Source organism: Callospermophilus lateralis, chromosome X (genome assembly GCF_048772815.1).
Source record: "Callospermophilus lateralis isolate mCalLat2 chromosome X, mCalLat2.hap1, whole genome shotgun sequence".
NCBI lineage: Eukaryota > Metazoa > Chordata > Mammalia > Rodentia > Sciuridae > Callospermophilus > Callospermophilus lateralis.
In genome coordinates this window covers 63,778,466-63,922,644 of record NC_135325.1, presented here as the reverse complement: position 1 = coordinate 63,922,644, position 144,179 = coordinate 63,778,466, and the positions used below count along the sequence as shown (strand labels likewise).

The 144,179-nt window shown below is 32.5% G+C and overlaps 1 protein-coding gene across 9 annotated transcripts; it reads left to right on the top strand.

Moving 5' to 3' along the window:
- The first annotated feature begins 36,778 nt into the window (after positions 1-36,778).
- Positions 36,779-138,476, top strand: Rps6ka6 (ribosomal protein S6 kinase A6). Of its 9 annotated transcripts, none has more exons than XM_077107707.1 (23): positions 36,779-36,857; positions 37,252-37,317; positions 68,920-68,979; positions 79,567-79,683; positions 84,586-84,667; positions 85,288-85,368; positions 86,932-87,011; positions 97,195-97,301; positions 97,748-97,785; positions 109,426-109,568; positions 111,106-111,176; positions 111,411-111,499; positions 112,269-112,327; positions 115,719-115,821; positions 116,389-116,519; positions 116,942-117,064; positions 117,540-117,629; positions 118,649-118,807; positions 121,523-121,684; positions 125,252-125,328; positions 126,876-126,993; positions 135,703-135,843; positions 136,427-138,476. In XM_077107707.1, exons 2-23 carry the CDS (start codon positions 37,273-37,275, stop codon positions 136,550-136,552), a joined length of 2,202 nt encoding a protein of 733 aa, XP_076963822.1. In that variant the 5' UTR covers positions 36,779-36,857; positions 37,252-37,272; the 3' UTR covers positions 136,553-138,476. The 9 variants fall into 9 exon arrangements, with proteins under 9 accessions (XP_076963822.1, XP_076963823.1, XP_076963818.1 ...); XM_077107703.1 differs by having other exon boundaries at positions 36,788-36,857; positions 37,045-37,317; XM_077107704.1 differs by having other exon boundaries at positions 36,800-36,857; positions 37,203-37,317.
- Positions 138,477-144,179: the final 5,703 nt, after the last annotated feature.

Sequence of the window (144,179 nt, the reverse complement as noted above, 5' to 3'; positions counted from 1 at the left end):
GAATTGTTTGGTAGATGGCAAATGTCCATGTTCTGTCAAGTGCTGTTTTTTTTTTTTTTTTATTACCAAGATATATTTTGCAATAGCTCTGAACACAGAGGTGTGGTGTCCATTGCTCTGATATCCATTGCCAGAGCTTGCGTGAAAAAAAATTGGAGCAATTCAGAACCCAGTATTTCCAGATAGCTAATGGGTTTGGTCAGTAACCTCTTGTCCAGATATTCCAGTAGATAACATTTAAATAATTGTTTATGAAATAATTTCCCATTATAATTCAATTGTTCTTGAAAGTTATAATATTTAGTTGTTTTCCAAATGCTTGCCTCAAATTTCAAAATCTCACAATTGAGTGAGTGTCTGGCCTCCCAAATATTCACTCAACTTGGAGCATTTATAATCAGGATAGCTTTTATGTTCATTCATTTATTCTTATTTTTATATTTTTAAATTTATGTATTGATTCTTTTTAGTTATACATGACAACAGAATGTAATTTTATAAGCACTTTAGTTCTATGGTAAATTTTTATTAGACTTTCTATGTGAACAATATTTACAACAGGTAACTTATCTTCCCCTTCTGTTCAACTCAGCTCCTGTCCTTTGAGGCTAGAGCTTGCATAAAATCCTGATTTTAATTAAAAAATATAGTTAAGGTTTACATTAATATTTCTCATAAAGAATGTTGTGATATCCATAATCTTGATTAATATAGGGCACAATTTTCTGTTTGTAGGCTTTAAGCTAGGTTGTTCTCTCTTTTTATTGGACAGTTCCTTTAAACAAATACTTAGAGTATGACTAGAGTTTAAAATAGATTCACTGTGATTTATGTAAAATAATTTTTAATTTTTTCTTAATGATAGATGAACACAATACCTTTATTTTATTCATCTTTATGTGGTGCTGAGGGTCAAACCCAGGGCCTCACACTTGAGAGACAAGTGCTCTACCCTGAGCCATAGCCCCAGCCCTGTAAAATATTTTAATACTGAACAAATTCTATGATATGTAGTTTTTGGAGTATAGCATCACTGTAATTCTATCCAGTGGATGTTTAGTATCCCCAAATAAGTTCATGGTAATAATATTGTGTTTTTTATTATGTCAAACATTTATAGTTTCTTTCCTTCACAGACACCACTTGTTTTTCCTTGTTCTTCTTCTATTTATTTATTTTTTTTTTTTTTGGTCTTCTTTCAGCATTCTAAGCAATAACTCCATCTTGTGATTAATCAGCTACAGGGACCCCTTCATTTAGTATTTGATTAAATCCTATTCTGCAAAATTCTGTTTAATGGCATTGATTTTAGTTGTATGTAGCAAGTTTTCTTCTACAATGGCCTGCGGCCAATTTATACTTTTAAAATCTACTTTCCTACTCTGAATTGAGATGGAAGAGGCGGGGATTGAAGGGAGCTCTGCTATCCATTGCTAGCCTCACCTTTTTTTTTGTTATTTTCTGTTTCAGTGGCTTAATAAGAATAGCATAATTCCTATTGTCTTTTTTATATGTAAACCCCAGAAAACATGACTGGGTAATTGGTTGATTTATTTTTTCCCAGCTATTGTCTTGGTGATTTTTGAACTTTTTTGTGGCATGTTATCACTGGATAATAGCAATAATTTCACTGTTCAAAATGTGAGACTTGTTTTTGATGTAAACAACAATATTCCCTTTTGATTTATTTCTTCTTATTTTATTCATAGTAATAAAGACAACCAAATCAATGTGCTTTCAACATATTAATTTTATTTTCTGATCTTTTGATATTGTCAAATCATCTTAAAAAGAATAAAATGTCAACCACTCCATGATGAGGAACACTTTTATTTGACTTAAGTTTTCTGTGTATTTTAGATATACAATGGAGTATAAGTCACTAAGTTAAAAGAATAGCTCCCCTGTGCATAAGATTGTTGCCTGCAATTGCCCTCCACTGAGCCCCAGTATAAGCCTTAGAGAGGAATGAATGGTTTTGGAAATTGGCATACATGCCAACCTTTCAACTGCCACCTAGGTAAAGCTTTGAGATCCAATGGTGGATCACTATCTAATTGTTGAGGATAGCTGACCTAAGTCAATGACTTATGATTTCATATTTTTATTTGTTATTGTTTTTGTTTGTTTGTGTTGGTATCAGGAATTGAACCCAGGGGCACATAGCCACTAAGCCACATTCCCTAGCCCATTTTACATTTTATTTTGAGACAGGAACTCACTAAGTTGCTGAGGCTGGCTTTGAACTCATGATCATCCTGCCTCAGCCTCCCAAGTTGCTGGGATTATATGTGTATGCCACTTTGCCTGGCATAGGATTCTATATTTTGAGAGGACTGTTATTATTAGTATAGTATTATTAATGACTAAGAATCCCACTAAGCAGGAAAAATTAGGAGGAAAAATATAGAGGGATAAAAAGCAAAACCAAAACCACTGATTTATTTTCCATCTGCTGTTATTTTCCAGCTGCTGTTCTCCATGAGGGATTTTGATTGATGATGTAAGGTGAATAGTATATTACCCCCCCACACCTTGTAAAAGATGGTTAAGATGATATCTCCAGACATTTTTATCATCTTTTTTCTAACTAGGGATTCAGTCTAAACTTATACTGAAAAAATATAAAAAAGTACCAGAAAAGATTTTCTTTGGTTTGTTTTAAATTAGATCTCAACTAAACCAAACTAGTTTGCCTAGATTGAACAAGTCAGCAGCATGAAACTCCTGAGTAATAAACTATTATAGTTTGAAATAATAGATAATAAAATAGATTAAAATGATAGTAAGATTCCAAGAGTTAGTAAAACATAGTTAGAGAAAGAAGGAATTCTTTCAGAAAATGTAAAGATAAATAATGACATTTCCAAGAACAAAGAGAACACTGATATTTATAGGAAATTATAAATTTATTGCCAGGATAGTTAGAGAGTTCCTGTGTGTATGTGTGTGTGTGTGTGTGTGTGTGTGTGTGTGTGTGTGTTTTGACCAAAAAATAGAGGAAAGGGAATAAAATATTGATGACTCCTCCCTAACTATGACTTTTTCAAAAATAATTATTTTCTGAAAAAAGGAGAAAAAGTACTATTTTTCAAAATGAGGGGATAAATGAAATAATACATCTCAAAACTGTCAGAATTTGACTTCAGAGTAGATTGAAAAGGGATTTGAATCAAAAGACATTAAAATAGTAAAGTTGTGGAAATGAGGGGAGGATGTGAAAAAGATGGGACAGGGAATAGGATGAATGGAAAGCACTAATAATAACATATATTATGGTTCAATACCTCTTGGGAAACATGAGCAGAGGAAGAATTTATAGCTTTGAAATTATTGTTAGATAAGGTGAATTTTTAAGACATTTTTAATTTGTGAGCTAAATTCACAACTATATACTGCTAAAAAGCTAGTCAAAATTAACAATCTCTAAAGTTTTGAGTTCTTGGTTTGTGTTCACAGAAAAATAAACTCTCAATTGGAATCTTATTTTACAGCAATCTATCCACCTCCACAGTATTCTCTGAGCAGAGCAGAACACAGCAAGCACTGAATATGGATTGACTAGCTCAGGTTTTCTAATGACTCAACCCACTGTTAATGAAAATGTGTCCTTTTTATAACTGCCTTAAGTGATGAATAATGAACTGCTTTATCTACCTCTCTCTGTACCTTCATATCTGGTTACAGTAAAATGAGCTTTAGGGCACTTTCAAAAAGAAAGGATTCTGTTTTGTAGACTATTTTATCCTTAGGTCCTTTTGTTATTACTGCTTCAAAAGTAGGAGCCATTTGATTTTTCCTTACAGCTCCAGAGGGTAGACCCCATTTGTAATTTGAGAAGACAAAGCCAGAAGGGCAAAATGGCTGTGTGAGGATTCAGTTTAGAGCTTGTGATTTCCTTTGAAAATTGACACTCCTATCAACAAGTATTTATTGATCACATAATGTAGATTTGACTTTTTAAAAAAGTATCTAATTAAGAAATGAAACATGCTTTTCTTTGGCCAGTTTTATAAGGTGTAAGGTAGTAGGCAGAGTGCAGTTAAGTGATTTCTGTTACTAAGGAAAGAAAATAGAGGCTGCAAGGTAACTGTGTATCTCTATTTTCAATACAGTATTTCCTTTGGGCATTTCTTACTTCAGAGTCCATTCTTCAAATCAGCAAGGGATTACAGTCATGGAAACAATAAATAAAATCTAGAAACTAATTAAACATTACATCTACCCCCAAAACAACTGTTCCTTCTAAAACCATACCAGTTTCTTCTAGGCTGGGTACTCAAAGCCTACAAATAAACTGAAAGCTTGAATCTCATCCATTACTCAAATAGAGAAAAACTTGGAATATGTGTTTGTATACATGCTAAGCTTATTGGGGTAGAATGGCGAATCAGGCAATTTGTATGTTGTTTCAAGTATTTGTCAAGACAGTAAATACCAGAACTATAATTTCTAATTTTAATTTAAATTCTAAGAGATTTCACCAATTAGACAAATATTTATTCAAGAGAGACAATGTCATTTGCCTTTGTGACCATAATCTTCTCTAGGAATTTTGAACATATTACTAATTTTAAAAGATATTTGGAGTTAAATCAGTACATGCATTAGTAAATGATTCCATGTAGCCTGATATAGTGTACACGGTTCAGAGGAGAAAAGCATTACTCATGTGTGCATTAGCATTTTCAGTTTTACTGCAGCAATATATCATTCCTTTTTCCTGTGTGCTAAGAAATGCTGCTGCGAAATGCACTCCAGATCTCATGTAAAAACTGCTGGCTGGCTTTTAAAAAGCTGCTCATTTAAATACAAGTATAAGACAAAATACAAGTTCATGATCTCTATTTGTTCACCTTCTCCCAAGAGAATTGATACATTTTGCTTCTTTTCTGTAATTACTTATTGTAATTTTTGATGCAATGTTTGGTCAGTAATTAGACAGATGGGCAGGAAGGGTTCTAGCATCTCTAACTGATCTGATGACTCAGAACAAAAGAAGGGGCATTGGTTACCAGAGCTGCAAGGAATGATTATTTAGGCTTTGAAAATGTGTACTATGAGTGAATGTGTAGGTGTGAGCATAAGGGAGAAAAAGATTTAGAGACAGAAAGGGAGATAGAGAGCTAATAGTGATTCATGGCAAGTATAAAAACAGAAGTAATTTTGAAAGCAATGGATGACAGTCCATAAAATGAGCCCATTTAACTCATCACTAAGGAAAAATTGTTGTGCTTAATGCTACCAAATATTTTACTTCAAAAACCCTGTTTGGATCATTTGTATGATTTTTCATTTTTTAATTTCTATGATTGGTGCTATATAAACTGGATCTTAAGCTAGAAAAATCTGAAGTAAGATAATAAAAAAATAAAAATAAAAATATTACCTCATCCATTATTTCAGTTAATAACAGCAGGGAGAAAATGGATTTTCTTCATTTGAAATAAACAAAGCTTTCAGAATTGTGTTTATGGGAAATAATTAAACATACTTTGGACTTCAGTGCTTTCAATTGAGCATATGAGGAGTTCTCAAATGGGTTTGGATTTATCCATGGTATTAACATTTTAAAATGCCATCCCTAGCATGTATGTAAGTTTCAGAGTGCAGCTTAACGATTTGATTAGTGTAGCAGTGAGTGGATCTCTGCAAGGGCTATACAGAGACCTGGCACAATGTATCCCCGTTTGGCCTTTCTTTCAATGCACAAACACTAATTAGGTACTGCCCAGAGTATAGTATTGAAAGGGGCACTGAACCCAGAGTGTCCATTTGCCCCTAAGTGCTAAACAACGTGATCCTTTTACTGGTTTACTTATTATTTCAGTTTATAAAAAGAGTGTATTACAGAGGCTCCTGTGTATATATACATAATTAATAACATAGCCCTCTTTGTCCAGGCACTTAAGCATTTGCCAAGCAGGGAGAATCACATTATTAGGGAGGGGAAGAAAAGGAGAAGATGCCCCCAAGCAATATTTAATAAACATAGAGGTGCTTTTCTGCCACTGACTATATCTGACAGGGTACAAAATTTGATAGGTAAAAATAAAAAGGAGAGGAAAAATGAGACTCTGTGGCTGCTATCAGTCAGTAACAAAAGCTCAAGAGATTCTGGTAGTCATCTATGGGATGTGATTTAAGTGGGTACTAGAGAAGGCCCCAAATCCCTCCAGAGTGCCTGAAAGTGAAACACTTTGGAGTTAAGAAGATAAGGAAAGCTCTTATCATGGCCCTCATTTACTGTCTCAAAGCAGAAACTCATTAGGCCTGTATCATCTAATTAATAATATCTTAACATAAGTTATTTTCTCAAACCCATCCAGCTTAGCAAGGCTTTGAGATGGAGAAAGCTCCAGAGCATAGATGGCTCTTCCAGTCAAATGGGTTTGAATAAAGAACCTAGGCCATCTGGGGAGATGATATAAAGGCAATGCAGGCCCAGGCATAATAAAGACAAGGGCTAGAAGGTGAGAGAAAGAACACATAAGTACAAGGCCCAAAATTTCATCTTCCTCTTTTATAGTTTAGCTAAGTGCATTATTCTAGCTTAATGTAATGGTCTCTTGCATATGGCATCTATCTTTTTCAGCTTTTGTTCAGCAGAGTATGGCCATGGTAGTGAAAAATGATATTGAACAACTATAGGTCACCTCCTCTGCATTTCTAGTTCTTTTCTTTTCAGGGTCACAGACAAGGCAGAACGATACAAACCAGCCTTGCTCAAAGGAGGCCAGAAAATTGATCTCACATTAAGGGCACTGAATATAAAGCTGAAGAGAAAGGTTTTGAGAAAATAGAGTAGAATATCAACTAATTAGAAACAATTGTGTCAAATTTGGGAGTTGTTTAATAGATTTTTGGAAAGCCCATGTGTAAAAGAATTATGGAATGATGATAAATTTTTTTGTCTCTATGGTGTAGACAGTATGGGAGTTGAAGAAAAAACTTGAGACTGAACCCAAGAGAGTAAGTCATCAAGAAAGCAATTAGCTTGAAAAAATCCCTTATTATTATATTTAAAATGCCTTTGTATGAAATCTGGCTGTGAAAAAAGAAGAGTGACATTGATAAAGAGCTAGAAATTGTTTACCATGAGTAATTCATTGTGTTTTTTAACCCTTGAATACCCTCATTTTGAGGCATGAATTAACCAGGAAAACAAAACAAAACAAAACAAAACAAAAAATGATATTCCCCTGTGTGGTCCTGAATAGAGGACAGGGAAAAAAATTCTCAGTGCTTTCTTTAAATGCAAGTACTCATCTTCTACCTTTTTATTACTATTAAATGTCTTATAGCTCTTTTGCTTTTTGGAAATACCATTATTTTGGGTTTAATACTTGGAAAAACTGTAGGACTCTCCTGTAAATGGACCCAAATAATCAACAACATGTAGACTAGGCCCTAACACAATTAGTTTTCTGTAAAATCTCTAATGCTTTATTATGAAGATATTTTAAATTAGCTCAAAAGAATAATGAAGGCATTTTGAGAGAGTATTTTCTTTTTAAATTTTTCTATATTTTCCAATAATACTCCAATGAACACTATATTTTTATAATCAGGTAAAAGTTCTTAAAAAGTGGTAATGATGAAAGATGAAGGAAAGATATCCATTTTCATAGATAGGAGATTTCTACATTCTATTAAAAATACCTTTAATAATTTTCTCCAGTTCTTCTTTCTGTCTGCTTTAATTTGGCTAAAGTTTAAAAAAAAATATTCAACATCTATTTGAGTGCCAACATTGTATGTAGATACAAGTATGAGTAAAGTAAAACTTCTATCTTCATATTACAGATGGTCCTTTACTTAGGATGGTTTCACTTTGTGATTTTCCAACGTTATGTTGGGAAAAAAAACAATATGTGTTCAGTAGAAATCATACTTGGAATTTTGGACTTTGATCATTTCCCTATCTATCAATATGTGGCCTCTTACGATGCTGAGCAGCAGCAGCAGCAAATTGCATCTACAAGTTAGCCTTGTGGTCCTGAGAGTATTTACCAATATTCTACAGTGTACTTTGTTACTAAACAGTGTTTGGTAGGTTAGGTGTATTAAATGCATTTTTTTCAATTTATGATAGTTTAAACTTATGACTATATCTAGATACAATCCTATTATAGGTCAAGGAACATCTATACTTAATAGTCTTATGCACAACATAGAGTAGTGAATGAAACAATGAGGTAGTGATGACAGCAAATTTGTGAATCTAAGCTATTGTAGAAGCTCAGAATGAAGTTCTTAATATTAAAAGTACCAGAAAAAAATCCGGGTGAGATGAATAGAAAATATCTTAGTAAACATGAAAAATAGAAAGCATTTTAGGCACAGGAAGCACTGTTTGCAAAAGCACAGGACTGACCATGTTTAGGAGATTGTGAGAAGTTCAGAGAAAAAAAAGAAAGAGTCAACATTTACATTTGGTTTCTGAGTTAGTAAAATGAGGTAGATGGAGAAGTCCTTTACTGAGATTATAAACAAAGGGATAGGAGCAAATTGTTCTAGCACCTTGAGATTGGAAATGAAGGTTGATAAATTTAGTGAATTTGAATTACATTAAATATTGAATAGCCTAGAAGAAATTCATGTGCGAGATATCTAATAGTTTAGAAGGGAGATGTTGGCTGTACATGAAATTTGTGATTTACTGGCATATAGAAATAAGAACATATAGGGAATAGAGGAAAAAATGAGAAAATCTAATTACTGAGTTTAAAACACTAAGAAACAGCAATATTTAAAGAACTTTTGAAAGAAGTTGAGCATCCATATCTGACCCCCTCCAAGTAAAGAAAGAGAAGCATTAGCTACATGGATATAAGAAAAGGTATTTCAATAAGTGGAGCGATCAGTGTTACCACTGAATATAATAAGATAGTTATTGACGTTGGCAATTTAAATGGATCAATGGAGTAGCAACAATATTATATAGTAAATTGAAGAGTGACTAAGAAGGATGAACACTGAAATAATGTGAGTAGACAACTCTAAAAAGCTTGGCTATTATGTAGGAGCAAAGAATGTTGTAATAGCTAGAGGTGGCCAAAAATCAAGGGGAGCCATGTTTGTTTGTTTAAAATGGAGATCTAAGCATTTTTCAATGATGTTGGGAAGAACTTATAGGGAGGGAAAGTTTAAAGAAACAGGAGAGAGAGAGAAAGGGAGAGCACAAGTGAACTTGGGCTGGGGGACTCCATGGAATGATGGCAACACTGAGATAGTAGAAAGCAATCAAATCAACAACATATGTGACGCTACTAGCATTAGACAAGAGCTGGCCTACCTTTTCCATTGTTTCCTGAGGGAGGGAGAAAAATCTGAGTGCTGAGCATTTATGTTTTTACGTGGCATTGCAGACAATTTGAGGTATTTTCTTTTTAAAATTTTTTATTTGTTCTTTTTAGTTATACTTGACAGTAGAGTCTACTTGACATATTTATAGAAATGTAGGGTATGTTATATTCAATTTAGGAACCCAGTCTTGTGGATGTACATGATGTTGAGATTCACTATGGTATATTCATATGTGTATATAGGAAAACTATGTCAGATTCACTTGAAGCATTTTCTTATTATTACTTTAAGTTTTCCACATAGGAAAAGATGGGATTGAAGAGACAGAAAAATGGGGGTAATAGGAGAGTAGAGAAGTTTTAAAATGGTTGTTGTAAAGATGGATAGATAGGAATGTTATTTGGTGACATTGAAATCAAGTTGAAGTTAGAAACTAAGAATTTTCATAGACCAATGTATAATTTTCTCCAACAACTTTGAGGACCTCAACATAGTAAAGTCATAGTAATGGACATTTAGATTGGTAGATGGTTTGGATTTTATCATGTGGATGCTCCCTAAGGATGATGAATTAAAAAGGAGGAAATTGGGAAGAGAATAAAGTATTAGGTAATGGGATCTAGGTCAGATAGAGAAGTTGAGACAGGAATAATCTCTTCGGCATTCTACTTTTTCCTGATTTGACTTAAAAGGGAGTTGTAGCCCAATCAAGTAGGCAGACAATAAAAGTACATGATCTCTAAATTATTAAAAATATCTCAAAACATCCATAAAACTTTTTGTATGGTAGGGCAATTTCTAATAGTCTCATCGGAAGGACAAAGATGTAAATCATAGATAGTAATACAACAACTGTTAAATCTAAAAGGCTAAATCTTGAAACTAAGTATTCAGTAGAGGGACTAGGCAAAGAAAAATGATAAATAAGCAATTATCTAGGAGGCCAGCATGGATTTGGTCTTAGTGAGAAACTGGAGGCATAATGCAATGTGCTGGTAGTAGTTTTGCATGTTATACCAGCTTTGGCTTGAATGAGTGTGTCCAATTGACATAGAGGGATAAAAACTGTGAGAAGCAAAGAAGGAGTGGGTATAATGGGCAAAAAAAAAGTGATGATTCAAAAATGGGAAAATGTTAGAATTAGGAAAGGGTTGTCCATGAGGACTTAAGGAATCTATAATAATGATTAATAGCTATGTAAACATTTTCAGCAGGGGCTGGGGATGTGGCTCAAGCGGTAGCGTGCTCGCCTGGTTTGCGTGCGGCCCGGGTTCGATCCTCAGCACCACATACAAACAAAGATGTTGTATTCGCCAAAAACTGAAAAATAAATATCAAAAAAGTTCTCTCTCTCTCTCTCTCACCTCTCTCTTTAAAAAAAAAAAACATTTTCAGCAGAAACTATAAAAAAGTAGCCTCAAGGCCTATATTTGGCTGTCATCAATATAAATATTATAAAAGTCATGAATATGAATGAAGATTTTAGAGGATAGAGTGAAGAAAGAGCAGTAACATTAAAAGCCAAGTCTGTAGAAAGGTATAAAAGGAAGAATAACCAGTGAAGGTAATGAAGAATAAATACATAGGAAGAAAGAAAAAGAATTAAGATATGGTCTAATGGAAACTAATGAAACAGTTTCAAGGTGGAGGTAATGGACAGCAATATACTGTGAAGAGAGAATGTGGATTTCTTAACAAAAGTGTCATTGGTAATCTCTGAGAATGCAGTTGTCCTAGTGAAGTGCATCATAAGTAAAACTGAGGAAGTATATGTAGGGAAAGGTTATACAGGAAGAGGAATACACGTATATAGACTATATGAGAAGATTGACCATAGGAGAAAAAATAAGGGGAGAGTTAGCAGGAACAGTAGGATTAAATAACATTTGTTTTTAAGGTTAGGCAGACCTATTTATGCTTCCAGGAAGTTGTTGAAGATTGAAATATGTTATTATTATTACATGCATGCTCTGGCTATAGATTCAGACCTTCAGTTCATTGTGCATTGGTATTAGAGTATTAATGTGACAACCATGTCAGCTAATATTTTCATGTTTAATTATTCATAATTTACCCTGGCAATTTTTAATTTCAGCTTTGAGATAGATCCCCAAGAATTTATATTGCCAGATAGATGATTAGATTATAAACATCCAAGCTAAGTTTAGGGGCTTAAAATTCTAATGATATTTAACGTTTCAAACTCATAGTTCTAAGCCTTAGTATGTAGAACTCATTTTTCTGATCCCTATCTCTGAGGGTAGAAATGCAAAAACCTTTCTTATTTTTTTGTCCTGCTGGGGATCAAACCAAGGACTTTGCACATGCTAGGCAAGTGCCCTACCTACTGGGCTACATCCCCAGCCTCTTCCTCAATTTTTATACTCATAACTTATTTAGAAGTACTTCAACTATATAAACATACTTTGGAACTGAGCAGAAAAGATATTTTGTCTTGTTGTTCAGGAAGAGTAGGAAAATAGTAGAGAATAGAATGAGTTGCCACTTTTCCTTTACCACAGTGGTGAGTAGTAGGAAGGGAAAAGCCCTTGTATTAGACAAACTTCAATTCTAGTTAGAGCTGACATTAAATTAGCTGTGGGTACTTAATCTCTTGGGACTTCAATTTTCTTATGTGCAAAATAGAGGTGATTATATTTGCTTTGTAGAATATTAAGAATATAATTAAATAACTTCTATAAAAGCATCTAACATAGTACCTAGCTTAGATTTTCTTTTTCTTTTTATATTTTCCTCCTTGAATATAACCACTCTTGTCAACAAAACTGGGTGTTACTTAAATTCTTTTAATTCATATTAAGCAGTTACCTATTAATAGTCTAGGGTAATTGGCAATCATAAATTTGGTGGTCTTTGTAATTGAATCTAATAGCTAAATATAAAGAAATATTTTCAAAGAATATCTTTGAAGAATGGAGGGGGAGATACCAACATATACTAACAACAATATTTACCTTTAGTAGGGAGACCTCTATTTTTATATTTTATTACATTTTCAGAGAGAGTTGAAAAGGAAGGAGATATGCGCACATTCGTTTGATGGAGAAAGTTTCTGTCACCTATCAATTCCTTAGGTGCTAAAAGGTTTGCCCTTCTAGCAGATTGTTTGCAATCTTCATCAACAAAATATTCCTTAAATAGGATAAAACCTATCTTCAACCTAGTTATTTGAGAGCATTAAAATAAAAACAGGAATGCTAAAACATATATAATTATTCTTTTAAAACTATTTGAATGTAATAATTTAATATATGATTGATGATAATACATCTCTATCTTAATGTTAGCTTTTTGGGAATTAGGCGGAGTAAAGACTTTGAATAAATAAAATATAGATTCAATGTCAGACTCCAGATATCCTGTGTCGCATAAGTATTGTCTAAGTGCTTTAAATTGCAAACTAACCTTACTTACATTCCTACTATGGTAAGTAAGCTGCCAGGTGCCGCAGTCTCTGGCTGGGCACAAATCACGAGTCTCCACACAGCTTGTAGATTCAAACAGCAATTCTTTATTCCCGAACTCACACCGGCCGTCTACAAACACGTTCTGGGGGAATCCACGTTCTCTGCCCAAATCCACTACTCCTGGGCTTCTGTCTCCTAAAAATACTGTCTGACCCTAAGAACTCAAGAGGAACTCAGCAGCAGGATACGCCCTATTCTAAAGGGGGAACACCCTAATCTCCTATTATGCTAAACCGCCCTATTCTAAAGGGGGAACACCCTAATCTCCTATTATGCTAAACCGCCCTATTCTAAAGGGGAACACGGATCCGCCCTGGTCCTTGAGCAAGGTCACCTTACATGCAATGTCCTGCAAAATGTCCTATTTCCATGAGTCCTTCCACTAGACAGCATGGGAGTAGCTGGGAAGGAAATTGTCATACCTACTTGGCTGATGGCTCCCAGCAGCCAGGTATCATTTTAATTGATAAACCATTTAATCTTCCCAAATTCTTAATACTCACATAATCTATTTTTTTTAATTTTTGTTTTAGTTAGCTTTTTCAAAAGACGAGACAATAACAATTTTATAGGAGGAATAGTTTATTTGGGACTCATGATTTTGCAGGTCTCAGTCCATAGATAGCAGACTCCATTGCTCTGAGCCTGTGGTGAGGTAGAACACTCTGGTGGAAGAGTATGGAGGAGGAAAGCAGCCCAGAACATGGCCAGGAGGGGCAGGGGAGAGAGAGAGAGAGAGAGGGCAAAATAGGGACAAAATATATATCCCAAGACATGTACCCAATGACCCACCTCCTCCAGCTATACCCTCCCTGCCTACAGTTGCCACCTAGTTAAGCCATTAAAGTTAATAAATCCACTGATAAGGTTAAGGCTCTCATAACCAACCATTTCGCCTCTCAACTTTCTTGCACTGTCTCATGAATGAGTTTTTTTTTTTAACCTCATATTTAAACCATAAGAGTTTTACTGCAAACTTGCATAGTTACATACTACACTGTTTTATTATGACTTATTATATATTTAATGCTAATGACATACTAGATGTTGTCAATTGGGTTCATAGTCCAAGTTGATTATTCATGTTGATATTTGTAACAGCAAATGCTGTACAATTAGGAACAATCAAATTATTGATAGACTGAACATGGTCAATTGGATGGTGGCCTAGAAGATCGGGACTGAAGTGGAAATGTATACTTATGCTAGGAACTGTTTAGATATAAAGGGAGTAGAGAGATGGGAAAGCCAAAAATTTAAGTAAGAAAGGGTAAATGTATGTCCCAGGAGAAAAGAGAGGAAGAAGGAATAACCCAGCCTATTTTCTCTTTCTGGACTTGAGGGACATGTAAAGCCCAGGTTTTATAGGAGGTAGAATCTCATTCATCTTTTCCTCTACATTCTATTCCTTTTGTCCAAGAGAAAAAATTGACTTAAGAGTTGCAGGTTGTTTTGTTGTTGCTTTTTTTTAAAAAAAATATATTACAGTCAGCCTAAAGTTCTCTACGTCTGCAGAGAGCAGAAGTTAGGATAAGATTTCCTATTCTGGGAACCTCTTTTCCCATCTCATTCCCATCCCTTCCTCATACGTCAAATCACTGTTTCCCAGCCTCACCACTGTTCAACCCAGTCATGTTTTTTTTCTTTTTCCAGGCTGTACTACAGAGGGGATACAGTTATAGACAGTAACCACTTTGAGGCACAATGAATTCTAGATGTACACAATGTAGAACACCTGGCTACAGGGCCAATTCAAACTTAAGCCTATGCTGTTGCCTTCCATTCTTCAATCATCAGCAGAGAAATGGGAGTCAGGTAAGAATGTTTAGTAAATAAGACTTAGGATATTATTGTGCTATGATTAAGGGGCAGGTGAGTGGGAAAATGTTGAATATCTTAGTGTCATGATTATTTACAGACCCACCAAATAGTGTGTCATGTTTGAGACTTTCTTTAAGGAATTTATATAAATTAAATGAATTATACATTTGTCAGTTTTAGTTGTTGGGGATGTGGCATAAGATTGGTATTCCAAACAACTTTGACAAGCTTAAGTGGGTAAAAATAAACAAGACAAAGTCTATTAAAAGAAAAAAAGCTCACTTATGGATAAATACCAGATTACAGAAATAAGTACAAGATGGCCTTGAATTAGAATAATTGTGTGGGCCTATGAAAGCCCTAGGTCAAAAACGCCAGTAATATGGGCTGGGACTATAGCTCAGTGGTAGAGCGCTTGCCTTGCATGCATGCATCGAGTCACTGGGTTTGATCTTTAGCACCACATAAAAATAAACAAATAAAATAAAGATATTTTTTAAAATATCAGTAATAGAATATCATATGGTCATAAATGGTGAACATTAACTTCCATATAGATTTATTAATATAATAAAGAGACAAGATATGATCTTGATACATTCTATGTTAGGTTGTTTTTAGATATACATGACAGTAAAGTGTATTTCGACATATTATATATGTCTTTTGTATGAAATAATGTATTCAGTTTAAACATCTATGACCCAAGTGAAGTGTGAAGTATATAGAGAAAATACACAGGAAGCTGGCCCAAGTGATTTCTTTGACAGTCTTAGAAAATTGCCCTTTTAAAATAAGTCTAAGCAATCTGAAAGGTTAGCTTAACCACAGATCTTCAAATAGTTGGAGAGATATCATATGAAGAGTGGGAGTGGTAGATCAGACAGCTATGTTTAACATTACCTCTCAAGTCAAACCAGATGAGACTAGCTGTAATTATAGTGGGGCAAGTCAGGAGTTTGGTGTTTTTTAAATATTTATTTTTTAGTTTTAGGTGGACACAATATCTTTATTTTATTTTTATGTGGTGCTGAGAATCAAACGCAGTGCCTCACCCATGCTAGGGGAACATGCTGCCACTTGAGCCCCACCCCAACCCTTTTTTTAATGTAACATTGCACCTTATTCAATAATACTGAAAATTTAGAATTATTTAAATGTAAAGATAGATAAAAAAATTTCTTGTTGAGATATTACTAAATGAGACCTACAGCCTTTATGAAATGATGTCATTGCAGACTGGCCATATGGTAAAGAAGATCTATATATAGATTTTTGAAAAGCTTAAGCAATAAGTCTGTGAAATAAGGTTCATTTACCAGTTCAGAGAGGAAACTTGGATTCCTAAACATCCACTTTGTTTCTCATTATAATGTTCATAGCATTTGCCCTCAGGAGTGTTTTTAAACAGTGGGTTTCATAGACTTTAAGATTTCCCAGACCTCTTTCACATTTGTAAATATTTAACACCTACCTTTTTCCAGTTTTCAATGTGCTTACACATTTGTCATTTGTTTATTCTTTCCGGGCTGTGTTCTAGCAAAATAAAAATGATATATGTGAAAATATTTCTAGTTAATCATCACATTTCTGGTTTATCTGATTATTTTAGTTCCTACTTAGTTCTCTACCTCTACAATTTTTCTCCATGTTCAAAGCAGATGTTTGTGACAATTGGCTGAAATAAAGTAGGCTGCAAAGCTGATCTCAACTCATTTTTTATTCTTTACTGACATAAATTCTCATAACATAAACTTAATTCAAGAGATAAAATGAGAAACTGGAGAAAAGTGAGAAATTTTAATGTGCTACAAACTCACTGAGTACAGATGATTGAACATTGTGGCAAGCTTACTAAAGTGATGTTTATTTTTCTTACTTCCAATTTAATCATGGCTACATCTAAATACAGCAAGGCTGGATGACCAAACAACTGGTAATTTCAGGCAATTAGCTACTTGTTTGTACTTAAAGATAATAAACACTGATTTTGACTTTTTTCACTGAAAATTTCAGTCAATTACTTGCTTTATGCAAAGCAAAGTGGAGAATTGGAGCAATTATCCACATGATTTAAACAAAAAGATGACCTCTTTGACCTCAATTATAGTACCTGGATATTTTAAACGAAATGTGAGTTTTGCTTGGAAGGTGGAAAAATGTTGGTGTTAAATATTTACAAATGAAACATTTGTTCAATAAACTAAATCCTCAACTTCTACAGTGGTTTATATAGTCTGAACATTACCTAAAATTAGTGGTAATTAATGACATGAATAAGAGACTGATTCCAGATAAGAAAGACATTATTGGAAGACAAATCAAAATTTTAATATACTTTATCAGAATAAGCTTATTAGGAAAGGGGGAAATGACAGATTCTAAGCTATCACTTTTATTGATTGTTATAGTATTGTACCACAAATGTGTAAAGAGGAGAAAGGGGACTCTAAAATTAGAATTTGAAATGACAACAAATCAAATAATATGAAGCATACTAACAAACAGCTACAAACAGGCATTGGTGACTAATTAGAGGGACTTTCCTCAACTGCAAACGTGCATCTTTACTTCAACATCTGTACTATGAGTAAAAACAATAGTATTTCATTGCTGAAGAGTGTTTTAAAGCAATGTAAAATGGAATGTAATTAATTTATCATCATTACTTAGCAAATTGAAAAACCAGGAAAACAATTCTGCTCTATAATGTGACTATGGAACAACTTGTAGATTAAGTGAATTTAAAAGTTTGAAATTGAAGATGTCTATAAATCACACACACACACACACACACACACACACCATCTCAGATGGAGAGAATGTGTGTGTGTGTGTGTGTGTGTGTGTGTGTGTGTAATGAAAGACAAAGAATAAATGTATTAGGTGCTCAGAGAAACAGTCAATATCATAGAAGACTGAGGAAAGGTCAGAAAGTCATGAGGGTAACTAAAGAATACATTAAGAGAGAAGCTGAGACGAAATAGAGAGTAAAACTTAAAACATTTTATATGGAAACCTTCTAAATATCTGCCTTATTCTTCCTGTCCATACATTGCTGTAATACTGGACATGTACCCTTATTCTATATTATAAATCATCTTATACATAGTATACTATAAAATTTATCACACAGATATGCCTCTTTTCCTGCATTCCTCTCCTATTAGATTGCATGTTTTCCTAGTAAACATTTTATTTTTTAACAGTTTTAGGTTTACAGGAAAGTTGTAAACATAGTAGAGTTCTCATATCTCCCCCACCCCACACAATTTTCTCTATTGTTTTTTATATTAATATGGTGTATTTGTCACAACTAATATTGATAAATAATTAATAATCAGTGATCACGCTTTATTTAAATCTTAATTTTTATGGACTCTTCTTCTTCCTTTCTCACCTCTCCTTCCTCCTCCTCCTTCATTCCTACTCAGGGAACATTACATTTACTAGTTTGTTTATTGACATGAATTGCTATGTCTTTTTCATTTCACAACCACCACTGCCTACTAGAGTGTCTGTAGATGCATAGGAAATATTTGTTGTGTGGGTGAAAGAATGAGTGCATAAATTAGTGAATTATATCATGTAGAATGCTATCAAATATCTAGTGATTCTTTTCCTCTCTCTGCATATTTTTAAGTTAGAGAAAAAAATAAAGAGCTAGTAGTCTCCATCAAAGAACTTTTATCTCTCCTGGTAGTGATATCATTTTTAGAATAGAATTGTGAATTTAACTATATCAACTTGAAATTGCATATTTCACATTCTGCTATGTATGATTAATCTCCAAGTACAAAATCAAATGTGGGGAGCCACTCTGAATGACTCACGCCTTCCATCCTGAAGCGAGAGGCTTTGACCATCACTACATTTCCTAGTGATCTGGAGTTGTCCTGGTTCAGGAAGTTGAGGGCGTGTCTTCAGATGTAGGCAACGCCCCTTGGATTGAATTACACTCATGTATCCCTTGTAACCCTGCCCCTTCTGGCTTTTTTTTGGATGGAACTTTCTAAGATCAAGGGTTCCCCCAATAAAAGCCCATTTCCTAAAGTGCTTGCTCTCTCTTGCCAGCCTCTGGTGACTTTCTCTTGCTCTTCCATTTGGGGAGCCTGGGGCCAAGAGCTGAAAAGCCGCCCTGAAGCTTGTTTAAAGGTAAAGTGTGTGTCTGTGTTTTATTTGGTGTCCCTGGAAATTCACCTTAAGTTCAGATTGCCCGAGCAGGTCGGGGGCAGCAATCAAATGTTCAAAATGACTTTGAATGTCAACTGGAAAAATGGTCCATTGAAATAGAAAGTGAAATAACGGAATGTATAATTCCTTAGATTCTGTGATACTTTATTCTTTGCAAAGCTTTTTCACATGTATTATTTTATTTGAGCTTCACAACAACTCAATGAGGTATCTTATTATTTTGAACCACCATTGTCAAGAATAATGTTGTAATGACACAGATTTAATAAAATTTCCAATTGTCAGACTAATACAGCACCACCCAGTAGGAACTAAAGAAGAATATTATGCTGATAAGGCTCAGGTGAACAGAGAAGAATCAGGGTAAAACCCTTAAAGACCCCTGTTTTTAAACACTTAGGACATTGGGAAAGACAGATGTTATAAACCATGTGGTCAAACAAGTCTGGTGAAGCTATTTTATTTGTTTGTTTGTTTGCAGTGCTAAAGGTTAAACTTGGGGGCCCCAAGCATGCTAGGCAAGTGTTGTATCACTTAGCTGATCTCCCAGCCTGTCATTAATTTGCATCTACAATAGGTGTTGGTATTTTCTCTGTGGAGTTGGTCCTAGACTGGATAAACAAAGAGGGTAACTTACATGAATAATCAAAAGTAGTATGTCTGATTGTGTCTGGAAGAAACACATAGTAAATGTGTTTTAAAAGAGTGTTTTACCTGGAGACATGTATAAGAAATGAAAGTAAAGGGAATGAGGGGGGAGTTCCACAGACTTAAATTTCTTTGACTGAGGGTTTTTTATAGAAACAGTAACAGATGATTCTGGGTCAAATTCTGAAATGGGAGAATTTCCCAAACAGACTAGCTGTGATGACAGATGTTTATAGCTAAATACTGCTGGCACTAGGGTGACTAAGGACTTCCCTTGACATACTATGTATCAAGTGAATTCTTATGAATGTAAAGAGTCTCAGCCTTTGAAGAAAAGAGTGTCATCTTGCCTTTTCTCCAAAATCTGCTATACAAAAATAAATTATAGAAATTCTGACAGGATCTGGAAGAGAGAGGACTGAGAGTTGTCACTCCTTGAGTTACCCTTTTGCGTTACACCAGCTTTCTTACAGTATTGCCTTTGACCAGGATTTTGATTATACAACCTCATAGGGAAAGTACTGGTGATGCAAAATAAGTTTTAAATTATGGTATTTTAATCATGACTTTCTTTCAATAAATTATGCCTATTCATTTTATTTACTTCTAGAGCTGATAAAGCAGGAAACAATCATAAATATTTTAGCTATAAACAAATTCTTCTTACCAATGATTGGAAAGGAAGACCGGCCAGAGACTGCATCAGAGTTGATACACAGTTTATTTCTATAATGGTTATAAAGTCAGGTTGATTAAATATTTCCTAGCAGCTTTATTTTTATCTCTGTAAAGAAGATGAGATTATTTATCACAATGAATAAATATTTCTAAATCAGGATGTTTATTCAAGTAAATAGGACATACCAAATACATTGGATCTAATTCTAATGTATCCAGTATGCCTGTAAATCAAAATGCAGATTATTTTTAGACATAGGAGTAGGAAAATAAAAGTAATATGCTTTAAAAATTGCAAGCATATTAGCTTCTATGCTAGATGGAAGTCATCTAATCTAAGCAGAGACTTGTGCCTTTGATAAAGGTTTGAGTGTTGTTTCTATTCAAATTGAGATCAATATTGTATTGTTTCTATAATGCATGTGAAATAAGTAGGTAGCAGTAATTTAGGTCTGAGCAGATAGCTGTATTAGAGTAAGATGATTAGAACTGATAAATATCATTATTTGGTAAATTAACATGTATGTAAAGACTATATAAATAGATTCTAAAGATTCTACTTACTTATCCAGTCATTCATGTAGTGCTTATAAAATATCAAAGTCTTAAAACTCTATATAATAGAAGAAGAGATATTCAGCATGCTAGGAAAGAAAGCACTCTATTGGTGGGTAAATGGACTGAACCTGCTTTTTGCCAATAGCTGATGGTAGCCGTGGGGAGGACATTATGGAGGTCTCATACTCTGCCTATTTGCTGATGGCAAAATTAAAATTGTAACTGAATAGAAGTATTCTATGTATACTTTTAGGTTACTGGAGCTCAATATAACAAAGATAAGTGAATTATTAGAGATTTCTTAAATTACTAGAGATTTTTCCACTGTAGTTTCAGAGCTTTGAAGAGAGCATGGTCTCAAGTTATTTTTTTTTTTCTATTCACATAAATTGATGATTGGTCTCTTTTCTATACCACAACTACCACAAATTCTTTATTCTAACCACTAAAGAAGGAACATATTTAGATTTTATAGTACTACCTTACCCAAGTAATAAAAACCATTACCATAGAACATGAATGGATATAATAGGAATATTTCCATGTGTAACTGGATATTACATGTGTCATTTCTTTATTGAAATCAAAAGTTTTATCAGATGTTATATTTCCTCTGCTAAATTTCTTGTATTAAAAGTGTGCTGGTGGTCAGCCAGAGTATATTATTCTATGATGTTTAAACTGGGAAACATCATTATTTTTAATATGTGTTCTAAAAAATCCTTTATCTATTTTATTACACATATTCAGAGTTTAATTATCCCTTTATTCATGATATACTATTGTAAGGAGAATAATAGTACATACTAATGTTTATATAAGAATGGGAACTCAATCAAAAGACACTGGGCCCTATGTCATGAGAAGTGGGTAGCTGGATTTTAAACATACCAAGTGAAATGAGATGGCCACTTTGTAATAAGCTTACCTGCAGAGAATAAAAAGTCACACTAGATGGCTGGTGGAAATGTCCCAGAGGTCATAGTGGTAGGCTTTAGGCCATCATCCAAGTAGTACTAGGTAGGAAGTGAGTGTTCCCCAAATCAAAGGAGGGACAAAAAGGGGAGGGCTAAGGAAGGAGAATGGAGAAAGCAGTAAAGGGTGAGTGAGAAGGGGACATAAGGATGTGTTCCAGCCTGGTAAGAAGGGAAGAAGGTAATAAGGAATGAATGAAAAGATGAAGAAAGGGAGCTTATTGAAGGGGCAAAAAATGGGATAAGGCAGTCAAGAGGGAATATAAGGAGTCTGAAGGAACCTGATCCTGGAGGGGAATAAGAAGAAAGTAGGAAGGCAGAAATGGGAGGGGATTGGGTAAGAAAGAAGGGAGGTTGAGGGAGGTGGGGTACTGTGGAAGCAACCAGCTGTTTATTACAATTAAGTAAAGAGGATGGATGGCATCTGTGGATAATTTAACTTGTGCTAATTTGAGTCATTTATTTAATTTCCATTTCTTTGCACCAGTGAATATAAACAATGTGGTTCCTCAAATCGTTTTGGGGCAAAGAAGGGTAAATAAATTATATATGTAAAAGTGTATTAATAAATAATTCTAACATTTCCATTATAAATTTATCTTCCAAAAACAGGTATAATTAAGATTAAGCAATGGGATAATTAGCAATGGCATGTAGCCACCTGGTTGGGAGGAGTGTTAGCTACTGAACAGACTGGTATTGTGGCTATCATTTCTGTTTGAAGAAATTTAAAATATCACTTCTTTTTTTGTTCTGAATTACATCCATCTTGAATTTGTGATAATGTGAAACAATATTATAATCAGAAAGTCAGTAGCATAGGTCCAAATGGTCATAAGAAACTACAAGAAAACCTATATATAAGCAGCATCATTATTACCTTGTATTTTAAGAAAATATTTCAAAAAATAAAAAGAAAATATTTCAAAAATCAGTGTGTATTTATATCTACACAAATAGTGTGTTTATCTCTTATATTGAATATAAATATTATTTTAAAGAAATTATTTCCCCAAATACATATTATTTTAACCATGTATATTTCAAACATGTTCTCAAGAAATCATAGAGTTGTCATATAATGATTCTTATTCTTCTTATATTATATGCTAAATGTATGTGAGTAAAACACATTTAAAGAACGTAAGTTATTTCTCTAATACTTAATAAAGCAATATAAGATATTTTGCAGCTACATCCAAATAACATATATAAAGTTAAAAGTATGCAAATTATGATGTATTTCTTTCTGGCAGTGTCCCTCAAAATCTTTTTAGGCTATAGCATTTCAGAGCAATCACTGTGGACCTCCCATTTTCAGATTCTCTAAACAATTACAAGGAATATTTCCTTGTGTACATAGATATGCAAAGGAGAGTTACTCAGTATATTAGTGGGAGGGAATATCAGATGACATAGCATGCTATTGCTAAAAACAATTTGACATGTCCTTATACAAGCAGCACTTAAACACCTCCACCCATAATCAAGGTAACAATTGATAGTTGGGTTACAAATGTTGCCACCCCTTTAAATATTCACCTTGGACCTCAAAATGCCCTTTTGCAAAATTTACTTCCCTATTCCATCATTAAGCTTTTTAACATTACCCTCCCCTATTGTTCATAATTTGTGCATCACTGTGTATATTGTGGGGTGTGTGTGTGTGTGTGTGTGTGTGTGTTCTTTTCTTTTGGCTTGTTTGATGTCAAGACTACTTTTTGTAGTCTTGTTTATTGAGGCATACTTTTGGCATACCAAACCACAATATTTTTAGGATGCAGTCCTATAAGGTTGATAAACACATGCAATCATGTAATCATGACCAGAGAACATTTCCATCACCTTCCAAAATTTCTGAGTCATTTTTAAAACTTTGCTAAGCTGCAGTTTATCATTTTTTTAAATGAATCATCCATTTAGTGTCATCATGGTAGCCAACATCTGCCTTGTATTTCTGGCAGGCCTTGGAGATAGAGACTGCTCTGCCCCTGCTTATTGGTAGGAAGCACTATTAATTGTCATCAATTCTATTTATATTATCTGGACCTAGGAAAGTGTTCTGCCTCTCTCATAGGAATAAGGGTTACTTTCATCTCAGCTTTGTGGCAATAGAGATCTATTTATATTTTCTTGGGTGTAGAGCAACATTATATGCTGACCCTCCTCATTCTGCCACTTAGTATCATTTATGCAGAATTTTTACCTTTCCTGCCAACAGTACCTGTCCCTGCTATTCTAGACCTGCAATGCTCAGAAAGACTTCTCTTGTATTCTGTTATTCTGTCCATCTTTCCGATAATCAGCAGATATAAGTTTGTGGAGAACAGTGTGAGAGTGGAAACCTATTTCCTTGTTTCCACAGCACCAAGAAATTCTATAACTTCATGGGATCCTGGAGCTGTCCTTTAGAAATTCATTAAGAATTTAACTTAATTATCCTAACACTTTTGAAAAATATATCTTAGTTATATGTACTATTATACGTGAGCCAGTGCTTGCATCCCATCTCTCCTTGGAAGGCCTGTCTTCTTTTGGATTTCAGGCTGTCTGTTTACCCTGTGTATTCAGTTCTCTAATGGCCTCAAGAAATGTTATGATTTTGTTCCTTAATTATATTTTATGTTTTAGTTATGGTTCAACAATGATCTTTTCATCTTTTATATCCTTGGATGAAGTGTAGCACTGGTCAATATCTTCTAAAAATCAATTTGATTAAATAAAACTGAAAGAACATATATGAGTTTCCCTTAGTGACATACCTCTTTGTGTACATGCCTAGTTATCTATTCTGGTTATAAAATGTGTTACAATGTTAATATTTTATTAATTTTTAAAAGCCTGCTAAATCTCTCATTTTAAAGTATATAATAATGATATATTTTCATTTTATTGTCATATAAACAACAAAAGTTTTCAAGCTTTAAATTCAGCATTAATAACTACTCATTTAAGAAAACTATAATATTTTCATTAAATGGATTAAAATTCATGAGACAAGAAATGCTATTGTTGGACTTCTGATTCCAAGTAGGTTTTAATCGTGCTTTAATTAAACTTCCATTCAAATATACTAGATCATACTCAAAAGCATAAATAGCAGAGATGCTAGAATCTGTGTTACATTTGGATAATTTTTATGGCTATATAGGGTGCTTTTTCTAGGAATATACTAAGGGATTATAAAATTATTCTGTGTATAATTCACTGTGAAAATCTCTTGAAACTAGATACTAGGTTAATTCACAAATTCATTTAGAAGTTAGGAATAGAGCCTGTGCTTAGCATGTGCAAGTCCCTGAGTCAATCCCAGAATCACTACCCAAAAACCCTTTTTTGGTACCCTCCCTTACCAAATAAACTCTGAATCACTAAGTGCAAAAAAAGAATATTAAAAATAACTATCAGTATTAGAGTGAAAAAAAAGTATAGTTGGCCCTCTGTATTCTTTTTTTTTTTTTAAAGAGAGAGTGAGAGAGGAGAGAGAGAGAGAGAATTTTTTAATATTTATTTTTTAGTTATCGGCGGACACATCATCTTTGTTTGTACGTGGTGCTGAGAATCGAACCCGGGCCGCACGCATGCCAGGCGAGCGCGCTACCACTTGAGCCACATCCCCAGCCCTTCTTTTGGGTTTTGCATCCATAAATTTAACCAACTCCAATGAAAAATACTTGGAAAAAATTGTGTTTCTCCTAAAAATGTATAGTTTTTTTTTTATCATTTTCATTATTCCATAAAAATATGGTATTACTGTTTATATAGCACTTATATTAATTATTATAAGTACTCTACAAATAATTTAAAATATATGGTATGGTGTGCATAGTTTATATGCAAATAGTATATCATTTTATAGGAGGGACTTAAGCATTCAGAAATTTTGGTAAGATGAAGAGGAATGTCTCTGGAAACAATCCACCATGGAAACCAAGGAACAGCTGTAATTTTTAATTATTTTTTAGTTGTAATTGGACACAAAACCTTTACTTTATTTATTTTTCTGTTGTGCTGAGGATCAAACCCAGCGCCTTGCATGTGCTAGGCGAGAGCTCTACTGCTGAGCCACAACCCCAGCCCCTGTAATTGTTTTTTATAAGTCTTTCTTTTTGTCTAAGAACCCTGACATAAGCCTGTACTGTAGACTCTATTTCTATTGTTAACTCTATTTTGCTCTAAATTAGACCAAAATATGTGTCCCTTTTATCTAAGAGGTAGTCTGAATATTACTTGGGAAATTTCAATAATCTTCCACTCTCTATAAACAAGGGACTAAATTTTACAAAAATGTATGAACTCCTTTAACATCCAGAATTCTAAGAAAGGGTAAAGCTCTAATCAGAAAAAAGACTATGCGAAACCAGGCCTTGACTCAAAACAAATTCTCTGTTGGGGAGCTATCCAGGGTACTAAAATTTCATATACCTGAAATTGTCCTGATGCTCTGGGTAAAACTCTGCCCATTTCAATGTTTACTTTCCCCCCCTAATTTCAATCTGATTATCTCTGACTTATTGACCACAAATAACATAGAAAACTATCACCTGTCCCATCTTTTCTCAGAATGAATCAATCTATAAGTTGGAGAATAAACACATAACCTCATATGTAGACATGTCCAAATTTGCCCGTTTTCCCAGTTAAATTTCTAAACAGGGCATCAGGAAAAAAGGCACTTTTATTATGTTCAGTTATGCATACAACTAATCATTTGTTATTAGCATGCCAACTCTTTTATGTAATGAGGTCTTCAATTGCCTCACAGCATTTGCAACTTATATAAGATTTCCTTTGTTAATTTTATTGTAATGTAAATTTGCATTTACTTTATAAGTTCTCATTCAATTTTTGCTCTAAGTTCAAACAATCTGAAATCTGAGTTCTTTGAAAAAGAATACTTTAAAAATATCAATGAATAAATGGGCAAAGGATCTAAACAGACACTTTGCAAAAGAAGAAATATGAACAGTCAACAAATATATGAAAACCTGCTCAACATCTCTACCAATTAGAGAAATGCTAATTAAAACAATGAAATATCATCTCACTCCAGTCAGAATAGCAATAATCAAGAATACAAGTAACAGCAAATGTTGGCAAGAATATGGGGAAAAGGGTAAACTCATACATTGCTAGAGGGATTGCAAATTAGTATAACTACTCTGGAAAGTAGTATGGAGTTTCCTCAAAAACCTAGGAATTTTTGGAACCATCATTTGACCCAGTTATCACACTCCTTGGTGTATACCCAAATGATTTAAAATAAGCGTACTACACTGACACAGATGCATCAATGTTTATAGTAGCATAATTCACAATAGCTAAGCTATGGAACCAACTTAGGTACTCTTAAACAGACGAACTGATAAAGAAAATGTAGTTTGTATACACAATGGAGTATTCGTTGGCCAAAAAGAAAAATGACTTTATGACATTTGTTGGAAATGGATGGAACTGGAGACTCATGCCAAGTGAAATAAGTCAATCTCCCAAAACTAAAGCTCAAATGTTTTCTCTGATACATGCAATAAGGGAGGGTAATAAATTTTAGTGGCTTAGACAAAGGGGGAAAGAAGGGAAGGAGAGGGAGAGGTAAAGGAAAGTCAGTAGAATGAGTATGACACAAATTCCCTGTATGCATATATGAATACACCATGGTGAATCTCATCATTGTTTATACCCACAAGAAATTAATTAAAAAATAACTATGGGTTAAAAGCAGAAAGGTCAATATAGGGAAAGCAGCAGGGATTGGGGAAAGGGAAGGGGAAGGGAGGTACCAGGGTCTGAATTAGAATAAGATATATTCCTTGTTTGTATAATTATATCAAAATGGATTCTATTGTCATGTATAACTAAAAAGAACCAATAAAAATTAGAGAGGCAGTTCTCAAAGTATAGTCTACAGACCAGCAGCACCAAAATTATCTGATAACTTGGTAGATATATATACACTCAGTCTGCATCCTACATTTCCTTACCCAGAAACACTGGGCATGGGCCCAGCACTTTGTGTTTTGACAAACTTTACAAATAATTCTGAGGCACACTTATTCATAAGTTAGAGAAATACCATAAGTCTGAAATCATCTAGTGTAGTTTAACATAAATCCTATTTTAAAAATAAAAACTTCAATTCTAAGGGAACCTAATAGGAGACAAGCAGGGATATAACGAAATCTTCTACCATTACTTCAGTGGTAGGAATTCTAATCATATGTTTTCTTTTTGTTGATAATAGATTTGCAAATTATATGTAAAAGACATTCCTGAAACTATTCATATTGGTGGAAGCACATGTTTATTGTAGTTATTATTTTATAGTTTTAGAATTATGTTTGAAGTTTGAGCCAGCATAACTTAGCTACTCTCATATCCTTAACCAAAGATGGTTAAACTTTATTTCAGAAATAAAGTTCAAAGATTTGGAAAAGGGCCCAAATTGAAAATTGTAAGTTATTCAAGTGCTAGAGAGACATTGAATAACCAGTCATATTGGTTGACTCAATCTCAGTGAACAATGCTATAAAGAATATTGCAGACAGATTACCTTCATGACTAGTGTTATAATTTTGACTTATAAAAAGGTATCTATTTCTTCAACTATGGCTGGTTATTTTATTTATTTATGTCATTCACAAAATTCATTTCCTATTCAGTAGTCATATCTTTCTAACATTTTGGCAAACCTACTACTAATATCTACTACTGTTTTTCAGAAAAACAAACACTATAATCAAATATTTTGATCCAATTTAAAGAGATTTAGAAATAAAAAAGGAGAATCTGGTCACATAAGCTGCAAGATTCAAAGGAAAAATGAGTTTGATTTTCCTTTATTTTTGTCATGAATCACCTAAAGCTAAAAAAAAAAAAAAAATCCCGCTGTGAGTTAAGAAGTGGGATGGCATCAAATTAAAATGCTTCTCCACAGCAAAGGAAACAATTAAGAATGTGAAGAGAGAACCCACAGAATGGGAGAATGTCTGTGCCAGCTACTCTTCTGAAAGAGGATTAAAATCTATAGAATTAAAGAACTAAAAAAATCTTGAAATAAAAACCACAAATAATACAATTGATAAATAGGCAAATGAATCAAACAGACATTTATCAAGAGAAAAAGTACGAATGGCCAACAAATTTATGAGAAAATGTTCAACATCTTTAGCAATTGCTCTCTAGCACTTTCCCCCTCGCTTCTCACATCCCATCCCCTGGTCTATTTCCTCTATTCTACTGCTCTCCCTTTGATTTTCATGAGGTCTTTTTTTTCCTTTTTCCTCTCTAGCATCCATATATGAGAGAAAGCATATGAATAGAAATTAAAATCAAAACTATACTGAGATTTTATCTGACACCACTCAGAATGACAGTCAACAAGAATACAAACAATAATACTTGCTGGAGAGGATGTTGAGTAAAAGAAACACTTTTGTGCTATTGGTGGGATTGTAAACTGGTCGACCACTATGGAAATCACTGTGGAAATCTGTTTGAAGTTTCTCAAAAGGCTAGGCATGGAAGCACCATATAACCCTGCTGTACCACTCCTTAGTGTTTATCCTAAATAATTAATGTCATCATACTATAGTGATAGATATAAACTAATGTTTATAGCAGCAGAGTTCATAATTGTCAAACTGTGAAACCAGACTAAGTTTCTGTCAATGGATGAATAGATAAAGAAAATGTGGTATATATACACAATGTAATTTTATTCAACCATAAAGAAAAATGAAATTATATCATTTGCAGGAAAATGGATGAAACATGAGAACATTATGTTAAGCAAAAGAAGTAAAACTCAGAAGGTAAAGGTTCATATGCTTTCTCTAATATATGGATGCTAGAGAGGAAAAAGGAAAAAAAAAAAGACCTCATGAAAATCAAAGGGAGATCAGTAGAATAGAGGAAATAACCAGGGGATGGGATGTGAGAAGGGAGGGGGAAAGTGCTAGAGAGCAAATTGGTCAAATTATAAATTGCTATACTGTGTACATGTACTAATATGTAACAACAATTCCCACCATTATTTACAACCACACTGAACCAATTAAAATATGGATAAAAATAAGAGCAAAATTTTGGTTTTTGACAGTTTGCTTATATATAATACAGCAATACTTCTTTGTAACAGATACCATAATTAGAATGAAATGAGGTTGAAGTTTTAGTTAAATCATGAAATATAAGTACCTTTCTTAGAAATCTTAAGAGTTAGATTATAAACAGAGGTTGCTACTCCTCCCTCTTTCTAGTATTATTAAGGAATTTTACCCTCTTATGTATTATACAAATTTTAATTACTGTTCAAAGAGGAAAAGCTTTTAAATTATGATATTGATTATATATTGCTTGGTTTCATTAATTTCAACATATGGACAATAGTGAGTTTACATTTCACAAATATGTGTAAATTGCTTATCTTTTGCAATTGATTTGTAGTGGTACAATATTACTCATTATTTTTAGAATAAGTTATCTGAAATTCCCAAGGTATTATCTAAGGATAATAAGTAAGTAAATATTAATACTTATACACTTATAAATTTTCATGATTCTGTACATGAATCCCATATTTTAAAGTCACTATATTTCTAAAATAAAATCTTTGGATGTTTTTCTAGTAGGGCTTTTATGCTGTAATTGCTCAACATTTTCCAACTATTTGGATTATACTATTTGAGGAACTAGGCAAATAATACTAAGAGGTTATATGGCACTTTCTATAATTATACCCCAAATATGTATTATTTTGTATAGGTCACAGTTTAAAAATCAAAGCCACAGTTTGGAAACTGTGGGTGGTCTGTGATCCATTGATCAAAGGCCCTTGGTTCATATTTCACACTCCCTTAGTGAGGGCAAGATGAGTCAGTCAACATTTTTCACTTAAATTACATGAACACCCACTTTCACCTCTGACCCTGGTCATCTAGTATGTGCCATTTGTTACAGGGTAAAAAAAAAGTCATTATGGAGCTTTTCAGTATATCCTATTCCTAGTCCTGGAAACACTCAGAACACATGTTCTAATGGTGGTGTAGTGCATATCATCATATTTTATGATGAAAAATATTTTATTTAGAAACTAGATACAATACATCCCAGTTCTCAAACTACTAAAATAGTGCCAACCATTCTGTATTTTTTTAACATTATGATATAGTAATGGAAAACACAGAGATGCATAGGCACATAGATAATTTCAGGCCAAAAACATCCTGAAGACTGAAGAGAAAGCATAAACCTCTGCTGTGTATAATTTGCAGAACACTGAGAATTTTAATTTTTTCCCTAATATTTGCTTTTGTGTTTATGTAAGATGTTATCATAATTTTCATCAATAGTTCAAGTGTCTTCTTGGCTAGTAGAAATGAGGTCTAAGAGGCCCTCTTTACTAATAGTTTAAAATAAGACAATGTATCTCTGACATAGCTTACATCGAATAAATAAGCAATTAAGCTTCACAGAATTAATTCTTACCAATTTTTGTATCACCCTACAGCTTTGACACAAAGTCTTATTCGAGTATGAAGGGTTGTTTGTCCATACAACATATTTATTGAACTCCAACCAAACACTATCAATGAAGAGCTTTTTAAATTAATTCAATATATCAAAAAGTTCAAATTCTTGCTGCTAAGGAAAGATTAAGGAGTACTTAAATAAGGATATGAAAAATATCTTGTGGAAGAATGAAAGAATGTGTGACTAGTTCTCTGCAGGGGATGAGTGGAGGGAGGGTGTGGAGAGAGAATGATAAGATCAGAAAGGCTTCACAGAGCATCAAGTGGATTTGGCATTAGGTAGATCTGGTTTTTAATTCAACATTTCCCATTTAATAGTTTTGAGGTCTTAGAGAAAATCACTGAACATTTCGCAGACTCAGTTTCCTTGTCTGTAAAATACAGATAATATATTTTTACAAGGGCTAAATTAATTTATGAAGATCATATGCTTGGAGAATAATAAACTCTTAATAAATAGTAGTTGTTTGTATTGATTGCTATTAAGAGTAAATTTTATGGGCTGGGGATGTGGCTCAAGCGGTATCGCGCTCGCCTGGCCTGCGTGCGGCCCGGGTTCGATCCTCAGCACCACATACAAACAAAGATGTTGTCCGCTGAAAACTAAAAAGTAAATATTAAAAAATTTTCTCTCTCTCTCTCTCTCTCTCTCTCTCTCTCTCTCTCTCTCTCCTCTCTCTTTAAAAAAAGAGTAAATTTTATAAGTATGCCTGGGAAAGAGAAGAGGCAATAATATGTACATAGATTTTACTGAAGTACATGGTGATAGATAGTGAAGGTGAAGATGAAGCTGCAAAGATAGTTAGAAGCAGATGGTGAAACATTTGTATTCAGAGCTAAGGAGTTTCAGAGATAATGGAGATATGGAGAATTTTGGTCACTGGGTTGACAGTGGGGAGAATGGATTTATATACAAGAGAGTATAAATTGAGAATTAGAAATACCAGTTAAGAGAATGTGTCTGTCATTAGCTCAGGTAAGTATCACAAGATGTGATTTGAGGAAATGGCAATGGGTATGGAGCAGGCATTTAAAAATATTTGAGATGAAGTTAAAAAGACTTGATAACTCATTGAAAGTTGTCATAAACAGAAGTATGGTATATTATAGATTTGAGGAAGGATATTTTATCATTTTTAATAAGGGAGAGATGTATGCATTGTTATGTACTAATTAAGAGGTTTTTAGGACTGGGGTTGTGGCTCTGAGGTAGAGTGCTCACTTAGCATGTGTGAGGCACTGGGTTTGATTCTCAGCACCACATAAAAATAAAATATATTGTGTCCATCTATAACAAAAAAATAAATATTTTAAAAAGAGGAGGTTTTAAAGCTAGTTATAGTCCTCATTTATTCCACCTGAAAACAATATTCATTCATGTTTCATTGAAGGTATTACTTTTGATTATTGTGTTCTGTTTTACAAAGTATATGTGCTATATTATCTTTTGAAAGCACCAAGTTCTGAATTCCAAAATACATATGACTTCAAGAATTTTGGAGATTGTGGATTTATAAAACATACAAGAGGTTAAATAATAAAATATTTAAATAACAACTAACTTAGTAACAGTAAAAATATCTAAAATCAGTACTTGAAAATTTGCTAGTACTTGGGTCATGGTGTTTCTTTTGGCTGCCCTGCAGATAGGCAGGTACTCAGTCTTAGATCCCTAGGGCCAGAGGTAGATGAGGTGGGAGTATTTTCCTGTCATGTCCAGGTATTAACAAAAGCCAGAATGTTTGTAAAAACCAAGTTCTTTAGAGAGTACTATCAAAATCAGGAAAACTAAGCTCAGTCATCAAAGGGTTAGAGATGACTTATAAAGGAAAAGAGTCAATGGAAAAGAAAAAGGAATTAAGGCTAGGGTAAGGGTCCTGGAGAAATGTCACAAACAATGATGATAGATCTGCAACCTGTGGGGCATAAAGTTGATCACACTAATTAAAACTTAAGAGTTGGAATGAATTAGTATGGACAATTGGTGCTAGGACCATAAATCTGGAAGGGAACTTTTAATAAATTCATTTATTCCTAACCTCCTCCCTATTTTACAAATGAGTATCCTGAAGATCAATAATATTTTTCCCAATATCTAGGTGGTGGTTGAGCCACAACATAAAACAAGGAATCAAGTTGCCTCTCTTATGTTGTTTCTACTACTACAGGGAGAGAGTATTTCAGTTTGTCAGGAATGACTTTTCAGGGAATATGAGATACGAATTGAGTGACTATTACTATTGTAATTTTTAAAAAATCATTTGAATAATCTATTTATTTGTTTGTTTTTATATGTTTTTTATACTGGGATTGAACTCAGAGGCTCTTTACCACTGAGCTTCATCCACAGTCCCTTTTATTTTTTATTTGGAGACAGATACTCACTAAGTTGCTTAGAATCTTGCTAAGTTGGTGAGGTTGCTCTTGAATTCACCATCTTCTTCCCTCAGCCTCTTGAGTTTCTGGGATTAAAGGTGTGAGACACCTTGCCTGGCTGACTATAGTAATTTTCTAACACTTAATTCCCCATAAATATCTGAATGCATTTTTGTGTGTATTTTTTGTGTAACCCAATACCAAGGGCAGCCTTGATTTTGGCAATCTCCAGATCACCTAGGCAGTGTTTTGTACATAGTATGGTGGTGCACTTAGTAAGCTTCTCAGATCCAATTACCATTTTTAAAGGGTGTATGGTCAGGGGACCTTTAAACTCTCATTATCCTGTGATTTAGATGTGTTTCTCTATTTACTAGGATATAATAATTGTCATAAACACTCACTGGTTTTAATTATTTAAGGATTACAAAGGCATAGGCATATGGATTTAAACTTTCCATGGAATATATCTCTTTCTTTAGAAGTATCTGAATCTATATCAAAAATATATATAGATATTTTGATGAAAATAAAAAAATAGCAATTAAACATTTGAAAATAACCATTTAATATTCATAGTTTGTATGGAAAGCATTAAATAATACATATTATTTGCCTTTGGGTAGTTTAGAGGTTTTAGTAAGAGTTTGCATTTTTCTTTTTTAAAAAAATTTTATAGGTGTATGATAATTATACGTAATAGTGGGTTTCATTGTGGAACACTTGTACATTCACATAAAATAGTTTGATCAATTCCTTATCCCAGTACCTTCCCTTGCCCTTCCCTCCTTCCTTCCCCTGACCACCTTCTTCTACCTTACTGTTCTCCCTTCAATCTAAAGAGAATGATGAATGAACACATATGAAAGTTTGTTTATTTGCTGCTGGATATTGAACCCAAAGCTTTGTACATGCAAAGCATGCACACACTCGACCACTGAACTGTACCCCCAGTCCCTAGATTCAATTTTATGTATGACGCAAAGGTGAATATATTAATTATGGGGAAGTTTCCTAATATATGTGATATAGTGTATTTATCAAAAGTACATGAAAATAGCAATAAAACAAATTTATTCAGAAAACACTTACCAAGTCCCATTATGTTCCAGATATGCTCTGAGGAAAATAATTAAACAAATACATCACACATTCATTGGTGAGATGAAAAATCAAGTGAGGGGGGAAGATTTATGGGGGTAGTGTTTTAGATAGGATGATTATGGAAGGATACTCTGAAGTGAGAAATAATCAGTAAACTAGGTTAATGGGGGCAGATCATTAATTGGCTTGGTTAAAACTAGGGGAGGAACAGATTGGGGTCAAATCAAGAGTCAGGTTTGGATAGGTTAAATTTGAGATATACAAGTACAGATGTTGAATAGACAGTTGCAGGCGGGAGTCATGACTTTAAGAATGAGTAATCCATGGGTCTAGATGGGATGTGGGGATACCTGGAATTCTGGGGAAGACAGAGGTCATGGATTGTGTCTGAAATTACAACAGTAAAAGATTGGAAAGTTGAGGGATGACCCAGCAAAGAAGACTGAGAATAAATCTCTGATGATGTAGAAGCAAAACAAGAACTGTTTGTTTTGGAGGCCAGGTGAAGAAAATATTTAAAGTAAAGGGAGTCTTGAACTGTATTAAATGCTAGCAAACTGTATTAAATGCTCAGCCAAGGTAAAGTCAAAACAACATGCTTTCTGCTGGTGGGAATGATTCAATAGAAAGAAGAAAATAGATGATGTGGAAGATGATGTGTGTGTGTTTGTGTGTGTGTGTGTGTGTGGGGGGGGGGGTTGGTGGTGGTTCCAGAACTAAGCCTTTGAGTAAGCAATAGGGGAATAGACTCAGCTCAAAAGGATTAGCCTTAGTTAAAACACTGTCACTTCTGCCAAACAAATTTATTTGCCGGTATGCACTCACAAACCCATTTTCAAAAGTGATAGCCTCATATTCCCACTGCTTTAAAATCTTTCACTTTTACAGAACCTATCTCTAAAGCTCGCCTTTTTCTCTGGATTTTTCAGCAGAATAAATGGGAGAGCACTGTTGGTGATTCTTGTTCGTAATTAACTGCCAACCTCTGTAGCTTGTTTTGCTTTCTTAGCTCTTGAGGCCAGATGGTGAAATAAATGGAGGGCATAGTTCAGTGTTCTCTGCAAGCACAACACAACTATAAGTGTAGAAGGGGGAAGGAGTGGTGTGAGTTTTATGCAGAATGTTAGAAACCTCTCCAAGGTACTGAGCCAGCTTAGGAGCTGTTGCAGTTGCTCTTTTAAGTCTCTTTTAAGTGTCAAAGGTTTGGAATAACTGGTTTTTTTGTTTGTTTTGAAGTCTGAAATGTTTTGATGAGTGGTTTTGATCATCCATTACCTATGTAGAAGACCATACTTTATTTATCTCCGTAATATCACTACTGAGGACTACAGTGTGAGGCTCACAGGAGCAAAGCAGTAAAGCTTGTTTTGGAGAAGATAGAAGAATTACAATTACCGTCACTAAAGATCCAGTATTCTCAGAGCGGGTCGAGGGAGGGTTAGCATCATACACCCTGTCTTCATCGCCACAAGGAGAGTTCAATAAATTGTGTGTGCGTGCGCGCGCGCGCGCACGCACACACACACACACACACACACAAGCATATTGGAAACATTCTTTATCAGTAACGTGAAGGCATGTATCCGAAGGATCTTGGGGACAAAGAGGGACAAAGAGGTGTTGGTAAGGATCACAGATATTCTAATTTCTTTTAAATCCATTCTCTCCTGCCTCTAGCTTCTGGAAGGCTAGCGTCTACTTCAGTAAAATCCCCGCCCTAGTATTTGTCACTAAGTACTGAAATGGGCGTGGTTCTGCATATAGGACACCTGTTTTTCGTGAACCCCGCAAGTAGGTACTCCCGGAATCCTCCTCTAGCACTGACTAATCAAGCGCTCCGGAGGGTCCCCTAGTTCCCACATTCTTTTTGGGAATCCTCCCGCCAGCAAGGCTGCTCTGTAGTTTTAAGAGGGCCTGCTGAGCATGTGTAAAGATCGCCGCGCATGCTCCCTGAAGTGGGCAGGTTTACCGAGGCGATAGCAGTGGCTTTTACTACTCTTCACCCGCCTCCCCCGCCTAGCACGCCCCCCTCCCCTCTTTCCCACCCCCACCACGCGGTCCCCCGCATTCATCCCGCCCCTCTTTCCCACCCCCCTCACCCCAGTCTGGGGAATCTCCATTGACGTTCGGGTGACGCCGCCGTGCTGCCGCCGTGGGGGGTTCCAGGCGCCGCACAGGTAACGCCGCCGCTGCCGCCATATTGACAGAGCCGGGAGCGGGGAGGGGGCCTGAGGAAGGGGGTTAGCTGGGGGTTTGGGGGGGTGGTCACCGTCAAGCGGCCGTCGCGCCGGCGGCAGTGGTGTGCTAGAGCCAAGCGGCAGCTCTTGGAGAGGCAGCGCAGAGTTGTCTTCTCTATGGGAGCAGCAGTGTGCGGCGGAGACCCCCGGGTCCCAGCCTCTGAGGGACCCCGCGGCGAGGGCAGCGGTCGCTGAAGGCGGGGCTGGGGGTCACAGCGGAGACGGCGGCGGCAGCAGCGGGCCAGTTCAATAGACAGGATGCACTGCCGCGCTGGCGGTCCGCAGCTCCTGTTCGAGTGCTCCTGAAAGCGCGATGCTACCAATCCCTCCTCAGGAAGAGCCCTGGGACCAAGACATGGAGGTGTTCGGTGGCGGCGGCGGCGGCACGAACAGTGGCGAGGTTAGTGTGGTGGCCAAGATAGCCTGAAGCCAACTACCCTTGTTGCTACAGGACCCTAGTTGGGGGCCGAGAGAGAAAGGGCGTGGGGGAAGACAGCGGGGCTCCCAGGCAAGCCCTTTTGAGGCTGCAGGGCGGTGGAGCACGCGTTGTCCCAGTTGTGCCTTCCCTGGGGAGCGGGTGGGGATGAGGCGGCGGGCTCCTGTGTAGAGTGCAGCCCCAGCTGGGCCTCGGAAACGCCTGTCTCTCTGGCTATACCGGAGTTGTTGTGACTAAGTTTCTCCACTTTCCAACCCGAAGTAAGACTGGGGGACGCCGGGGGTGCAGTGCCTGACTTGGCGCGTCCCTCTTTCTCCTATGAGCTGGGTTTGCTTGCTGGGAAGACTTCAGGGGACCTCTGCGGACTGCATACGACTCGCTTTTAAACCCTGGGAGCTTTAGAACCCAGTACAACAAAAACACCAAGGTGACGAAGTTACCCTGGGGACATTTCTGCAGAGGGACGAGAGTTTCTTCATAACTTAGCTTTCTCGTTTTTTTTTTTTTTTTTTTTTTTTGGTGGCTTGTTATTATTTTTTTCACCTCAAGTAGAGATGAACAGTTGGCCGGGTTTATCTACATTCAGGTGAAGTTCTGCTGCCTCTTCTCATGTCCCCTTATTTTGCTGCCCTTTTCCTTCTCTCCTTTGCTTTTCCCCATTCTCAGTCCCCGCCCCGTTGGTCTGTAAAGGAAGACTTAAAGTGAACCCTAGCCAGCCTTTATAAGACGAATCTTTAGTAAGACTTAAGGAGGTTCAACCAAAATTTTGGTTCGCCTCTCTTCCCGCTTCTCTTCTGAAACTGTTCGTTTGGGCTTTGGTCAGCAGTGCCGCGAGAAATTAGATGTGCACAAGTACTTTGTTGTTATAAAAAGCGGGCAACATTTAAATATAAAAAACATGTCTGTCACAACAGAACATCAGATCCTTTTCTGGTAGATAATCAACAGCATATTACTCTGGAAGAAGCCACTATACACCTCCTAAAAATAGTTGACAAATGCCGAATTGATTACTAGTAGGCTATTTTAAGGTAAGATTTGCACTCCTGTACATCTCAAGGGTGCAACTTTGTCTTCAAGTACTTGCTCCATCTTTAAAAAAACACTTTGGACAGTTGTATGATTTTCTTATGGTTATCTTCTTCTGTTTTGCTTTCCTTAATTTTTTTTGCAACTAAATGGGTTAGATTACATGTTAGAATAACATGCAACAAGAAATATGGTGGAAATAAAATCAGAAGTACCCTGAAGTTGAACCCTTTATATTTTTTAGGAAGTATTTTGCTAGTGAACTAGGCTATACCAACATATGGTTTAACATTCTTCATCTCTTATGACTAGTTTATACTAAACAAAGAGGGGCTTAATTTCTAGACTATTCAAGAGTATATAAAACTATTTGTTTTATTTCATGTGTGTAATCTATTGATATAGTCTCAGACATTTTGTTGATAACAAGTTAAATGCTATAATATAAGGATGGAATGGGAGGTGGGGAGCCATTTGCATGTGTACTATTTATTATTTTAGCTAATTTTGAATGTAGCATGTTTTAAATTGTAATTATCACATATGGTTTTTTTTATTGTTTGCAGTATGTTTTAGGTATTGTAGAGATTTAACAATGGGTCTCTCTACCTCAGCAATTTGGAAAAATACTCAAGTGGAAATTGTTAATCCCTATGAAGTAAAACGAAAGGTGAAGGTAATGTGGTGAAGGTAGTATTTCTGCCTTCTTTGTCTAAAACAATTAAGATTGGTTAAATTTAGCCTTGTTGGTGACTTAATTAAAGTAGGTGAAAATTTAATGCTACATTTGAAAAGATACACTTAGTACTTAGAAGACATTTTGCTTTTAATGATATTCTGTTGATAAGAAGGAAATAATTTTACTTCCTCAAATATATATTTAATTTCATGTTGATGTTGGCTTTAGAAATGCTTGCTTCAAGTATGAACTTTACAACCTATAACTATTAGTTTTTAGGACTAAGGTGCTTTTATTATATAATATGCATATTTTAAATGTGGTAGAATTCTGAAAGAAAATGTAGGTAAGAATAGGTTAAATTTAATGTCAAAGGAAATAATTTCTGTCACTTTCTCTGTGTGTGTTGAATCCTGGTAAGATTAAAGATTATAGACACTACAATATATTTTGGTATCTCTTTCAGTATTTTGCCTATCTTACTTGTATGGGCAATTGTTAACCATTGACTTGCCATTCAGAAGTTTGTATATTTGCTGTTTGAGACTCTTAACATGTTTTTGCACAAGAAAAACTTATTATGAATAGTTACATTTTTAGATCAGGGCATAATAGAAGAAGCAGGCATAATGATGAAAAGCCTAACCACTGTTTGAAAATTTATCCTTTGGTAAAATGTGTCAAGGTTTTAAATAAGAAGTAGTTTGGTTCCAGTGAAAGATGGCAATGGGTTTGAGAAAGGGAAATATGGGCTTCATGGTTTCTGGGAAGAGAGTTCTTGGAAGAGGGGATATAGGTTAAGTGAGAAGCTCTGGTTTTCAGAGCTAAGGTACTATCTCAATTAGGTCTACTGGGAATAGGAACTTCAAAGGTTATCCCCCGACTCAGGAAGTTAGTTTTAGCTTTTGCCTGGATTCTGTCAGGATCACTGAAGTGGTATTACTTGAGATGGGGTGAGTATATGTCATTAGTGGGCTGTTTATGAAGTACAGACTATTTGAGTATTGTGAATGTTATACAAATTAGTTTCATGAGCATTAGAGTTCATGTACTTATTTTTTAAAAAATTTTTTGGTGAGGGAGTGCCTGCTTCTTTAAAGAGTAGTTGATTGTAGGGTTTTAAAATTGCATATCAGATAATATTAAACTGCTGCTTTTATATTATTTCTTTAACAATACTGCTTTTGTTTAAGGAAGTTAGTTTTAAGAGTAATATTATGTCACTGATAATACAATTCGAGATTAAAGTTACAAACTTTAAAAATTTAACTAGGATAGCAACTCTTTTGCAGATTGGGGAAAACAACTGAAAGTTTAATTTTATGTGACCTGGTAGTAATAGAACAGAGAACATGTTCTTTTGAGGCAGATAAATCTGTTCCAAACTCACTCCCATACTAGCTGTGGGATCCAGTGTATAGCTCTCTGAACTTCAGTTTCTTTATCTGTAAATGGGAGAAAAATATCCTCAAAAGTTTTAAGTAAAGGGAATGCAGTGTAAGTTTTTATACACTTAGCAAGGTGTTTTGTACATGGTAGGTCTCCATTAACAATAGGTCCTTGTCTTTCCCCACTAAACTATGAATTTTTTTCACTTATATTAAAAACGTTGGGATTTAGATATCCCCAGGATCCCTCACTAATGGAAAGTTTTTTTTTTTTTAAGACCTTCTTCATAAATATTACCATTTCATCTAAATATATTGGAGCTCTTATTCTGCACATTTGTAATCACAAATAGGGTGATTCAGGAATAAAATATGAGGTTATATTTAGGAAAACTTTGAGGAATATGGATAAACAATTTCATTATTATAATTGGGCAATAAAGTGTTTCATTGATTCTTTTTTAAAATTTCTATTTGGAACTCTTGTTATAGTAGGAATCATTTATTTCATTGTATTTATTGAATATAGGCAATGCAGTACACAGAGTTATAATGTGAAATGCCATATTAAAATTACATTACAATATATCATTACATCGCAAAACCCCACCCTACTCCTACAGGTTTAAATTCAGGTGAGCTAGGCAGGATTGTGTATAAATTATTATCAAAAAAGACACAAAACCATCAATAATTGGGTTAGAATGATGGGAGTGGTTTAGAATGAGTCTGTTAAAGCCTTGTGAAGGAAATGGAATTTGAGGGCATTATGGAGTAGTAATATTTTGACAGAGATTGAAGGAACATATTTCAGGTAAACGGGAAACAATATAAGCAAAAGCATAGAGGTGTTCTTGGAAGAAGGAAATATGTGTAATATTGTTCAAAAATGTGATATTGTGAGAATACAAGTTTGTGGTGTAGAAGTGGGCATATGGTACAAAATGAAGTAAGAAATGTAAAGACGATACCCAGATTTATGGAGCTTTTAAAGCCAGTTAAGTGTTCAGTTATGTCTTATAATTGGGAGCTATTGAAGGTTTTTGAGGGCAGGAATGACATTATCAAATTTGTGCATTGAAAAATAACTAATGATAGTGTGGAGGATGGATTGTAGTAGGGGAGATACTAAAGGTGGGGAATACCAGCTATGAGGTTATTGTGTTAGTGGAAATAGTAGTGAAATTTTTGAACTAGAATGGAAGGGGTAGAACTATGAACAAGAGGAAAGACTTGGCAGAGGTAGACTAATTAGAATTTAGTAACTGATTATATGTTGGGGAATAAGAGGGAATAATATATAACAGATGTGTGTGGTGATAGGAATTAATTTAATTTAACATATATTTAATATGTGTCATTATGTTTGTACTAGCCACTAGATTAATAAAATGATAAATAGATCTTTGTAGCACAATAAGATAAAAAACCAATGTAAACTTCCCTCCTCTTTAATATTATCTTGTGCAATAACAGATCATTCAATAAAGATTTCTGGTCATGCTTGGCATGCTTAAAATCTTTTCTATTAAAGGAGAATGTACTTATTACTAGCTAGAAAATTTTCATGTTTTTTTTTTTTTCTAATCAGCCATGGGTATAGAGTGTTGTTTAGTGTACATAGGTACAGAAGTGACTAGTTCTTCTTTCTGGAATGTGAAAAAGAGAACAGGGACATCTATTTTTCTTGTACGATTTTACTAGGTTTACTAAAAGCCATCAAATTCGTCCAAGTCTGTCTTTCTTTAAGCTAGTCTTGTCTGGAAATATTCAGGTCACTTCATCTAGGGCAGGGCCTCTGTATTATACTATCTTGTATATTCATCAAGAGAGCTAATCATTACTTCCATCTGTGGTACAGTTGCTTTCTTAGACCATATTATTTCAAAATTACCCTTCTCATAGTCTTTTTCATCTGTAATTTCAAGAAGGAAATCAGTATTTTTAAAATTTTCTTATAATTGTTTCCTTGGTTGGTGATATTACCCTATTTAGCAGCAGTTCTCGAGAGTTGGTAAGCACATGGAATCTAGAGGTAAGCCTTTCAGTACTTTGTAAGAATTTGTCATATAATGTTTACTCATTTATGTTATTCCTAAGGATTATATATTGTTCTTGCTAATAGTTTTTCTTTTCTTGGTAAACTTTATTTTCTTTTTATTTGTTTTTAGATGGGAAAAGAGTTGGACAGGAAGGAGATTTAGAGCCAAATGTCATCTGGCTTTTGTAGATGATAGAGAGATTGTCTGAAATATCCTGAAGGCATTCTTTGTGACTGATTTTACTGATAGATTTTAACCTGTATCCATACATTTGAAGTAGTTGGTGCTGCTATATATGAGATATAGAGAGTGAGTGTATGTATTACTTAATGTCTTGCTTCATTTCATTAAGTGTTTGGTATAGGAAATAAAATCAGATAACAAATGCTTGATATTTAGGGTGTAAGGGATAAGATAAAGTGATAAATGTATGCAAAGGGTGGAGAATGGATGTGCAGTATGAAATAGAACATAGGTAACTAGGTTCTAGGGGTTTACTAAATGTTTAAATATAGTTATTATAAATTTGGCTTTGAATTTCCTTGGGCAAGTATTGTGCTAGTATTTCTCAGCTCTGGATGTATATTAAATTAACCTGGGAGTTCAAAGAATTACTCCTGCCATTGCTCAATTCAAAGATGCTCAAATTAACTGATATGGAGGGGTCCTTGAACATCATTCCCCACAATTCCCCATAATTTTGATGTATAGCCAGAGTAAAGAAACCACAACTGTAGGGCAAAGCCAAAAGAGAAATCATGTAGTTCTCATTATTGAGCAAAAAGGAAAAAAAATATCAGTTTCTCAGCTAGCAATTAGGAAAATAAATTTGTATGTTTTATTATGTTGTTGTTTTAAGATATGACTGGGGCCAAAAGAGGTTTTTGAGCTGTCTTGTATGCTCATGCTGTTTAGTTAGAAGAATTTTCTTTTCCGTAAGAGTAAAAATAAAATACTAGTGTCCTAATAATTTTGATCTGGTTCAGCCCCCCAAATTAGCAGGTTAATTAAACTGTGTACCTCATTATTAGCTAAGTAAGGGGCTAGTTACCATTTTAAATAATAAATATTCCATTAAATCTCTAAACAAAAATCCCAAAGGCCATGTGTAATTATCATTATTTTAGAACTTATCTGCTTCTTGAATAAAATGGTTAGGGACAAACTTTAAGAGCAAATATAGCAATCCTACTATAATTTTTATATCCCCAAATACACTGAAATTCATTCCCTCTTAAATATATCTAAACTTGAGAAAGACATGGCATTTATTGAGCATGTAGCATGGAACAGACACTATTAGATACTTCATATAGATTATCTCATTCAGCGTTTTCACTCTTCATAACTGCTCACTAAGACAAATGGACCTTTTACACATATGAGAAAGAGGCAAATCAGTGAAAGGACTATCTGGAAATTGAAACTAGATTGCTTTAAGTCCATGCCTTTTCCTTTTTTGCATTGCAGTCTTCCCCATAAGGATAACATTGAAGACAAGGAGAAGACATAGATAAGTTGTTGGAAACCATATCAGATATGCTGATTCAATAAACATGTGTCTACTTGGTTTAAATAAAAGTCATTAATATCCCAGCAATCCTGTATTCTCTTTTGTTTGTTTTTGGGGAACATGGAAAAACTTAATTTAAAGTTATAAAAGTAAAGGACCTAGAAGCTCTAACATATTGTTAAAATAGAAAAGTAAAATGCAGGGATCATTCTACTGGATGTTAAGTTTACCATGAAACTACATTGAGACAATGTGGTATTTGTCAAAGGATACACACAGATCAAGGAACAGAATAGAGAACTTAAAAGTGAACCTACATAAATATGCTCAATTAATTTTTGAGAAAAATGAAATTAATTGGTTAAGATCATTTTATAAATCTAAAGATTATTTAAGGGGGAAATTTTCTGTCTCAAAATGAGAAAATTAAAAAAAATATATATTTACTGAGTATTCTGGGGAAAATCTTATATTAGTATTTTGCTAGTGTCAATTACACAGTTGAAAGTAGCTATAAAGATATGAGTAAGTAAAAATGGATTACAAATTCTAAAAAAAGTATGATGGATAAGAGAGTAATTATGGGTGTATTAAATTACTCAGGATGAGAGTGAATAAAACTTCAGAAAACAAAGGAAAAAAAATTCATAAGTGGACACGTGGACCAAATATCAAATTTTAAACAACTTTTATTTTTTCTTAAATGCAGCATTAGGAGGGAGAGGTGGCGTATGTAAAGAAGAAATTTTACTAAATGAGAATAGCCAAAGTTCAAGAGTGAAGGAAAAAGAAAAAGTTATTAGGTCTGATATAATGAAAGTCCTTTATATTCATGTTTGTTGACCTGGGGCAGCTGCAATCATAAATGAATACTGGCTGAAATAATTTCATTTCAAACTTACATGCGTGTATACAGAAAACCACATATTGATTAGTTATATACTGGAATAGAGATGATTTTGATTTTATACTTCATTTTACAAATGGAGATGTTTAGCTCTAGACTTTCTGGCTCAATAATTAAATATTTATTATGTTTATCATATATAGGGAATTTGTGTAACAGTAAATGAATACTTATAAGACCTTTTCAAGAGAAGCAAATATGGATGTTAAAAAAAAGGATCATTTAGTAATGTAAGATCTGTACACAATGTTAGTTTTATTTATTTCGTATAGTCCTTGTCCATGATTTTGTGTCAGGTCTTTTATTACTGCTCTGCATTATTCTGTTGCATATATTTAATATAGTTGGTTTATCCATTAATCATATGAAGGACATTTGGGTTATTAACAGTTTGGGGCAATAATCAATGAAGTCATTATATGAATTTGTAGATCTTGGTTTGAAATAACTTTACATTTGTCTTGGGTAAATACTTAGTATTACTGGAGTTGCTGTGTAAGAGTTCTTTTTTCTCTGAATTCTTCTTTTTAAAATTACCTTATTCTAATTAGGATCTTAGTCTTGTGGATGTAGATGATGTTGAGATAAATGGCAGTGTATTCATATATGTATATACAAAATTTATGTCAGATTCACTCCACTGTCTTAATCTTATTCCCTCTCCTTTGACATTATTCCCCTTTGTATAATCCACTCAACTTCTGTTCTTCCCCTTCCAACATTGTTACATGTTTGTATCTACATATTAGAATATTCTACCATTTTTTGGTGGGGGGAATTGACTTATTTCAATTGCATGATAGTCTCCGATCCATCCATTTATCCATGAATGTCATTAAGTTATTCTCTTTATGCCTGAATAATATTTCATTGTGTATATAAACTACATTTTCTTTATCAGTTCAACTGTTGAAGGGAACCTAGGTTGGTGGCATAGCTTAGTTATTGTGAATTATGCTGCTGTAAACATTCATGTGGCTGTGTCACTGTAGTATGCTGATTTTAAAATCCTTTGGATATGTATAAGGGAGTAGAATAACTAAGCCAAATTATGGTTCTATCCCTAGTTTTTGAGGAATCTCTGTAATGCTTTCCATAGTGGTTGTAATTTGCAGTCCTACATCCTTGCCAATATTTACTGTTACTTGTATTCTTGATATTTCCCATTCTCACTAGAGAGAGATGGAATCTCACTGTAGTTTTAATTTGCATTACTTTAATTGCTAGATATGTTTAACACTTTTTACATATTTGTTGATTGTTCATAATTTTTCTTTTGAGAAAGTTTGTTTAGTTCATTTGCCCATTTATTGATTAGGGTATTTGTGGGTTTTTTTGGTGTTAAGCTTTTTGAGTTCTTTGTACATCCAGAAAATTAATGCCTTATCTGAGGTGCAGGTGGCAAAGATTTTCTCCCGTTCTGAAGGTTCTCTCTTATACTCAATGGTTTCTTTTGCTGTGAAGAAGCTTTTTTAGTTTGATACCATCCCATATTTTTAATTTTACTTTTTACAATTTAGGAGTCTTGTTGAGGAAGTTAGTTCCTAAGATGACATGTTGGAGTGTTTGGCATCTATTCTAGTTGGTGCAGGGTTTCAGGTTTAGTACCACTTCTGTGATTCAGTTTGAGTTGAATTTTATGCAGGGTAAGAGAGAGGTGTTAAATTTCATTATACTACATATGAATTTCCAGGTTCTAGCACCATTTGTTGAAGAGGCTATCTTTTTTTCCAATGTATATTTTTGGCGTCTTTGTCTGGTATGAGATAGCTGTATTTATGTGTGTTTGTCTCTGGTCTTCTAGTTTGGTCCAGTGGTCTTCATGCCTGTTTTGATACCAATACCATACTGTTTTTGTTGTTATAGCTCTGCAGTCTCATTTAAGACGAGGTGTTGTGATGCCTTCTGCTTCACATTTCTCACTAAGGAGTTTTTTTTCTCTATTTTGGGCCTCTTAATTTTTACAAGTGGATATCATAACTGATTTTTCTATTTCTATGAAGATTGTCATTGAAATTTTGATGGGGAATTGCATTGAATCTGTATATTGCTCTTCTTGATATGGCCACTTTGACAATATTAATTCTGGCTATCCAAGAACATGGAGATCTTTCCTTCTTCTAAGATTTGCCTGTTTCTTTCTTTAGGGTTCTGTAATTTGTGTTATAAAGGGTTTCAACTTTTTTTTTTTAGAATGATTCTTAAGTTTTTTTTTTAGACAATTGTGAATGGGATAATTTTCCTAATTTCTCTTTCAGCATATTCTTCATTGGTGTATAGGAACACAATTTTTTTTTTAATTTTTTTAATTGTAGATGGATACAGTACCTTTATTTATTTTTATAATGGTGCTGAGGATTGAACCCAGTGCCTCACATGTGCTGGGCAAGTGCTCTACCACTAAGCTATAACCCCAGCCCAAAGAACATAGTTGATTTATGAATGTTAATTTTATATCCTGCCACTTTGTTGAAATTATTTATGAGTTCTACAAGTTTTTTGGTAGAGTTTGTTGAGTCTACTAAATGTACAATCTTCATCAGCACACAGAGATATTTTGAGCTCTTCTTTTCCTATTCAAATCCCTTTAATTTATTTCTTCTAATTACTCTGGCTAGAGTTTCAAGGATGATTTTGAATGAAAGTGGTGAAAGAGGACATCTTTTTCTTTTTCCAGATTTGAGAGGGAATGATATCAGTTTTTCTCCACTTAGAATGATTTAGGCCTTGGGTTTAACTTATATTGCCTTTACAATTTTGAGGTGTGTTCCCATTTTTCCTTCTTTCTCTATCATTTAAATATTATTGGACACTGTATTTTGTCAGATGTTTTTCCTGCATCTTTTGAGATAATCATGTGATTCTTGTCTTTAAATCGATTTACATGGTGAAATACATTTATTGATTTCCATATATTGAGCCAACCTTGCATCCTTGAGTCGAAACCAACTTGATCATGTTGCACTATTTTTTTTTTTAAGAGAGAGTGGAGAGAGAGAGAGTGAGAGAGAGTTTTTTTTTTTTTTTAATTTTTTTTAAAGAGAGAGAGAGAGAGAGAGAGAGAATATCCCAATACTTATTTTCCAGTCATCGGCGGACACAACATCTTTGTTTTGTATGTGGTGCTGAGGCTTGAACCCGGGCCGCACGCATGCCAGGCGAGCGCACTACCGCTTGAGCCACATTCCCAGCCCAATATTTTTAATGTCTTTTTGTATGCAATTTGCCAGTATTTTATTACATCTATGTTCATCAGGGATATGTGTCTGAAACTTTTTTTCCTGGATGTGTCTTTGTCTGATTTTGGTGTCAGGGTGATACTAGCTTCATAGAATGAGTTTGGAAGCATTTTCTCCTTTTCTATTTCATGGAATAATGTCAGGAATATTGGTATAAGTTGTTCTTTGAAGGTATGGTAGAATTGTACTGAGAATTCATCTGGTCCTGGGATTTTCCTTGTTGGTAGGCTTTTCATAGCATCTTCAATTCCATTGCTTGAAACTGATTTGTTTAAATTGTCTGTGTCCTCCTGATTTCATTTGCATGGGTCATATGTCTCTAGAAGTTTGTCTATGTTTTTAAGGTTTTCTGATTTATTGGGTATAAATTTTCAAAATAGTTTCTGATTGTCCTCAGTATTTCAACAGTGTCTCTGGTGTTATTTCTTTTTTCATCCTGAATTTTAATAACTCGAGATTTTCCCTCATTCTTTTGGTTGGCTTGGCTAAGTTTTTATCAATTTTATTTATTTTTTTTTCAAAGAACCAATATTTTTCCCATTATTTTTTTTTTAATTTTTGTTTCAATTTCACTCATTTCTGCTCTGATTTTAATTATTTCCTGTGTTCAGCTGAATTGGGTGTGGATTATTTCCTTTTCTAGGGCTTTTAGATGCAGTATTAGATAATTTATTTGATGTCTTTCATCCTTTCAATGAATGAGCTCAGTGCTATGAACTTTCCTTTTAGAACTGCCTTCTTAGTGTCCCCAAAATTTTGATGTTATGTTGCTATTTTCATTTACCTGTTTTTTTTTAAATTTTATTCCCGATATCCATTCACCATTCACTGGTGTGTTATTCACTCTCCAGATGTTTGAGCAGCTTCTATTTTTTAATGTTGTCATTGCTTTCTAATTTTATTCCATTCTGATATGATAGAATGCAAGGTATTATCTCTTTTTTTTTTTTGTATTTGTTAAGAGTTGCTTTGTGCCCTGAGGTATATTCTATTTTAAAAAATGATCCATGTGCTGCTGAGAAAGAGGTTGTATTCAAACTTTTTTTTGTTGTTGTTGTTATTGGGGATTGAACTCAGGGTACTCAACCTCTGAGTCACATCCCCAGCCCTATTTTGTATTTTATTTAGAGACAGGTCTTACTGAGTTGCTTAGTGTCTTGGTTTGCTGAGGCTGGTTTTGAAAGCAATCGTTCTGCCTCAGCCTCCCAAGACGCTGAGATTACAGGTGTGTGCCACCATGCCCGGATGTATTCAAACTTTGATGGATGAAATATTTCATATATGTCTGTTAAGTCTAAATTAATAATTGCATTTTTTACTTCAGTTTATTTAGTTTTTGCTTGGAAGTTCTATCCAGTTGTATGTTAAAATTGCCCAGTATTATTTTGTTGTGGTTCATTTGATTCTTGAAATTGAAAAGATTTTGTTTGATGTATGTTATTTCATTATTTGAGGCATAAATATTTACTATTATTATTTTTTTGTTGCTGGATAATACCTTCAGTAGTATGAAATGACATTCTTTGTCTCTTCTGAATAACTTTGACTTGAAGTTTACTTTATCAGATATCAGGATAGAAGCTTCTGCTTGTTTACAAATCCATGTGAATGATATTTTTTCCCTCCTTTCACCTTCAGTCTGTGGTTTTCTTTGCCTATTAAGTAAGTCTCTGGGAGAGAGCATAATGTTGTGTTTTGTCTTCCAGCCTGTGTCTTTTATATTAGTTTCTCCTTTGATTTACTATACTTCTAGTGTAGTTTTTTCCCCCTGTTGGTTTTCCATTTTGTTTTTTATTCTGCTTGATGAACTATTTTATTGAGTCCATTGAGTGTGTTTAGTAGTGCAGGCTTTCTTGTGAATTCATTTAACTTTTATCATGTAAGGTTTTTATTTCCTTTTTAATTCTGAAGCTTAATTTTGCTGAGTATAGTAATCTTGGTTGGAATCCATTTTCTTTCAGAGATTAGTATATATTATTCTAAGACCTCCTAGCTTTGAGGGTCTGAGTTGAGAAATCAGCTGAGATCCAGATTGGATTCCCTCTAAATGTGACCTGTTGTTTTTCTCTGGCTGCCTTTAAAATTCTGTCCATATTCTATATCTTCAGCCATTTTCGTAATAATGTGCCTTGGTGTCGGTCTGTTGTTATTTTATATTTTTGGGGTCCCGTGTGCCTCCTATATCTGGCTTTTCATTTCATTCAAAAGGATTGGGAAATTTTCAGATATTATTTCATTGAAATATTTTTCATTACTTTGGGTTGTATCTTTGAGCCTTCATCTATCCTAATAAATCTTAAGCTTGTCTTTTCATGTTATCCAATATTTCTTGGAAGTTCTGTTTATTGTCTCTTAACATCTTTTCTCTGTTGTCATCTTTTTTTTTCAAGAATATATATTTTGTTTTCATTGCCTGAAACTGTCTTCCAAGTGGTCTAGTCTGCTAGTTATGATTTTGTAATGAATTTCCCTAATAGCAAATGTTACTGAGCATTTTTCCATACACTTATTTGGCATACACAAATTTTATCTGGTGAGTTGTCTTTTCATATTTTTGTAATTTTTTAAATTGGGCTTTGATTTCTTATTGAGTTTTGAGAGTTCTGAAATAAGTCTATCAAGTATTAATTTACATTTTTCTCCCATTCTGTGGCTTACATTTCATTCTCTTAACAAGGAGTAGAGGTTTTTAATTTCAACAATGTCCAGTTTATCAGTTTTATTTTTATGTGAATCTTGCCTCTGGTATTATAGCTAAGAAATCTTTCCCTAAATACATGTTCACTAAAATTTTCATTCATCTTTACTCCCAGAATTATTTTTAGTTTCATGCCTTAGTTTTTAGGACTCTAGTCTATTTCCAGGTAACCTTTGTATATGGTCGACAGTATAGGTTGAGGTCCATTTATTTTTGCGTGAATGTCCATGTGTCCACTTGTTTTCAAACCATTTATTGAAAAAAAGTCTGTTCTCCATTGAATTGCCTTTGTAGTGTTATAAAATTTATTTTATCTTTTTGTCATGTATATATGTTTCTCCTCAAAAAATTAATGAATTATATGGAACTTTAAAATTTACACTTACTGAACATAGGTATATGGTATTAATACTATTTTTGGAATTATTTCTGATAGAGATTAGTGCTCTGATTTTTGAAAGAAAATAATTTCTGTTGTACATTTTCTCTGTAGTCATTAATTCTTAACACATTAAGGTGATTTTTCTTATTTACCTTTAAAGATGAGGAAAAATAAAGGTGCCAGAATTTCTTATCTTTTTTTCCCCTTTTTTGGTACTGGGGATTGAACATAAGGGTGCTTAACCACTGAGCCACATCCTAGCTCTTTTTTATATTTTTATTTTTTTTAAATTTTGAGACACAGTATTACTCAGTTGCTTAGGATTTCACTAAGTTGCTTAGGGCTTCAGTAAGTTGTTGAGGCTGACCTTGAGATCCTGCCTTAGCCTCCTAAGCCAAGCCACTGGCATAACTGTCATATGCCACCACACCGGGCTAAGGTATCTCTTAATGTGGATTTTTTCACTTTGAAATTATGCTATTTTGTTCATCCCCTTACCCATATCTATATAGTACCCCTAATAATTTATTTATCTCTAGTAGAGGGTGACCTGTTAGTTGCTTAGGGCTAGACATGAAAATTACCAAACAGAACAAACTTTAGCAGACACTCTAGAAACCATTATTTGCCAAGGAAGTGGAATCCTAGAGTGTTAGGATTTTGTTAATCATTATAAACATTGACTTATTTTTGCTATTTAAAAAAATTATTTCACTTTTTTAAATTGACAAAGTTTGGATATTCCTATGGGCGTGTGTGTGTGTGTGTGTGTGTGTGTGTGTGTGTGTGTATTTGGATTATTTCATTCTATTAGGGACAATTTTGAACAAAGGAGAAAAAGGGGTGGGCAACTCTGAAAAGAACAAGTACAACATTTTACTTCATTGAAACAATTCAAACAGGAAAGTAATTTGAAAAATCAAGCATTATTCTTGTTTTTGAGTACCTGGTACTATAAAGTAAACTGTCCTAAGTTTCTTATTAAACTTTATTGTTTTTCCCTCCAAAGGTAATAGTAAAGGAAGCATTACTTGGATTATGTTAAAGTAAAGAAGTTAGCTAATGCCATGATTCAAAGCTTATTAGTAAGGTATTGAGATTTAAAAATTGAATCTATCAAATTATATTAAAAAAGAAATGTGACCGCTTCCTACATTTTAAAATATTTCTTTAAGAAATTCTATCATAAAATTGACCTGAAAATTAATTTATGAAATGTAATAAATAGAACACCAAATGAATTTTTTTCATTCCCAAAACTTCCCCTTTCCCTTATATCCCCCTCTCCCTGTTTCCTTTTCTCTACTCTACTAATCTTTTCTATTTATTTATAGTTTTTTGATTACTGCATCATAGATATCCATAAGGATCAGATTTACTGTGGCATATTCAGATGTGTACTTAGGAAAATTATTCAGATTCATTCTACCATTCTTTCCTTTTCCTGTCCCTCCTCCCTGCTTCTCAATCCTCTTCCTTTACTCCACTGATCTCTTTTCTGTTTTCATGGGAAACAAACCCAGCCACCTTTTTCTTTTTCTTTAGTTTGATTTAGCAAACCCTAGGAAATTATTTTGTTATAAGTTACTCAAAATTTATAAACATGTCTCCCTTATATTGCATTTTGTTAAAAATAATAATTTTATATCATGCAAATAAGATTCAAGTATGAAAAGTACAATATTGAAATAGTAGCTCTCTATAAGTCCAAAATTCTTGGTTTTTTTAAATAAAACTATAAATTGTAAAAAATAAGACAGGAGTAAAATTATCAGTGTTATTGATTGTAGAGGTCCAATAAGTTGCAGCAAAATATGTCTGGATGCAACATATAAATGAAAAGAAAATATTTATATTTTTACCATTTTACGTTATTATCTGTAGTCTTTTCTCCTTTCCAAATAGAAATCCACATCCTCTATAATGATGTACTTGAGTCAGCCATTCTGTGCAGTCACCACTTGTGTATGTTTAAAATCACCTTCACGTGTTCTCTTCTTTCCAGTGATCCCATAATAAGTAAAAGATGTGTATTCTTTTTGCTTTTAACAGAGAAAGACATTAGTTCTGTGACAAGCATTTAACTGTTCTGTGAGAAGCATTTAACTTCTTGCCTTTCTATCAAAGGAAGTATGAGAATATTGGGCTAATTAAGTTGATTATTATTCTTTGATTTAAAGAAAGAAATATAAACACTTTGTTAGCCATCTCAGATCCTTTAGACACTCAGGACAACATAGAGTATAAAAGGAGATGTTCTGGAGCTAGAATACCTGAGTTCAAATTCTGGACTCTTATTTACTGTGTGATCTTGGACAAGTTACTTAACTTCTCTTACTTATCTTACTTGTTCTAATGATACAATGGGGATAACGGTAGAACATAATACATATAAAACAAACGGAAGAGTACCTTTTGCATTGTAAGCACTCATAAAATATTATTACTTTTAAATGTGTCACATCTCAAGCCAAGTTATTGAAGGTTATTAACAGGTTTTCATATTTTAAAAAAAGAGAATACCATGTATGTACACAGGTTGGTGTTTATGTGTATTCCATTTATATCCTATATAATATATGCATTCTTTGGAAGCAAAGTTATTAAAGGCATAAGTTGTAGCCCACATGAAACTGACCAGAAGGCTAGTGCATTGGCATTGGGAATACTTTGGAGCTATTCAAAACCATTAAAGCCATTAGCTCTGGTTTCAACTAAGCAGAGTAAACAAATTCCTGCTTGAATAGAAATCCAGGAAGCTGCTTTTCTGTCATTCAATCAAAGTTTTTAAAAAGTCAAATGTTCCACAAATTCCTTCTGGTGTGTACTATAGAGATACGCTTAGTTCAACTCGGTAGTAGTATAATAGTAGTACAATCACTAGTCCTTTCTAAAGCATAATGATATTTGGATTGGTTTTAATTGATTCTAAATATTATTTTGCATGCATTTGTTTACCAAATAAATATCTAGTATGTGTAATGTAGGGTAGTTACTTCATAGAGTTGATTTGATTATTGCTCCAGGTTTCTGCCTTGATAACTGAGAACCAATTAACTATCTACCCATTCTTCTGTAATCTCAAGGAAATGTTGTAAATGGAAGGATAATATATAACAAATTTAGATTTATATAAGGCTTTTAAAAAATACTTCTCTGAGGTGTTAATGTTTTAATTCATGTGGAATTACTCATAGGTTTGCTGATTGATCTTTTCTACCATTTAGATTCTTTAAAAATATTAGTACCTGATTTCCTCTTACTTAACTGTCAAGAAAGTATAGCCTAAGGAAAAAAAAAGGTGTTCTTGCACATGCCTACAATCCCACCTACCAGGTACTCCTGGAGATTTAAGCAAGAGGTTCACAAGTTCAAGGACAGCCTGGGCATCTTAGTGAGATCCTGAGACCTTGTCTTGTCTTAAAATAAAAAGGGCTGGGGATGTAGCTCAGTGGCAGAATATGCTTGGGTTCAATGCCAGTACCAAAAAAAAAAAAAAAAAAAAAACAAGGGAAAGTGAATAAGCCTCAGTATATATGTCAATTCAATTTATACTTCGATCTTGCCTTACATAGTTCCCCTTACTCCTAGCACTAGATTATGGAAGTTAGAGAGGGTTTTTTATATTTGGGCATATACCCCTCTTGATATTTTTTGGTGTTTCCTATAGTCATTTTTCCCACATGGGGAAGGAAACTTACTTTTGCTAATGCATTGGTCTTTTAAAAATATTAATATTTAAATAAGTTGCTTTCAATTTTTGATCTCTTAGGTATCTTGGACTCTCAACATTGATATTGAAATGATGAGGTTTCTATGTGGCTGGTTTTTACCCTAGAAGTAATGGTAGTTCCTAATTCATTGATGTTTGATTTTGTATATTCCATATCTGGTTGCTAGTATATATTGAAATTATGGCATGAAATATATATGGCTGTAATAGCAATAACAGAAGTTTTAAACAATTCTGATTGTTATTATTTTCAAAATGAAGTTGTTCATAACGTGGATTACAATATGAACAGTAGTTTATGTGACTTTTCTTTTTGAGATGGGGTCTCACTGCATTACCTGTTTGAGGTTGAACTACTGTTCCAAGTGATCCTCCCATCTCCAGCCTAGAGAGTAGCTGGAACTACAGGTACAAAACATATTTTGACCCTTTTATTGTGGTACTGGAATCAATTCCAGTGTCTTGTATCTAGTAGTCAAGTGCTCTATTATGAGCCACATCCTGATCCCTATATAAACAAACCTTGGGAAACATGGGCTTAGTTAGACAACATAAAGCTAGCTGACTTTAGTCCTTTTATCTAAACTGTTAGGCTCTAAGCTTCAGAAAGCTTATTAAGAAGCCATATAGCATGGTCATTTTTTTCTAGAAATAACAGCATCTCTGAAGATAGACAGTAATGTTTGTATTAGGGTAATATTTTCAGAGCTTATCCAGATTGAATAAATTTTACAACTTGGGTGTCATTGTCTTTGAATTTGAGAAAAACAAGTCGTCATCATCATTTCAGTTTTTACATTCTAACTGGTGTGCTTGATTTACTTTGTATTAAATATTATTAACAGTACTATGGTTCAAATAAAATATTTAAAATGATTTGGCTGAATTATGCCAATTCCAAAATGTGAGTTAAATATCCTTATCTATTAGTCTTTTATTAAGATTAACAGCTTCTAAATCTGTCAGCAAGATAAATTCACAACTTTAGGCCAACCAAATCTAGTTGTCTTATTAGCTTTAAAAATGCATTGAAAAACAAGAATTTGCGGCTGGGGTTGTGGCTCAATGGTAGAGCATTTGCCTAGCATGTGCGAGGCCCTGGGTTCAATCCTCAGCACTACATAAAAATAAATACATAGATATATAGATAGACAGATAAATACAGGTATTGGGTCCAACTACAATTGAATAATAAATATTAAAGAAAAAGAAAAAAAAAACTAGAATTCACTTTTCTGGCCACTTTTTAAGAAAAAATTACAAAGGTATAAGGAACACTGGAGTAAAAATAAGTTGAAAATACTGGTTGAATTTTATGAAATACTGACTATATTCTAGATATAGCAATATCCTTTGTGGACTGTAACGAGTATAATCACACAGAGTAAATAATTTTAATTATTTTTCTTTCTAGGTCAACTTGATAATTTTTTGTGCATATTTTTTATTTTATTTTTTTTTATTTGTTTTAATTAGTTACACATGACAGTACAATGACCTTGACATATCATACATTTGAATCAGATGGGATATAATTTCTCATTTTTCTGAGTGTACAGGTTGCAGAATCATATTGGTAATGGAGTCTCATACTTTTTAGTTTATGGTCATTAAAATTGTATAGTTAGGCCAAGGAATGTTAAATGTTTTCCAGAAAGGGCCAAATTATAAATATTTTAGATTTTGTGAGCCAAGAACTCAGACCTCTGTCTCATATTCTTCATCATTTTAAAAAGAAATCTTAAAAGATGTTAAGGAATAGTAATAGTTCTTAGGAACAAGCCATACAACAATTGGCAAAATTTAGCCCATGCTCTGAAGTATAGACAAACAGCTTTAGGATATAGTTTGAGAAGTTTATACTAATCTTGCTAACCCTTTGAAATTATTTCATGCACATTCTAAAATATGAAGAAATACTAAGATACATTCTTTTGAAAAAAATCTTATGACTCATCCAAACTCTGCATTTTAAAAATAATTTTGAATGAGCTGGATTCCTGTTGGCTTTTAGAATTTAAAATTAAGAGTCAGAAATGATAAGCAAAATGACTTACTGAAAATAACTTTATGAAATTAGCTTTCAAAGTTGCTTTTAGACATTTCAAGTAAGAAAATCTAAGGAAAAGTATGCAGTTATTGAAGTTATTTTATAAATTTAATTCATTTAGATTCCAAATTTAGTTATTATTTTACGTAAATATTTTTCCAGGATGTCTTATTTTCTATACAGTATGCTAGATCTTGGGATAGCAAAGAATATAAGGTGTGATACTTTTTTAGGGAGCTTATAGTCTGATAGATGAATAAGATACTTAACAAATAAGACAGTGTTTATTCATTGATGTCTGTATAGGGTAAGATGGAGGAAAAAGGAAAGATTTGTAATTGAGTCTTGATTTTCAAAAACATATACATGACTCAAAATGATGAATATGTGAAAGATCATTTATATTCAACTTTGACTCTGTTTTTATGCCTGGATATGAATATTGACTTTTTTCAGCTAACTCATTGTGTAGCAAAACTCATAATTGCTTTTAAATACATAAAGAATAAGTCTGGAGGCTATATATGCTTTCCCCATCCTTAGATTCTCTTTAAGAGACAACTCTATCAGATTGACTTGAAACAGAGTTGCTATTTCTTTCTTTTTAAAAATTATAGTTGGACACAATACTTTTATTTTATTTATTTATTTTTTTAAATGTGGTACTGAGGATCAAACTCAGCATCTTGCACGTGCTAGTTGAGTGCTTTACTGCTGAGCCACAACCCCAGCTCCCAGAATTGCTCTTTCTAAACTCTTCCTTGAAGCAGTGACAATAGTTAGGTGGGGGTGTTTCAAAAGACTAACCTATTGGGGTAAAATCTTTAAGAACTTAAAAACAAAATCATTACGAAAACTAGAAAGGATCAAAGTGAATCATTTTGCATGAAATTATAAATGCCATCAAATTTCCCGTAACAGTATATAAACTATGGAATTCAGTCTAAAAGATTGAAAAGGTAAATAGTCTCCTGGCGACCATACCTATTAATAAAAGTTTGAAAAAATTTGGTAGTTTAAAATTTAGTTCACAAATTGAAACCTTTATGTGAATGCAAAACAAAGCAAAACACCCCCTTCCTTATTTTTGGAAATGCCTTGCTAAAAGACTTAAAGAGAAATTGAGAGTGTTGTTAGCACAAAAATACACAGAGATGCTTATTTTTAAATCTCTCCAGTTTTTTATTTCTTTTTTTCTTTAGTACTGGGGATTGAATCCAGGAACACTTAAACACTGAGCCACATGCCTAGCCCTTTTTTATATTTTATTTAGACACAGGGTTTTGCTGAGTTGCTTACAGCCTCAATAATTTGCTGAGGCTAGCTTTGAACTTGTGATCCTCCTGCCTCAGCCTCCTAATCTGCTGGGATTACATTCATGCAACACCATGTCTGGCTTCAGTTTGTTACTCTTAAAGCAAGGGATATATGCAAGACTATGTATGTACCTTCCTGGGTTCCTTTGACAGATTCTTTACATGTTAACCGAAAATAATTCTATCATTATTTTAAAAGTAATCTTCTCACAAAATTATGAAATATTAAAACTAAAACAGTGAGGTCAGAAGCTTATGATTATGTAAGTTTTTATTTATAGTGTATTACTTTGTATACAATTAACATTTTTTGGTTTTATGACTTTTTAAAGTTTATTTTTAAATGACCCATAATGATTATACATACTTAAGGGGTATAGTATGATGTTTTGATACATGTATATTTTGTGTGATGGTCATATTAATTAACATATCCATAACCTTAAAAATTTATCAATTCTTTGTAAAAGAAATGTTCAAAATATTTCTGAATCAAATATTATTAACTGGTTGTCTGCTAACAATAGAACTTATTGCTCCTATCTAACTGTAACTTTGTCCTGTTGACTAATGTCTCCCTATCCTTTCATCCCCTGTGCACTTCCTAGCCTCTAGTAACATTATTTACTCTCTCCCTCTTTAAAATCAGTGTTTTAAATTTCACTGGAGAGATCATCCTTCATTTGAAAATCTGAAATCCAAAATGGTTCAAAATCACAAACTTTTTCAGTGCTAACATGATGCCACAAATGGAAGATTTCATACCAGACTTCACATGAGACACACTAAAAATCTTTTAAAAAAAAATTTAAATACATGACAATAGTAGAATGTATTACACTCATTATTACCCATATAGAGCACAATTTTTTCATAACTCTGTATATAAAGTATGTTCACGCCAAATTATGCCATTATACATTTACTCTTTTTTTGCATTACAATTCTTAATACACATATATACCACAATTTTTCATATCTCTGTATATAAGGTATATTGACACCAAATTCAAATCTTCATACATGTATTTTGTATAATGATGACCATCACATTCCCCCATCCTTGTTTTTCCCCTTCCCCTTCCCTTTTCCTTCCACCCCTCTTCCCTATCTAGAAATAATCTTCCTCCCATGCTCTCCCTCCCTACCCATTTTGAGTCACCCCACTTATATCAGAGAAAACACTCGGTAAAAAAAAATTATGTTCAGGGAGGTGCGGATGTAGCTCAGTTGTAGAGTGTTTGCTTAGCATACCCAAAGTTCTATGTTTGATCCTTAGTGCTGCATGAAAAAAAAATGGGTATGTCTATAAAACATACATAAAACAAATTTTGAGCCTAGGTTTAGGTTCCATCTCCAAGATAGCTAAAATGTATTTGCAAATTTAAAAAAAGAAAAAGAAATTAAAAATAATTCCAAAATCTCAAAAAATCAAAAATCCGAAACTCTTCTGGTCCCAGACATTTCAGATAAGGTTTAGGACTTAGCTTACATTTGTCTTTAGATTTGTGCCTGGCTTATTTCATTTAAGATAATGACTCCTAGGCTCATACATGTTGCCTCAATCAACAGGATTTTATTCTTTTTTTATGGCCAAATGGTATTTCATTGCGTAAATATACATATTTTCTTTATCTTTTGGTGGACATTTAGATTAATTTTATATCTTGACTGTTTTGAATAGTGTTGCAGTAAGCATACAGATGCAGGTATCTTTTCAACCTACTGATTTCATTTCCTTTGGATATATAGTTATGCGCTACCCAATTATGTTTTGATCAGTGAAAGGGCTGTGTATATAATAGTGGTCCTGTAAGATTGTGTTTCCTGGTGATATTTTACCCACCATGGTTTTTGTAAGAATACTTTATGATGTTTACACAATGAAGAAATCACCCAACAGTACATTTCTCAGAACTAGTTACAATGATTAATTAACACATGACTCTATATACCCATGAGTGGGATTGCTGGATCATATGGTAGTTCTATTTTTTTTTAAATTTTTTGAGAAACCTCCATATTGTTTTCCATAGTGATGGTACTTTCCTTTGGTGATATTATTAACTAAAATACTTTTTTTCCCGATATTCTGTTTGTTGGCAGAAAAACATTCACACATCATTCATTTACTGAGCATGTGTCAAACACTGTGCCAGCTGCTTTAGAAACATTATATTAATTTCAACAACAACTCGATGTTGCTTATTTCAAAGATGAAGAGATTGACACTAAGAAAGTTTAAGAAACTTTCCCAACGTAGTAAAAGTAGACCTATAGAATGTGAATCTACTTCATTTGGATCCTAACGCACTGATTTTTTTTCCATGATACCACTGTAGTATGTCTGCTTCAAGAATAAAGCACATTATTTGCCCTTAAGAAGGTTAAATCTAGATACCCATGGCTAGAGTTTTAACTTTCTATTTATGTGACTAGCTTATTTCACTTAATATAATCTCTTCAAGGTTCACCCATGTTGTTGTATGTTAGATTTTTCCTTTTAAATACAGAATAATATTCCATTGTATGAATGTACCACATTTTGTTTATTCATCTTTTGATAGTCAGTAAATGCTTAGGCACATTCTAGCTTTTTGGCCATTGCAAATAATACTGCAATGAACATGGCTGTACAAGTACCTCTTTGACATCCTGCTTTCATTTCTTTTGGATATTTGCCCAAAGTGCAATTGCTATATAATATGTTAATTGTTTGCTTATTTTGAGGGATACCTATACTGTTTCTCATGGTAGCCATACTATTTTACATTGTCACCAATACTATACAGAGGTTCCATTTTGTTAGAATGTATTTGAAAAAGTAAACTCCATGATATGTGTGGGGTTAATTTTTTGTATTCTATATTTTGCCTCTTATAACAACAAATCTGTGCGTTTGATAATTTATGTTCAGAGAGATAAGATACTGAAATATCCCTGATTATTAAAAGAGTGTGAAATAATGTTCTTTACAATGTACTTATTAAGTTAGTAATTGATTTCTCAGAAAGCAAAATTAAAGGGCAAATGTGTGACTTCTCAATCTCACTAATTAAAACAAAAATTAATTAGGTAGCCCTGTTGGTCAAATATTTTAACACAAATTTAACTCTACTATTTTTCCTAGGTTACTTAGTACCATGTAATTGACAGTTTCATATCTACAAAATGAGAAAAAGCACATAAATTTAATAAATATGTATTTTTGAAAGTATTAACATGTAAAATTTTTTCCTAGAAACTCTGTTTTGGGTGATAATTTTAAATCACTGGTATTTTGTCCAATAATATTAATTGTATTAATTATCTGTTGTTACCTTACAGTTCACCACAAATTTAGAATATTAAAACAAAACACATTTATTATCAACAATTTCAGTGGGTCAGGAATCTGGGTGTGAGTCAGCCAGGGCCTCTGTTTAGTCACACAAACCTGTAATTAAGGTTTTGGCTTTCCTATATTCTTACATAGAGGCTTGCGTGGGGAAGGATCTACTTCTAAACTCCTTCAGATTCTTGGCACAATTCCTTTCCTTGTGATTGTAGCACTCTGAAGGCTCTGGGTTCTTGCTGGGTGTTGACTGCAGGCTGTTCTCAGCTCGTAGAGAGCTGGCTGGAGTCCTATATTATATGACTACTTAAATATAGTTAAAAAGGGAAGTCTCTAGAGACCTTTATGATATAATGTAATCATGTAAGTGGAATCCCAACACCTTTGCCATATTATTTTGTATGGAATCTAGCCACAGGTTCTGTTCACACTCTAGAGGATGGAGATTATACAAGGGCATGGACATGAAGAGGTGAAGATTCTGGGGACCCATCTTAGAATGTGTCTGCCACATTGATCAACTGTGGAGGTTTCTGTTTTGTTCTAGGCTTAATTCAGTATGCTGACATAGATACGAATCTACCTCTAAGTTTTAGATACAATTCGTTCTAGCTATGTAAAGTGAATAACAATTGATGAACTCTTTATAAAATATTACAAAGGCTAGCAGGCAACATAAAGCTTATTAAACAATTTTTCCTTATAATGCCAATGTATTAAACATTTTTAATATTAGGTATTATATGAATACAGTGATTTTGTTTAGTTGGTACATTTTAAGGATCCTGGAGATTACTTTTAAATTTATAACAGTCTCAAATTTGTTGAGAAAACTATTAGGTTTTGTTAATTACATTGTTAGATTCCATCACCCATATTTCTTCCTACTTTCCCCCTAGTTTTTACTTATTTGTGTATCTCTTTACTACTTCATTATATTTTTCAGCATCATGCTATGAGCTCTGTTACTTTTACTCTTGTATGTAAGACTGATGGGTAGGTTTGTATCATACTATTATGGCCAGATAGTAGTAAAACAATTCCAAAAATACATGTATTTATATTTCACTTTGCCACACCACCTCCAACTTTAAAAATTTGAAGGGGAAAAATTGTTTTTCTTTCTCAGTTTAGGTTTCCCTGATGACCTGTGTTTGTCAATAAGTAGTAAGAAAATGATAGATTTGAAGTGACCCACATGCTTTTCTGAGGTTAGATGATTACAGCAACTCAGTTTATTTCTGCCTGGAAGATTTGTTATTTAATTCTTTTCTGATAAAACAAAAACAGATTTAAAATATTGTTCACTAGGCTTTGACATGAGAGTTTATTCACTTGGGTTTTGTAGTATTAGTGTAAATATTATTGTACTTATAACTACTGATCAGTTTTCTAGACTCTTCTATAGAAAATTATTTCTTCTCCATTTAACACTTCATTGGGGGAAACAACATGTTTGTTTTACTTATAAAATTACATATTTTATTTTTGAAATAAAAGTTCATTGTTCCAGCGAAAATTATAAATTTTTTTTTGTTTCCACATGGGCAGAAATGATTTAAGTTTTAGTAAGGATCAGTAAATACTCTGGTCCTCTTTAAGAATGAATAATTTATATTGAAAATCTGGTACCTTGAGGGTAGATGAAATGGAAAAAAAAATGTAGAGTTGTAAAGGTAATTTGTGGAGACAAGAGATGATTTCCAGGATAGAGAGATCTTCTTGACTCAAATTTATTTTATTTCTAGTGCCTTCAGACCCACAGCTTCATGAAAAATTAGTCATAAGATGGTATGAATAGGAAGTAACCACTAGGTAACAGAGGAAAGCAGTGTTTTTCTTTTTTGATGGATCATCTTTATTCTATGCATAACACTTTTTCTTTAGATAATCCTTACTGTTGTTTTATTGTAAAGGTGTAATTATCAGGATTCAGCCTTATTGACTTTTGGACTATTGTGCTGAATGCTCAATATTAATGACAAATCTATCTCATGAAAAAAATTACACACACACACACACACACACCACTTTGACAGTTTTGTTGAGGTAAAATGGTAAGATAGTGGCATCTGTTTTAGAAATAGGGAACCCTAGAGGGAGAGCATATTTGTAGGGGGACACTAATTCCTCTGTGTATTGGTTATTTTTGAGACATATGTAAGATAAACTAGTGGAACTATTAAGTATGCAGTTGAGAAGAGTAGTATCTGAGTAAATCTGAGATTCATCAGTAAATTGATTGCATTTCCTGAGGAGTTATTATGTTTCAAGGATATAGAAAAAGAGCAATTAAAGAAAATAGAGAAATAGAAAATGAGATAGTGATATCAAAGAAGCCAAAAAATCCAATAGGAGTTTGGTCACCTGTAATATGCTACAGAGATTAAAATAAGAAAAGGACTGATTGAGCCACCATTTGGCCCAGCAATTCCTCTCCTTCGTCTATACCCAAAGAACTTAAAAACAGAATACTACAGGGACATAGCCACATCAATGTTTATAGCAGCACAATTCACAGTAGCTAAACTGTGGAACCAACTTGGATGCCCTTCAGTGGATGAATGGATAAAGAAAATGTGGCATATATACACAATGCAATATTACTCAGTAATAAAAGAGAATAAAATCATGGCACTTGCAGGTAAATAGATGGAGTTGGAGAAGATAATGATAAGTGAAGTTAGTCAGTCCCCAAAAAACAAATGCCGAATGTTTTCTCTGATATAAAGAGTCTGACTCATAGTTGGGTAGGGAGGGGGAACATGGGAGGAATAGACAAACTCTAGATAGGGCTGAGGGTGTGAGGGAAAGGGAGGGGGCATGGGGTTAGCAATGATGGTGGAATGTAATTGACATCATTATCCAAAGTACATGTATGAAGACATGAATTGGTGTGAACATACTATATATACACAAACAGATATGAAAAATTGTGCTCTATGTGGGTAATAAGAATTGTAATTCATTCCGCCGTCGTGTATTTAAAAATAAAATCAATTAAAAAAATTAGAAAAATAGGCATCATTAGTTGCTTTACTTGGTTTTCTTAAGATGATATTCATTAAATTGTGTAAATTGTCTTAAAATATGTTGATTTAAAAATTTCATATACTCAAATTTGCTCCTTTTCATGTGTGGTTTGAGGATAGACAAATGTAGTTATATAAATAACTTTGTGTAACTACCACCACAATCAAGATCAAGAGTAGTTCCTTCACCCCCTTGTCATGCCACCCGATGCCCATTAAGGTGCCTCTTTGTAGTATGCCGTAACCCCTGGCAACAATTAATCTATTCCATTCTTTATAGTTTAGCCTTTTTCAGAATGCTATAAATAGAATCACCTTATATAGTGTTTTGTATCTTGCATCTTTCACTTACAATGATATATTTGGTGGTTCACCCATGTTGTTGAGTGTATCAATAAATCATTCCTTTTTATTGCTTAGTAGTGAGTTGCCTTACTCAACTTCCAACTCCTGGAAACTAATGATATAAATTCTTTCCCTGTAGTTTGCCTTTTTCAGTGTCTTGTAGACAAGTCATCCAATATTTAGCACATGGGTTTGACTTCTTTGAGTTAGCAAAACGCTTTTAAGATCCATCTGTATATTCTCAGGTACCAGTAGTTTTCTCATTTTTATTGATGATTGATATCAGTTTACCAGATCAAACACACATGGACTCTTTCCAATATATGACAGTTATGTATAAAAGTGCTTTAATCATTCATATACAGATTTATTTGTTAACATGCATTTCCATTTTTCTCAGGTGAATGTTCTTCAGCTGTTTTCTGACTTCCATGATTTTTCATTGAGGAATCTGCAGCCAGTCAATTTGATGTTCCCTTTATTTAAAACTTTTCTCTCATTTCAATATTTTTTCTCCCATTTTACTTTTGGTTTAGAGTAGCTTAATTAAGATATATCTTTGGGGCTGAGACTGGCTCAGCAATAGAGTGCTCGCCTAGAATGTGTGAGGCCCTGGGTTCGATCCTCAGCACCACATAAAAATAAATAAATAAAGGTATTGTGTCCAACTAAAACTAAAAAATAAATATTTAAAAGAAAAGATATGTCTTTGGGTGATTTTTCTATAACTTTGTCCTGTTTGGGGTTCTTTGATCTTAAATCTATAAATTTAGTACATTTTCAGTTATTAATGCTTTTTTAAAAGAGCTTTATTGTGATACAATTCATATATCATATAATTCACCCATTTAATATATAATCTTATATATTTATTATATTCACAGATGTTTGCAAACATCAAATTTTTCATAACATCCAAAAAGATCATTGTACTGTTTTTTTATTACCTTCATCTCCACATATATCAGCCTTGAACAACCTCTGTTTTCTATCTCTATAGATTTCCCTATTCTCAATATTTCATAGGAATGGGAACATCTTTCTTTAAGTAATTTTTTCAGTATGATTCTATTTTTAATGGGATACTAATGACATGGATCTTAGACCATTTAATATTGTTCCATGTGTCTGAGGCTCTGTTAATTAATTTTTTATGCATATATGTATTCATGTGCTATCTTGATTAGTGATCAATTAAGTAATGAGCATATCTAATACCTTAAACTTTTATCATTACCTTATGATGAGTTCTTTCAAATTCTAATTATTTTGGGACAGAGAATTAAAAAATTGTTTGTTATATTCACATTGCTGAACTTATTATCAGAACTTATTTCTGCTATCTAAAAATAACATTGTACCTGTAATGGATCTATCCCCACACCCCTTCCCACTATTTTCCTCAGTCTTGGGCAACCACTATTTTGCTTTGAATTTCTGTGAGATTATCTTTTTAGATTTATATTCTCTATATAAATGAGATTGTGCAGTGTTCTTCAGCATCATCTGTGTTGTTGCAGTTGAAAGACTTTTATGATTGTTATGGCTGAATAGTATTCTATGGTGTATAAATACTGCATTTTCTTTATCTATTCACCTGTTAATGAACATTTAGGTTGATTCCACATCCTGTGTATTGTAAATAGTGTTGCAGTAAACAAGGGAGTACAGGTGCAGGTGGGTAGTATTTGACATTTTAATTTTATTTCCTTTGAGTATATACCCAGTGTGGTATTTCTGGATTGCATAGTAGCTTGTTTGATCGTTTTCACTGTGTTCATATTAGATTGTTTATCTATCTTCAACTTTACTGTATCCACTTCTATCTGCATTCTTTTATTGATTATATCCAGTATTTTTTTTTGTTTCGTATATTATGATTTTGGGATCTGGAATTACTTACATTGATTCTTATTTACTTTCTATGTATCTGCTGAGAAGTATTTTTCATTACATTCAGATATGTTTTGTTTTATTAAAAAAATCTTAGTTGATATAGCTGTTCTAAAATCCTTGACAGATATTTGACTATGAGAGGCATCTTGATATTGATCCATTGGTGTTTGTCTTTTTCATCAAGAAAACTACCTTGTTTGGTTCATACTCCTAAGTTCTGTCCTCTCCTCTTTGGATAATTGTTACAATGTTAAGTTAGTTTTCAGAACATTTGGGTATTATTGTGCATTTGCTACTGAGTGCACTTCGTAATTCACTTGTTGGTCTAAAACTTGAGCAATGGTTTATAGTGCAGGTCAGTTTTCAAATCTTTTTTTGTATTCTTTGGTTCTATTTGCTGCACATGCATTTTGTTGTTGAACCTCACATGTATTAATTCATACAAATAATTAGGAGATATCTTTCTGCCATTCTGTTTTTCCCATTATTTCTTCCAAATTATTTGTTTCTCAGAGGCCCTGATGCTGTTCTTCTGGCAAGCAATATGAGTTTGTCTCAAAGTCCTCGTCTTTCTGCCCTTGGAATGAAGTGAAGAAGATAGTGAAAAAACTAACAGGGATTACTTCCATGCCTTTCCTATTATAGAATCCTCTTTTCCTGTTTCCTCTCATCAGAGAGACAGGTTCTCTTTTTAATGGAGTTTACCTTAGATTAGGAATGGGAGTTGAAAAGAAGACTGACACGGGAAATTCTTAGCTTCTCCTTATGTTCAACACCTCAGAAGTGCATTTTTTTCCCCTGATTCTGTGTCTACAAAGTAGGATTTCTCTGGGAAATGTTGTTCATGTACAGTAGAGATCCATGGCTTAGCCTGTCCTTGGGTCAATTTCAGGGGGATAAAGGTGAAAAATAAAGTCAGGGAACTCATCAGTTATTTTTCAAATTTTGATCTTTTTTTCCAATTCTATTGCTTAGTTTGTAGAGTCCTTAGGTAGTTTCCTTTTGTTTTATGGCTAGGGTTTTAGGTATAATCAGGGGAGAGATAGGTGTTGTGGGCTTATTCCATTTGACTCTCACCAGCAGCTCTGTTTAATTTACTTCATTTTTTTCTACTTTTTATTGGACTCTTTGAAGTGGACAATGATAAAATTCCTTTTTTTCCCCAGACCATTTTGCTGTTTCAAACATCTTATGTCTGTGATTGGCAGATTTTTTTCATAAATGGCCAAATAATAATCCTAGGCCTTGCAGGCATAGGATCTCTGTCACAACTGTTCAGTTTTGCTGTTTAGAAACAATTGGGTGTGGCTGTGCTCCAGGAACATTTTATACAGAAACAGACAACAGGCCAGATTTGGCCTATGGATCATAGTTTGTAGACCCTTTATCTAAGTTGTTTATATTTATTTTTCCCTTAATTAGTGATTGAAGAATATGTTTAATTATATACTGAGATGTGTATGTTGAAATAATTTCTTTTCATGGCCATTTATATCTATTTTCTGTAGTATATTCTTTCTTCTGTGTAGTAGTTTATGTGCTTAAATAGAACTCACATGATAGAGTGGAATTTATAACAGTTTAATTATGTAAAATTATTTCCATTCTAATTTTCTTGAACATATCCAAGGTAGATTTCTTCTGTGACACTTTTTTTATGTCATAGACATTTTCTTTAGGAGAATCTTAATGAAAATACATAATTAATGTACTTAGTGTATGATCACGTGTCCTAGCGAAGTCCTAAACAATATGAAATGAAACATAAAGCTCTGAAAAATCAAGGATTCTTAATGTCAATCTGGGAACCATATTAGTAGTTTTTCTTTTCTAAGTACCTCCTATGTGTCCTTTGTCCTCCTGTTTTTCAGTAAGTGTGGGCCTTAGTAGATTGTGAAGGGAAATGCCTAGGGTTATATATCTCTTAGTTATTACTCTTGGTTTAATATTCCTGACTATCAATTTTTGAACGATGTTTTTCAGGTAAATGGTCTTAAAATGGTTGATGAGCCAATGGACGAGGGAGAAGCAGATTCTTGCCTTGTAAGTAATCATGTTGATTTATTAAGCAATAATTTTAGCATATAAACAAAGAGAATAATGGGAAATGAAAAAAGGGTCCTATCAGTTAATGATAGTTATTCAGCTAAGTTTTTTTAATATATTTATTTTAGTTGTAGTTGGACACAAAACTTTTATTTTATTATTTTTATGTGGTGCTGAGGATCGAACCCAGCACCTCACACAGGCTGGGCAAGCGCTCTACCACTGAGCCACAACCCCAGCCCTCATGTAAGTTTTTAATAAGTAAATGCAATTATTAATAATCAACTGCAGTTAAAGTATAAGACAGATTTTTCCATCAGAAATTTTTGTGACTGAAATGTTTTTAATAAACAACTTTTTTGGAAAAAAAGTTACATGCCATAAGGTCCCATTTTAAGTGTAATAGGTGAAAGATTTAATTGACAGTACATAAGTAACTGTATTACTAAATATAGAATCATCTGAAATAAACTGAATAAGATTATCTTTAATATCAGGGTAGAAAAGAGCTCTTATTTGGAAATATTGAACTATAAGAATAGTCTGAAGTAATTTAAAATCCATTTTCTGCATGTCAGGGAGAATTAAATTTAAATTATTTCAGAAGTTACTAACTATTTTAAAGACTAGCTAATTAGTTCTAACTAATGTAGGCATTTCCATTTATGCTGTAATTTTTATGGTTGTCATTTCTGTAGATACTTTCACAAAGTTGTAGATTTTTTAAGTTGGAATGAGCCTTGCAATAGTATTTTGTAATAATTTTCATTGCATAGATTAGTATATTGATATTTGGAGAGATTGTGATTTATACTACAGGATAAAATTAGTAAGTAATAGAATCAAGACATATGATACAGTGTGCTTCCTCTTAGTTTAGCTATATGTTGTGTACACCCCAAGAAGTAAGGGGAATTCCACTGTTTTCTCATTTAGTTGTGTATAAAATTAACTTCTATTTCTTTTTCCCTTATAAAATGTGTCTTTAAGTTAATTTATCTCACATAGAAGCCAGCAGTTGGGTTTGTTCAACACTCTCCTTTGAAATATTGTATGTAACTATCTCTGTAAACTGTGATCATGAAACACTTTCAGTTGACAAGCAGTATAATGTTGTCATTTTAGCTTTCACATTTTACTTAATAACATTTTAATTTTTAGTATAATCAAATATTAACTCTTAGCAAAATCATCTAAATATTTATATACAGATCATATGGGCTATGAGGCATAGAAATATTTATGTTGCTACTTTATAAAAGGAGTTTAAAAAGTCTGTATATGGGGTAAAAATGGGAGTTCATAACCCACTTGAATCAAATGTGTGAAATATGATGTGTCAAGAACTATGTAATGTTTTGAACAACCAATAATAAAAATTTTTTAAAAAGCTACAAAAAGCACTAGAAAAGACTGATTTAGGGGCTGGAGTTGTGGTTCAGCAGTGGAGTGCTTGCCTACCATACATGAGGCACTGGGTTTGATCCCTAGTACCACATAGAAAAACTAAATAAACAAAGGTATTTTGTCTGTCTGCAACTAAAAATATTAAAAAAATAAAAAAATAAAAGAGTGCCTTATTATATTTTAGCATTAATAAATTAATGAGGAAACAACTAGCGCTATACCACAGGAGGATAAACAGTGTGTGTGTGTTTGTGTATGTGTGCATATGTGTGCTTGTGCATGCACTTTGTGTATATACACGTGTATATATCTTTATATGGGAAGTCAAAATAAATTCATAACCATTAATGTAGAATGACTCATATATTCACATTTCTAATTTTCGCTTATAATTAGGAAGTACACATTTTATTGAAAAGACAGTAAAAATATATATTGTTAGATGCTAATATGATTTATTGCATGCCATCAATTTAAATAGCTAGAAGGTAGATTTCGAAGTTTTAGAGAATAGAATTAGAAACACTTTTAGGAATTTGATTAATTCATGGCTGGACTTAAAAAGAAATTCTTTTGGTGTGTGATGGTTTTGTGTTACAGTTTTTATCAGTAAAACTATATGAGTGATAAACACTAACCATTTAAATTTATCCTTTTTTTTTTCTTTTTTGGTGCCAGAAATAGAACCCATGCAACTTAACCACTGAGCCACATTCCAAGCTTTTTTTTTCACATCTTCATACATGTATGTTGTATAATGATGAGGGTCTCCTTCCACCATCCATGATCTTTTTTATTTTTATTTTTTGAGACAGGGTCTTGCTAGGTTGCTAAGGCTGGCTTTGAACCTGGTGATCCTCCTATCTTAGTCCCTAGCCACCGGGATTATAGGTGTGCATCACCAGACTCAGAATAAATTTATCCCTTTAAAAATTGTTTTCATTTATAAGATTTTTTGGTTGTCATTGCTTATTCCAATGTGATGCTCATAACTGTTTTTGTTGGCTTTTTTTTTGTTCTTGTTGTAAAATAGTATAGGATTGTAAAAACTGCTCTGTGTTACACATTGTTTAAACAGTGATCTTTAGATTTGAACATTAGGAACTGGTAATGTAGCTTGGTGGTAGAGAAGGGGCATTGCATGCATGAGGTCCTGGATTCAATCCCCAGCATTGAAACATAAGTAGATACACTAGTTGAATTTTATGTTTTACACTGTGTGACTTGATACTGTTTTCTGATTGACTGATTTAGACAACTAATCTACTCCATTTCAACTCGTGTTACTGTAGACTTTCATAGTCATTTAGTCAATTTTTTTCAGTTAAAACAAGTAAAATTAAATCAGATGTTTCCTGGGCTCCATATATATTTAGCATATGATCAGCAAAGCTGAAATATATGCCAGTTATAATTTCCATATATCTCTATCATGAGCCATTTTCTATTTTTCAAAACAACCTTCACATTGGGAAAGAAGTAACAGGTCACAGATAAAAGATATCTGATATAAAATTTTACCACCTAGTCTCCTAACAATATCAAGTTTAGAAAAAGTATGTTACCATTCATCTCTTTTAATATAAGATGGCTGATATGACTTAATTTCTTATATATTTTTTTCACAATAAGTATATCTGTCTCTTACATTTGATAATTTATGATCCATTTATATTTACATTTAAAGCTTTATGGATCTGGGCACATGCCTATAATCCCAGTGTCTTGGGAGGCTGAGAAGAGGATCATGAATTCAAGCCAGCCTCAGCAACTTAGCAAGGCACTAAGCAAGTTAGCGAGACCCTGTCTCAAAATAAGTTATAAAAGAGTTGGGAATATGGCTCAGTGGATAAGCGCCATTGGGTTCAATCCCTGGTACCAATTTTTTTTTTTTGCCTTGAAATAATAGACATATTTTTTGATTCAATCAATATCTTAGGATTTCCAAGGAAGATTAAATTAATGGCTATTTTTTTGGTTACTTTTTTTTACTCCATTAGTGCAAGTTCAGCAAGATATTTAGTCTCTTAATTTATTTATAGTTTACTACCCAGAAATACAAATGTTACCTTTAACTGAAAATATATAGTAAAATAACTAATTTCCTAATATTTTAAAGCCTATTTTTTAATTTTAAAAATTTATTATTATTATTATTATTATTAATTATTATTATTTGGCAGTGCTATTGAATCCAGGGGTTCTTTGCGACTGAGCTAGATTCCTAGCCCTTTTTATTATTTATTTTGAGTCTTGCTGTATTTTCAAGGTTGGCCTTGAACTTGGAATCCTCCTGAGTAATTGGGATTACAGGCATATGCCATTGTACCTGGAAAAGCCATTCTTGATATATGCCCCTTATAAGGATTAAAAAAAATACAGCAGTATGAAAATTCTTCAAAAAACTAGGAATGGAACCACCATATGACCCAGTTATCCCACTCCTTGCTAAATATCCAAAAAATTTAAAATGAGGATACTACAGTGATGTTCTACATCAGTGTTTATAGAAGCACAATTCACAACAGCCAAGCTATGAAACAAACTGAAGTACTCTTCACCAGATGAATAGACAAGGAAAATGTCACACACACACACACACACACACACACACACACACAATCACAATGGAGTATTCTCAGCCATAAAAAAGAATGGCCTTACCACATTTGCCAGTAAATGGATGGATCTGGAGGCTGTCATGCTAAGGGAAATACTCCAGTCTCCCAAAGTCAAAGGTTGAATATTTTCTGTGATATGCAGAAGTTAATCCAAAATAATGGAGGGGCATAAAAAATAAATGGGAAAAAAGGGAGAGGAAATTTCATCAAAATAGAGGGAAAATCATTAGAGTAGATGAAAGGATTGAGGAAGACAAAGAAGGGGTGGGAAAACAGAAGAACAGTGGAATGAGTCTGACCAAACTTTTGTATGTGTATACATAGATGTGGAATGGTGGGTCCTGGCATTGAGTATATCCACAAGACACTGATTAAATAAACACAAAAAGTAAACTGTAAATGGTTTTAAGAAAGATTAGTGCAATAGAGGGAGGAGAGCTGGGAGTGGGAATTGGGCATGGGGTACTGATGAATGAAATGGAGCCAGTGGTGTTCCATGCTTTTGTGGTTATGTCAGGGTGTATCCTGGTCTTATATATATCTGAAAGAAATACATTTTAAAAATTTTAAAATGATCTTCTACAAGTTGGTTTTACTTAGTTAAACTCGTGTGGGGTATTAAGAAGGTAGTATTTCAAGTATGGGCTTGAACCTTTTCCTATATTATAGATTTTTCTTCTTGTATTTGCCTTTCCATTCTGATGGGCACTGTAGCCTTGCCATTCTTCAATATTTTTTCTGTTGCAATGCTTGTATTTGTTTTCTATTCATTTCTCTTTCTTTAAAATTTAGAACCCTGTGCTACAAAATGCAAAATTCACTGATGAGTATTTATTTTGTTTAACTAAAAATGATTGGGCAGTGACTATAAGGTAGAGTTAATGCTGCTCAATGAAGTACACAAAGATAAATATTATAAATAAGTTCAGTAGCTTTAGTTTTTAAATAGGTGTTCAAAGTTCTCAGTTGATCCCCATATAACAGATTTGACATAAATAGAGCAGATATTGTTTCCATTTTATTGATGAAGAACTAAAGAACTTATAAGAAAAATAAACCTTCCCAAGTAGAAATTAGTTTGCCACCCTTCTTTGCTTTCGATTCTTTAATACAAAAGTTTGCAAAGCTACATTTTTTGCAATTACTTTCCAATATGTGTATTATTTTTATATATTTAGTTCAACCTAGTGGCATTGGACATTTACATAGTAATTACCTTAAGTTTTCTTTCAAAGTATGTTGTTATTTGGCTTGGTTTTCACTGGCCCTTAAATTTTTTCCTGCATGAGAAGGATACATCAAGCTGCTTTTCTGAGTCTCCACATGTGCTTTAACAAATCCATAACTAAATGCTTCTTAGAATCTCAGTATGATCTTTTAAATTTTTTTTACCAAAGGTCACAGTCTACACATAAATAAAACAAATTTTTCTACAGATAAATATTTTATTATTATATAAAACATAACATTTAAACTTTAAAAATCTCTCTCTGTTTCTTTCTCCCCCCACTTCCTCCTCTTTTGACTTGTTTTTTGGAGGTTAATTCCATAATCCTGTGAAACTGTTGTGATTCAGATATAGTATATTATTAATGGTTGTCATCAGCTCTTTCTCTTTCTCTTTAACAAGTGATTTGTTTTCCCTAAAGAAATCAGTTTTCAAATGAACAGAGCAGTAGTGTATTTGGCAGTTAATTTTTTACTTTATCATTATGTTTTTTCAGTGTTACAGCATTGTTCTCCACCTGAATTTAAAAAAATGATAAAAAATTAAAGAGGTCTGATCATTCTGTTTCTCTTGTGGTGGAAATGGCATATTCTTTTCGTAAACAATTACTTCAAGCTTGGAAGAACTAACCTAACTTATAGTCATTCCTGCCTTAGATTTATCATTTAATGTGAATAGAATGTGTAGTCTCTTGTTTGGTAGTTTCTGAGTCTTCATTTCCTAGTAGCAGCTTTATTTTCATAGATCCACTAAGATTAGATACCATTTATGAGTTTGCTAGGGTTACTCTTACAAAGTACTATAGACTGAATGGCTTAATCAACAAAAATGTATTTTGTCACAATTCTGGAGTCTATTAAGTCTGAGATCAAGATGCTGGCAGGGTTGGATTTTCTGAGGCCTCTCTCTTTAACTTGTCCTTTCACTGTGTACCTTTATATGGTCTTTCTTCAGTGTGTATGTGTCTTAATTTCCTCTTCTTAGAAGGATATCAGTCTTATTAGTTTAAGCACCACCCTTTATGACATCATATTGCCTGAATTACCTCTTTAAAGGCCCCTAAATATGGTCATACTCTAAGATACTAGGTGTCAGGACTTTAACATGTCAATTTTGAGGGGATCTGATTCAGCTCATAACATGCTTGTGAGTTTTTGTTTCTTTAAGGATATGGTTCTGACAGACTCCTCTGTCTCTAAGCATTTTACCTCTGTATCCCCAGTGTGTAGCAGTGTCTGATAAAGAATATTGCTTAACGAATGTTGTCAATTATTTGAGTATATGTATAATTTAAAAGAGTATATACATGGGGATATAAGATGATATACCACAAATTTATTACACAAGGATAAAGAACTTTCTTGAGCATTATTTACCCTTAGGGAAAAACAGAAGACTCAGAAGTAAACTACTACCTTATATAAAGCTAGATTGTTGCTACTCTTAAGCTTTTGGAATAGTGCAGAACCTGAAGAAAGGTAGAGAGGTAGAAGAGCGAAGGGGGAGTTTCAGAGACAATAAAACAAAATTATAATATTAAACAATGAACTTGGGCATGCTGCAACACGTTCAGCAATAGTTAGGAATGTGGCTGGAAACTGAGGAAATAAGAAAAAACAATGTTGGAAATGGTGACACAGGAGGGCATCAGTTACTTTGACAGTTAAAAAAAAAGAGTGGAATACAAATGATAAAAACAGCTCTGTAATAAGTAGCTATAAACACTTACATATACATATGTGCATGCATAAAATATATCTGTATATGTATTTTGTATCTTTATTCAGTATAAAGTTACATATATATGCAAATATAGATATATATACAAATATCTATATTTGTATATATATATATATATATATATATATATGTAACTTTAGCTACCCATATTGGAAGCACCTAAATTCTAGCCAAGTATCAAAATAATCTGGTGAGATTTAAAAGTACACATGCCTTACCTACCCTAGTTTTCCTGAACCACAATCTGTGATCCAAACAAGTGTATCAAATGCATTTTTCTTCTGTAGGTGATCCTTATGTGTACATAGGTCATTATATACTACTATCTACTTAAAGACAAACAAACTATAATATAAAGTACTATCTACTTAAAGTGATATAATGTGTAGTTTTCAGTTGCCTATGAACAAATGTATTTATTAAAAAGGCAAATGGTAAGTATTAAATTAATATCAGCATTTAAAAATACAGGTTATGGGTTATTATGCCTTTCATCTGTGTTGAATAGAGTACAGTGTAATAAATGTACTAATTATGAATAATGGGAAAAGTTTGTTAACATCATCCACATTCTAAGGGGAAAATGCTTATTTTATTAAATTTATAAATATTGCTTAACAGAAGGTTAATGATATTCAAAATTCACAGAGTTCCATTATCCAGAATGAAATTCCTGTTTTCCTGTTTCCTTTGTATAGTAAAAATAAATTCTGGAGATATATATATATATATTTCTGCTTTTTAGAAAGTATTTAGCTTAATGATCTCCATTTTTATTCATTTAAGCCATACTGGGAAAGATAGCACTATATATATATTTTTTTTCTCATATGTGGAAGTTAGAGGGGAACAAAAGGGGAAAAAAAGATTTCATGAAAATAGAAGACCATTAGGATAGAGGAAGGGGTCAGGGGCCTGGAAGAGGGAAGGACAAGGGGAAATACTAGGGATTGAAATTGATCAAATTATGTTATATGCACATATGAATATACTACAATGAAACCCACTGTTCTGTACAATATCTACCAATATTTTTTTAACTATTTAAAATAATTTTGATTTTTCTTATTGGTTAATTTTACCTTTTAAAATAATTTGTTTTATTGTATGCATTTAAGTATACAAAATATTTCAATATTTATAGTGAAATGCTTAATATAGTGAAACAAATTACTCTGTTACCGAACAGAATTACCTTTTTTCATATGTTTGGTAAGAGCTGATTTTCTTTTTAAAAGTATGTTTTTCTTCCCTCTGTTCTTATAAAAATGTTTAGCTTTCTGCTCCCATAAGATCAAACAAGTATTGTACTAAGTGTTAGGAGTACAGAGATGAATGTGGTAATAGCTGCATTGAAGAAACTAACAGTCCAGTGGGAAAGAAAGACAAGATACTAGAACACATTATAACATTATTATACGATAGCTGCCTGCTAGGAAGAGTGTTTTTTCTTATCTACTAGCATTTTCCTGTTTGGAGCTTTTAGGGTACTTCTGTTGAAAATCAAAAGACATATTGCAGTTTTAAAGGATAGGCATGTGTGGATTTTAATAAAGGGAGGAAGAGATGTTGAATAAACATTTTTATTTGGAAGACTTGTTTAGGTTTGGTGAACCTAAATAGCATATAGTTGTTTCCACACTTAGAGCACTTCTTAAAAAACCTGATGTTATCATGATCCATGCTTATTATAATGATCTTAAACATGCAAAGTACTTGAAGTGCCTTCTTAATCATGAAAATAGTAGATTGTGTTCAATATGGAAGCCAGGCCTAGACACCCATCTAACAAGATCCCTTTGTCATCTGAAAATACTGAAGTAGAGTACAGTTTGTGATGTGGTCAAAGGTGCTTAGTTTGTGCATGGCAGAGCTAGGAGCAAAAGAAAGTCTGTTGTCTCTTCTAATGTTCTTCCCACAGGAGGAAACTTCCAGAAACTTTCATACTTTGAAGACCACTAATGTAGGCATAATATGTAGTGAAACCATTCATAATATTAATAAAACATGTAATCTATTGTTGTTTTGGGTGTGTATATATTGTAAAGATCCATACAAATACACCATAATTTAATACATTCTCAAGATGTCAGCTGCAGAGCATGTACTTTTACATTTAAAAAAATTCTCCACTATCAAAAGAAAGGACCTGTTCAAATGGTAAAGCAGACTCAGTAGATTTATGTATCTTTTGGTGAACACTAGAAATTGAACCCATGGCCTCATGCTTAGGCAAATGCTCTACCATTGAGCCACATCCTCAGCCCTTAATTTTAGAAAAAATTTATAAATCACTGAATACTTAAAACTGTCTGGTTAAATGTTGCTTTGATGTATAAGAAATATCCATTGACATACTTTGTGAGTCAATTAGTATTTTTTTTCCTGACTCATTTATTAATAGTTCCTAATACCTAAAACTAAAATTTCTCTGTTTATGCACTTCTCTTAATAGAGTGAGTGTTTGATTACCTATGTAACATGAAAGTTATTTAAGCTGCCATGAAGCCTGTCTAATTTGGGACCATACCCTTGTTCACTTTGGCCACAGCCATCATTAATTGGTCAATCAATTTAAGGGTAAATTGATTAAGACCATTCTTACCACCCAAACCAGAATTAATATGGTATAATGGAAAACTTTCAAAACTTCTAGACATTGTGGTTAACTGTTCATGCGAAAAACTCTGTGCAAAAGGGTTGGATAAGATCCCTTCCAGATGTGTTATTTTGTGATAAGTAAAGTAGCTGAGTTTTTTTTCCCCTAGAAACTATGTGTTCTTTAGGGATTAGAATCAAAACTCAATTGAGTGTAGTCATCACAGCTGAGTGGAGCCCTGTATCATAGGGTTCAAATATTTCCTGAGTGGCTTCCTTTCTGCCTGGTCCAGGTGATAGAAAATCTGGCATGTAATTTATATTCAAATATTTAATAATACTAGGGCCATAGCCTGGAAACATTTGTTTGGGTTCTCAAAATTTTCTTTTGTTTATGCCAGTTTCTTTTGCATTGATGTGTCTAATTGTACACTTAAATATTCCAATGGCAGGGGACTGGAGTTGTGGCTCAGCGGTATAGTGCTTGCTTAGCATGTGCAAGGCCCTGAGTTCGATTCTCAGCACTACATAAAGAAAGATAAATTAATTAAATAAATAAAGGTATTAAAAATATTAAAATGGGTATAGTAAAACAGTATTGAAAGTAACTCTTGAAGTTTATATTTTTTGCCATGCTTCACAATTTACAAGATTTTATGTAAAAATTCCTCTGCCTCATAAGTCACACTACAGTGAGGGTCTTAAGAAGGTTAGTTGTTAATACTTTCATTTATTGTTTTCTATTTGGAAACTGAAGCAGAGATTTTATTTTATTTTTATATTTTGCTTCCATTTACAGGAAAATATATGGGAGGGAAGATGGTTGTGGTGTATCTGTTAAGTTAGAAAACAGTTAAATGGGCATATCAGTAGCCTGTAAAACTATGTGATAGATCTAGAGAGGTGGAAATTATATGATTTCTTTCCTAAAAAAATAATCACAAGATGTTAGAACTATATTTGAGTATTATTTGAATTTATATTTTACAGGATGAAGGTGTTGTTAAAGAAATCCCTATCATTCATCATGTTAAGGAAGGTTATGAGAAAGCAGATCCTGCACAATTTGAGTTGCTCAAGGTTCTTGGTCAGGGATCATTTGGAAAGGTAATTAATAATTTTCTACATTTCTGTTTTTTTAATGTTTTGATAGTTGTAAACAGAGAGAATGCCTTTATTTTATTTGTATATTTTTATGCAATGCTGAGGATCAAACCCATTGCCTCAAACATGGTAGGCAAATGCTCTGCCACTGAGCTACAGCCTCAGCCTTCTACATTTATTTTTCTTGTAAACATTTAGTAAAAAAGTATATACATGAATATAAATTTGATAAATGTTTCTAAACTTCTCAAAATATGCACACCTGCCTTTATAAACCATGTCAAAATTAATCCTGATGGTATATATAATTAAAAAGAACCAATAAAAATGGAAAAACACATAGGTAACTCCAGTTTTATTAATTTTATTTCTGTTGTTCTTTTATTTCTATTTTCTTATACTTCTGTGTAATAGTCAGGATTTTCGAATCCCCTGGGATTACTGATTTCTTTATGAAAAAATGCAGCATGCACTTATTTTAAGTGCTTAAATCAAAGTAGTTAGATTTTTATGGATAATAGTATTCCTTGTCTCCCTGTTTATGATGTTACAAACACAACTTGCTGTGTCATGGTGATTACATGTACATTAGGTCTATCCTTGAAGTTAGAATTTATATTTTAGTTGATATGTGAATTTGTTGGTTCATCTATCATCTGTTAAAGTGAAGTAGATCTTGGATATATATAGTAGAACAAGGGTAGGTACTGGCTGATAGATATTATGTGAAATTCCTGCCTTTAAAGAATTAAAAATTTAAGAAAGCAAAAATCGGAAAAAATTACTCATACACTTATTATTAGGATTGTTTATTAAGTGTTTGATACCATGTTTTCTTGGAAAAAATAGTATGTGGGTCTGTTTTCTGACCTTTGTACATATAACATCTGAGACATGATTATTGCATATGTGCAACAAGTAACAGCCTTTAGTAAAACAGCAACAACCATAATTTAAGGAGGAGGAAAGTTAAGTAGAAACTAATTTCTTACTAGTTGAGGTAGTTTCAAAGGGAAAAAGGAAGGCAACTGAGCAGTGATTAGTTATAGTGCTCTGGAACATTTTTAAAGAAAGACATTTATTGAGTACTTGGTATGTGCACAACACTTGTATGAATAGTATTGGTGAATATATTGGAGACATTAGTTGTCTTAAAGTAACTTAATGTATCTGCACTGTAGAATATAATATATGAAATATATAGAAACATTTTCAGGCCACACAAAGAACAAAATGAGATGAATTATGTCTTGGCAGTAAATTGGTAAAAAGAGATATCTGAAGACAGCAGATAAGGCAGGGTTCCAGGGAGAGAAAAACTAAAAAGGGCTATTAGTGGTGGTAGACAGGTGGTTTTTCAAATTGGCCTGTAGAGTAGGCATGTGCATTCTAAATATCTTTATTTGAATGATTCTGAGAGTATTTCTTTCTCTATTTTTTAATTTTTAGCTATTTTATGATTTTAATTTCAGAAGAACAGAGATGAATTTCTTTTATATACCAAATGTATAAGTATTTGACTTAAAAATCTCACCAGGCAAACATTCAAACCATTAAAATTAATTGTTTTGTTATTTGATATATTTATTCATATATGCATTTTTTTAGTCCCAGCCTTATTGAAAGGATTTAATGCATTAATAGATGAATATTAAATAAAATGGAATTTAAAATAAGTGGCAAAGTAGATGGAAGCAGAAATATCAGAGCAGGAAAGATTAGATGAAGCCAAGAATTCATCTTGTTTTTCACAAATATTTGATATAAGGTCCTATAAGACTTCTAAAAATGGGCCAAAAATGAAGACTTCCGTTTTCTGGCAGTCAGTATTGGGAAGCTGATATATTCTAATGTGTGATTATTGATAATATCTTTCAGGTAGAAACAGATTAAAAAGACTAGAAAAATTTCTCTCATGGATCTTCATAAAGATGATAGTATAACTTATTGAACTTTTTTCAGTCATATCTTCATAATCAATATAGCAACATGATGGTGAGTTGTCAGTGTAGTCCTAATTTCACAGAACACTCAGATTTGTGTAAGAACTTTGGTTCAACAAGGACAATGCTATTTTTTTTTTAAATTCCTAACACTAAAATATGGAATAGTGATGTTTATGCAGTTAACCAAACCAAAGAAATATTATTATTTTTTTTCCTTCTTAAAATGTGAATACTTTCTTATCAGTATTATATATCATTCGAACCTACTCAGGAATTTGGAAAAGTTGTGAATCAGATAAGGGTAGGAGCAATTCCAAGAAACTTTGAGACTGCAGAGTTTTATTTAATTTTTTTGTAAAGTTTGCACTTAAAAGTTAATAAATGGGATTTTTAGTTCATGTAAATTCTTATGATATTGAATGTCTTCATAGTGTACTTAATGGGAGGGAATCCTAATAAGGTCAATTAAATTTATTCTTTAAAAAACAAGCTTTATCATCACAAAAGTTACAAAATTCCTTACTAAGCATATATAGTATTATGCTATTAATGATCAATAGCACGGTTTAAAATGTAGAATATCTAACAAATTATTATATACAAATCCAAACATAAAACATGTTTGAAATTATGAGATTGGACTTATGTATACATCATATACCAAATCATATTTATATAAATCATACATGCATGAATTATAAAAAAGAATGTTTTTACTTTTGTGATAATAAAGCCTTTAACTTGTAAGACTTAAATTGAATTTTAAAAAATTGAACTCTTGTGCTATTAAATAACTGAATAACTGTCAAGTAATTATTTAAAAAATATATTCTTATATTTTAAAATATCCTACAGTTGGCCTTTTCTCTGTAATCAGCATTTAAATAAGTGTGACTTTCCATTTCACCTGTATCAATGCTAATTGCTTACTTCTTAATGGAAAATATAAAATTCCATGTGATTGTCAGAAAAATATATTGGAATTACTCATTTCCTTTCTGGGCAATTTCCTGTTATTATTTTAGTGTAACTGGAAAGGATTCTCTCCTGTTTGGATAGATTTGGTTTTAGATACAATAGTTGGGAGCCACAGAAATACTTCAATGTTTGTGGAAAAAGGACAGAGAGATATGATGTCTTGTGCTGAAAAAAAGCAGATCAGGAAATGAACAAATGGTTACTTAGTTTGTGAATGATGACTTCTATTATGCGACATATTGGGATTCTAAGGAAGGTTAGAAGAGCTAGGAAAAAAATGGCTGCTGTGTATGACAGTGTATTTGTGAAAGCCTACACTATTCCGTTCTTCCTTATTCCCTCTTCTCACCCTGTATACTCTGTTCTTTGTAATTCCACTAAGGACTGTGTTCTTGAGCATTATTTCTCAAGGTTTGCATATACCTGGACATCCCCAAGACCCTTTCAGGGAATGCACAGGTCAAAGCAATTTTATAGTAATTCTAAGATATTAATTGTACAACTGCTGGCACATTGGCACAATAAATGTAGGGAGTCCAAATAGTACCAGTAATCATTGTATTCCTTACTGCCCCACTCTTAAGGATGTCCATGATGAGAGAGTAACAATTTATTAAAACAGTTTATTTAAATTTTATGAAAACTCAACCTTCAAATACTCTTATTTTTAATATTCTATGATGAAATGGGAAGTACACATAAAACCGTTTAACTGCATCCTGAAATACAATAGATGTCTTAAAGCAGAACACTTGTGCAATTTTTTGAGCTGTAAGCTGAAGTAGCCAATTTTTATCATATTACCATTTATACTTGAAAACTGATTACTATTAAATGGTGCCAATGCCATGTCATAGATTTTGAATTAAGGTTCCTTCCCATTTTGCTGAAATATAATTATCACATAGATGATGTGGAATTAAGGGTTTTGAGTTATACTTTGGGAAAAGAAAACATGAAAATTAAATAATTATAACAGCTCTCCCATCGCAATTTTAGGTGAATAAGTTTGTGTTATGTAGTTGTATTTTAAATTAAAGCAACAACACTTGATTAGAACTTATTAGGATTTGTGTAGCAAGTTGAGATGGAGAACAATAATTACTTTTTAATTAAAAAGGAAATAAATATTTTATAATAAATAATTCTTATAAAATTATAATCTTTTGGTATTTCTCTTCATAACTGAAGCCTTGTCAAAATCTAGCTTTTAATGAATCATATTCTTAATTTGAGTACGTAGTATAATACTTAAGTTTGCTAGTAATATTAAAGAGTTAACATTCACTTGTTTATTGAGATAATGTGCCACCTTGATTCTTTCATGTGGCAGACAGAAGATAAGCATTGCCTCTGATTTCTTTCTACAAAATAAAATGCCTGGTAACTTCTAGAATAGACCAATAAGGGAATAGAAATGGAGGTATTAAATTCACGGTAATAAGATTTGTTTGTGCTTTATTAAGGACATGGAAATGGACTTGGGTCTTAGAAGGAGGTTTCCACCTCAAATTAGTCATTCATTGCTTTTTTTTTAAAATTTCTTACATCACAAACTTCTCAAAGTATATTACCGTGTCATCTCCTTTTAAAATTTTCATTTCTAAAGTGGTATTATGCATAGTGTGATTTTACTCAGTAACGCAGATTGAGAGAGTATATTAACTAAAAATATAAATTACAGTATACTTATGGGAAAGGTCTATCTTTATAACATTAGAGAAAATTCAAGGATAAAGATGTGCTAGTGAGTTTATGGGTAGCCAAGTATGTCTTCATTTTTCTAGTTTTTTGAAACGTATAGCCTATTTTTTTAATCTATAGTTACTTGACTGCAATAGCATACCAGAACTTCTTGCTCTTGTCTAAGTGATAATAGTACTTGTCCATCAACCTTAAAAAAAAAGACACACACATACACACACACATACACACATGAACAATGACTTGAATTTCACTTTTTAAAAAATTCTCCTATTAGGTGTTTCTGGTTAGAAAGAAGACTGGACCTGATGCTGGGCAGCTCTATGCAATGAAGGTGTTAAAAAAAGCTTCTTTAAAAGGTAGAAAATTAGAAAATTTATTAAAAAACAGTTTGTTTAAAAAATATGCTATATATTGCATGTATAATGTGAGTAGATGTAGTTTCTTCTTAACATTAATAATTGTTAAGTTTTCTAACCAGCAAGTAAGTGATTAAAGATAGCATATCTGGGTAAATACTTTATGCTTAGAAATGTGACATATTTAATTTAATTTTATCAAGATATACTCTTTTCTTTCATTGATTTTTGTTTTTTTTTCCTGTAATATCTGTGTTGGTGTTACATATTAAGAAAGCACAATCACCCACATAAACTTTATACTATCTTTTAGGCTGTGATAGAAATAGCAATAAGCTCAGTTTTAAATGATATACTAATTTGCACAATTAAAGGCTAATACACAAGAAATACATAGTAGGCAAATATTGATTTATGCCTCTGTAACCTATCTCTAGATATATATTGAATGTGTTGATGTTCTGAGAATATGGTCATTATTATCTAGAAATATATACACTGTAAATTTAGGCACCCATGAAGTTATATATTTTTTATATTCTTGATTGGTAAATCATTGATTAGATCATTACTGAAATTATCAACAAGTTTAATATAGTCTACTGTCCTGTAATTTTTAGTTCGAGACCGAGTTCGGACAAAGATGGAGAGGGATATACTGGTGGAAGTAAATCATCCATTTATTGTCAAACTGCACTATGGTATGTAATCCTTATTATTTAGAGAATTAGAAAATGAAGATTCCCTTTTACACAATAAAATAATAAGAAACAAATACTTCAAGCATATTAATGTATTCAACTATGTAAAATGTATTTATCTGAAATGAGTATAAACATCTAACTTTTAGTTTTATTTGTTTTATTGTCTATGTTCATTAATTTGTCCAAAGTAACAAGCTATTGTCTTCTACTTACTTGTCTAGAAATATTCCTATACTAGGCTGCACCTCCAGTGATCTTAGGCAATATACTACTGTGATAATTTATGTAAAATATTTGGGTATTTGTTCATAATAACAATATTAATTATTTCCTGGTTTTGTTCAAGAGGACCATGTAGTTACATTAGTCTGTTTGAACTATTTTTTATACATAGAAGTAACAAATTATCATTTAAAATACTGAATATCATAGAAAAAAATAGGAGCTTTGGAGTCAGGTATTTCTGAATTTGAATCATGGCTCAAGGGTTAAGTTATGGATGAGATTATGGCTTCTCGGGGGAACTAAAAGATAAAATTAAACTACTGATACAGTTTACTGTGTCACTGTCATTTTTCTACATTTAAAAAATTAGGAGCAGCTATTTTTTTATACTTAGAGTAATTTTGACAAATATTACATTAAAATATTTACCTGTAAATATTTTATATTTAGTTGTAGATGAACACACAGTATCTGTATTTATTTATTTTTTGTGGTGCTGAGGATCGAACCCAGTGCCTCATGCATGCTAGGCAAGTGCTTCACCACTGAGCTACAGCCCCAGCCCTACCCAGTTGTATTTTAAGAAACCTACAAAAAAATGTGCATCCATTATTACTTCACTCTTTGTTATCCTAATAGAATATAAATAGCATTATCTGAGGAATTTTACTCTCCACTATGTGATTAATCATTAAGCATCTATTTATGCAAAACATGGTACTAAATGCAGTGATTATGGAATTAAAGTCTCGTCTCGGACCTCAAGAAATTTATACTCTATAGAGAACATAGACATGCAAATGAAAAAAATTATAAATCAAAATGAAATAAGTATCATAAAAGAGGCATACATAAAGTATGATGAAGTATCAAGAGTAATAGCAAATAATTTTCATGTGGATGGGATTAAGAATGCTATAGGAAAGTAAGAAAAGGGAGAAATCATGGAAGGTTTAATGAAGGAGGTGTCATTTTTGTTGAGCTTTATGGAATTAATTGATTTTCAATAGATGGCTGGGGGGCAAAGTTCAGACTGGTAGAACAACACACTACAAAAAATCAGGGAAACAGTGGTGATAGAAGTTTCTGTGTAAAGGTGTAAAGCCACAGGCAAAGTTGATTATATTCTGAAAAGGAATTCATAGCTATTTTAACACTGGATTAAGCAATGCATTTAATTTTGAGATGTTATTCAACAATGGATCATGTGAGTAAATATTTAATTGCTTTATAGTGTTTAGGGATAAGATTCTAAACAGACATATTAACTTAAAACTATATTAAGCTTTTAAGCCTTTTAGATTATACTGTTACTACATTATGATTTATAATTAGCTTTTCAGACTGAAGGGAAGCTGTATTTAATATTGGATTTTCTCAGGGGAGGAGATGTCTTTACAAGATTATCCAAAGAGGTGAGTATGTATAAATTTTTACTGTTTTATAGAAACAAAAATTAAGAAAACTCATATTTTCCTATAGAAATTCAATTGGTAATTATTGTTTCATTACATAACATTTAGTGATGTAATAGTCAATGGCATTTTCTGTCTGCATGTCATTTAAATCATCTTGGTCTACTACTCATTATACTTTTAAACACAAAAAACATATGAGTAACTGATTGAAGTAGATAGGATCAAGCCTAGAACTTTGGCTCCTCAAGATACCTAAATGCCTTTCAGGTTAGTTTTTAATGTGTTCATTAATATAGCTTTATTGAAGTATAATTGACATACAATTAACTGTACATGTTAAATATACAATTTGATAAATTTTGACACTATAATTAAAATCAAAATAAGTAGCATATCCATCATCTCCAAAAGTTTTCTTATGTGCCTTTGTAATGCCTTATTCCTACCCTAACCTACTGAATCTGCTTCTTGTCATTATGTGGTTTGTATCTTCTAGGAGGTGATGTAAATTGAATTATGCAATATATATTATTTTAGTCTTGCTTAAATGATCATAATTATTTTGATTCATCCTTCATTGTTGTATGTATCAACAGTTCATTTTTATTACTGAGTAACATTGCCCATTTTATGGATACGCCATGATTTGTTTATCTCTTCACCTGTTGATGGATGTTTGAGTTGTTGCAGTTTTGGGATATTACCAATAAAGCTGCTGTAAACATTCATGCACAAGTGATTGTATGGACATACGTTTCATTTCTCATGAGTAAATGCCTAGGAATATAATGGCTGTGTCATATGGGAGGTGGATATTATAGCTTTTAAAGACATTGACAAACTGTTTTCCAAAGTGGTTATATACTTACATTCCCACCAGCAGCATATAAGAGTTTTAGTTGCTTCATATCATTAGTAACGTTGGTATGGTCAGTCTTTTATAAGTTGGGACATCTGATAAATCTGTACCTCATCGTAGTTATAAATTTCATCACACTTAATGGCAAATGATGTGAGCATCTTTTCCTGTACCTATTTTCTGTCAGTCTTCTTTGATAAAATGTGTTTAACCCTTTTCCCCATTTTAATTGGTTTCTTTTCTTACTGTGTTTTAAAATTTCCTTATATATTCAGATGACATTCCTTGATCATATATGTTTGTTGCAGATTTTCTTCTAGTTCATAGTTTGTCTTTTCAATATCTTAATGGTACCGCTTGACAAACAGAAGTTCTTAGCAATTCTTATGAAGTCTTACTATAGTTTTTGCATTAATAAATTGTGTTTATAATATCTTGTTTAAGGAATATTTGCCTCATCGCAGGTAAAGATTTTCTCCTATATATTATAGAGGTTTTGTAGTTCAGGTTTTACATTTAGATTTCTGATCTATTTTAATCTCATTTTAATATATGGTTTTAGGTATGTATTGAAGTCTTTTATGTGAATATCCAGTTTTTCTAGCTTCATCATTGGAAAATACTGTCCTTTTTTCATTGAATTATTTTTTATTTTATTTGAAAACCAAAGGATCATATATAGGAAGGACTATTTCTGGATACTCTATTCTGTTGATTCATCTATCTTTATGACAATCCCACACTGTCTTGACTACTGTACCTTTATAATATATCTTGAAGTAAGGTAGTGTAATTCTTGAGCTTTGTTTTTCTTTTGAAAAGTTGTTTTGGCTCTTCTGGTTCATTTGAATTTTCATACTAATTTTGAGATCAACTTTTCTCTTTCTAAAAGAAACCTGATAGGATTTGATTGGGATTACATTGAATCTATAGGTCACTTTGCATTTAATTGACATTTTAACAATATTTAGTCTTCCAATCCATAAACATGATTTCTCTCTCCATTTATTTACCAGTTATTTATTTTCTCTCAGTTATGTCTTTTTTTCAGTATATAAGGCTTACACATCTTTTGTCAAATTTATCTCTAAGTGGTTCCTATTTTAATGCTAAGAAGTCAATAAATTTTATCAATAAGAAATCAATAAAACAGATTTCTTAATTTTCAATTGCATGGAAATACTTATTCCTCTTATGTTTAGTTTGTATACCTTAATGTAGCTCAACATAATTGTTACTTCTAGAACTTTTTTTAAAAAAAAATAGATTTCAAGGACATTGTATTTCTTTTCTGTGACCAAGTAGTTTTACTTCTTCTTTTCGATTATGAACATTGTTTATTTCTTTTGTCTTTGCTACATTGCCTTTAACCATAGTCTAATAGGACTGGTGGGAGCAAACATTCTTGCCTTGGTTCTGATCTTAGGGGGAAGCAGAATTTCACCATAAACCATTAAGTTAAACATTGGTATTTTTAGATGTTTTTCTTTTTCTTACTGCTTTGTAAAGAGTTTTTAAATGGATATTATGTTTTGTGAAATATTTTTTCCATTTTATTGAGTTGATTTTGTTTTTTCATCTTTAGTTTTTTGATGTGGTGAATTACAGTAATTGATTTTCAGATGTTGAACCAACCTTGCATTTGTATATGAGCCCCATTTCATCATGATGCAGTATACTTTTTGATATTGTTGGAAAATATTTCCTAAAAGTTTAAGAACTTTTGCATATATTTTCATGATGGATATTTGTCTGTAATATTCTTATATTATTTTCTATTTATGGTAGCACAGTAATTCTTTCCTCATAAGATAAGTTGGGTAGGATTTTTTTTTCCTGTTCTTTTCCTGTTCAAGAGTGTATGAAGAGTTTATGTAAATTCAGTGATAATGGTTCTTATATGATTGATGCAATTCACCAGTGAAGCCATCCGAGCCTGGGGGTTTTGTTTACAATGATGTTTAACAAAAAATTCAATTTACATGTAGACTTAAGGTATTCTTTGTTTTTTAGGGAGCTTTGGTAGCCTGTGTCAGGAATTTATCCGTCAGTGTTACCAAATTTATAGGCATAAAGTTGCTCATAATATTCCCTTATAATTTTAATTTTATAACTATGGAGTTGTTGATGGTATCACTGCTCTTATTCTTAATGTTGATAAATGTCTTCTCTTTTTTTGTCCAGTCAGGAGATTATCAATTTAATTTTTCTCCTAAAAGAACCAGATTTTGGTTTTATTTTTTTCCTCTATTGTATTTCCATTCCCCATTTCATTTTTTTTCTGCTTTAGCCTTTATTACTGCTTACTTTGTGTTTCATTAGCTTCTCTTTTTTCTATTTTTTAAGATGGAATATTAAGCTATTCATTCAAAGACTTTCATCTTTTCTATTGTGGGTATTGGTACAAATTTACTTCTAATTACTGCTTTAATGTCATTCTCACAATTTTGTATGTGGCAGTCCCCTGCTCATTTTTCAATATACTTTTAATTTTCCTTTATTTCCTTAAATTATTGGGTTTTTAGAAACATTATTTATTTTACAAATAGTTGTTCCTTTTCTAAATATCTTGCTAATATTGATTTCTAATTTAATGACACCATAGTCATAAAACATTTTATGACTTGAATTCTCTTAAATTTATAGTTGCTTTATGCTTCAGAATAAACTGTATGCTTCAGAATACAGTGTCTCAGTAAATATTCTATGTGCCTTTGAGAAGAATATTTGTTCTATTATTGGGTGGTAGAATGTTCTATAAATGTCAGCTAGGTCAAGTTTGTTAATTGTGGTATTTGGTTTACTATATTGTTACTAAATTCTATCAAATTTTGTTTCATTTATTTCTGCAGTTCTGTCACTAGGTTCATAAATCTGTCCCCCACCCCCATACTGGGAATTGAACACAGGGGCACTCAACCACTGAGCCACATCCCCAGCCCTATTTTGTATTTCATTTAGAGACAGGGTCTCACTGAGTTCCTCTGCACCTCACCATTGCTGAGGCTGGCTTTGAACTCGAAATCTTCCTGCCTCAACCTCCTGAGTTGCTGGGATTACAGGTGTGCTCCACTGCACCTGGCAGGTTCATAAACCTTTATGAACATTATTTCTTCTTGATGAATTGACTCTTTTATCATTATGTTGACTTACTTTTTCATTTTTTTTACTTTGAAATCCACTTTGATGTTAATATCAAAGTACTCTAGGTGCTTAAAAAAATGTTAGTATTGGTTTAGTATATCATTTTCCAAATTTTAATTTTTTTACCCATTTGTATCTTCATATTTTAATGTGTGGTTTTTAAGGAAGCATAAAGTGTCCTGGCTTTTTAATCCAATCTGAAATATCTTTAACTGGGATTTTAAATATGTTACATTTTATATGATCATTGAAATGTTTGGGGTTAAATCTACCAGTTGATACTTATACTCTTTTAAGTCTCATATATTCTTTTTTTTCCTTTTAAATAATTTTTATACTATTTTATTTTTTTAATCACTGCTGTTTTCTTATCAATATTAACTATAGCATTTTGGTTATTATTTTAGTAGTTTCTTTAGTGCTTATAATATGAATCTTTAACTTAGGGTCAGGAAACTATGGTCTTTAGGCTGAATATGGCCAGATTTTTTTTCCTTATGGATAAATTTTAATTGGAATACAGCCATCCCCATTTGTGCAAGTATTGTCCGTGACTTCTGTCATGTTTTAATGGCAGCATACTTGCATGATCATTTTTATTGGATGGTAGACATTGTGAATATAATATTTTGCATGCTAGATACTTTTGTTTTCCTATAAATGATATAATATATAGCTTTGTTCTTAACTGAAGTTGTTGAAAACAAAGTTGAAAATACTTTGTTCTTGAAATACTTTTATCATCTTTTTTTGTTTTGTTTTTGTTTTTGTTATGGTTTTGTTTGTTTTTAAAGTACTAGGTATTAAATCCAGAGTCTCACACTTGCTAGACAAGCTCTGTACCACTGGGTTACACCCACAGCACTGGGTCTTGATTTTAAGCTTTGTTACATGGGACTAGGGCAGCATTTTGATTAGGGTTATTTTTCACCACTATTGAAGCAAGACTCTTCATAATGCTTTAACCAATATACTTAAAATTGTGAGGTATTGTATTCTGACTGTTGAGAACTGGAGTTATCCTGGTCCTTTGTGAGCTTGGTAGATTCTCATAATCCTTTAAAGGTATTCTTTTCTTGGGCTCAGGTATTTTCCTCTGATATATGATTGGAGTTTCTTACTAGATTTCAAACACTGTGAAATGTACCTTGTAAGGTAATGAATATCTGTGGATATTAATTGAGTTTATTTTTTTTCAGGATGTCAAAGTAGTATTATCTTCAGGTCTTACTGGTAGTTAAACTGGTCCAGAATAGCATTTGGCCAGGAGTTAACTTTTCTGTACTATTGAAGTAAAACCCTTCTGATTACTCTATCTGATACTTTACGTATGAGGTTTTTCTGCTCTGGCTGGAGGAAATGGGAACCATTACTGACCTAGTGTGAGTTCCATGGATCGATCCCTATAATCCTTGTTTCTTTTCCTGGTTCAGAGTAATATCTTCACTTCTATATGCTAAGCATTTCTCTCCTGTATGCTTGAGGAAACTGTCTACATCTCTCTAGAGTTCTCTCTGCTATTTTCTTTGTTCTATTTCTTTATCCTGTGAATTCTGTCCTCCTCTCAGACTGATAGCTCCAACCCATTACATTGGATACTCTTCTGGGCTCCACTTAATTTAGCCCTCCCTGCACTACTACTTGGAAATTTTTTCAGGTGGTAAGCTGGGGAAATTTTAGGACATGCCTTGTTTGTTCTTCATCTTTCAGTATTCGCTGTCTTTTGTTGCCAGTTGTTCATTGTCTTTAAAAATACCATTTCATATATTTTGTCCTGTGTTTTAGATATTTCAGGCAGGAGAACAACTCTAGTCCTTGTCTACGTCATTTTGTCCTGAAATAGACTGGGAGGACTGTTTTAACTGGATGATAGTGGTTCAAAGTCTCACTTCCAGAATTTACAGTGTTGGGTGTGGGAGAGTTACTGTGGTTTCCCAGAGCTATGAAACTTGCTGTGAAAAAGGAAGAATATGTTTCTGGGATATTAGCCAGTGATTAAGTGGCTAAGGTCTCTGCCTTATATATCTCTATCTCTACTACAGTGACATGCCATGCATGAACATAGAGTGTGTTCTTGGTATACTTATCATTATAGAACAGAATTCAGTATATGATAGGGTCTGTGTAGGAATCCCCTTCCAAGATGGTTCTTTAAAGAATTTTTTAAAAGCTGATCCCAAGGTTTATAGGGACAACAATATGACAAGGCTCCAGAGTTCAATATTTCTTGTGTTAGATTATAGAAGTGTCACAAATGTTTGTGAAAAATTCTTACTTGTAGTCATTTCTAATTTTCTTTTAAACTCTTCAGACCTCCATTCTCGATGTGGGACTATCTAAACCCATACTAGCACAGAGATGCAGTCAGTAAGTTTTGATTCCTAAGTCTGGAATATTAGGTAAGAGCAAGCATTTTAAATGCATTTCCCAAAGAAAATAAATTAGTTTATTCATTGAACAGGCTTTAAAAAATTGATTCAATGTTTACTTCTATAGGCAGAGTATTATAATTAGTTGTTTGTTGGTTATACTTCACTTGTATATATAAAAACATTGTTAAATAATCCAATATAAGACTTATTCTTTTCCTTAGAAATACACTTTTGAAAGTACATTTTTGGTATGTTTTAAGGAATTTTATAGTGTATATTATTTATATTTTAAAGGAAAGGTATGTTTCAAAATATCTCTTTTCCACAGATTGCGTGCACACACACACACACACACACACATACCAGTACATATACAAACACACAAAATTTATTCACTACTTTACTAACATCAATAAAATATGGTTTAATGAATGACTGGTTATTTTTAAGCTGTTGATTAAACTTAATTCATTGTTTTAACAAAATTTGAACAAAGCTACAATAGGAATTTTTGTTTGAAATTGGCATAATTATTTTATACTATGGGCAGGAAATTAAACAAATGAAAAAAACTAAGAAATTTTGAAAAGTCTAAAGGGCACTCTTCCTTTTCTCTATTTCTTTGTTAAAATTCTAAAGCTTTGAACTTAGTGCAGTGGTGTCTACGTGTAGTCCCAGCTTACTTGGGTGGCTGAGGCAGAAGGATCTATTAAGCCCAGGAGTTTGAGACTGGCCTGGGAAATATAGTGAGATCTGCCTCAAAAACAACAACAGCCTTTATAAAGGCCCTATAAACAACACATCACAGATTCAAAGTAAGATTAGAAGCATACTATGTGGCCTAACAATATCCTATTATATATGACATATTATTATGTATAATTTTATACATATTATTATGTATAAAGGAAGAATCATAGATTTGTGGCAAACAAATTGTTCAGTAAATGGTATTTGAGAATTGGTTAGTTTTTTCTTAATTGAAAATACCATTTCTATCATATAAAATGTAATTTTTTCTTATATTAAAGAGCTAAGTCTGGAAAACAATTACTGTATCCTAAAAGAAAATACAGATAAATATTAAGTTGACCATTGAATGGAGAAGGTCTTATTAAGCATTATAGCAGTTAAGAAAATGCATGCAGAAATGAAGAATAAATTATACTATATAAAAGTAAGAACTATTGAACATTAAAAAACAACACATAGTTGGAAAATATTTGCAACTGATATGATGGAGAAATGACATTTTTAACATTTTAAAGGCCTTACCAATTAGTAAGTTAATAGTGGAAAACAGGCAAAAACATTACTTTTTTTTCATGAAAATAAAAACATACTACTAAACACAAGAAATGTTCACGATAAGAATAAAAATTTAAATTAAATCAACATTGATCCCATTTTTGTATATCAAATGTAGAAAGATTTTTAATGATTTATTTGATGGTGTCATAGATGTGGAAAGACAAATGCCATCTTAAACTGCTGATGGGAGTGGAAACTATTGTAACCTTTTTGGAAACCAATTTTATTGTTTTATATCAGGAATCTTGGACTATTTATACCTATTTATACCTGTTTTATTCCTGAGGAATTCATTTTGGGAAAATAATCATTATACTGATAAAGATGTATGCCTATTTCATAGTTATTTTAAACAGTGAAAAACTGGAATTATCCTAATTATGCAGGAGAACAGTGACGTACATTATGGCAAATGAGTATGGTTAATTCTGTGCAGTTGTTGAAAACTGTTTAAGTTAGGATAAATAATATAATATTATAACATAATATTAAATTCTGATAAAGGAGAACACTAATATATGTAGCATGATTTCAAGTATGTTAATATAATTCATACATTCATACACATATATACACAAATAATGTAATAAAACTATAATAACAGATTAAGAGAGTTTTTCTTCATGCTGAAATTTTGAATGATTTTCATTTTGGAGAGGGATTTATGAGTAGGGTAATTTAAAAATATGAAAGCAATATTGGCAGTGAGCTTAAAATTTAGAAAGAAATCATAGTATGTCAGGTGATAGAAGTGACTTCTGTGGAAAAGATCATTCTTAGGGACACATATCCTAACCCTGTGTTTAAATCCTTAACCTTCATACTTGGTATATTATTTTGGGCAAATTAGTTACTCACTAAATCTCATTTGTAAGATGTGAATAATACCTACTTCATAGAGTTGTTTGGAAGACTCTTAAAATAATGAATGTACAATGTTTAACATATAATTAATTGTAGTTGGTGCATAATTGTTGCTTAGTAAATTTCTTATTTCTATAAATCATGAGGCTTTGTACCCAGACAACTTCATGGCTTGATGTTAGGTTTGACATAAACTTTAACCTAGACAATGTTTCTTCCTTTGAGTTTTTTTTCCCCTGATGATGGGGATCAAACCACCCATGCCCTAATGAATGCTAGGCAAGTTCTCTACCCCTTAGCCACATCCCTAGCCCTTTTCCTTTATACTTGTAAAAAACTTTTACTTAGGGTTTACTCTTGTGTTAGGTTTCAATGAACATTTTGATTATTCTTGCCTGTAAGTTTAAACAAGTAACAAGTATTGTTTTCTATAATATAAACAGTCCAAATTAATGCTTCTGAAACTTAGATAATGAATATTTGTTTTTTTCCATTGATCATTTTAAAAAGTATCTTTAATTGCTTACTCTCTGGAGTTTTATTAGTAGTTTGAATAATGTATTGTGAAATGTTGTGGCCATAATACTAAATGGCGAAACTGGTTATTGGATTTTATGATATTTTATTCAAATTTTAAGCCTTATTAATGACCCATTTTTAATGAAAATAACTCAGGGCTAAAAAAAAACCACTTTTGCCAATTGGAAGCCCTTAATAAACTCTAAAATTTACATGTAATCATTGAATAGTTCCTAATTTGGTATATAAATTAACATTTACTTGTGAATAAATATAGATGTAAACTGTTACAACAATAGCTTCTTGTTGTACATAAAACATTTTACAGTTTAAAAATATTTTTGCCCCATATAAACTAATTTAATTCTGACAAGAACCGAGGGAGATAATACAGATATTTTCCTTATTTTTTAGACTTAGAAACTGAGGCTAAGGGGGCTAAGTGATGTCTGATTTTAAACTGTGTTTTTTGGTTTCAAGTTTAGTACTGTATTCATTTTGTTATAACAGCTCTCTTTCCAAGCACAGAAAGATTTTGGAATACAGTGTCATTAAACTCATAAACTTTGATAACAAAAGAGGCTTAGAGGTACCTCTTAGATCAGAGATGAGTTTAGAATTGTTTGTGATATAATAGCTACTAGTTCAACAACTCATAGTGGTATATTAGAGACTTTCAGTTTTTGTAGCTGAATGAAATGAAATACCTGAGAAGTGAGAGTAGATGGTGAAAAAGAGAGTAACAAATAATGAAATTACCAGTGTTAAAGCAAAATATCTTATACTTCAAATTCCTAAGTGTACCACAAGATAATCAAAAAGGGTGAATTGTATGTAGTAAACCTAGTATAAGAAGATATAAAAACATCATGTTTTAGAAAAACATTAAAATGGGTAATATTTAAGAAAAATGATTCATAAAGAAATTAGTTTCACCTATCTAGAAATCTTAATTCTTTGTACATAATCATTATTCCAATCAATAAGAATTGACTACACTCATTTTCTTATTATTTTCCCAAATTTGTCTACTGGTTTTTAAAGAAGTACATTTTTTAAAATACTCAATATTAGAAGAAAGATCAAATGGTATATTATTATTTTATTTCAGGTTCTGTTTACAGAGGAAGATGTGAAATTTTACCTCGCAGAACTGGCCCTTGCTTTGGATCATCTGCATCAATTAGGAATTGTATATAGAGACCTGAAGCCAGAAAAGTAAACCTATATTCTCCTTATATATCACTGTTTTTTATATTTCTACTATTAGAACTACATTTTGACATAACCCATTAAGTTTTTTAAAAAAAATTATAAGAAATTCTGTAAAAATTACATGTTTTAATTTTAAATATTTTTTAGTTGTAGTTGGACACAATACCTTTATTTTATTTATTTATTTTTGTATGTGGTACTAAAGATTGAACCCAGCGCCTCGAACATGCTAGGCGAGATCTCTACTGCTGAGCCACAATCCCTGAATTACATAATGAAACTGATTTGTGAAAAGTAATCTTCATATGAACAAACCATAGTTTTAAGTTAATTGCTTAAAAATTTTTTAATATACCAAATAATGACCTGTTTTAAATTTATGTTTTTATATAAATGTGTTGTATGAAATATTTTATTCCATCTTACTGAATGTGAATTTTGTTTTGCAGCATTTTGCTTGATGAAATAGGACATATCAAGTTAACAGGTATGCAAATTTTCATAAGTACTAAACCCAATGTTTTTCATTTTTCATTATTTTACTGTTTGTCTCAGTCTGTTTTTTTTTCTTTCATCATTCGATTTGCATTTTGTTAATCTTGTGAAATAAGTTTAATTAAAGGTTAGGTAGCTTTTATTAAATTTTAATTATAATTTAAAATTTAAAATTCAGGTACTGTACAAATAAAAATGTTTGATTTTCTAGCTAAAAATACATGATCTTATTTTCAGCATAGACTGAAAGATTTTACAATACTCATGATGTTTGAAATATAGTGACAACCTCTCTCCCCATTTATTTACTCTGCAAACCCTTTTCTGTTCTATATCTATAATTTTATTATTTTGAGAGTATTATATAAACCAGTTTTGTAGAGCCACATAGCAATCACACTCCTGTTTAGCTGGAGAAGTAAAAACTTACATTCACACCAAAGCCTATCCATGAATATTCAAAGCTCCTCTGTTTGTAAAAACCCAAGACTGGAAAAGACCCAGGTTTCTTCAAAGGGTGAATGGATAAACAGTGATGCATCCGTATAATGGAATCCTATTCAGCAATGAAAAGGAAAGTACCATTAATTCTTGGTATAATTTGCATGGGTTTCAAAGGCATTTTGCTGAGTGGACCAATCTCAAAGTTTACATATGCTTTGAGTAGATAGTAAATTCTACATTTAATTATCAGCATGCAAGAAAAAAGATAAAATGAAGATTTGATCTTTACAGACAATTTTATACTGGTAGAAGTTTAGAAGGTTAGTTGCTCTAAATTCCTTAGTGCACTGCATCAATGTAAAATTAAAGTATAAAAGTGTTACTTTGAAAACAAAAGTAAATGTGTCAAAGTTAATATAAATTTTAGTGAATCTTATTGATTCATAGCCTGATTCTCTTTTTCATGTATCTAAGAAACAATGTAAGTTTGCAAGGGATTGAAAGCTGAAAAGAAAAAGTATGAAGAAAGAACAAAAGAAGTTTGAAATTTTATATAACATATAATTTTTTTATTTTAAAGCAATTGAACTTTAATCAAAAAGCTAATTGGAATTTAATTGCTCCTTTCATTTTTTTCTTAATAAGTCATATCTGTTTTGTCAGAGATGACAAAAGGAGATGGAAAAAAGAGTAGAATAAATTTTACCTTTATCTCTCCACCACAGTAAGTTTAGTTGGGTGAATAATTATGCTAAGTTGTATTATATTTAGTCTTCTAATTGGAATTCTGCTTTTTTATAGCTTTTAGAGACTTAAACTGGCTGAGGAGGAAAGAGTAGTTAGGATCAATGTTAGTTTATAAGCACTGGACACAAGGTATGTGATAGTAAGAAAATATGACTTATTATTTCTTTTTCAATGCAGAGTATTTTTGTTACAGTTGTACCACTATTTATTTTAAAGGAAATGTACAATAATGAATATTATTTGGTGATTTATAATTTTATGATTATAACCTAATTCAGAGTTTTGTGATAAAAAGTACACTTGTGGATTAAATCTCAGAAGTATTCCAGTAAAGTTTGTTAAAGTGAGACCCTTTACAGCTATTATTTTAAAACTTTCTTCTATTACATTTTTTTCTTTAATTTCTTTATACTTTCTTCCTTCCTCCCTTTTAATTTTTCTTCTTTTTCTGCCTTTTTCCCCTGCTTTGTCTTTCCTTCTGTATGTCCTACCCCCTTTCTGTCTTTCTTTTCCTATTTTCTATTTGACATTTTAAACACTATAATCAAAATATAGCAGGCTGATTGCTGTTTTCATTGATACCAGTGGGCTCTGGGTGGACTACAGTGATTTAGGAATGTCTTATCTAGGCAGAATCATCTCCAACATTGTAAACTTTCCCAAGAGTAATCTTAGACAAAAGCATTGGTCTTTTTCCCCCTACCTGTTGATATTCAAGCTTCTCAAGACAGCTGGATGTTAGTAGCATCGACCTATAATTCAGTTTATTCTGGAGGCTGAGGCAAGAGGATCACAAGTTCAAGGCTAGTCTGGGAAATTTAATAAGACTGTCTCAAAATTAAGAGGACTGGGGATGTAGCTCAAGGTAAGAGCACCCCTCGATTCAATCTCTGGTATTGTAAAACAAACCTTAGGAATGGACCTAATGTTTAACAAGCTACTGTGGAATGGCAATGGACTATAGAAAAGTTTCTGTTTTAATGGTGCTTTCAGTATTATTTGTCTCATACTGAGATTAGATTGTATAGCCAAACATTACTAAAAGGAGAGTAGATATCCATAGATATCTGCATACTTGCTTATGCACTATTTATATTGTACACGACTTAATATTTCTGAAAACTTGCCCCCTATAGTATATAAAAAAATCTTAATTATATAAGGACTTGCCTGTTGGTAGAAAAAAATATCTAATAATAATAACACATTAAAAATATAACTTGAACTCAGAATTAAATTCTGTAGTTGCTATAATGTTGTTTTGAGGGCCATAATTTAGGGGTTGGTAAGAAAGGTAGGAATGAGAAATGTATAGAAATTTAAATCACACGGTTCTTAAGTATTTAAGAGAAAATGTGTACATAAGAAAATCATTTTAGTAATTTTTAAGATTACTTGCTAATTTATCATTGGAATTACTTTTGCTTAATTATAAATCCTCATCAAATTGATTGTGTTCTGGGCATGCATTTTAAAATTTAAAATCTTAGAGTCATTTAAGTTTACAGTGATCTTAAATACACCCTTGACCTCCTCTTCTCCAAACCCTTCCTTTATGTCACTGATTTCTATATTTTGTTTCCAAACTAGTTGCTTGGAAAAACCAGTGTTTAATAACTATCTCATTTAATCTTGTGGCTTGTTTTATAATGGTATTTTTTTTTATTGGTTGTTCAAAACATTACAAAGCTCATGACATATCATCTTTCATACATTTGATTCAAGTGGGTTATGAACTCCCATTTTTACCCCAAATACAAATTGCAGAATCACATCAGTTACACATTCACATTTTTGTCATTTAATTGCTGAGCAGACTTTAGTGTTAAACATCAGTTTTGTCAGAAATTTTACGACAAAGGAACTTTTTATCTCTTGGTGTAAATCTCTGGAAAGTAACAGAAAGACAAAAAAAAAATTCTCTTCCTTTTCCCCCTCTCCCTGAAGTTAACAAAGAAGCCAGTATCCTTCTCTATAAGAGATGCAGCTGAACTCAACTCAAAGACTGTTATTATATTTAATTTTCTAATATTTAATTTTCTAAAAGGAATGTGCATGTCTTAAAAGTCTCAAAATACAGCAAGTTAATATTTAAAATATTAAAAATATTTTTAAAAATTAAAATTATAGTATATAAAGTTATTAAATAAGGGTAAGAGATACTTTAAATGAAAATATTGAGCATTTGTGAGAAAATCTGCTTTGAGGGGCCCTAAAATTGTTATTGTTCTCTTCTATCATAAGACATATTGGTCTTGTAGCTTTTTATTTTATTTCTTTTTTTTATTAGTTACACATGACAGTACAATGATCTTGACATATCATACATTTGAATCAGATGGGATATAATTTCTCATTTTTCTAAGCATACAGATTACAGAATTACATTGGTCATGCAGTCATGGATATATCCACAGCAATAATAATGTCTATTTTATTCTGCTGTCCTTCCATTCTCCCCCTCCCCTCCCCTCCCCTCCCCTCCCATTTCTTCTCTCTACCCAATCTAATGTGACCCATATTGGTCTTGTAGCTTTTTATTTTTAAAATTGTATATAGTTCACATACAGTAAAACTGATCTTTCTGATCCTTGTAATGGGAATCTGTATCTTGATTGCACCAGTGTCAATATCTTGGCTATTTTTTTGTATTATGATTTTGCAAGATGTTATCCTGAGGGAAACTGGGGGAAGGGTAAATAAGATGCCTGTAATGTTTTATGTAACTGCAATTATTTTAAAATATAAAGTTTTATTTAAAAAATATGATTCTGCAAGTCTTAACAAATACTACACTTATATAACCAGCAACAAGATAATAGTACAAAATAGTTCTATAGCTCCTGAAATTAGATCATTAAAAATCAGTCCTCCCTTTACTTCAAGCTAACAACAACCTCCTTTCTGTTACTACAGTTTTGCCTTTACCACAAAGTATATAAACATAGACATACATTATATGGCCTTTTAAGCCCAGCTGTATTTGTTTAGGATACTGCATTTGAAATTCTTCTGTATTGTTGAATGTATCACTACTTTTTTAATTGCTGAGTGATATTTCCATTTTATGGTGGTACCTTGATTTGTTTATCCATTTGGCAATTAATGGGTATTTGGATTATTTCTGGTTTGGGGCAGTAATGAATAAAACTGCAATAAACATTTGTATATAAGTTTTTGCATGAACATACATTTTTATTTCACTTGAGTAATCACCTAAGTATGACATACTTGATCATATGGTAAGTGTATAGTTAATGAGAAACCTCCACACTTTTTCCCAGCATGGTTGTACCATTTTGCCTTTCCACTAGCAGTGTATGAGACCCATAGTTGCCCTTTATCCTTTCCAGTTCCTGGTGTTAGTATGTTTTATTTTAGCTATTCTAATAGACATGTAGTTATATCTAATTATGGTTTTATTTTCTGTTTCTCTAATAACTAATGAAACTGAGCATCTTGTCATGTATAGGTTTCTTTGGAGAAGTGCCTCTTTGAATCTTTTGCCCATTTGGAAAAATTATATTATTTTTTCAGATTGAATTTTGTGGGTTTTACATACTAAAAATATAAGTCACTTCTCTAATATGTGATTTGCAAATATTTTCTCCCATCAAGCTTCTTTGGATTCTCTTAGAATATTTTTAAAGACCAGTTTTTACTGTGATGACATCCAGTACATCAGCTTTTTTTATTCTATGTATTATACTTTTGATGTTGTATCTAAGAAATTCTTATTTCACAGGTTTCCCAAGTTTTTCTTTCTACATTTTCTTTTGGAAATTTATAGTTTGAAATTTTATGAGAATATAGATCTATGATCCATTTTGAATTAATCTTTGCTTTTGGCATGAGGACAGATTTTTTATTAATATTTTTCCTATTCTGGCATGACTTGTTTAAAAATCTGACTTTCAATGGAATTGTTTTTGCAATATTCCAGTAAATCATTTGGCAATATATAGCCACTTCTGTTACAGTGGGTCCTAATGTGATCTTAATCACTGCAGTATGCAAAATCATACAGTAGAAGTTGTAGGACTTATGGGGGAAATGGAGTTAGAGGTGTAACACTAAAATCTTTAAACAGTGACACACACAGCAAGTTATGGAATCATTCTTGGTGTTCACCAAAGACACATGGATAAAGAAAATGTGTACATGTTCAATAGAGTTTTACTTGGCCATAAAGAAGAATAAAATTATGTTATTTGCTGGTAAATGGATGCAACAGGAGAACATCATGCTAAGTGAGATGAAAAGAAAAAAACCACGCAGACAGCCAAGGGTCAAATGTTTTCTTGCATATGTGGAATTTGTAGATTTAAAAAAATAGGAAAAAAATGAATCTCCTGAAAATAGACAGAAGACTAGTAGAATAGTGGAAAGGGTTTGAGAGGAAGAGAGCAGGGGAGAACATGGGAAAGTTACAGGGAATGAAATTTCCAGATTATGAAGTATCCATGTACAAATGTACCACAATGAATACAGATTTCATATATAATTTTAATGTACTAATGAAAATAGTAATAAAAATAGAAGGGGGTTTAGTAGATTAAAGCATGCACATCATGGGGCAGAGGGAGTTAGCAGTGGAGGAAAAGAGAAGGTACAGGTTTGGTCTTTTCATATAAATTTGGGAATCAATTTGTTGAATTAACAAAATATCACAGGGGTTTTTATTGAAGTTTTTATTGAATCCATAGATCAGTTTTTGGAAAGGTGACCTCTTAACAACATTGAATCTTCCAGCCAATAAACACAATACTTCTCTCTATTTATTTAGGTCTACTTTTATTACTTTCATGAAAGTTTTCAATTTTCAGCATACAAATTTTGCATATTTTTTTTGTATATTTTTACCTGTGGGTTTCTTGGGATTTGGGGAGTGTTAAAATGGTACCTTTAAAATTTCTTTTTTTTCTTTTTTCTTTTATTATTTTTTTATTGGTTGTTCAAAACATTATGAAGCTCTTGACATATCATATTTCATACATTAGATTCAAGATGGTTATGAACTCCCAATTTTACCCCAAATACAGATTGCAGAATCACATCGGTTACACATCCACATTTTTACATAATGCCCTATTAGTGATTGTTGTATTCTGCTACCTATCCTATCCTCTACTATCCCCCCTCCCCTCCCCTCCCATCTTCTCTCTCTATCCCATCTACTGTAATTCATTTCTCTCCTTGTTAATTTTCCCATTCCCCTCACAACCTCTTATATGTAATTTTGTATAACAATGAGGGTCTCCCTCCATTACCATGCAATTTCCTTTTTTTCTCCCTTTCCCTCCCACCTCATGTATCTGTTTAGTGTTAATCTTTTCTTCCTGCTCTTCCTCCCTGCTCTGTTCTTAGTTGTTCTCATTATATCAAAGAAGACATTTGATATTTGTTTTTTAGGGATTGGCTAGTTTCACTAAGCATAATCTGCTCTAGTGCCATCCATTTCCCTGCAAATTCCATGATTTTGTCATTTTTTAGTGCTGTGTAATACTCCATGGCGTATAAATGCCACATTTTTTTATCCATTCATCTATTGAAGGGCAACTAGGTTGTTTCGACAGTCTGGCAATTGTGAATTGTGCTGCTATGAACATCGATGTAGCAGTATCCCTGTAGTACGCTCTTTTAAGGTCTTCAGGGAATAATCCGAGAAGGGCAATAGCTGGGTCAAATGGTTGTTCCATTCCCAGCTTTCCCAGGAATCTCCATACTGCTTTCCAGATTGGCCGTACCAGTTTGCAGTCCCACCAGCAATGTACAAGAGTACCCTTTTCCCCACATCCTCTCCAGCACTTGTTGTTGTTTGACTTCATAATGGCTGCCATTCTTACTGGAGTGAGATGGTATCTTAGGGTGGTTTTGATTTGCATTTCTCTGACTGCTAGAGATGGTGAGCATTTTTTCATGTACTTGTTGATTGATTGTATGTCCTCCTCTGAGAAGTGTCTGTTCAGGTCCTTGGCCCATTTGTTGATTGGGTTATTCATTTTCTTATTGTTTAATTTTTTGAGTTCTTTGTATACTCTGGATATTAGGGCTCTATCTGAAGTGTGAGGAGTAAAAATTTGTTCCCATGATGTAGGCTCCCTATTTACCTCTTTTATTGTTTCTCTTGCTGAGAGAAAACTTTTCAGTTTAAGTAAGTCCCATTTGTTGATTCTTGTTATTAACTTTTGTGCTATGGGTGTCCTATTAAGGAATTTGGAGCCCGACCCCACAATATGTAGATCGGAGCCAACTTTTTCTTCTATCAGACGCAAAGTCTCTGATTTGATATCTAGCTCCTTGATCCACTTTGAGTTAACTTTTGTGCATGGCGAGAGGAGGGGATTCAGTTTCATTTTGTTGCATATGGATCTCCAATTTTTCCAACACCATTTGTTGAAGATGCTATCCTTCCTCCATTGCATGTTTTTAGCTCCTTTATCAAATATAAGATACTTGTAGCTTTGTGGATTAGCCTCTGTGTCCTCTATTCTGTAGCATTGGTCCACCTGCCTGTTTTGGTACCAGTACCATGCTGTTTTCGTTACTATTGCTCTGTAATATAGTTTTAAATCTGGGATCGCTATACCGCCTGATTCATACTTCCTGCTTAGAATTGCTTTTGCTATTCTGGGTCTTTTATTTTTCCATATGAATTTCATGATTGCTTTCTCTATTTCTACAAGAAATGCCTTTGGGATTTTGATTGGCATTGCATTAAACCTATAGAGAACTTTTGGTGATATCGCCATTTTGATGATGTTAGTTCTGCCTATCCATGAACAGGGTATATTTTTCCATCTTCTAAGATCTTCTTCTACTTCTCTTTTTAGGGTTTTGTAGTTTTCATTGTATAAATCGTTCACCTCTTTTGTTAGTTTGATTCCCAAGTATTTTATTTTTTTGAGGATATTGTGAATGGAGTGTTTTTCCTCATTTCTGTTTCAGAAGTTTTGTTGCTGATATACAGAAATGCCTTTGATTTATACGTGTTGATTTTATATCCTGCCACTTTGCTGAATTCATTTATTAGTTCTAGTAGTTTTTTTGTAGACCCTTTTGGGTCTTCTAGGTATAGAATCATGTCATCTGAAAATAGTGATAATTTAAGTTCTTCCTTTCCTATTTTTATGCCTTTAATTTCTTTCTCTGTCTAATTGCTCTGGCCAGTGTTTCGAGAACTATATTGAATAGAAGTGGTGATAGAGGGCATTCTGTCTTGTTCCAGATTTTAGGGGGAATGCCTTCAATTTTTCTCCATTGAGAATGATGCTAGCCTGAGGCTTAGCATAGATAGCTTTTACAATGTCGAGCTAAGTTCCTGTTATCCCTAATTTTTCTTTTGTTTTGAACATAAAGGGATGCTGTACTTTGTCGAATGCTTTTTCTACGTCCATTGAAATGATCATATGGTTCTTATCTTTAAGTCTATTGATGTGGTGAATAACGTTTATTGATTTCCGTATGTTGAACCATCCTTGCATCCCAGGGATGAATCCTACTTGATCATGGTGCACAATTTTTTTGATGTGCCTTTGTATCTGATTCGCCAGAATTTTGTCGAAGATTTTTGCATCTAGGTTCATCAGAGATATTGGTCTGTAGTTTTCTTTCTTTGAGGTATCTTTGTCTGGTTTTGGAATCAGTGTGATGTTGGCCTCATAAAATGAATTTGGCAGAGCTCCCTCTTTTTCTATTTCCTGAAATAACTTGATAAGTATTGGTATTAATTCTTCCTTAAAGGTTTTGTAAAACTCCGCTGTATATCCATCCGGTCCTGGGCTTTTCTTAGTTGGAAGTCTTTTGATTGCTTCTTCTATTTCATCTATTGATATTGGTCTGTTTAAGTTGTGAGTATCCTCCTGACTCAGTCTGGGCAAATCATATGACTTAAGGAATTTATCGATGTCTTCACTATCTTCTATTTTATTGGAATATAGGTTTTCTAAATAATTTCTAATTGTCTTCTGTATTTCTGTAGCATCTGTTGTGATATTGCCTTTTTCATCCCGTAAGTTAGTAATTTGAGTTCTCTCTCTTCTTCTCTTCGTTAGCATGGCTAAGGGTCTGTCGATCTTATTTATTTTTTCGAAGAACCAACTTTTAATTTTGTTAATTTTTTTAATAGTTTCTTTTGTTTCAATTTCATTGATTTCCGCTCTGATTTTAATTATTTCTTGCCTTCTGCTACCTTTGCTGTTGTTTTGTTCTTCCTTTTCTAGGGATTTGAGATGAAGTGTGAGCTCATTTATTTGTTGGTTTTTCCTTTTTTTGAGGAATGACCTCCAAGCGATGAATTTCCCTCTTAAAACTGCTTTCATTTTGTCCCATAGATTCCGATATGTTGTGTCTGTATTTTCATTCATCTCTAAGAATTTTTTGATTTCCTCCTTTATGTCTTCTGTAACCCATTGATCATTCAGTAACATATTGTTCATTTTCCATGTGATGTAAGATTTTTCCTTCCTTCTTTTATCATTGATTTCCAGTTTCATTCCATTATGATCAGATAAAATGCATGGTATTATCTCCACCCCTGTATATTTACTGAGGGTTGCCCTATGGCATAATATATGGTCTATTTTTGAGAAGGATCCATGTGCTGCTGAGAAAAAAGTATATCCACTTGATGATGGTTGATATATTCTATGTATGTCTGTTAGGTCTAGGTTGTTGATTGTGATATTGAGTTGTATAGTTTCTTTATTCAACTTTTGTTTGGAGGATCTGTCCAATGGTGAGAGAGGTATGTTGAAGTCACCCATAATTATTGTGTTGTGGTCTATTTGATTCTTGAACTTGAGGAGAATTTGTTTTATGAACGTTGCAGCACCATTATTTGGTGCATAAATATTGATAATTGTTATGTCTTGTTGGTAAATTGTTCCTTTTAACAGTATATAATGTCCTTCCTTATCCCTTTTGATTAACTAAGTCGATTTTATTCGATATGAGGATGGCCACCCCTGCTTGCTTACGAGGACCGTGTGTGTGGTATATTTTTTCCCAACCTTTCACCTTCAGCCTCTGTATGTCTTTTCCAATCAGATGTGTCTCCTGGAGGCAGCATATTGTTGGATTTGTTTTTTCAATCCATGTTACCAGCCTATGTCGCTTTACTGGAGAGTTTAAGCCATTAACATTTAGAGTTACTATTGATATATGATTTGTACTTCCAGCCATGTTTGTTTATTTATCATCTTTTTTTTTTAATTTAGTTTGTTTCTCCATGGTTAGCTTTCCTCCCGCCCTCTGTCTTTACCGAGGCACTTCCCACTGATGGTTTTGGTTATTGTTTTTCATTTCTTCCTCGTGTAGTGTTTTGCTCAAGACGCTTTGCAATGCTGGTTTTCTGGCTGCAAATTCTTTTAGCTTTTGTTTATCATGAAAGATTTTTATTTCGTTGCCGTACCTGCAGCTTAATGTTGCTGGATACAGAATTCTTGGTTGGCATCCATTGTCTTTCAGTGTTTGAAATACGTTATTCCAGGATCTTCTTGCTTTCAGCATCTGTGATGAAAAATCCGAGGCGCACGAGGCCGCGGCCCAGCCTTCGGAGGACAGGGCTCAGCAGGCAGCCCAGCTCCAACCTCTAGATGCGGCTGCCGGACAATGTAGACAGAGCCATCCAGACAGCGATCCAAAAGCAAATGGCGGCTCCCGCGGAGTGGATTTTCAGCACCGAAACCACAGCCCAGTCCACAATCCCAATCCACAAACTCTCCCTGTATAAAAATTATTCCAAAAAAAAAAAAAAAAGGGCAGGGCGCACTGAGCTTTCTTTGCCTCCGGTACTTACAATCCACTGCTGATTACACATTCAGCTTCTCTGCCCGGGACAAAGCGAAAGCCCCCCCGCAGCTCAGAGAAGCCTCCGGGAGCCAAGCGGCTCTTTTTGGATCTCTTTGTTCTTCCTGCTGCTTAGCAAAGTGGTCCACTACAGATTAAAGGTGAAAGGAGCTCTAACAAGCTGTGCAAAATCTCGATTAAAGCCGGTGCTCCCCCCCCCCCCCCCCCCCCCCCCCCGTGCGCAGCGGCCATCTTCCCTTAAAATTTCAATTTACAAATCTCTGTTCCTAGTATATAAAAATAAAATTGATTTTATATTCATATATTTAGTTTTTTGAAGACTTTAAACAAAAATGCAACTTGCCTTAGCAAAATTTTGCTTTTTTAATATTTTAAAACTCTAAATTGCTACCTCGCCTTTGTCTATTTTAAAATTTAGATCCATATGAGAACTTTGATTTAAATGTTATTTTTTCAAAACTATTGCATGCTATTGTAGCATAGACCTGAAGGTAGGTATTGTGATCATGAGATTTAATCCAACAGTGTTGTAGACTATCCATTAATTGTTTTCATGTTTAACTCCTTATTTTTTGTTGTTGTTGTTTTCTATTTTCTGAAGGTTTTCAATGTTTTTATATTGTTGTTATAGACTTTGGACTCAGCAAGGAGTCAGTAGATCAGGAAAAGAAGGCCTACTCATTTTGTGGCACAGTAGAGTATATGGCTCCTGAAGTAGTAAATAGGAGAGGCCATTCACAGAGTGCTGATTGGTGGTCATATGGTGTACTTATGGTAAGTAGTATTATTTTTATTAATCATGTCAGAATATAGTTCATATTATTTAGAATTTTAGTTTAGTTAAAATTTTGGAATGTGTCACTAAAAATAAGCTTCTGTTAATTCATGATTAATGCTTAAAAGTTGTGGTTGGCTAGCTATTTTAAAATAATTAGGATTTTAGTCTTTTGAAGTTGTTACTACAAAGGTAAATGGCAGCATTGTTATAAACTTTACAAATTTGAGACTTTGAGCAAGGTATTTCAGATTCTAGATTTTGGAATGCTGAGTTTAGCAGTTATATGATTTTTTATTTAATTTGATATCTCAGAGTTTATCACCTTAACATACAATGTCTTATTCTCTATTTGTTTCAGGCATTGCCTAGAATGTAATCCTCTTGAAAGGAAGAATTGTGTTTTGTGTTACTTTTTATCACATAGTAACTAGACTAGGGATCATTTATTAGATGCTTATTAAAGACAGACTGACTAATTTGATATGAGACTACACATAGAATGTATAGCAGTGAGTAGGATGATAGGTAAATAGCTATTAAATCAGATATAATTTGCTTCTGACATCTGATAATCCACTTTGCCCATTTATCACTGAATGACACAGTGCATGACACATCAGTGAGGTGGAAACTGATTTGAAGTATATTTGGCATTTTATCTGACCTAGAACATGTTACAATCTGGTTGGGGAAACAATTGCAATAGCTAAATAAACTATCCAGAAGTACTTTAGGATTCAGAGAAACTTCATAAAAGTTGACCTAGAAAAAGTAGGGGAGCTAGAACTCAGGTTATGCCTTGAGTGATAGGTAAAATTTGAATAATTGCATGTCAACAAGGAGAGGATTATGATGATATTAGCAAAGGCTTTGGGAACTAGTTTGACTAGAGTAGTGAAGAAAGAGGGCAAAGTTGGAGGAAGTGAAACTGCAAACCTGTAAGTGTTTGTGTTGTTTTTCTAAGAAGTAATACAGTATTGTAGATTCTTAAACAGGATGCAAGTTAGAGAAAATATGTGCTTTATGAATATTAGCTTTGGCAGCAATATATAAGTGGATTGGAAGTATAAGAAACTAGAAATAGGGTGACCAAAAGAACGCCTTACAAGACACTTGTAAGATTCTAGAATTTAAGAAGAGGAAATCATTTCAAATGAAGTCATAACTAACTTTAATAACAGGTTAAGTGATAGAGATGAAAGCAAGGATAAAGATCAAAGAAAAAGGTATCACTAAAATTTATGAAATTTAGGGATTGAAAGAGTAGTACATTAATAGAATATGGTAATGAAAACTAGTGGGGAAAGAATTTATTTTTAACAAATGTAGCATTTGAGGGGTGGTTAAGATTCCCATGTCAACAATGTTATTTCCTTAAGTGACCAAGTTTTCTAGTTGTGTTTTGACCCAGTCTCATGTAAATCTTGAATAATTTAATGATCATGTACTACAAGTTTCAAGTTTTTTCTAAGAAATTTTATTATATATTCTAAGTTGTGCTAAATTGACTCTGAGGTTATTTTATTCTTTTAGTTTGAAATGCTTACTGGTACTCTGCCATTTCAAGGTAAAGACAGAAATGAGACCATGAATATGATATTAAAGTAAGTATGCACACTCATTTTATTTTCGAAACAAATCACTTGCTTTCAGTTTGGGGAAAATTAATTTGATTTTACATTGAGGTAAAAGAACATTTTAATGTTTTGTTATATTCCCTACAATATAAGGGACACTATTTGCCATTGTAAAAAAAAAAAGTTAAGATTTGTTTTTAGATTTGTCCATTTACAAGTGTGATCAGTTTAAGTAAAATTTTTAAAAATCCTCTTTTTCAGAGCAAAACTTGGAATGCCTCAGTTTCTTAGTGCTGAAGCACAGAGTCTTCTAAGGATGTTATTCAAAAGAAATCCATCAAATAGATTGGGTAATGCTTATTTTCTTATCTTTAAAAGTATATACTGCAACTTGGGGAGTATAACTACATCTTTATTCTTTCTTGTTTTAAGTGTTAAGTTCATTTGCATTTGCTACACAATTATGCCTGGAATTGTGCATTTTGTTCTAGAAACAATAAACTTTATTATATAAAAGGTTAAAAAATAGACTAGACTAGTTAATCAAAACTTTTATTTTATGTATATCAGTATGTATATATCATGGATTACCTCTTTTGACATAATTCACAGAATCTTACCTTGTATAGGTAATCCTTTTGGATATTTGAGGATAATTATTTTGTTCTTCCTAATATTTTTCAAAGTAAATAGAATGTTGTCATTAATACTTATTATATGACTACTTTCTGATAGCCTTTCTCTGGATCTAGGTGTGATCCTATTATCCTATTTGAATTGTTTAGTTAAAATAATAGAATGACTTTATTCCTTGTAGTTTTTAATTTGTCATACAAACCTGAGGTATTGGGTTGAATTATGAAGTAAAGAAAATATACTTTTAATGTTATATTGAACATGAATTCACTACCCTGTACAGTTCATTATGAACATCAGGTTTTTTTATTGTAGTGAAGTAAAAGGACAAATGAATAACATGCCAGAAAAGAAATCATAGATGTTTTCACTTTAGGAAATCTATGAAATGTGTATAGTCCTATTAACAGATAATAGCCAATTAAACCAAGTAGCAAGATTTTTTTAAAGCATGCCATTAAAGTATTCTTTCCATTTTTATAGGTTCAGAAGGAGTTGAGGAAATTAAAAGACATCTTTTTTTTGCAAATATTGACTGGAATGTAAGTTGAGTAGAAATTTTTTTATTAAATAACTTTATATTAGAAGGAGCGTAAAAATTATAAGTAAAATATATGGACTTTGCTGATAATTCATGTGTCATATTTAAAGTGAGATTCTTTTTTATAAATATTGCAAATCATGGAATTTATCATGAACCAGTAGGTGTGTGGTAATGGTATATTTTTGTTTATCAATTGTTATATCTGTTAAATGTAGTTAATCTTTTGCCCTTATTCTAAGCTAGGGAATATAAGAGAGGAAGAAAAAGGGAAAGGGTATGAAGTATGTAACAGTTCTTATAGGAAATGTATATGAAGAATATAAGGTATATTTAATTGAAAAATTTAAATGTATTAAGAATCTTACAATTTTATTAAATTTTGACAGGATAGGAAATCAAACTGGTAAATTCTACTGGGTCATGTATAGATTTTTAAAATTTGCTCTTCTCAAACTAATAAGAGTTTCTTAGATTTACTTTTTGTTTGATTTATAGAGCAGCTTTATATATTTTATGTGTTAATAATAATCATAGTTAAACATTTTTGATATTATGTGGTTCTGTCATGAGTATTGAAATCCCCTCAAAAGGAAGAGAGTATCTATTTTAATGCAGAGATAGAAAGCTGCTATTCACTGATCAAATCATTTCTTCCTCTGGCTTGTAGAACAGGTTTTAGTAGGCAATTTTATTTTATTTTTTTATACCAGGGATTGAACTCAGGGCTGCTTAACCACTGAGCCACATTCCCAGTCTTTTTTGTATTTCATTTAGAGACAACATCTCACTGAATCACTTAGGGTCTCACTAATTTGCTGAGTCCTGCTTTCAACTCATGATCCTCCTTCTTCAGCCTCCCAAGCCAGTAGGATTATAGGCGTGTGCCACCATGCACAGTTTCAGGTGGCAAATTTGATTATTGCAAAATCGTATCATCTTGTAATCCATTGGTTGTAATACCCCAAAACACCACTGAGTGGGCATGCTGCATGGGAGCTAGCTCTTTGTCATTTCTATGTAAATCTTAGGTATCTTTGTATTCCTTTTTCATTTTCTCACAGTGCTCTTCTATTCTTCCTTTCCATTTACCTAGAAAAAAGGAAAGTACATTTCTCCCATTGTTATATCTAAATAGTTTATTTTTTTAGATTTATATTTTTAATTAATACATTAAAACATAAATATGTACTTATGTATGGGGTATCATGCAATATTTAGAGACATGTATGTTTTGTAATGTTTAAATCAGAGTAAACATGTCTGTCGCCTCTGACATTTATCATTCTTTTTCCTAAAAAATATTAATTTTTTAGTTGTAGTTGGACACAATACATTTATTTTATTTATTTATTTTTATGTGATGCTGAGGATCAAACTCAGCATGTGCTAGGCAGGTGCTCTACCACTGAGACACAACCCCTTACCCCATTTATCATTTCTTTATACTTTTCAAAATCTTTTGTTAAAATTTTTTGAAATGTACAGTACATTATTGTTATTATAGTAAACCTATTATGCAATAGTTCAACAGAACTTTTGATTTCTACCCCAGTGTAACTTAGTACCATTGATCAACGTTCTCACCCTTCATTGTCTTTAATTTAAATAAATTAGTAGAAAGTTTACATATTTCAATATGTGAAAATTCCTTTAATGTAACTCTCTCTAAATTTTTCTATGGAACTGTGAGCTGTCAAAAAGTAGTTTTCTAAAACATTGTTGCATACATATATTTTCTATCTTTTAAAACTAAATTTACTTTGAACTAACATGTAAAAGCAGAAAATTATACATATTATTTAAGTAACAGTCCTTTGATATATGTATAGTAGTTTAATTAAGTTAACGAATATCCTCAAATATTTGTCATTTCTTAGTGGTAAAAACTGGTCTCTGGTGCAATTTAACTCCACTCGTTGTGGGTCAATATTCTGTCTGGATGATCTCTCCATTGCTGAGACTAGGGTGTTAAAAGTCCCTAAGTAGTGTAGTATGAGTCTACCTCTTTTTTAGGTATATTAATATTTGCATTATATATTTAGGTACTTCTATATTGGATACATATACGTTTAGGATTGTTATTTAACTTTGCTGAATTGACCCTTTTATCCTTATATAGTGACTTTTCCTTGTCTCTGCATTTGATAAGATTGGTTTAATGTGATAAAAGTATGACTACTCTTTTGCATGGACTATTTTATTCTATGCCTACACTTACAGTCTAAGTGTGTCATTAGTGATGAAGCAAGTTTGTTGTAGGCACCATATTGCTTTCCTTCATGCCTTATATGATGCTTCCTTTTTATATACTAAAAACTGGAACTATGATCTCTGACTTGATTTCATCAGCTTTTGTGAAGGTAGTTTGATGGATGAATAGGTATTCAGTGCATCTGTGAGAAAAGATTGCCAGAGGAACTTAGCTGCCATCTTGCTCCACCCCACTGTGTTTTTAAATATAAAAATTTTAGCAAATGAGATTGTTAAACAAGACTGCATTTTTATGGGCTGGAGTTGTGGCTCAGTGGTAAGAGCACTTGCCTAGCATGTGTGAGGCCCTGGGTTTTGATTCTCAGTACCACATATAAATAAATGAAAATAATAAAGGTCCATCAACATCTAAAAAATATTTTTTTAAATTCTGCATTTTATTCTGTGAATAAAGCCCTAAATAGTATATTTAATGTGCATTTCCATGGGAAATCATAGTACTTTAATTAAAATACATACTTATTGAAAATAGTCTATTGATTTTTAATAATATAAACATTATTGATTAATTTTCAGGTTGACATTAGGACATATTCCATATGGTTATAGCACCAATGAGAATTCTAATCAGCTTTTTATACCTGAAATTGAATATTTTATTCCTTGTGAATGCAAGTTGTGGCATAATTGCTGTGCTTTTTGGTCTCAATTGATTTGGGGCAATGTCTCTAAATTTTTTAAGAATTTAGAAAGCAGATATCCGAAGGAATTGTGAGTCTTATTTTAAGAACTGTGAATATTATGTTCTACTTCACCTTACTTTGTCTAAAGTGTTTGGAAATAGAAATATTATAGATTTCAGATTTTTAATATTTGTATATTCGTATGTAATACCTTCGGAATGGGGCCAGTCTAAACACGAAATTCATTCATGTTTCATATATACCTTGTACACATAACCTGAAGGTAATTTTACAGAAGATTTTTAGTCAGCCTGCATTTTAGCTGCAACCTGTCATGTGAGATTTATTGTGGAATTTTCCACAATAATATCATGTTGACATTCAAAAGATTTTGGAATTTGGAGCATTTTCAATTAAGATTTTTGCCTAGGAATGCTCAACATATATAATAACATTTTAAATGTTAAGTATTTTGTGTTACCCTGTTATTTCTAGAAATTATATAAAAGAGAAGTTCAACCACCTTTCAAACCTGCTTCTGGAAAACCAGATGATACTTTTTGTTTTGATCCTGAATTTACTGCAAAAACACCCAAAGGTAAGTAATGCACACTTACACATAAAATCACAATTTTTATTATATTGATGATTAAATAAACAATAATCCTTGGTAAAATATTAATAATAAGTTTTCAAGGAGTAATTACAGCATTTCTTGGCCTCCTGTGAAGTAGAATCTTTAAATAGAACATATCTATCAGAGAAGCAGGGACTAGAGAAGTGGGAGGCACTTTTTTTCCCATTTCGTAATTCTTTTGACATGCTAATGAAATACAGGGTAAAGGGCAAGAAATAAGACTCGAGATATATTATACAGACTCAGTTTAGATTTTGCTATGGTTTACTGATTGTGTTATCTAGTCATATATTTATTCAACAAATATTGAATGTACTAGACAGTGAGGAAGTGGCAGTAACAAAAGAGACAAAAATTACTGACCACATGGAATATGCATACTAGGGATGAGAGACAAATGATATAGTATAAATCAAATAGTATGTCAGATGGTTACATTTAATGGTTTCCTTTACATTTGAAAAACTGCTCACATTTTATACCATAAAATTCTGTATAATTTTAATTATATAATTATTTGAACATTAGATTCTCCTGGTTTGCCAGCTAGTGCAAATGCTCATCAGCTTTTCAAAGGATTTAGCTTTGTTGCAACTTCTATTGCCGAAGAATATAAAATCACTCCAATCACAAGTGCAAATGTATTGCCAGTTGTTCAGGTAAATTCTACTTAATCACATTATTCAGGTTGGGAAAATATAAGTTTGGGAATAATTATTTTCTCTGTTATTGATGGTGGATTTTACGTAATTTTTTAAAAAAGTAATTTAAATGTGTTTCTGTGTGGTTCAGAAAAAAAGAGAGTTAAAAACCTTAAATTATACTTAATGATCTGAATTGGCAAGAAAATGTTGGCAAAATCTAATTGATTGATCATATTGGCCTTGAGGAACCAGAAAGATTGTAATTTAAGATTGATTCACAATCTATATAACCAATTTATAAATATTAATAAAACTTTTCTAGAATGAGTTATTTTGGAGTTTTTAAGATTTAAGATGAACATATATTTAGAACAAAAGATAGAAAATGTGAAAATATTTCATTCTTCTTAGTTGTTTACTTTTTAAAATAAAAACAGATAAATGGAAATGCTGCACAATTTGGTGAAATATATGAATTGAAAGAGGATATTGGTGTTGGCTCTTATTCTGTTTGCAAGCGATGTATACATACAACTACCAACTTGGAATTTGCAGTGAAGGTATTGTCACTAAGCTTAACTTGTTTGTTTGATATTTGCAATTTAAAGTATAGGTTAACTGCAGACATTTTCTGTGGAACAAGAAAGAGAGAGGAGAGATAATATGATGCAAAAGAATTCTAAGAATATTTTCATTTTGAAATTCTTTGCAAGGCTTTTTTTTTGGTGGAAAAATGCATTTCATGAAATTTTTGCTTTTGAATACTTTTAATGTACCATATTAAGATTGAGTGGTAGTGACAGTTACAATTCATTTGGAACACATTATCATTTAATATAGTCTCAGAGAAATGGAATATAATATTAAAGAAAGTTCTTATTTGTTAAGTTTCAGTAATAGAACATATTTAAATATTAATGTAATAAGCAGTATCCTTGAGTTTTAAGTATCTGTTTTTATGTATAAACAAATGGAAAATATTCCATTCATTTTAGACAAAGAAAATGATTTTTTTTCTTTCGTCCAATTTCTTAGATCATTGACAAAAGTAAGCGAGACCCCTCAGAAGAAATTGAAATTTTGATGCGCTATGGACAGCATCCCAACATTATTACTTTAAAGGATGTAGGTATTTTGAAATATAAATATAATCTGTATTAGAGAAGCTATGACTTGGATCTTTATATTTGTACTGTTTATAATCTCATACTATAAAATATGAAGACTTTTAAATTTGCCACATTATTTTTCTTTTCCTAAGATTCTGTACTCCTACTCTCAGAATTGCAAAAACAAAACAAACAGAACAAAACACTACAGTGGTTGGTAAAAGAGAGTGTCTTCATTACTTCAATATATTCGGTCTGGTTAAGTAGTTAACATTGTAATTAGCACCTTTTATTATTCTATAATTGTCTACCAGGTTCTTGAAGATTTTACTTTCTCTTTTTGGGGGGAGGGTACCGGGAATTGAACTTAGGGGTTCTTGACCACTGAGCCACATCCCCATCTCTGTTTTGTATTTTATTTAGAGACAGGGTCTCACTGAGTTGCTTAGCACCTTGCTTTTGCTGAAGCTGGCTTTGAAATTGTGATACTCCTGCCTCAGCTTCCCAAGCCACTAGGGTTACAGGACTGCACCACTGCACCTGGCTTATTTTCTTGATTATATAGCAGTTGGCTGTGGCATTATGGCTTGTTCCTTGAGTTAAATAGTATTTGTAGAATGAACATATATTTATTTGTATGTACACATACAAACATGCTCCTCTCATGTTACATGCCTGGAGTGTAAAGGGTATAAATATTTTTCTGATTTATTTTCTGTGAAACACTATTTGAATGCTGTATAGACTTAAGACACCAGGTCAGAAAATGGACTGACAAATAATGTGCTTACTGTTGGAAAGAAACTTCACTGTTAGGGATGAAAAAATAGCTATAATATATTAAAAAACTTGATGTATATCATTTGAAAGTCATGGAGTTTTACTTTTTCATTTATATCTTTGATGAACTATAACTTACAAAAGTAAAAAAATAATGTATCTATTTTATATACTAGAGGTTCACTTGCAAAGTAAGTATAATTTAAACAGTTTATAATTGCAAATAATAACACTTTAAAATATGTTCTTTTTTAGGTCTTTGATGATGGTAGATATGTTTACCTTGTTACGGATTTGATGAAAGGAGGAGAACTACTGGACCGTATTCTCAAGCAAAAATGTTTCTCAGAACAGGAAGCTAGTGATGTACTGTATGTAATAACTAAGACAGTTGATTATCTTCATTGTCAAGGAGTAAGTTATAGTCTTCCATATAATTATGGGACCTATATCTTCATGAAATTATATTAGGAGTTGATGCCACCTAAAATGAATTGCTTTTTCTTCCACTTGTATATTTAATAAAGAATATCCTAATAAAACTCATAATGTAGTAAAGGTTATGAATTTAAGAAATTGGCTAGTGCTTTATTAATTTTCTTCTAACTGTCTCTTGGCCTTGATTTAATAGCGTATTAGTTTTGAACATGGTTTGAACTATACAGATATGTCTAATCTTGCCTTTAAAATTATTAAACCTAATCAAACTTAAAAGTGAAACAATTATTGAAGGACATATTGTTACAGTTGTTGAAATTATACCTGACATGTGAAGTTCTTGCAGTTCTCCTGTATGCCTTATTATCACTCTCCCAAATATAGTAAGAAATTTGAAATATTAATATATTTGTGATGGAGAGACAGGCAGACTTGTTATTTTGCCTCCTGTCTTTTTTGTTTGTTTGTTTTTGTTTTCAGCACTGGGAGTTAGCCCCAGGGCCTCACACATACTAGGAAAGTTTTATACTACTGAGCTACATCTCTAACCCTATAAATTTATTTTAAGATAGGGTCAGGCTAAATTGTCCAACCTAGTCATGTACATGGCATTCTCCTGTCTCAACCTCCTGAATAGCTTGAATCATAAGCAGACACCACTTTGTGCAGATACACCTGTCTCTTCAAAAAGAAGGCAAATGAACTGAGTTACAAAAAGTCAACTTTTTTATATATAGCTGTGTAAGTAATCAAAATAGCTAGTAATTCAAAAATTTAAGTTTCAAACAGTTGTAATGATATACATACACCCTTTGTATAATGGTATACATATACCTTAACTATAAACAATAAAATTGACATTGCAAAATTCGTACAGTGAAAAATCTTAATAAAAGTAAATTAATCAGTTTTGTGTATGGCTTAATAGAGTACATTTTCAGTGCATCTTATTAAAGGAGTAGAGTAGTTCTATTACAATCTAAATCCTCTTTTGTCTTTGTCCTTTCTAAAGGACAACCAGAAGTTTTGAGAAGAGAATGATAATCATTTCATCTTTGGTTTATTGTTTTATACTCTTTCAGTTTTTTACATCAATAAAATAAATTAATAAGAAACACATATTGAACCTTTCTACATACTAGGCATTATAAACTATATTACAGATTCAAATAGGAGTAAAATTTGGTCCTTGTCCTTAAAGAACTTTCAGTTTTATAAACTGCTGATTAAAGGTAAGACTAAATTAGGGGCCAGGGTTGTGGCTCAGTGGTAGAGTGCTTGCCTAGCAGGCATGAGGCATTGGGTTCAATCCCAGCACCACATAAAAATAGGTATTATGTCCATCTACAACTAAAAAAAATTTTAAAGTAAGATTAAATTAAATGAAGTGGATAGTAATAGCAGGAAAGTCATCACATAGGTAATTTCAGAATTTTTTCCAGTTCTGCATTTCATTTGGTTCTTCTTCATTGTTTCTGTTTTTTTGCTGAGACTTCTAATTTTTCTGCTAAAAATTCATGCATTATAAACCTGTTTTGTTTTACTTCATTGAGAATAGTTATAATTGTCACTTGCAAGTCCCAATCTGCTCCATTTTGTTTCATCTCAGAGTTAGAATTGATTTTCTTTTTTCTTGGGACTGTATTATGTTTTCCTTGTTCTTGTGATAATTTTTAATTTTATCCTATTCTGATACTGTTATTGATATATTTGTATTCTTTTATTTTTCTCTAGTTACTAGTTATTTTCTTTGTTTATGTTGGTAATTTTCTCTGTTGCTCTTGAACTAAAAATTCCTATTTGGAAGGCAGCAGCTCTGGTCTCTTCCTATCTTTTGTCTTTATAGGAACTACTTTAACCATCTTCTATACTTTTGGGAGTGGTTTACCAGGGATTAAACTCAGGGGCACTCCACCACTGAGCTACATCCCTAGCCCTACTTGTACTTTATTTAGAGACAGGGTCTCACTGGTTGCTTAGTGCCTCATTTTTGCTGAGGCTGTCTTTGATCCTTCTGTCTCAGCCCGAGCTGCTGGGATTATAGGCATGTGCCACCATGCCTGACTGTTTTAGAAATTTTTGATTCAGGAGTCTGTTCAGGCTTTCACTTATATATAGTATTTCCTGAGTCAGCATTAATAGTTCCCCAAAATCTATTTTCTTTTTCTTCAAGCCTGAAATACTGCAGGAATTTCCATACATGTCTTTATCACCACTGTGTATTGTAGGGATTGCACACAACCCTGGGCTAAAAGTCACAGTTACCGGAACCTACTCATGTAGATCACTATATTTCTTCTTTGCACCAAATATTTGTTTTTTTACCAGATTCTTTCTACTTGTATTCACACAGCACCTTCATATAGTTGAGTTTTTATATTATATCCAGCTTTTAAGTTGTTTACTGTGTGTAGGGGTACGTTTGGTAAGGTCTTAGTCCATAATATCCAAAAGTGGAACTGAGAGTTGAAATTGGAAAAGGTTAACAACACTGGTGGCTTGAGTGGAAACCAGAGTGTATATCTGATAGAGATAATTTTCTGTGTATACTTTAGACCATATATCAGAGAAATACTCATTTTCAATATGTAATAATTAGGAGTTTCTTTTCTGGGAAACATTGAAATGTTTTGTTTGGCAAATATTTAGCTAGCTATATAAATGTAATGCTTCTTTTCCTTTATTTTCAAGGTTGTTCATCGTGACCTTAAACCTAGTAATATTTTATACATGGATGAATCAGCGAATGCAGATTCAATTAGGATCTGTGATTTTGGGTTTGCAAAACAGCTTCGAGGAGAAAATGGACTTCTCTTAACTCCCTGCTACACTGCAAACTTTGTAGCACCTGAGGTATTTAAATACTTCTGTGTTCACCTTTCATTAACATAACAATGCCATGTATATGTTAAGGCAGGCAGGTAAAAGCTGAGTTATCTTGTCCTTCCCAGCTATAAACTCTTTCAATTAGTGAATTGCAGTAATACCTAAGGTAAATATTCAGACTAATAATGAGCATCTTAAACCAATCTGAATATCATAATCAGACTGTTCTGTCAGGCTGTATACTAGTTTTAGAATCGTACCATTTTTAGAACTGGGAGACAGGGTAAAGACAGGCCACAGCCTCAACATATTACATATTCTAAATGAGGAGATTGAGGCTCAAAGTACTTAAATGATTTTTCAAAACCTAGCAATGGCTTAGCAACAAAATCAGTTTGTGCTGAACATGCAATTATTTATATCAGTTAGCATTATGTATAATATATAAGGTCAGTGGTATCCCCGATTTTCTTTAGGATCTTCTAACTGCCAGAGAAAATAACCTCACAGGAATGTTTATAAACAGGGTATTGTTTATTTTACAGTGGTAAATGCATTTACATGTAGAAATCAGGGGGAAGAAATAGAAGAGGTCAGACTGGCTTAGTAGAGGAGCAAATTTCATATATAGGAAGCTCTAACTATTCCAACCATGGGATAGAGACTATGATACTAGCACCTCCCTTAGCAGTGAAATTAAGTTTGGTAAAAAATGAGTTAGAAATGGCATTGGCTACAAAAGTTTCTGTATCAGTTTGTTTGTAAATTAGGAATTGTTCTTACATATATGGATATTGATAATTGGTATAAATCATTGTATGTTTAATATAAATCAAAATACCACTTCAGGTTTGAAAATTTGAATTTTCAAATCAGGAAAAATCAGAAAATAATTTAAAGATGAAGTAATATCTCATAGGCATATTTTATGATTTTATTTTTATAAATGGCAGCCCTTTTAAGCTAGTATTATATATTAATGTAATATATATTTAAAGTAGCTATTGGAAAAATATGTTTCTAATAATCAAACTAGAAATATAGAAATATAACTTTCTGATAATGAAAAGTTCTCATTTTAAAATTTTATGAATCTTTTTTAAGATATTATTTATTTACACTAGGATTGAACCCAGGTCTCTGCTAGACAAGTGCTCTACTGCTGAGCCACAGACCAGCCTTTGTTTTAAGATATTGATATTAAAAACAAGCATGAGACTATTTTATGGGCCTTTTATGATTTGAGATTATTTCATCATAGTTCGTATGGAGTCCTGGTTTACTAAGAGAACAACTTATTTTTATAGCTTTAGCCTTATTATAGGGAGAGAACATTCATTCACCATTTAGGATATGCATCACTTCAATCAACCTCTTAAGGTTTACTTCATAGATGTGCTTTACTACATAACTGTGTCCCCAAAGTTAATATATCTCCAATTTTTTTATTACTTTATGAAGGAAAAATTATGATGTCATATTATTAAATTTGTATTTAATGCCTACTGAGGTCTAAATGTTCATGATTGAATGGAGCTTATGACAGATCTGAGGAATGTTGTGTCTGCAGCTTCTGATAAAGTAATATTGAAGTTACCCTGCTTTGCACTGGCTCTGGCATATGTTTTGATCCAAATGTGAATTAATTTAAACTTTAGAGCAAAGGGAGTGACAATATCTGTATATTTTACTTTTTGCTAACTTAAGAAGCCAAATTTCAGATAAAGTTATGGCAGTGACTACTTGAATTGTGATTTCCTTCTCCTCTGTATTTAATTTAATGCAAGTAAAAACATGTGTGACAAAGCCTCTGTACTGTATTTTTATTCATCACATCTCCCTACCATGTTTCTTTTGTAACTGCATGTTCTCACTATTGTAGGACATTTGAGACTAGATCTAGAACAAAAGTGAATTGCTGCTTCTTTACCCATACAGTATGTGTTTTAAGTATCAGGTTTTCATGGTCAGCCCTATTTAAGCAGGGTTATACCTCCTGCACACTCTCATAACTAGGAAGATTATAAAAGTATGGGTTGTTTTGTTTTGTTTGAGAAAAAGAATCACTGTAGTGCCCAGACTAGCCTCAGACTTCTGGGCTCAAGCAGTCATCCTGCCTCAGCCTCCTGGGTAGATGGCACTACAGGTACATGCCACAGAATCTGGCAAGGATATAGAAATATGAAATACCAATAGCTGACTTGTTGTTTAACCCTCACCTACCCAGCTTAAACAATGGCCCTCAAGTGTGGCTATGCAATGGATAATCAGGGAAGCTTTCAAAGCTTCCTAAGGCAACCAGAGAAAATATGGGATTCTCACAACTATAAGAGGTGATGAGAAAAGAAAAAGAGCTAGCAGTAAAGGTTGATGTTTTACTAGAGCATACCAACTTAAGTTTACTCTGATATGAGTAGTTTATCTATAGTGGTATTTATTAAGGCCACTGTATTCTCTACTTCTATTATTTACTTAAGGCAAATAGATCTCTCTCTTTTTCTTCTCCCCTCTCCCTCCCTATCTCTGTCCCTCTGTGTATATGTGTTTTAATAATTTGGGATACCTTCTTTAGCTTCTCACTATTGCACATGTATTCTTTGAATAAGAAAATTCATTATATCTCATTTTAAATCAGTAACATACTCATTATTCATGCCTGCCATTTGGTAAAACCAAACATTAATAGTTTTAGCCTTTTGTAGGTGAAAAGTCCATTCTAGTGTTGATGTAGTCCTCAGGGTTAATGCATCAATAATGTTTCTGTGTCTAGAGGCTTTAGCAGTAGGCTTATTTTCTAAAAAAATACAAAAGGCTTCATTTCATATCTTTATTTTTCTAACAAACTATTAACTTCATAGAGAAATCCCACATGAATATTAAGATATTATTTGATTTTTGTTAATACTGTCCCAGTGAGCAAAAACGTTTTGTAAATTATTGTATGCAAAATTAAAAAAGCTATTCAACATATATCAAATGTGTATTTATAGTCTAGAAATACACTGCTGATCTCAATACATCAGCCTTGTATATAAAATATACATTTATCCATCATATGTAAGAAAAAAATATTATCCTACCATATCTCGTGTACTAAAGAGGCAGTTATGATAGATATTAAAAGCACATATTCTAGAGTAAGAATGCCTGCTCAACTATTGCCTAGCTTTGTGATGCTGGACAAGTTGACTAACATCTGTCTCTTTCCTCATCTTCAAAATTGGAATAATAATACCTTTGACATAGAGTCAGCGTCAGAATTAAAAGTCTTAGTACTCTTATAATATAAACTCTCTGTACGTATCAGTCTTAAATTTAGGTGTCTGTATATCTCAGGTCCTGTGTGGAGGGGTGAAAGCTCATTAAAGTCAAGGTTGTTTTTGGTATGGCCCGTGTTACTAAAGTAATCTATAATGCCATTTTTTTTTCACTGCTTGCTAATTGCAGAAGACTACTTACAATATTAAGTATATAAACTGATTTACACTTCAATGTTGTAAGCGTTTGTGGGACTATAAGCAAAACAACTTTGTTTTGGATGGGAAAATTGAGTTTATACTAAGTAAAACCACATAATGAATATTTCTTTCTTAGGTTCTTATGCAGCAGGGATATGATGCTGCTTGTGATATTTGGAGTTTAGGAGTCCTTTTTTACACAATGTTGGCTGGGTAAGAAACTGATATACTCATGTTATTGTTTAAATGTCACCCATATATCTTTATCTTACAAAGAGAATAGAAAAAAATAACCTGAAGAAAAATCTTCCTAACATTTCAAAAGATTAAAACCACACCATACTGTATATGAGGTACTGTTGAGTTATAGTAATTAGAAAAGGGATTTTAAGTGAAATAAAAATTTTAAGAATAAAGTATACATTATATTTTAATTGTTTACATTGAACATATTACTTTTTAATGTTTTTACCTGATCATAAGATAATTGTATTTCAATAGGAACTTGCCCATTGAACTTATTGATGTTCATTTTTTAGGTACTTGAATTCTAGTTTTCCTGGCAATATAAGTTTGATAAAATTATACTTTATTTTATTCATTTATTTATACGCAGTGCTGAGAATCAAACCCAGTGCCTCTCACATGCTAGGCAAGAGCTCTACCACTGAGGCACAACCCCAGTCCTAATGTTTAATATTTTAAGTGGTACAAAAACATGCAAATTTTACATAAAAATATAAAACAATTGCTTTGAAATTTCAGTTGGCATAGACATTGCATATGTCATTGAATTTCATATAACTTTTATATCTTACAAGTTTATGCAGAATATTCAGTTATAAACTACAACAAATGCTCAAATTAAAGGTAGCTAACATTTTCATATCAAATGCAGTCAACATTATTGGTTTTTAAACCATAGGATGCTATTTGAAACTTGCTGCTTTCAAATATTTACATCATGACTAAACGAGAAATTATGGTTTATATGTGTATTTATCATTATCTTAATTTAATTGTTATATGAGGTAATTCAGACAGTACAGTCCACGCATTTGTAACTATGGATCAGATTTCCAAGTCCCAAATTTGAATAGCATTTCAGTTCCACCTGTTAAAATGGCACAAATATGATTAACTTTTTCATTCTGATTAATTTTTAAAAACAACTTTAACTTGACATTTTTTATCTTCCCATCCATGAGTAATTTGATCTACATAATAATTTTAATGCCTCCAGATTTTAATTATATTGATATAAATATTTAACCTTTTTTATATACAGTCATTAAAAGTATTATGGACCTATTCCACTAATAATGTTGATAAAAGTAAAATATTAATGAAAAATTCAGCTTACACAATAAAAACATTTTAAATATACATCAATAATGTTTCCCTCAGAGTAAATATATTTGTTTACTTACTTAACCTAAGAGAATACAAAATGTATGTTTTATTGTGGTCTGGTTCTAAAACTAACTTTACTAGAAAGCCACTCTTATTTTCTTTTACATTGATTAATGGACCAAAGACAAAAGGAAAAAATGATATAGGCAAGATTCTTAATTTTATTAAATACTTTATTAGGATTAGAATTCATTATTTGAAGTATACAATTGATATTAACATTGAAAGAATTAGATGATTGTAATTTTCTATAATAAATATTTACATATAATTATATATTCATGTCCTTCATTATAATTATTATGCATGCTTGACTTTTATGTCTATTGAAATTATTTTATCAATAGCTACACTCCATTTGCTAATGGCCCCAATGATACTCCTGAAGAGATACTGCTTCGTATAGGCAATGGCAAGTTCTCTTTGAGTGGTGGAAACTGGGATAATATTTCAGATGGAGCAAAGGTATAAATTAAAAATGTATTATTTTGTTACATTTGCTAAAAAGTTTTATCCTAATGTTTATTTGCAGAGTATCTGACATGTCATGTTTTTCTTTATTATTAACATATTGTATCAATTAATGGGTGTCATTGTGACACTTCTGTATATGCATGTACATACCTCAATCAGGTCCACCCTACTTTCTACATTCTTTCCCCCTCCCTTTTCACTCCCTTTTGCATGGGCCCCTTCCCATTCACTAATGTCCTTCTTCTATTTTCATATCATCTTTTTTCCTTCCTCTAGCTTCCACATTTGAGAGAAAATATGTAATATTTGTCTTTCAGAGTCTGATGTATTTCATTTAACATGACATCTTCCAGTTCCATTCATCTTTCTTCACATGAGTTCAGTGTTTTTAGGGCTAAATAATACTTCATTATGTACGTATATCACATTTTTATATTCAGTCATTTGTTGATGGGTACCTAGAATGATTCCATATCTTGGCTATTGTGAATAATGTCATAATAAATGTGGACATGTACATAACTCTTTTGTATGCTGACTTTATTTTCTTTGGATATATACTTGGGAGTAGTATAGCTGAATCACATGGTAATTGTATTTTTAGTTTTTAAGAAAATTCCATAGTGTTTTTTTTTTTAAAGAGTGAGAGAGAGAGAGAATTTTTTAATATTTATTTTTTAGTTTTCGGTGGACACAACATCTTTGTATGTGGTGCTGAGGATCGAACCCGGGCTGCACGCATGCCAGGCGAGCGCGCTACCGCTTGAGCCACATCCCCAGCCCTCCATAGTGTTTTGTATAATGGCTTTACTGATTTACTTTCCCTCCAAGGTGAATAAAGATTCCTTTTTCTCCATATCATAACCAGTATTTATTTGTTTATTTATATATTCATTACTTATAGCCATTCTGATTGGAGAGAAATGGAATGTCAGTGCATTTTGAACTGCATTTCCCTGATGGCTAAAGATGTTGAGCATAAGCATTTTTTTCATGTATATATTGGCCATTTGTGCTTTTTGTATGTGTGTGAAAAGATCTGTTCAGATCATTGACCTATTTACTGATTGAATTATTTGTGTTTCTGTTGATAGCTTTGAGTTTACCTGTTCCAGATATTAATCCTCTGTCAGGTGAACAGCTGGCAAAGATTTTTCTCTCCTTTGTGGGATTTCCCTTCACTCTCTCTTTTGCTGTGCAGATGCTTTATAATTTTATGTAATTCCATTTGTCAATTCTTGATTTATATGCTGGGCTTTTGTAGTACTATCTAGGAAATAATTTTCTGTGCCAGTATCTTGAAGTGTACTGCCTGTTTTTATCCAGTAGTTTCAAGTTTTAAATCTTTCATTTAGGTCTGTTACCCTTTTACATTTATTTTTATACAGAGTAGAGGTATGGATCTAGTTTTAATCTGCTACATATCGATATCCATTTTTCCCAGAATCATTTCTTGAAAAGGCTGTCTTCTTCAATTTATGTTTGTGGCACATTGTCCAGAATCAGTGAGTTTTAGATGTGTGGATTTATTTCTGGGTCTTTAATTCAAGTTCATTGCTCTGTGTGCTTGTTTTTGTTTGTTTGTTTGTTTGATTTTTAATGCCAATACCATGCTGTTTCTGTTAGTATGGCTCTGTAGTGTGTTTTGAAATCAGGTGTTGTGAAACCTCCAATATTGCCCTTTTTGATTAGGATTGCTTTGGAAATTCAGGATGTTTTTCAATTCCATATAAATTGTAGGATTATTTTTAGTTCTGTGAAGACTGATATTGATATTTTGATGGGGATTGCATTGAATCTGTAGATCACTTTGGGTGATATGGCCAATTTAATAATATTAATTCTCTTAAATATGAACATGGGATATCTTTCTGCTTCTAATGTCTTCTTCATTTTCTTTATTCAGAGTTAAATAATTTTCAATGTGGAGGTCTTTCACATCCTTAGGTTTATTCCTGGATATTTTATTTCATTTGGGGGGGCTATTGTGAATGAGATTGCTTTTCTGATATCTTTCCACGTGAGTTCATTATTGCTTATATAGAAATGTTACTGATTTTTTATTTTTATTTTGTATCCTGCTGCTTTACAAAATGTAGTTCTAAGAGTCTTTTGGTGGAGACCTTATGGTTTTCTTAGAATCATATCATTGGCAAACATGGATAATTTTACTTCCTCCTTTCTTATTTGTATCTAATTTTTCTTTCTTGCCTAATTGCTCTGGCTAAAATTTCTAGTACTTTATAACACAAGAATTGGAAGAATGGATATCCTGTTCTCATTCTTGATCTTTTTTCAGTCTTATTGCTTTATTTTTCTCATGTCACCTATATTTCCATATTGAGATTAATGCATCTTTTGGGATGGCTGTATCTTCCACTTTTATTGAGGATCTACTTTCTCTCTATGGTATACCCAAAACACAGTTTATATTTTAACATCCATGAACGTACTGTATGTGATCAAAGTGCTTCATGTTCTCCAGATCAGTCTTTGGAGTGAGCCTGTGTATGTGAGATGAGGACCCACAAAGTGGTTTTAGGGAAGGGACGTCATCAGTTCATCTCCCTCCAGGCCGACAATTGCTATGTCAACATGGCAATGAGGACAAGATCATACACACTCCCTTGGAGCAAATGCAGTATGGACTAAGCAGCCAACTGTGCTACAGATGTGTGGACAATTTCAGTTTCTTTACAAGAAAGTACCATATGAGGCTGGGTATGGTGGTTCACACCTGCAATCCCAGCAATTTGGAAGGTTGAAGCAGGATGATCACAAGTTCAAAGCCAGCCTCAGCAGTGTAGAATGTAGTGAGACCCTAAGCACCTTAGGGAGACCCTGTCCCATACACACACACACACACACACACACACACACACACACACATAATTTAATTTATATATTTATAAATAATTTATATATATAATTTATATTTATTTATTTATAAGTAGTGTAATCATGTGTGTATGTGTGTATATATGTAAATAAAACCATGTTGTTTTTCTTCCCTAAGTTTATTTATTTTTATTTTTAAATTTGTTCTAATTACTTATACATAATAGTAGAATTCATTTTGATACATTATACACAAATGGAGCACAACTTTTTCCTGTGGCTGAACATGATGCAGAGTTACACCGGTAATGTAATCATACATGTATATAGAGTAATAATGTCCATCTCATTCCACTGTCCTTCCCATTCCCACATCCTCTCCCCTGCCTTCACTCCCCTCTGCACAATCCAAAGTCCCTTTTCCCTCACCTCCATTATGGATCAGCATCTGCTTGTCAGAGAAAACATTTGGCCTTTGGCTTTTGGGGATTGACTTATTTCACTAAGCATTTATTCTCCAGTTCCATCTATTTACCAGAAAATGCCACAATTTTGTTCTTCTTTAAGGCTGAGTAAGATTCCATTGTGTATATATACCGTAGTTTCTTGATCCATTCATCTATTAAAGGACACGTAGGTTGGTTCCATAGTTAAGCTATTGTGAACTGAGCTGCTATAAACATTGATGTGGTTGCACCATGTAGTATGCTGATTTTAAGTTCTTTGGGTATAAAATGAAGAGTGGGATAACTAGGTCAAATCCTGATTCCATTCCAAGTTTTCTGAGGAATCTTCATACTGCTTTTCAGAGTGGTTGCACCAGTTTGCAGTCCTACCAGCAATATATGAGTGTACTTTTTTCCCCACATCCTCACCAACACTTATTTTGCTTGTATACTTGATATTGCCATTCTGACTGGAGTGAGATGAAAACTTAGTTTTGATTTGCATTTTTGTAATAACTAGGTATGATGAATATTTTTTATATGTTTTTTGATAAATTGTAGTTCATCTTCTGTGAAGTGTCTGTTCAGTTCCTTAGCCCATTTATTGATTGGATTATTTGATTTTTGGTGTTAGTGTTTTTCAGTTTTGTATATATCCTAGAGATTAGTGCTCTATCTGAGGTGCTATACATCAGTGAAAGAAAAATTAAGAAAACTACAATGCCAGACATTCTTCACAGACCTCTAAAATTTATTACTCACACATATGGTTAAAAATGATGCATCACACCTCTTAAAATGCCTGGAAAAGAGTATTTTGAATATTTACTAAAGAAGTTTTGAAAATTTAAGGTGATAGTATGCTAATTCCTTGATTTCATCATTATATGATACACTTTTTGCGACATTTATTTTAAAAAGCAGAAATACATTCAAGAGAGAATGTGAACTGTCTCAGGGGAAATACATTTAGTGGGGTAAAGTAGGAAATATACATCAAGGGAGAATACTGGTACATTTATGTAGTAAGAAACTTTGGAGGCTAAGCAAGGAGAACACATTTAAGGGAGAATATAAGCTATCTCCAGAGGGAAAGATAACCTACAGGTTTTTTTTTTTTTGTATATTGATCTTGTGTATTGCAGCCTTGCTAATATCATTTATTGTAGTAACTTTTATATAGATTGTATCAGTTTTCTCTTTATTTATACTATTAGCATGTATTAATTATACAAAATAGTGAACATCATTGTGGCATATTTGTAGCATCATTTTTTCTATATAGATGACATTATTTCTGATAAAGGTACTTTTGTTTCTTTACAATATGGATATATTTTCTTTATGTGAATGGCTAGAACTTCCAGGGTGGTGTAAAAGTGGAGAGTGAGGGCATTCTTCTTTTATTCCTGATCTTAGAGAAAGCATTCATTTTTTACCATTAAGGATAGTGTTAGCTGTACATTCTACATAGGTACTTTTACTTAAGTGGAATAAGTTTTTTCCTGTTCATTCATGGTTTAAAGAAAATTTTATTAGAAATGGTTGTTAGATTTCATCAAAGTCTTTCTGTGTCTATTGAGGTAATCTCATGGATTTTCTTTTGATTACATTGGCATACATTTGAATTATGTTGCTTTTCAAATGTTAAAAAAACCTCGTTTCCTTCCCAGGATAAACTTGATCATGAGTTAGACCTTATATATAGCTGAATTTTGTTTACTGATTTTATTTACAGTTTTAATATCTATATTCATGATATTGATCTGTTGTTTCTTGTAATATCTGTCTGATATTGTTATCAGGGTAATATTGGTCTCATTATATGAGATTGGAAGTATTTCCTTCTATTTAAATTTCTGGAACACTTATTTAGAACTGGAATTACTTACTCTTAAATGTTTTTTATAAGTCACCACTGAATCAATCTGGGACTAAAGTTTTTCTTGTTGTTAAGTCTTTAGCTTCACATTCATTTTCTCAAACAGGTATGGCTATTTAGATTATCTGTTTCTTTTTGAGTGGGCATTGACATTCAAGGAATTTACTCAGTGTTGGATATATTGTTATAAAGTTTCTCATATTTCTTTACTTTTCTGTTCATACCTACAGACTCCATAGTTATGTTTACTTTTTCATCTATAATTATGGGTTTGTCTATTTGTCTCTGTACTTTTAATGTTTTTTTTTTTGCTTCATGTAAATTTTAAAGCTCTATTTTTACATTAATAAATATTTATAAGTTTTCTTCCTCTCATCTCTCTCATGAAGATAGATGGGAAAACAGATAGGAGGACAGGGAAGGGTAGGCAAATGCAGTTGACCAAATTATATTATGTGCATGTAAGAATATGTAACCATAAATCCCACTATTATGTATAATTATAAAGCACCAATAAAACTAAGTTTGTCCTCTTGATTAATTGTCCCCTCTATCATTATGAAATGGCCTTCTTTATCCCTGGTAATATTTGCCTTTGTTTTTGAAAACCATGTTCCCTAACCCTATATGTGTTCTTCCCTCCCCCAATAGCATTTTTATTTTCTATTTTTATAAAGCATACAAATAAATTATGTTCAAAAAAGAAATTGCATTATTTTTGCAAGATGCATGAACTAAATGAGCATAATGTATATCAATTTTTTCTCTAAATATTTTTCCAGAGTTTAAAATAATTTTTTAAATTGATACATTGTACTTGTACAAAATTGCTTTTGTTCAATTTTACTCCAATCCTTTGAGATAGTTCTTCAGTTGTTTCTTCAAACAAATGTTTATTGTAGCAATCTGAATACTTGAGGAATATCCTCTCCAGAACTCCATAATTCTCTCTTTCTCTGCTACATTTACTTCTCTCATATCCTGTCTTGCTAACTCAGTTTGCCATAGTCTCTCTTAATTCTCAGTTCTGTCTCCTCAACTCAAACTTACAGGCTCTGACTAGGTTTCCTTACTGCACACCAATCAAAAAATATTTTCAAGTTGGGGTAAACATAATGCTTATCTGATTTGTTTCTCATCTCTTAGGGATCACTCACCTTCATTGACTATCATCTGATCTATTTTGTTTCATAAGATTTGTTTGTTGTTTTCTGGAATTGTAGGTGATGGGTAAATCCAGCATATGGTATTTCATGATATTCCATTTTGGCCAGAAGCAGAAGTCCTTGGACTATTGAAATTCTATCCTTTTTGCTGCATTGTATTTTACATAGCAGTAGATTTCATATATCAGTTAAAAATCTTAATGTCAGATATAATTTTTTATTTTGTTGCGTACTGGGGATTGTACTCAGGGACACTCAACTACTGAGCCACATCCCCAGCCCTGTTTTGTTTTATGTAGAGACAGGGTCTCAGTGAGTTGCTTAGTTCCTCACCTTTGCTGAGGCTGGCTCTGATCTCCAGATCCTCCTGTTTCTGCCTCCTGAGTCTCTGAGATTACAGGCGTGCACCATCATGCCCAGCCCATGTCAGATTTTTAACTGATACATGAAAATTTAAAGATTTTACATATTAGCAAAATGCTAAGTAATATTTCAATACATCTATACATCCATTTAAATCAGGATAAACGTATCTTTCTTCTTCAACATTTATAATTTTTTTGTGTTGAAAATTTTCAAAATCCTTTCTTTTAGCCTTTTGAAAAATACAGTACCTTATTGTTATCTATAGTCATCCTACTATGCAGTAACACAAGAACTAGCTCCTATATAACTGTAACTTAGCACCCATTGATAAACCTTCACCCATTTCTCCCTTTCATCTGTTCTCCTTGGCCTTTTATTATAACCACCGTTTTATCTCTGGACTTCTATGAGATTGACTTTTCTAGATTCCACATATCACGAGTGAGATCATAAGGCACTTGTTGTTCTGTGAATCATTTACTTCACTTAATATAATGATTCTGGCTCTACCCAGTTTTTAACAAATTACAGGATTTTATTCTTTTTCATAGCTGAATAGGGTTCTATTGTGTATATGTACTCATTTTTTTTATCCATCCATTATTGTATAGACAGGTTGTTTCCATTTCTTGGCTGTTTTGAATAGTGCTGCAATGAACATTGGAATGCAGTTATCTCTTTGATATACTGAATTCATTTCCTTTGGATACCTACCAGTAGTGGGAATATTAGAATATATAGTGGTTCTATTTTTAATTTATTATCTCAATTTAGATGTGATTTATTGAAATGATTATCTTTTTTGCTGGAAGCTTTTAGCAAAGTTTATTGTGACATTTTAACAGTGGTCCGTTTTATGCTTTAAATATAACCCTTGCTGCTCTGTCATGGCAACTTATTTTTTTAAATTTTATTTTAGTTTTTTATTCTGATTTGTTATATATGACAATGGAATGTATTATAATTCACATTACATATATAGAGCACAACTTTTCATATCTCTGGTTGTATACAAATTGTATTCACCCAATTCTTGTCTTCATACATGTACTTTGGATAATAATGTCCATCATATTCCACCATCATTTCTAACCCCATGCCCCCTCCCTGTCCCTCCCACCCCTCTGCCCTATCTAGAGTTTGTCTATTCCTCCCATGCTCCCCCTCCCTACCCCACTATGAAACAGCTTGATGCTGGTTGTTTTAATGAATCATAATAATAGCCATCATTTATCAGGTGGTTAGTATGTGCCTGATATCTTTTTAATATTCTACATATTTATTTATTTATTCACATCTGTTGTTTTCTTAGTAGATTGTCTTGTTTGGTTGTCCTAGTCCCTTAAACAGTTCCAGCCAATTATAATCTGGTATTACTACTTAGAGCCTTTAGTTTCTGCTTTTGCTATTCATGAAAGGTTCATTCACAAATGATGGTTTTCTTTAGTAGAAAATGCTTGTTAAGGAGTTTACTACCTCTTTTTATAAAATATTTTAAGGATATTTTATTTAAACTGTTACATAATTTAGAATATTTAATATTTCATTTTGGGCTGGGGTTGTGTCTCAGTGGTAAAGTGCTTGTGATCCTCAGCACCACATTAAAAAAAAAAAACAAGTAAACAAAATAAAGGTATTGTGTCCATCTACAACTATTTTTTTAAAATTTTATTTTACTATGAGGGTATATTAAGTTCACAGTATTTTATTATGACAGTTCACATAAGCATATTTATAATTACTCTGATGTAAAACAATGCTATGATAGCATCTAATTGCTAACACTGGATTTATATTTTGCTTTCTTTAGTATGTTGTGCAGTAAGCCCCTAGTTAATGAGCGAATTAACTACATTGGACTGCCCCTTCTATTTTGTGTCTAAATACACATACTCTTGTACCATAGGGCCCAGCTTACCAGCCAAGTTCAGTAGCTCCTTTCTCCCCTTGATCATGTAGCTTATCCCAAGATTTTCCATATATATTTTTCATTTTCTTTTAGGATTTGCTTTCCCATATGCTTCATATGGACCCTCATCAGAGGTACACTACTGAACAAGTATTAAAGCACTCATGGATAACCCACAGGGATCAGCTGCCGAATGATCAGCCAAATAGAAATGATTCATCACACATTGTTAAGGTAAAATAAACATAGTTTTATGTGCCTTCTAAAACTTATTATCTAATGAAGCCATTGTATGATATTCACTAATTATAGGTAATTAATTTCTTAATATATCTTTATTTTTTAGAGTTTTTAAATTCTTTTTAATAATAGCAACCATGTACTCTTCTTAACTTTTCTTTGCTACTGGCTTTCTGATGAAAATTTTTTTAAAAAGTCTTAATTACTGATTGCCTTACTTATAAGAGACACTTGATCTAGGAGTGATCTAAATGGTCACGTTTCATATAGAAACAAGATTGCTATTAATTCCTATATTATAACCATTTGTTCCAGTTTCTATCTTCATAGACATTGAGTCTAGCTATTGCATTTTAGTGTCTTAACAATTTTGCATTAGAAGAATGCTCATTTAAATGAAAAATATACAATTAATCAGTTATTAATTCACCAAGGCAGAATCAGTGAATAGAATATACTCAGTTATTTTCCTGGGGCAAAATTTTGCTCTAGAAAAATATAATGGGGAAGTTTGTATTCATTCATTCATTCATTCATTCATTCATTTATTTAATCTGAGATTATTACTCTATTCTAGGGAGAAGTTGTTGCCACATATTCTGCCCTGACTCACAAGACTTTTCAACCAGTCCTAGAGCCTGTAGCTGCTTCAAGCTTAGCTCAGCGACGGAGCATGAAAAAGCGAACATCAACTGGCTTGTAAGATTTGCAGTGTTCCTCAGCTAAACAGGATGAAGAGAAAATTAAACTTGTGGCTTTTTGCCTAATCTTATATCAATAGCGTTGTTTTCTGCTATATTACTTGAATATTCTGTTTAGACCCTTTTTTTAAGGGGAGTGAAGTTAAAAAAAAAAAAAAACAGGTCCACAATATTCATACTATGTTGTTTGTAGTCATGTCCAAGTGTTTGTATCAGGAAATAATTGTAATCCACAGGTCTTAAAAACTTCTCTGCACATACATGTCTAAAATTCTTTTCAAGTAAAATTATTCTTAGTTTTAGTGGATTCAAATAATAATGGTTTAGAAATCATGCTTTTAGTGTAATGCCAAGCAACATCAGTATTTTTTTAACATCTGATCTTGAAGGATAGGCTTTTTTTTTTCTACAAAGAAAAGCAAATGTATGGAAGTTTGTTGTGCATAACCAAAGGACTCCATTCATTTATGGCTACTAAATTATTGTCATAGTAGTTTGGTGCCAGAGTGAGATCATTTATCCTAATATATGATATAATTGGTGCCAAAGTTTTTATGGAAGAATTAAATCACCAGTAATGTGTGAGACAGACCTAAATATTTATCCATAAGTGGCCTCATCTAGGAAAGGTTTTCATAAGGTTTCTAACAATTTACAACTAACAGAATTGTTGTACAAATGAAAAAATATCAAAAGACTTTATACTGGTGTTATAATCTTCCAAATAGGTCATAGTTAGTCCTTTGATAATAAAGTACATGGTGTTAACACTATCTTGGTGTTATGTAACCAGACTTTCAAGTTCACTAATTGGATTTAGTCATCATCTATCCCCTTTATAAATGAACTACACTGTTATTTTTCTGATTTCTATGTGCTTTGAGCTACAGTGTAGCGTACCAATCTACCTTGAATCCTATGATTATATAGTTGAAGTTGTACTGTAGTGGACTTGTGCTCTTAGCACATATTGTATAGTATAATGTATTTCAGTAACTTTAGACAGTCCTACATAATAGTTATGCTTTGAGAAGAAAAACTAACATTTTAAATAGGAATAATATTAATCATCTACAAAAAGGTTGAGCACATTTAAAAATCATATTTATAAAAGATATCTGGCCAAATTGGTCTTATTAAATTTATGATTCAGAACCACTGTGTTAATATGAATTGTTTTCTCTAAATACTGAAATTTAAAAAAAATTGTGTTGTTGAATAAAATACCATTACTACTACTACTACTACTACTACTACTACTGACAGAAAGAACTCATGAATGTAATTTGCAGGATATCATAGTTTTGTTTAGTGAATATAAGTGAACTACTTGTGTGTGCTAGGTATACTGTTTGCTGTGTATTTTTTTTTCTTAATTCAGAGACAGTTGATTGCTGAGTATACAGTTTAGGCTAGAAGACATGTACCTTTGGTATTTAATAAACCAATTATACATCTTATCTTTATAATGTAAGTGATCTATACCATGCACAAAAATCTGTTTCTGGGTGTAATATATAAAAGTATGTGTTCTTATTTTGAGGTGATTTTTGAAACAATTAAAAAACATTAAAAATATCTAATACTACATGGAAATATTACTTAGAAGTGGTTAAATTGGTACTATATTTTGTGGCTATTTATGTTCCAATTTGGCTTTTTCATTCTTCATTTTGCTTAATTACATTAAGTGCTTGCATGTAACAGTTTGTGTCCATATATTTATTTTCCTCTTGTCATTATCTTGTTTGTGTTGTTATGCCATATTCTATATTCTTATCAGAATTGATACATCAAACTCAGAGGTATAATTTCAGTGCTAAACTTTTCAGCACAAATATTATATCCATATATACTTTTCATGTAATAAAATTAAGGGAAGTTAAATTGAAAAATGATCAGAAAATAAACTTCCAGCTTTTTATATTCAATGGTTTTTAAAAGTAGATGGTCAATTTTCAGTTAACATGTTCAAAAAGATCATGCCACACAATTCCATCATGAAAGGAACACTATAAGAAATAAGCAGTGATCATTATTATTCCTCATCACCCAGTGAGGACTGAAAGTCTGAAAGATACAAGTGGATATACCCAATAATTGTAAGACAGTTTTCTGCTGGAATATATAAACATGCAAACCTAAGAACTATAGTAGTAAGGACAACTTTATTATAAAGGAAAGTTAAAATCTACCCTCATTTTGTAGGAGGTGCCCAGCTAGGGATGCCTAATTATCTACTTTTTGGCTATAACTCTAACCATAAATTTAGATTTTAATGGAACATTTTTAATGAGACTTCTATAAATGCTTGACCAGCAAAATGATACTGTGGTTTCTAATAGATTCATGAATTATTTTACATTGTTTTTCTTTCTAATTAATGGTTATTTATAATATTTAATGATATAATAGTTTGAGGTTTTTTTTCTGAAAGGGAGGAAATATTGAACTTATTTATTATTTTTCTTAAAGGAAAATACCAAATTTGCTCTGTAGATTAACAGTCTTTCATTCTAAGGCACATATTACCATGAATACACTCAGGAAACCATTTGCAAGAAAATTAGAAATGTAGCACTGTTGACTGATTTTTGTGGGTAAAACAGTAGTTTCCGTTCTTCTATGAAGATAAAATTTGAGCCTGTTTTTCTTAGATTCAGGAATACCTAAACCATGTTATTTGTAGTTTATTTTCATTGGTTACCAGATATAATAAAACATTTTTGTTGGCTCTTCTGGTTAGCTCAAAATGATTTCATGTTAGGCAACCCACAAACTTAATAAAAGATATTTGGTGTTTATAATATCTCCCCCATTGAAACAATATGTTAAAATAGTACTGCCCATGGACACTTATTCATATATATTGAATAGTTTTATTCTAATAGTAAGAGGCCTTTCATGGATAAAGAAGGAAAACAAAACAACACTTTACACTAGAAAAATTATATTTCCACCAAGGCAGAGTTTGTCTTTGGCACTCAACATTCTCTTTGTGCTGCTCTCCTACTTAAACACCTCATGGGGAGTACTCCATCATTAAGATTTATCCTGTTTTCTGTGTGCCAAAAGGGCCTCAATCCTTTTTTCTTCCCCAATTCAGGACTTCCATTCCCTCAGAACCATTGTTTTCAGCTATAAAGTGAAATGCATGCTGTCTCATTAAATTACTTCACATTTTTCCAATATTGGCTAATAGATAATTGGCATTTTCTAAGGAATATGTCCACTAAACAGACAGGTTTCTAGTTTATAGGAGTTTCAGGAATTCTAACAAAAAAGAAATTAACTTTAAATTCAGTTATTATCAGTGAAGTTTTTTTTGGGTGTGTGTGTGTGTGTGTGTGTGTGTGTGTGTTTATGTATGTAAAGGACTTACACAGTAGGTCCAAGGTTCAATTATATAATAGATTGTTTCTTTTTTCCATAGTACTTTCAGATTTTCAATCTGCATTTTCTTTTACCATCTTCTAAGCTTTTTAGTAGTAATGAACTTCTGTTACAAGATAGTATGGAGAGAGTCTGTGATTGATGATCATTTCTGTATATGTTGTTAAGCCCATATTTGTCTGTATTCTTTTTTCTCAAAGTACATAATTTGTAACACAAGGACTTTTATACCTCCTCCCATTATATTGGTAGAGAATAAAAGCACAGAGAGTTTGGATGCAAACTGTCTATGGATCCCAAGTTTTTAAACACTTTGTCTAGATTTCAGGATGTATAAATCCTATTTATCATTTATTTTGCAAGAAAAATGCAAGCCATTATATATATATATAGGTCAACTGCAATTAAACTGTTTTAGAACATGTTTTTTTTACATTCCAACACTTATCCAGGCATAGTTTAGCATTTAAGATCAGCAGCTGAAATTAGTAGAATAAATCAGTATTGTTGTTATCTGCCTTCCTATGAAGGAATATAATAGCATTGATAGTGATTATTTATAACATATTAATCTCATGAATGCACTATTCCTAGTTTCAGTCTTACAAAATAGTGAAATCTGTCATATACTTCAAGTAAATTAATTTGATTGATTTACTGATTTGATTGATGGGAGGAACTGGAAGTTAATAAATCCTAAATTATAGGCATAGCTTTCTTTGAAATATGAAGCAGAAGACAAAGGAAAAGTATTTTTAGGATAGACAAATTTAAGCTTACTTATACTGTATTGGCAAATGATGTATCTTTCACTTATTATCTAGCAAGAAATTTAGCTAAATGCTTATATATACATATGTGTTTTTTGTTATGTGTATATGTACGTGTGTGTGTTTGTGCATGTGTGTACACACATACACAATTGCCAAGTTAGGGTTTGTTCTGTGTTTACATTTCTAAACTATGGATAATGGGAATTCTTTGGATGACTGTTTTACTTTCTAGTTGTCTAGTTATGGAAACTACTCTTCAAAAGATTTATTAATTTTATGTGGGATAGTTTTAGAGTATGTTTAAATAAGTGCATTAGTTTTTTAATAATTTATATCGTGACCAATTAGATCATTTACTTTTTTCTTTCCTATCAACTAATATTGCTCAGATCATATTTGATTTTTCTGTTTGAATACCTTCTCTCTCATATGGATACCACTTATAGCAAAAATATAAGTTTTTTTAGTATGATAAAATTATATTTAATGGCAGGAAAGCAGCCTAGTAAGAAACCATCATTTTTAAAGCTATATATAAAATCTTAATTAAACATGCAAATTCTAGCATGGTTTTGAAATGGAAAATTATATGGCACTAAATTCCATAGTACAAGAAAGGGAAAATGTTTTTTTTCTGAGTTTGATATTTTTTTGTTGTTTTGTTTTTAGACAGGAAGTAGCATTGGCAGTTGTGAGTTACATAGGCTTTATGCAGAGAACATACTATGCTATAGAGACTTTAAAAAATAATTTGCCACCACTTCCCAATCACTTTTGAATTTATATACCTACTTTCTGATATAGAAGTATTAATTTACTTCCTTTCGTTGCACTTCTCAAGATAGAAATGGTATTAAATATAAATTATGTATAAATTTGATTCACATGTAGTTACAAACTTAAAAGCTACAATTGAAAAAAAGAAAACAGATAAATCTGTTTTCTCTTTTTGACTATTATAAATTTTATGCCATTATTTATCTTACAAATATTTTCTTTAAAGCACAGTTCTTTTTGGCATTGAAGTTTTGATTCATTGTATCACACTTTTCATCACATAAACCAAATCCAGTAGTGTATTTTACAGTGTTTTTCCCTCACAGTGCTGCTAAAGAAATGGCTATCCTTTTGAATATATAACATGCCAAAGAAGACATAAAATTTATATATTTTTTGTTCTTGTTAAAACTCTGTGAGCAACAATTATCAAGATATCATGTTAAATTACTGGCATTCTCTTGGTACTAAATAAAAAGGCTGCAACTTTCTAACATTTTATACTTGAGCTTGCTTGATCATTTATGGATATAAAATTTTCTGTCTGCTTTTATTAAACACAGATAATTGCAGAATTAATTGAAACTTGCATACATCCATCAGGAGCCAGATATAACAACTGTCAGTATATTGCTTATTGGCCATAAACTTTAATATTTCCTGAACTGTAATATTTTTCACACTTTACAATCATTTACCTAATGTTCTTAAAAAACAAAGGAATTGAAGAAAATGAGGATGGAAACATAAACATAAATTTTAGGACTTATCAGGAGAATGCATTTGTCTCCAAGTAAGTTAACCTGTTTTGTCCCATTGTCCCAGATGTGGCATACCTATAAAAATTAATTTTATAATATATAATTATATAACAACAATAATTCTTTTAAATAATAATAATTCTTTTAAACTTGGAATCAAATAAAATAGGAGACATTTAGCCAAAAGAGAAGTCACATGTTTGTAGGTCAAGTTAAATTATAACAGCTATCCACACAATAGAAACTTGATGTGTAGGTTCTAAATTACGATTCCCACCTATTTTGATGCTTCTGTGTCAATTACATTTAAATATTCACAGAATTGAAAACTTGGGAATTACTGACTTAAGGTGAACAACCTTTTCTACAGTGAATATAAAATTAAAATCTTAGTCTCTATGTTTGGAAAAATTCCATTGATAATAATAGACATTTTAGCAAAAACCATCACACATTATAGACCGTGTTAAATTATGACACCTTTTCATACACACATATAAATTTTATTTCATCTGTGGTTCAGAAATGCATTTGGAGCATGGTGATCAGAATCTCTATGTACCTCTCTTTTTTTTTCAACTTCTTAAATAGTACACATCCTAGACCAGCTTTAGGATGTCTAAAAATTGCTTTCCCATTAAACACTTCTTTTCATCTCTTCTCTGCTTTTGTTTTTCCAAGTTTCCCATTTCCCAATCCCATAGTAAACTATGTGGTTACCATTTGCATATCACAATACTTTTAGAAACTTATTCCTACTAAAGTACTTTATTCTGCAGTTGTCCTTTAAGCATTAACTACCAGAATAGAGAATGTACTTTTTGCTCAGTGGGTCCCTGAAATAATTTGGGCCTACCAGGCTAAACATGATTTAATTTGATTAGGTTGATTCAGAGGATAAGAGAGGTATATAAGACACAGACCACAGTTTGTTTCCCCCATGACTTCCCCAGTGTCCTCTTGAAGAAACAGATTGTCTAAAAATAACTAGGGTTTTCTTTTAAAAGGGAAATTTCATGTCCTTGTATTATTGGTCCCTTCTGTAACCTAGAACCTGCTCTACCCAAGCATAAGGCATCCTCGCACTCCAGGTGTCTCCTTCCCTCACCCCTCTACACAACCTCCCTGCTTATGCATATGTTAAGTAACAGTCCTTGCCTTTCTCTCCTACTTTAATAATCTAAGATACATTGGGTGTATTTTCTGAACATAGGAAATTTCGATTTTTATGAAGTATTTTTAAGTAAGCCACCATGTTTAACATTTGATTATTTGGTTTCTGACAAAAACATATTGTTGATTAATAACTGTACTTTTTACTCAACAAAATATGTATTGTCTTTCTGTGCCTGCCACTATTAATGATTTTTATTCTTTTTCTAAAAGAACAGAGCAACTGGCATGTACAAAAAGATGGGTAATTTTTTTACAATTTTTTTTGTAGTTGTAGATGGACAGTATGCCTTTATTTTATTTATTTTCATGTGGTGCTAAGGATTTAATCCAGTGCCTCACACATGCTAGGCAAGTGTTCTGACATTGAGCTACAGCCCCAGCCCAGGTGGTTAATATTGATACACAAAAATAAAACTATGAGCACAGTATGTATGGCTAACAGATTATTTATTTTGAACATTAAACTTAACTTCCTGATAGGAAAGGCAAGTAGAGAAACTCAGCAGGTTAAGTGATAATTATATGAAAAGAAGCATCTATTGTTAAGATATCTTTTTGACTGATATTAAAATTTTAAAAGTAGTTAATATAAGAGGCATTGAACAGAATAATGTCTTAAACCATGTCTTAAACCATTAGAAACTCTGGTTCCAATCAGTCATACCTAACTCAAAACTTACTTAAATATGCAAGTGACATTCACTAGCTAGAATCAATATTATTGAACATTTTTTTTCTTTTTCTTTTTT

Coding starts and splice junctions, on each gene's coding strand:
- Rps6ka6 (XM_077107703.1), top strand. CDS start 37,231: ATGCTACCAATCCCTCCTCAGGAAGAGCCCTGGGACCAAGACATGGAG. Junction 68,980..79,566: donor GAGAAGCAGATTCTTGCCTT/GTAAGTAATCAT, acceptor TATATTTTACAG/GATGAAGGTGTTGTTAAAGA. Junction 112,328..115,718: donor TTGCAAATATTGACTGGAAT/GTAAGTTGAGTA, acceptor TGTTATTTCTAG/AAATTATATAAAAGAGAAGT.